The 144,179-nt window shown below is 37.6% G+C and overlaps 2 long non-coding RNA genes across 8 annotated transcripts; one reads left to right on the forward strand and one right to left on the reverse strand.

The window, feature by feature from the left end:
- Window positions 1–47,169: 47,169 nt before the first annotated feature.
- On the reverse strand, window positions 47,170–53,240 carry LOC308193570. Its single transcript, XR_013949783.1, has 3 exons — window positions 52,363–53,240; window positions 51,287–51,422; window positions 47,170–49,609 (listed from the first exon to the last, which is right to left on the reverse strand). It is a non-coding gene; the product is annotated as an uncharacterized lncRNA (long non-coding RNA).
- An 18,397-nt stretch (window positions 53,241–71,637) lies between these two features.
- Window positions 71,638–119,888, forward strand: LOC308193107. Of its 7 annotated transcripts, none has more exons than XR_013949381.1 (8): window positions 71,638–88,488; window positions 90,868–90,980; window positions 94,236–94,375; window positions 97,919–98,065; window positions 111,216–111,257; window positions 111,356–111,484; window positions 112,350–112,485; window positions 112,971–119,888. It is a non-coding gene; the product is annotated as an uncharacterized lncRNA (long non-coding RNA). The 7 variants fall into 7 exon arrangements; XR_013949382.1 differs by having other exon boundaries at window positions 111,431–111,484; XR_013949384.1 differs by lacking the exon at window positions 112,350–112,485 and having other exon boundaries at window positions 71,646–88,488; window positions 111,431–111,484.
- The last annotated feature ends 24,291 nt before the right edge of the window (window positions 119,889–144,179 follow it).

The raw sequence follows: 144,179 nt of genomic DNA on the forward strand, positions 1-144,179 counted from the left end.
GAAATAAAAGCAAACAAAACAAAACAGAACAAAACACCTGGAATTATATCTTGAGTATACATATTTTAAATATAATTTAAACATGAATGATTTTGATGTATATATTTCAAATATTTAAAACCTTCAAATCACTTCAGAACAGAGTATTTTACATGTCTGCAGTATTAACAAACCCCTCTACCATTACATTAAGACTGATGGAGAATGTCAGTGGACAGTTACTTAGTCATAGATTTCCATTTCTGTAATCTTAGCAAATTTCACTGGAAATTCAACCTTTTCCAAAAAATGTAATAGTTCAGTTCCTCATAAATGCTTCACAGATCCTAAGAAATATTTTGACTTTATCCATGATGAAGTCAATAACACTGACAATGACATTTTTTCACATTCATTTAAGCAAGGAAAACATTGTTTCCAACGAGAAGCCAAAAGGAAACTTCTGTCATGGCTGAAGTACCTGATAGAAGAGACCTGCAAAAAAGACCAGTAACAGACTTTTATCTTTGTTTCATCAACAAAATCCTCTTTTTTTTTTTTTTTCTTTTTATGTTTCATCTGTGTTATACTGAGCTCAGAAAACTGAGCTTAACATCACAGCAGTGCTTGATTTATTACTGGTTCGTGAGTACAGGATTTCATCACTGGGATCCATCAGCTCATTAGACCACTATGCATTTAGGTTTGTTACAGTATCCATATAGAAAATGAGATGCTTATCAGGGCTACCTACTTTAATGATGAACAAAATTTTGGTGCAGAAGCAGCTGACCTAGCTAGAGACACCTAACAATATCCTTGAAGAAATGTAACTTCCCCATAGCTACCTCTCTTCTCCGTCATCTTTCTCCTGATGCTGTTTTTAAGCTCAGGCATATGTTTAATGTGTGATTTCCCTGTCCTGTTTGGAAAACCAAAACTGCAGAAAAAGTGTCCCTTATGACTAAATCCATGATCTGGGAGGTGCCCCATATCTTGGCTCCAAGGAGGAGTATTGTAACACAATATTCTCCCTCATGTTCAAAGTCCCTCCATTTTTTGATAGCTGATATTAGACATGCTTTGCACATAGCTAGAGGATTAAGCTTGCTTAGCATTACAGAGTTTCCTAGCAAAGGAAACACACTGTGGATCCTTTGGCTGTGGTCTGAGCACACCCTTGAAGCAGTTCATGACACATAGCCCATTGTCACAGCTGAGAAAACTTGAACATGTTGACTAGAAAAGACCTATGGATTTAGAGGAGTTGACATCTGAGAAACAATTCTGGGAATGTCTCTACCTACATGGTACAGTAGGGAAGGGAGGGGAGGGGAGGGGAAGGGGAAGGGGAAGGGGAAGGGGAAGGGGAAGGGGGAGGGGAAGGGGAAGGGGGAGGGGAAGGGGAAGGGGAAGGGGGAGGGGGAGGGGGAGGGGGAGGGGGAGGGGGAGGGGAAGGGGGAGGGGGAGGGGGAGGGGAAGGGGAAGGGGAAGGGGAAGGGGAAGGGGAAGGGGAAGGGGAAGGGGAAGGGGAAGGGGAAGGGGAAGGGGAAGGGGAAGGGGAAGGGGAAGGGGAAGGGGAAGGGGAAGGGGAAGGGGAAGGGGGACTTACTTTCCTTCACTGCCTCAGCGAGATTGAAGCCAACCTTTTTCATTATTTTTCATTTTCATGGCATATAAAATGACCAGTGGCCACTATTTAGAATGTTTTTAAATTTCATGAGCAGGGGCTGTACAAGTTATTAACCTCAAAACTGGGAATATAATCCTTCCTAGTCCTGTATTCGTTAGTAATACTTAAACAGATATGTGTAATTTTGTAATCAAAGTCAAACCTAGAAGATCTCTGAGCAGAGGTATTCTGAAGTGGTTTCAATTTGTAATTTCTGAAAAAGAAACTTGCCATAACACTCATTTTACTTATCAGCTTGTGAAAGAATCAACAGATAAAAGGCAAAGACTGCCAAAGCAATTGGGTAAATGTATTTACTAAGCAAATATTGTATTATTACATGAAATGTGTCATACTTAGTTTCAGCACATGAAGCAAAACTGGCAGAACCCGACAGAGACTCTGACAATTTGTTGTTGTTGTTTTGGTTGTTGTTGTTTTGGTTTGGTATGTTTGTTAGTTTTTTTTTGTTGTTTGTTTGTTTGTTTTGGGGGCGTGTTGTTTGTTTGCTTGCTTTTTTTCCCACTTTGACTAGTACAGAATGTGGTTTTGTGTCTGTCAGAATTTTTAGAAGGACATAACAAGATAATCTTCACACTAGTGGAAACATGAAAAAAATCCATTTTATCTTTAGTAATCCAAGGTGAAAATTTATAATATTCTAGCAGGTGAGGCTGGGAAGAACAGAAGAAATGATCTTATCTCTGTGTTTGACCCAAGAAAAAATCAAGCAGGTCAAAACAATTCCTGGCATGTTTGTCTAACCTGTTCTTACAACCTGTCAGTAATAGAAACTGTACCAGTTGCCAGGTAAACTATTTCAGGGCTTAACTCTCCTTACACGCAGAAAGTTCTTTCCAGCAACTAATCTAATTCTCCCTTCCTGTAATTTAAATGTACTGTTTTTTCTTCCTGTCCTCAGGGGATCTGAGGAAGAGATTATTCTGTTCTTCTTTGCAGAAGCCTCATAATTGCTTCATGGCAGGGTCCTGCTGCCTGGGCCATCCACACTGCATATTGGGTCACCTCCAGGATTCATGTTGGGACTGAGAAATTGGGTCTCTCCTCAAGCAACCAGTGGTTCATTTAGGAGATAGTCCATGGTCTGGTCCAACAAATCAGTCAAGCACCCCGTCTCTCTCTATTACCTGTGTCTTCAACTTACACTTACCCTATTGGACCTTGCCCCTTTTTGTCCTCGCACTACCTCCTGCTGTCCATAACCTATGCCTATACTATCACATAGTAAAAAAGTATGAATGTGAGGAATGTAAAGCAGCCACTATCCAAAAAGTGTTTCCTCTTAAAAAACACTATACAATGAAGAAAAAAAATCAGGCATAAATATAAACCACATGGGGGCAGGAGGAGATCTAGGCCTTCTGTTAGTGTTTCTTAGGCTATCCTAGGATGAGGTAGGAAAGGAAAAAAAAGGTCTATGAGAATATCACTAGCTACTGACAGGGATGTGTCAGGGATGTCACAGCTGTGAGACATAGGTGGGCGGATCGCAACAGACAAATTTTGCAGTTCATGTGTGAGAGAGACCTCTAAATTAGTGCATGCAGAGGCCAGTGGGGTCAGTACCAAGCCAACTGTTACTCCAAGTGCTGCTGTGTGTGGACACAATCAGATCACACTGTAGAGAACTAACAAAAACATAAACCAATTATTAGAAAAAGAGAACATGATGTGCTACTGCATAAATTCACACACACAAAAAAAAAACAAAAAACAAAAAACAAACAAAAAAACCACGCTGTGTGCAATATCACCCACATATGATAACAGGACAGAAAGAGATTCAGATGGAGGGAGGGATATGGAATACCCCCATTGTGTAGACCAACTAAAGAAATGAGTCTTCTGAGAGCTGAGAAATAAATGATTGAGTGGTGGATACGGAAAGGAGTTTTATTGTGTACAGTGATATCAAGGAGGCCATAAGGCTTGACTGTTTATTTGGAGCTGGGAGAAGAGAGGCCCAAAAGAAAATAAATAGCTTGTTCACTTGGGGTGCAGTTAAACTAAGTGGGATTCAGAGTGGGGCTCCTTGGCTCAGGACATCGTATATGCCAACATTCAAGAGAAAAAAAAAAAAATGACAGAGAAATCTACTGAGATCGGGAAGATCAGTATGAATGTGTAGCTGGAGGTAGGTGCAATTTCACTACCTGCTTGCCTTGCTCTTATGCTCGTCATCTGCTTTTCTGCCTTTGGAGCCAGGTGGGCTTTTCGCTGGATGCAATAAAACCACTCCAATATAGATAGGAGTGCCATGGGTTTAAGCCGTTCTGGACTAGCTGACTTCTCTGGAGAGGAGATGAGAAACACCGCAGGGACATTGCCACAGTTTGGTAGAATAGTCATTCTAGATGAGAATTTTCTTCTTAATCATGGGTAGTGAACAGTTTTATATGGGATCTCAGGTCATGTTCAGTCTTGTGGTTTGAGATCATATCTAAAAATGTAGTAATTTAGCTAATGCTTAGGCCAAGTGATAATTTTCTTCTTCATCTTTCTTGCAGGGGTAAAAATACTTGAAAAATGGGGCCAGCTCAGTAAGACTTCAATTATGGTTTTAAGTTCTGTTTTGTTGTGTTTTTTTTTGTTTGTTTTTTGTTTTTTTTTTTTTAATGCCTTTTTTGATCTGTATTAATAGTAGAAATGTCAGCACAGAGAACTGCATTTTGAACTGCAAGACGGAAAAGTGTCTTAGCTCATTAATTAGTTAACCAATTAATTTCAAAGTTTCCATGTGCATTTCAAAGTTTCCATGTGCATTGTTTTACAACTTTACTCTGAGTAACCTAAATCTAAAATAAACATACTGAGATTTTCTTTTTTTTTTCAGTATCTTGTAGCAAGGAGTTCCACAAATGAAATGTATTAATCTTTTTACTACTTTGAGTAAGGATAGATAGACGTTTGAAGTTACATACATCTATTACATTAATTATTGCACTCAGTTAATGTATCATGTCCGAGCTGAATCCTACCCTTTTCAGGTACTCCACAAGAGACTCTTTTAAGTCCTTAATCATTTTCATTGCTTGTATAATGTTCTCATTTAAGTAATTAGTCTATCTAGAAGAAGCATTATATACTGTAAAACATTTATAGGTGAAATGTGTTTTGGTATTAAAAGGTTCCTTAACAAAAATAAAAAATTCAGTAATAACTATTTAATGAGAAATTTTTGTCCAAGCATCATATGTGTTAGCTGTTCTTAAATCACTACAGAAATGGGTTTGGATTGCAGCTTTTCCTTTCAATTTAAGTTGGTGAGCAACCAAATTATAATCAACATCAATAGAGCATACAGGCTTGCACAGTGAAAAATAATGTTGAAACAAAATAGTTTATGTCAGTTGAAAGAGGGAGATAGATTCCCAAGTGGCTCGTAAAGAAAAGGAAAATAACCATAATGAACAGCACATTGAATCCAACCTTCTAGTCCTTCCCGAGGCAAATCTTCCCTTGACTTCAAGCCATGTTGTTTGTGTAAAAACTTGACCAGGGACTTGATATGGGAGATCTTGCTAATTTTCAAATACAAAACCCCTCAAACTTCACAACTCCTTTAACTCTATGTGTGTTCCTGTGCCTGCTTCCAGTGACTGAGCCTTGTTCTCCATTAAGATCTGTGACTTATTTTATCTTCCAGTTTTTTGGTTGTTGGAAATATTTATTCTGTTTTGTGTAAATGAGGAGTTCAAAGCAAACAGGAAAACATCCCAAATTCAGAATCACAGCAAGATCCTATTTCACACTAGATATCATTTTGTTCTGTGTCCTCCTATAGGGTTGGATTACTGGGTAGAGATGAAAAGTTGGGTTCTTAGTGATTAAAGACATTCAAGTCCTCATCTTTAATTCCTTTTGAAAATTTCTTTTTAAAACATAGGGGATGCATACATTTTTGTTATACATTTTAAAATATACTTTAGACTGAAATATGTGGAAGAGAAAATCTAAATATGTGTGTAAAAATCTACATATCAGGTACAGAAGAAATGTCATAAACCTCACTTAATGACGTCATAAACCTCACCTAATGCTAACAGAAATCCAGGTACTGCCTTTCCTGCCTAACTAGGTTTACTGATCAAGGAATTTTGTAGAGATACATGAAATGCTTTGCTGATACTCAGACACAAAAGGTATGAAGAATTCATCTGACTGCATACATTTTCAGTGGAGACCTCTACACCATTTTTGTCAAATTCCCTTTATAGTTGCTTTTTATTCCCTTTATAGCACCTCCTTTATATCATAGAGAAGCATGTAGTTTTCAAGATTAATTTCATCCTAAAGTAGTTATCTAAAATGGGTGATATGAATCTAGCCCCCAAAGAGTTTGTTGACTCTAAAGCAATCTTAGAGAGGCTACATGAGGTTTCAAAGTCTACATTGTAGACAACTAAAGTTAAATGAGTTGTATCCTATATAAAATGTTTCAGTTCAGAAGGAATAATTGGCCAATTTAATATATTATATTGAGCAAAAATCTCCAACTAAAGAATAGCTTTTTTTTTTCTGGCTAAAGGACATCTTCCTGGAATGCAGTCAATATTACTATGAAGAGAGGGAGAATTCACTACTTTCCCTTGTAGCTGCTTTTTCTGACTTATCTCTCTCACTGCTGAAATATGTGCCTTATTTTCAAACTAAGCTTGTCTGTTTTCAGCTTGCACCCATTTATTTTATTTAGGCTTTTTTTTTTTTTTTTTCTTTTCAGTGTTTTTCCTAATGAATTTAAATGCATACATAATCAAGCCATCCTTAAGTCTACTATCATGTAAACAGATGAGTATTTCCAGTGTCCCACTATTAGGTCTATTAGGTATTTTCTCCACCCTGAAATGATTTTTAAGGTCTTTTCTGCATCCTTTCTATTTTTTCACTTTTTTTTTTGTTTTAAATATGGACACCAGATGATACTAGACTATTGCATACACAATCTCATCAGTACTACAGACAGAGGTAAAATCTTCACTTTGCTTGCATTAGTTATTCAGTTTATACAATAGAAATTTTGTGGTTGTTTTTTATTTTCTCTTTTCCAGAATTATATTAGGAACTTTAGCTCTGTTGCTTGTCTCTTAAGACTCTCAAATCCACTTTAGAATAATTTTGGCTGTATTAAACAACTTAGTTAAAAGGTCTCACCTGTCTAAATAGGTCAGCTCATTTGGTGTTTCTCATAATTGTGAGCTCTTACTTACATCAGAGTTTGTGTCATCTATTGTTGTCTTCTCCCAATATTTTGGGCATATTTTGTGTTGCAGGTGGTTACCCTTCAGGCAGTCCATGAGAGCTGCCATTAGAGGTAAAAGCATGCACCACGAATGGGAACTGTCAATCAGTTCCTGATCCTATCCTTATTCCTGTATCACCTTTTCCATTATTTCGGCTGGGACTATTGTCCAGTTAACATGCCTAATTTACCATTTTTGTATGTTAGCACAGCAATTGTAATCTTCTAGTCTTCTGGAATTTCTCCAGTCTTTCAAGATGTATTTGAAAGTAATATCAGTGATCCAGCTGTCTCCTTGAGAAACTGTTGAGGACTCGTGGATTCAAGCATTCTGGCCTACCGATTTAAAATTTTTAACAGTTTTTATCTAAAATGCTTCTTGTTAACTATAGGACTAGGAAGAACTTAATCATCCTCATGTGAAGTGATTAAATGATCCTGTTTTTATCCAATAATTAAAAGGTAATATTTACTGAACATTTATCCTCTTTTTCTCTATCATTATTAACAGATTTAACAACCTTATCTAATGACAAGATGATATCACTTCTGGCTTTTTTTTTTTTTGTATTTTTAATATAAATTTTAAAAGTTCTTTCTTATTTCCTTAATGACAGTAATAATTGTCCTATACTTTTAACTTCTTATATTAATTCTTTTCTCCTGTTCAGCATTTCTCATTCATGCTGATAACTAAATCTGCCATTTCTGTCCATTTTTATGTATTGTGCATTGCTTTTATAATCCTGATTTCCACAAAATGAGTTTGGGCTTTTAGCCAAAGTTTGTTCTTTCTTGATTGTGAAATCATGGGGGTTTAGCCATTTAAGAAACTCTTCTAAAAGAATTCCTAGGTTTCATTCAAAGTTCTCTGCTTTCATTTTACTTTCCATGAATTTTTCTCATAATATTCTTCACCTTTTGGAAATTAGGTCTTTTAAAAAACTTTGTGAATGATTCAGGATTTATTTATTTATTTATTTATTTATTTATTTATTTTCAGTAAAGAAAGCAGATCTTGGTTGCTTGAGGTTCACACAATGCTATGTTTTGGACTTTAGATGAAAAAAGTTGTGATAATACACCGATGCCAAAGGGATATCCCTTACCATATGGTGTCCTGCTCACCAGTAAAATCTGGGGTAAAAAGTGGAAGGGGGAGAAACGTTTGGAGTAATAGCATTTGCCTTCCAAGAAACCATTATGTGTGATGAGCCCTGTTTTCCTGGAAGTGGCTGAACACCTGCCTGCAGATGTAGCAGGTGAATTCCTTGGTTTGCTTTGCTTGTGCATGTAGCTTTTGCTTTACCTGGTAAACTGTCTTTATCTTGACCCATGAGTTCTTGCACTTTTACCTTTCTGATTCTCTCCCCCATCCCACCCTGGGAGACTGAGTGAACAGCTGTATGGTGCTGAGCTTCCTGCCAGGGTTAAACCACAACACCATCTTCAGTCTAGAAAGTAATTCAACTGTATCTATCTAACATAATAAGGCTGTAATAAGGTTAAAAAATAATAATAATAAATGATAAATATGTCACAGGTATAATCTTTAGATGAATTACTACGTATTAAGTTTTTAAGGACTCTGGTGTTTTATTGATGTTTGAACTGACTTCCAGTCTTCTTCCAGGCTAAAGCTTCCACATAACAAGATACTGAACCTATTTTGTTGGGATCTGTAGTATGTTTTAGAAACAAGTATAATGATGAAGATTACTTTTTTTTTTAATCACCTGTATTTTAACAGACCCTGTCCTGAATAAATCTTGCATGATACAAGCTGTTTTGTTCATTTAACCGCATATGTTTAGGCATACTGAATTATAACACAATACCTGATGCCTGATAAAGTGATAAGCTCTCTTAAAAACAAGAGTTGCAATGAACTTTGGAAAACAAGCCCCCTAAAGCTTGTAAGTTTTATTGCCATTTTGCAGGTGGGCTCATAAGGAAAAGAAAGGCCTTAAAATGATGGAAATAGCAAAAGCACACTCAAAGGTAATTTGGAAATTTGAAAGCCCAGCAGCCAATACAACTGTCATGCTATGGTGTTCCTCAGAACAGTCTTGCATCTCTTTAATATGAAACATCAAATTTTAGTAGGTGCATCTTGCAAGGGACATGTCAAGCAGGGCAAGTGCCTAAGAAACAGGGTTAGAGAGAATGCTAAAGAGAAAAGAAAGTGTATTATTCTCCAAAATTCAGGCTAGATTGTGAATCTGCTATCAGTTTTATAAGATGAGATGTAGTAAAAAAGGGCACTATTCTGATTTATACAATGGAGCAATGATTTTCCCTTCTTCCCCTCAGGCTGGGAATTAAGATATTGGCTATGAGAAATTGCAAAGCAGTTAGTCACCCCACCACCACCTCCCATCTCCCCACACTGATTCTGTCCAATTTGTTGTGGTTTGACTTATGTTTCCACCTCTTCCTGGGAGTGAATTAACGTGTATCCAGCTGATGCTTAAATCCCAAACCCCACATATTGGAGTTCCATATAGGAACTGAAATGCAGATGTGCCTTACCCTTCTGCATGCGCTATGTTCATCAGTGGTCCAGAAAAAAAAGAGAAAAAAAGAGAGTGAGGAGTCATATATCTACCGAACTACTTGCACAATCTTCATTTTCATGTCTGATTTCTGCCTTGTCTTTAATATCAGATACCTATTTCTTGTTAAAGATCCCAATGTTACTGGTAAAGACCCATTTTGTGGAGGCATAGTTCACAGGACAAGTTTCAGCAAACATGGTATATTGTTTTGCCCTTCTTTGTCTCTGTGTTTAAACACACACTTTTAGATCCAACACTTCAGGGCTGTGACAGGTGCCATGCACAGATCATTCTAGAACATTTCCATAGGACCACACCTGTTGTACCTGCCTGGTGGTTCTGCAACAGCCTTGTTCGCTGCCCAACAAACTGGACAGGTGATGGTTTGGATTAGGTTAATGCTTCTGAAGCATGAGGCCCACAAAGCATGAGGTCTGACGCAATCAACATGTACATATGCTTGTACGCCTCCTAAGGGTGTCCCTTACGGAGCAGGAAGAGAAAGACATGAAAGATTCTGTAAAAATATGTAAAACACTCAGCAGACAAGTTTCTAAAAGAAAACGTTGAACAACATTTTTCCTGAAAAGTTTCAGTTTTCACTTACTCTGTTTTTTTATGAGATCTGGAAGAGACTGACCAGGAAGAGAAGGTAAACTGCAAAACCTGTTGTAGAGCTTGGGAGGGAGGGACACAAGAAAGTCAGTGCACTTTGATATGCTTTTATGATTCCCTCTTAGATATTTTTGTGTGTAAATAATGTAGCTGAGATCACCCAGAGTAAAGTAAACCTTCTCCTTTAGGTGCTCTGATTTCCATCAAGAGCTGTTTGTGTACGCATGTGTGTGTGTTCCTGTATAGCTGAGAATAGTCAGTGAATTCAAACACTTTCAAACACATTGAAACAATACTTGAAAATTATTCCTGAGCCCCCAGAGTGTTTGGTGCTTTACCAAATAGTGGAAATCTTAACTGCTACTTCTATAGCATTATGTTGTATTTTATAAATTACAGAAATTGAGAAATCCAGCTGCTTTGTGGCCTGGATTAAAGAGGTAAAACTTCATTATCTGCATAGGAATATTGCTCATGTATGTCAGGTAAGGATCAAATACAAAAATACCACCTTTAAAAGTGACTCTACAGAGTATTACTGTACAGAGTAATACTCTACAGAGTATTTGACACCATTGAGAGTTTGGCAATAAATAATCCAAGGGTGATTCGTATGAACTTCTTATGTTCTTCCTACCCAAGCTATCTTTATTTTTAGATCAAGCTGCCAATTCCATTAAGGTCAGTCAAAAATCTTACAGGTAGACCTGCATTTTGTATTTCCAGAACTGATTTCCCTGAGTCTGCTTCCAAACTAATGCAGTCTATGCTTGTTTACAATGGGGCTAAGCGCTTTCTTGTATTAGTGTTGATTAGATCTGTTGATCTGAGGTTAGACCACAGTTCCTTCACAAATGGAAATAATCTCGGTCATCTTTCCCCACCCATAGAGGGCACTCGTTTGAAGAAGGATTTGCTGTATGGGTAGAGAACCTGCCATTCAGCACTCTCTCAGAAAGAACTGTCTCTGTTTGCCATCATCCCTTCTTCAAGTCAGCGTTGTCAGTTACTTTAGTTATTTCCTCAGCATTACTTTTATCCAATAAAGAAAAACAAATAAACAAATGAGCAGCATGTTACACAATCTCTCTGTTTCCTTCAGTAAGGCATAATGGAACAACTGTGTAAATAAAACCGTCATTTTTATAGACCTCAAGCCAACATAGCTCTCAAGTGCACCAAATTTTGTGGGATGTGGTTCCACATTGTAATGGCTGCAGCCTGTCCTATTGCATGACCAACACAGTATATGATTTCCTGACCAGAGAAGAAGAGATTCCCTGAGGGGCATTGGCACCTGCTCTGGGAACCAGATGGTGTGAGTTTCTAGTCTCTGTCAGTTGTGGTGGCTGCTGCTTGTATTTCCGCGCACTTCAAAGCTGCATTATTGAGCAAGGTCTTACACTGTACCTTATGATGGCATTTTTCCATTTTCCAATAAATTATAGGTTTCACAAGCTCATTTGCTGTGTGCAGGGAATGTCCTCACCAGTGGCAAGCCAAACCATAGCCAATGAATATTTTTGATATTAAGGATAAATATGGCACTTTTTTGGCTTGTCCTGTTCTTTTTTTTATCTGGTTGTTAAGGGAAATTTCTGTAATGTACCACAGATTGGACAGAAGAGTTTGAACTCAGTGCATCACAAAACATTCATATGGAACAAGTAATGGATAAACTGTCATCTCCTCTAATGACTGACTAGTCTTTTAACTCAAATGTATTTGAAATGTTATGATCATCCAAGCATGGAGTATTTTTGGTTGCACATGACAGAGTTTTTCCTCACCCAGACTCAGATAGCATCCTTTGAATAAATTTTATAAGTAAAAGCTATATTGACTTAATTATGGAAGCACTGATACTCTGCATCTGGATGCTTTTGGTGAAAAAGCACTAACTGCTTTGTCACATACTAGTTGTCACATACTAGCTGGACTGGAAGCTGTGAGATATGATAAAACCACTTGCATCTGATCAACTGACATCTTATTCAAGGCTACTACAGGTGAGATAATAATCTAAACATTATCTTTAGACTTGTAATTTGCTACTATTAAAAGTAATAAATTAATTCATTGATCCCCAATTTGCCAATTTTTGATCACTTTGTAGTAGACAATGAAGGTAAAATTCAGAACTTAAATGGTTACCATGTCATTTCATGTTTATTTTTGTATTATCATTTGGCAGAATGTTATGCACCAATTTAAAACAGCTGGTCCAAGTGAATTAAACCAGTTTAATATCCGGGATATATCACCAAGGGGATTACTTATTAAATTATAGGAAGTGATCTTAGATTTCAATAGTGGTTTATTATTCAGAATTGTTTTGCCTTACAACAAATTGTAGTTTTTGACCTCAGAGTTTGTATCTTTCATTTTAATACTGTGGTAGTTTATTAGAATCATAAATATTAAGATATAAAAGTTTATTATCCCAAAATTTCAACGGAGACTTATTGGAAACTATTATTCCCAAATGCTTTTTTGATGACAGTAAAAATGTATTGTAAGTTAAGTGAAAACTTTTATTCAACAGTTCAGCTACAGTGCTATTTCCCTCTGTTACATTAAAAAAAAAAAAAAAAGACAGACCACACCATTTCACTAGAACAAACTTGAATCATTCTCATTCATGTAACGTAAGCTTTGCTGCTATTTTTAAGACAGTAGGCCCAGATTCTCACTTCATAATAGGTCAACTTGATCAGTTTTGTTGTAATTACTTCCGATTTACACTGATTTAAGTGAGATCACTAACAAATTCCAAACTTGTTCAGTCACAAGGAGAAAATATGGTTTCTGGTTTCCTCAGAAAACTTACACTTTTTTTTTTTTTTGAATTTGATTTTTTTTTTGAATAGTTTTTTTTTTTCTGAATATGTCTTTGGGTTGATAGAAAACTAAGGCATAATGCAGACCTGAATGAATAGATTCTGGCAAGGCATGGTAGATGGAAAGGTTACATTTAAATCTGAGTAGTCTTGTGTGGACCTTATCAGTCCTGTCACCAGTCCTGTATTTCAGTGTTTGCTCTTGAAGAGCAGCTGCAGTATATTCATTTTATTTGTGCTGAGTGGATCATGGAACAATTTCTCAGTGGATAAGGGTAAAAATAATTGAATAGATTTGGCTTAAGCCTTGCTTGCCTGCTCTGTGGCCTGTTAGTCTCCTTGCACAGTATTCACTAGACTGGCTGGAGATATCTATAATGTAGGTTTTTGTCATGTAGTCATCCTAAACTTCCTTTTCATCAATGAGAAAAACAGACATTTCTGGAATACGAGTCAAATCAGAAACACTTAAAATGGGCCAGATGAATTGTGTTCCCAAATTGTTGACTTATTTTCATGGACTATGTGGACAGTCTATGGTGGCTAACACACATATAGTTATCTACAATGTTGACATTAGAATTATGTGAGTTGTATTCCTCTGCAGGACCACAGTTTATCCATCTGGGTTAGAAAATTACAAACTAACTCCATTCTCAGCCATCAAGATGTGACCTCAAGACTGAAATATATTTAGCACTCTAGTACAGAACTGAATTGAATGTAATAAGCTCAGCCAAGATCTATCCTAAATGAACCTTTAAGCAAACAAACAATACAAACAAAAAACAATAAATAACTGAAAACAAAACGCTGTAGGACTAAGTTATGACCATGTTGACTAAGGTATCACCATAGTTTTATCATCTCACTAGTTTCCATAGGTTAGAATAGAAGCAAACAGTTTAAAATCTGAATTTTGAAGATGACATTGAACATTTCTATATTGAGTGATAAAGCATGGTGCAAATTCTTCAAATTAAAAGTAGCTCCAATCTGGAAAACATCATAGGTATTACGGAATCATAAAACACCCTGAGTTGGAAGGGATCTACAAGGATCATTGAGCCCAACTTCTGGGTCCACATATGACCACCTAAAAATCAAACCATATGTCTGAGAGTGTTATCCAAACACTTCTTGAACTCCGGCAAGCTTGGTGCCATGACCATTGCACTTGGGAGCCTGTTCCAGTGCTTGACCATCCTCTCAGTGAAGAACTTTTTCATAATATGCAGCCTGAACCTCAGTATTTCAGTGTAACAATCTGTTTAAGCAAATTAGTGGATTAAAGAATAGCACTTATTAACTCAGGTACAGCATCATGTTAGCACAGTTATTTATTTTTTCCCAGAACCTAGAGTACTACTCTATGCTATGTAGACACGTTATATTGCTCTGCAATAACACACAACTCAAGGCACTGTAGGCAACCACTCAGTGGACTCACACTGGTAAATTTATGCAGCAACAGTGTTATTACAAAAGTCAATCTATAGCATTCAATGTTTGGAGATGCCATACTTGAGAGACAAAAAATAAAAATAAAAAAAGCCTGCGACTGTAAAGAAGGCATGGTTAGATTATGAATTCTGCAATGAATAACAGTCAGTACTAAGATGTTCAGTTTCTGGAGCCAACTCCAGTTCATAACTGCAAAAAAAATTACAGTGATTCATAGTGTGACATAGTTTTGCCACAAAGTGAGAAAAGTTATGCAGCTGGGCACAAGTTATCATTTCTTCCCCAGTCTTCCTCTTTCTTCCTGGTGAAGTGATGCAAAGAACTAGGCATATACTCCATACTTACTCTTTTGAAGGTGGAATTTCTTTTCTTTTAGGTAGGCATAGTAAGACTCAGTCTGGCCTTTCCTACCCTGCTTTGATTATAAAGCAGTTCCATTGAATGTCATTTTATTTATGCTGAAACTACAATTTTTATGTCTTTCCAGTAATGTCAGACTGAAGGTTTGTCCTGCCTTTTTGGCTTGCTGGATACTTTAGCCAAGTATCACAGCTATAACTGTGGTATTAATTAGGGCAGTAAGTTCGGAGTCACTGTGCTTTTAATCTGTGAAGCTGCACAGAACAGAATGAGTGGAACAACTCCTTTGTTTATATTTTTAAAAGGTCAGATTCCATCCCTGTTATTCATGGTTTATACTACTGAATAGAATCATCCTCTGTATGAAATCTGAGAGATATTTGCATATAGCATTGCATGCTAGATGGGGCCCAAATACCTTTCTGTCCATAGCCTTTTGCATTTGAAATGGGTTGTACTTTAGACTCAGGCTAACTTGCTGCATCAGAGTCTAGTATTGGGATTTTTTTTTTTCCAGGTGGAAAAAAAGCTAGCAGCTACTCACTCCCCATGAAGGTAAAGGATAAGCATGTAAAGGCTGAATGTGTTCCAGCACATCCCTTTAAGTCCCCAGACTTACCCCAGGCTTGATACAAATTCTCCAGTTATTCATCAGGAGAACATCATAGAACACCCCACTTACTTGCAGAAGGAATTAGGGGAGGTATGACTTTAGGTGTCTGTAGCAACACATAGATAGCTACAGCAATTGGGAAGAAGATACTGCCATTTTCTAACAGCTTTATGGTTGGAGAAGAATGACTTGTATGCTCCGATACCAGTGCCAGTCTCCTAAGATAATTATGTAGTAAAAACATAGCCTGTTTTTAAATTTAACTTAAAATCCTTATTTTTATTAATATTAATATTAAAATTAATATTATTAATATTAATATTTTCTAACAAATGAGGAACTTCTGACTTTCTAACTTGCTTTTATAAATTGTTTTAAACATGATTTCCTTCTCCTATCCTCATGGTAACCCTCATAAAGTATTTCTATTTTTGCCTGTCCATATCTTCCGATTCTTCAACCTGTGATTCATTGTCTGGGAGATCTGCTGGGAATACTGAGTCAGGTTTTCTTCTCCTTTACGCCAGGATGACTTGCACTGCTACTGGATGTACTACTAGCACATATGGTAATAACACCTGCTCCAAATTCTGAAGTTCCCAGAAACAGCTCTGGCTTGCACTTTGAACTGCCTCTCAACTAATCCCTTCCTTCAAAGAGGTAGAGAAGAAGACGACAGTGGTTCTTTGATGTTTTTAAACAGTACCACTGCTAGCTTTTTCTAGCAATTACAGAAGCAGCTTTTTTGTTAGAGAGTCCATTGCTTTAAAATATTTTGAGCATGGCTTTGTAGTTAATTTGAGCTATGAATGTATATTTTCATCATCAAACTATTAAGTGTAATTGATCTTTATTATTACATTTTTTTCCTGATTTTCATGATGCATTAATAAAGAAACGGATGTAGGTTACTAGAAAAATATGAGTAAGGATGGGGATATTCAACAAAACAGAAAATCAGAACGTACAGTGAATTTGAGACAATGTGGAAATTTATCAGAGTACGTTTTCCATTAGTTATATGTCAATTATACTTTCATGCATCAATATGTATAGATGACAGTAAGGACTTCAAAAGATGATATTTCTGACAACCAACACTGCAAACTCATGCTGAAACGTAAGAGACAAGCTTTGCTCTTTCTCCTCACCCTTTCATTATAAAAATTAATAGAATAGTTCAGCAATCAGAATATAGCTGACATGTTTGATGATACATGAAGCAGAGTGGAATCCATCTTGTTTCCCCATAGATTCACCATCTTTCTGCTGCAGACAACAACAGAAAATAGTTTATCTTGGTGAAATAAGCATATGTGATCTGAAGATAGAGCTGGTGCAGGATCTTCCATATATCAGATTTGCATTGCTATTGTTCTGATGGTGAATATGCTTTGAAAAGTTTTTTTTGTTTGTTTGTTTGTTTCGTTGGCTTGTGTTTTCATAAAACCGGGAAAACAAATCACCAAAATATAAATCTAGTCATTCATTTCAGAGTAGTTCAAGTGTTCAGGTCTCTATGTTAAAGAAGTTAAAGAGGATTCCAGCAAAATTTATCAATCCTGTCTCATTTTTAAGAGCTGCTAAAGTGCATAAAGTGCCCGTCTTTTCTTATGTATTGTATCTGGAAATTTACAACATGAAAACCATTCATTTAAGTATTCCCAGAACCATCTTATTGGCTGTGCATAGGTTTCACAGGGAATAATTTGGCCTCACACTAAATACATAAATTAATAATAAAAAATAAGAGAGAGAAAGAAAGACAGAGAGAGTAATATGGAATCTCACAGGTCTTCTCAGGAAAGAAACTGAGAAAGCATCAGGTGGGGTGATTGACCAAATCATCATGGAAACTGATGTGGTATGGTAACTTCACACAAAAAGAAAGAATGACATCTTTTTCTCTGTTATATACCTTCTGCAAAAAGAAATGAAGTTGGATGGGCACATTAATGGCAGCTTATGTGACAAATGCCATTTTGTCCATCATCAGGTTGTAAAGCAGGACAAAAGGTAGGAGCTCTTGCTTTTTAAAGAGCCAGCTGAGATCTGAAACAGATTCATAGCTATTAAAGAGCAGCCACAGATGGAATCAAATCTCACATGCTTACCACTGAGAGGAGCCTGATAATTTTATGCAGGCTTTCCCATCCTCCCCACTACTTGGCTTGCAAGATGTAATGAACTCTTCCTTCTTGTCAACTGTGCAATTGCCTCCTTTGCAAAGGACATGAAATAAAGCATTGCTATGTTGTTTGAACTTCTCAAAGTAGTAAAAAGATAGCAAACTCCACAATAACTAAGGTTGGGCATTCTGGCCTTGATTCAACAGTGCACTTAAATATGTGCTCAAGATCATCCCCATTAAGCAAAGCACTTAAGCACATTCTTAATTTTTAACATATGTATAAGTGCTTTCTTGAGTAACGATAGATTTAAGCACATACTTGTGTGTCATACTGGATTGGGGCTAAAATCAGCACATATTAGTTCCTTCCAACAAATCAAAGCATCTGTTTCAAAAATAACAATGGGTCCTTCATAGCAAACAGCTGTCCTCATCTACAAAGTGTTTCAGCCCAAGGAAAGACTTGATGACTTGATGTGCATAATAAGAGCAATAATACTATTTAAGATAGACTCAAGTTCTAAGAAAATCTATTGGTCTTTTTTGAAGATGAAAGCTAAAGAAAAGGGTTGTTACATCTTCTTTTGTCTGTGTAACTCTTCCTTTGTAGTAAGAATAGAATGAACACTATCTAAATGCACTATCATAGGGAGAAAAAGAGGAAAATTTCATAGTTTGGATTTCATGTCTCTTCAGTGCTGTATTTAGAACAGCTAGAATTTCAGTTTGCTAAAACGTTTCCAAAGCTATGGCTATTTTCATTTTTCTACAGGCAAGGTTTGCATATTTTTAGTGTTAATTCACTTTAATAAATAGGCGTTCTTTAAAAAGCTGTATAATAGAAAGAATAATACTTGTAATGCAAATCATCTAGGGATTAAGGACTAATAATATAAAACTACTCATCCCAAAGGATCCCTAAACACTGGAATGACTTTATAAAAAGATATCAGTCCTCAATCACTCACTCTTTCCCTTTTGGGGTAAACCACAGTAATGATTTATCAAGGCATAGCATTACATTTAAGAACAGAAGGAGAAGGATATTATCTTTGACTAAAACGAAAGGGAGAATTTTACGTACTGTAGACAGAATAATTACCCAAATTGGAATTGGCCAGGGCAGAGGAAAAAAATGGAGGAGGTGAACAGAAGGTCAAAATGAAGAGATGGGTGACTTCTAGAGAGCCATCTGTCACCTAAAAGGGAGGGGAGGAGGGAAGGGAGATGCAGAGAAGAATTATGATTCTCAGTGGAAATCAAAGCAAAAATATGCATTCCTGCCTTCAACATTGTTGTTTGGTAATATAAGGTTGTGGGGAGCTTGACAGAGAGCCAGAAATAAGTTTCTTTTACCCAGAGAGACAAGACAGATATATCTGGGAAAGAGGCTTGGGAGCCCTGTAACATGCTGAATGTGAGCCAGATATTGGAAGGACCTGGGAGAAAAGAGAAACTCCAGGCACTGCACTGGCTTTCTTTGTTGGAAAGATCAGATCTTTTTGTATGTGATTTGAGATGTTATTATATATGTGAGTGTCTTGGGGGGGGGGGGGGGGGGGGATGAACTGGGGGTGAGAGGGGTATATTTTGTTTTTCCAGGAGCAGCACTTTACCAGAAGTGAGTTCATCTGGGTCTTTGGCTATCTCCAGATGTCGGGATCAGTACGAATTTCTCAGAGACATTGTAAGCAGTTCAGGCCATGCATTTCTTTGGCATCTCAGAGCACAGTGGTATTGTGATGTTGATTGAAGACTCTTGCTGCTACTGAAGATTACACACTATCCATAATCATGTATGTTTTTTTAATCTCTTACATCCTACCTAACAGAGTACTTCAGAGCAAAGACAGTTCTGTTGCAATATAAAGGTCATGACTACGTTGTCAGATGATTAAGCAGAAGAATGTCACTAGACAGAAATATCTGATTTTAAGTCTCTACTAAGGTCCCTAGGTATGATTCAGGAGGTTGAAGACTTGTAACAATTATTCTGTAGATTCATTGTTACTGCACAAAGGGAAAAAGTAAAAGTGGAAAATCCAAATGTTATGCATATCTTGTGAATTATGTAGATATCTATGGATATATAGATATCTAATGTCACTTTTTTTTTTCTTTAACAGAAAATGAATCATTTATCACTCTGAGTAGAGTAGGAATTTAGAAATCTAAGTTTTGCAAATTCTTCCATTCTGAACCGTGCTTTAACTTCAATCATTTTGAAAGCAGACATAATAAAAATTGTTTGAGTCAGTTGAAATGTTGTATTTTAATAACACAGAGATATTTCCCTTCAACTTTTTTATTACATCAGATAACATTCATTTAGAAATAAAAAAATCATTTAAAATGAAACATTCCTTTATGATTGTTATCCAAATACTTCTGAACCGCTTTATTCTCTAAACATAAATGAATCTGTGAGATATATGCAAATATAAGTAAGATTTTAGAATTAGAATAGTTCATTTGGAAGGGGCTTTCAAAGATCAGTGAGTCCAACTGCCCGACCACTTCAGGAATAACCAAAAGTTAAAGCATGTTATTGAGGGCATTGTCCAAATGCCTATTGAACACTGACTGCCATGGGGCACCAACCACCTCCCTAGGGAGCCTGTTCCAGAGCTTGACCACCATCACAGTGAAGAAAATTTTCCTAATGTCCAGCCTGAACCTCCGCTGACAGCTTTATGTTGTTCCATGTGTCCCTGTCATCAGCGACCAGTGAGCAGAGGCTGGCACCTCCCTCTCCACTTCCCCTCCTCAGGGAGCTGCAGAGACCACTGCGGTCACCTCTCAGCCTCCTTTTCTTCAAACTAGACAATATAGAATCAAAGAATCACAGAATGACAGAATAGTCAAGGTTGGAAGGGACTTCTGAAGATCATCCAGTCCAACCTCCCTGCTGAGCAGGATCACCTAGAGCACATTGCAAAGGATGGCATCCAGGTGGGTTGTGAATATCTCCAGAGAAGGAGACTCCACAACCTCTCTGGGCCACCTGTTCCAGTGCTCTGTCACCCTCACAGAAAAGAAATGCCCTCTCATATTCAGCTGGAACCTCCTGTGCTTCTGTTTGTACCTGTTCTCTCTCGTCTTGTCACTGGGCACAACTTGAAAAGAGATCAGCTCCATCCTCTCAACATCTTTCCCTCAGATATTTTTATACATTGATGAGATTTCCCCTCAGTCTTCTCTTTTCCAGGCTAAACAGGCCCAGTTCTCTCAGCCTGTCCTAGTAAAACAGGTGCTCCAGTCCCCTTTGTTCTCCAGGTAAAACGTGCTCCAGTCATCTTTGTAGCCCTCCTCTGGACTCGCTCCAGTAACTCCATGTCCCTCTTGTACTGGGGAGCCCAGAACTGGACACAATACTCCAGGTGTGGCCTCACCAGGTCTGAGTAGAGGGGCAGGATCATCTCCCTCGGCTTGCTGGCCACACTATTGTGAATGCAGCCCAGGATACCGTTGGCCACCTGGGCACATTGCTGATTCATGGTCACTCTGACATCTACCAGGACTCCCAGGTCCTGCAATACAAGTGTACACAGCTTCCCCTTGTAGGACTTGCCCTCCAGCCCTTTTACCACCTTTGTTGCCCTCCTCTGGATGAAGTGAAATTTCACATTCTGACACAAAGATGAGACTTTGGTACAACAAAAAGGACATCCCTTTTACATAGCATGAGGAAATACTGTTTCCTTCATGTCCTTGGCAGGGCAGAAGTGAATTAAAACCTGTTAGGCCTCTGTGGTATTAGTTTAAAACTGTGGATATGAGCACTGAAGAAAACTTGAATTTAAATTCTCTGCATTAAAGAACAAAGTAAAAGTCTGATGGATTTCAAAGGTTGGTTGTAAAAATGTTTTTAAGCATTTCTGTGAAGATACTTGCTTATTCCAGTTACCTTCAAGCTAAAGAAATACTTTAAGGTTACAGATACTCTGGTTAAGCTGTTCTGCGGGTCTTCTGTAGAAGGTAGCTCCATGTGCTGATTCTGCATGATTGTGTAGCATGACATCATGTATCCCGGGGACTTATTGAAGTATGTGAGTTACATTCCCTGCCTGGCTGTGGTATTCTTTTCACTCTAGGAAAACGAATGTAAATAAGCCGACCTCTGTGGAATCACTTTTTTTCAGAAACAGAAAGATATTTCTCTTGCAAAGTGGTTTCTATACAACCCCTGTTGTTGTCTGCAGGAAGCCCCATAAAAGAACACTTTCTTGTAGTTTTCAAAAGCTTGATGCTAGACTTTCCTTAGCAAAACAACAACTAAGAGCATTCATCCCACATGCTAATTAATGCTTAGTTGCTATCTTGACTTTCAACAAATGTGTTCACTACACATCATAGGGAAAAAAAAATTTACATCAGCCAGAACTTAAATTTTCATTGTGATAACATTAACCTGGAGATTTAGGATCATGCCTGCATTGCACATACGGCAATGACGTGGTGACAGGGAGAAAGCCAAAGCCAGACTTGTTGAATTTGTACCAAGACTGGTACAACCATGCTTTGCAGTTCCCTGACACTGTATTAACTGTTACAAATTCACTGGACTGTAGTTACATGTCTGATAATTATGTCTGTACTAGTAATTTAACAGTACCGGACTTTGTTCTATGGCATGAAGGCCAGCTTGCACAGTCTAGCTAATCCATGCTGTAAAAATGTCTTAGCATTCAAAGCAAAGTAGATATACTAAAATTGACTATCGTGAATGGTATGATTCCCAAACTGTGATGGGCATTTCTTTTTGGAGAATGCTAGGCAGACTGCCAGAATGTGTGCCCTATCCATCAAGAAAACGTATTTTTGGCACTTGGGTCTGCGTTCTAGCAGAGTTTAATTTGCCACTATAAACATAATCTCGGGGTCTACCTGTACTATTTGCTCTTCAATCTAAACTGACACATTAGACCAACTGCAGCCTAGTAATTAACATTTCCATGTCAGCCTGGACATCTTTCTGAATCATGAATTTAGTGATACAGCTGCCACTGCTTCAGCAGTTTTGACCATAATGTGTTAGTTTATGCATATATGTGACAATTAATAGCCTAACTAACACAAAAATGAAATGGAATGCAAAGCAGTCAGAAGAAGGGAAAAGAGAAATGAAAGAACTAAAAAGGCAAGAAAGGAAAGTATCATTGTAAGAGGCATACCATGTTTTAGTTGAGATTTTCTGAAAGCGTAATTTTCAGATTATCAATATTGACAGGTTGATTAATATTGACCTTATTAGCTGCTGTTAGATGACAATTTTCATCATTGCAACAATAAATGGCTTCAGATCCCTGGGATAGCTTTTCTATGAAGTTCTACAAAAACATTTTCTCATGCACAAGCTGCATACATTGGTTTGGACATAAATATAGGGGGATTGTTTAAGGGAGCAGTAGTTGACAGAGGCAAGCAGAAATTCACCTTCTCCTAAGCCAATGGCAGATAGGTTGCATAGACTGACAATGAGAAAGACTTCAACATAGTTCTGTTTGATAGAAAATTAGAAAGGAAAAGGATATGATACTTTGCGTTTACTGATAGCTACTGATCTCTTGACAGTTTTCTTTCTGCATAACTGAGGCTTTCTCACAAATCAGGGAAGACTGGAGAGTGGATCCATGCCTAATGTAAACTGGTACTCCATTAAATTAAGTCAAAAATATGACCCTAAACTAGTACACAGAGTTAACTATTCCTTATAAGAACTGTTGCAAGCTCATCACAGGCTTAATGAGTGAGTAGTATCTACATGTGTTTTTGTGTCCCTTTAGCCCATCATTTCTTGAGCATATTTTGTACAGCTAAGAAGAAAAAATCACATATAAGGGATCCCACAACTCCCATAAAATCCTTTTATGTTCACCTAACATTTCACTGTGATAAATGGTTAATAAGTGCTATGAGTGCAAAATATTTTACAAATTCTTATTACTACGCTGGAAAAGATTGTTGTGCCTGCATTTCTTTCATATTTATATTGACTCCAAAACAGGAAGAAAAAAAAAATGAAATGACTGAATGATATAAGATAGGGATATACGAAAAGATATTTGGAGAGACCTGAAAGATCTGTTATTAGACTAAAAACTTTATACCTTATAATTCAACTAATGATCCTGATAACTGTTTTGGTTATTTATCCTATAAACTGTCATTCATTACAGACAGAGTTTATCCTCCAGACTTTCAAAATGAATCATCTGTGCCTAAATCAGACAGTCAATCTGAAAAGTCTTGGATACCTTTATTAGGGAAGAAAATTTATTTTCTATACTCACAACTCAATAATCATTGTGTTTTATGAGTATTGATATTATATATTCTAATGCTAGTATAATTAATATGATCATACATCGAATTTTAAAACTTTCAGATTTTTTGAACACATATTGGCTGAGGCATCTAAACATGTTCACAAACATGAGATCAAGAAATTTTAGATCATTAGTCCTGTTTCAATAAGTACTCTGGGTACCTGAGAATGCTAGGTGGCAGCTGGACTTCTTTACTATGTGCATATATCGTGCAGTCTGTACGGTACATCATAGCTTCTTTAAATTTTCACTATCTTAGCAAATATAATTTAATATTAGAAAAAAAAATGCCATGAAACATAAGAACATTGTACAAAAAATCTGCAGCTTTGAAAAAAAATAGGTCTTTGTGCAAAACAAAATGAAATAAATTATAGAAAGAATTTGAATTTTTCACTGATGGATAAAAACAGTAACATTTTTTAACATTCAGTATCTCTGAGTTCCATGTATCAGTTCCTATGAATATAGACTCTGAAATACCTAAGACAGTTAAGCAATGTAAATAGCTGAGTGAGACTAGAAGGAAGAAGAACAACAACAACAACCAAATCTGTTTGGATTTGTTTCAGAAGGAATGGATTTTTACTGGATGGCTCATGCCAGAAGCTGAAATATTTGAACTCAGCCATGTTAGCAAGGATCATAGTTCCAGCGTCTTTTCTGCATTTTAGTACAAATTCTTTTAGGGAAAGGAAAAGTTTTGTGTATTTTTAAAAGTCAAAACATGGCTTTAAATATTCATATTTTCTGAAAGAAAGCATATTGCTTTTCTATTAAGTCATGCTATGGGAATAGAACCCAGACTGTGCTGCTGGGATTCCTACAAGAACTTTTAGTTGCTTGTGCATACTGTATAATCTGAGAATCAAGGGACTCAGCTGCAGTTAATTTTCATTTGCTGTTTGTATATAAATGCTTTTAGTACTTAAACTAAATTCAGATCAATTAAACTAATGTTGTTTGACATAATATTCTGTGTTCCAAAATCAATATCCCTTCATTTGACAGACTTATTCTTGAATTCAGGATGTTTATTATTCTTAAAGCTTACCTATAGACCTGGTTTTTGTCTTTGATGATGTAAAACAGTTCTTCCTTATGTAGCATAAGCCAGAGAATAATGGGGTTCAAATTTCTCTGGTAAATATCTTTAATTGTAAGATCACGTCTGTTAACCTCTTACAATAGTGTTAACTTCCTATCCTGTCCTTTTGTCTTTGTTATTTTCTCTTTGAGACCACATTCTTCCAAAGAAGATACTTTACTTTTTAAAGAACTCTGCTACTGAAAGCATCTTTTTTTATGAGACTCTGGTATTTGATGATGAAAGGTTCTTCACCAGATTTTGGAGGGTGAAGTCCTCCAATTTCATTTCAATGAACAGATTCCATAAAGGTCTGTGACTCCAAAATCTTCCTCCATACTGGAATTGCCATTCTTATGCCATTTCCTAGTAAGGAAGGAGGAAGGGAAACTATAGGAAATCATTATCTTTGTCATGATTTATTGTCTATACATCAGGGAGATGTACAATGCCTGTCCCTTGCATTTCATGGTGATCCAGAATTGAAGTCATGGTGATATTTGCTTTCACAGGCCCCTTCATACGTATGGAAAGATGATGTAAGAATATATTGTGTTGCCTGGACTGGTACTCTTGTGTCCTCCCACAATGAAGAGCATGAATTACAGCTTTACCATCAACTGTGCATTTCTTCAGATATATCCATACTAATGCCTTCAAGGGTTACCCTGAATGATGGCTGGTAAAGCACTGAATGGAGTCCTTAGGATTCGATCCACTAGTAGTATTTTTCTTCAGTTATTTTTATTTTTTTTATTTTTTTTTCTGAGAAGACAGAGCAGGACTCATGCCCTACAGATCCTCTTTACCCTCCCACTGTGGTACTTATAAATCTTGTGATTTTGTTTTGTCTGGCTCATGTCCAAAAACAGACCTGTCAAATGAAAGGCAGCTTTGGTATCATTTATCAACGTAACAGTGGGAATAGTGGGCTGAACAGTAGTTTTGTGCTGTTACCAAGTGAAACCACCATGAACAGTTACCTAATTGGAATAATATGGCACATGTTCCCATAATTGCTCTCCTTTGATAACTTTACTTAGGTCATGTTTTCTCAGTTAATTATCATTAGAAAAATATCTAATGAAGGTAACAAGGACTAAGGATTGGGGAAAAAAATGGGTATAGGCTGCAGTGTGACTTATTTTCAGACACAAATATTTTCTTTATATTAATGGCAATAGAAATGATATAACTTGGCATCAACTGCAAATGTAATCAACAACTATGGTTCCCAGGTATTTATTATGACTGAAGGTCAGAGTGGAAGAGGGGTTATTAATGAAACTTAAGACAAACTGTCTCAATTATGCTGCTGGAGGGCAGAGTCCTGACCTTGTCCTCCTCTGCAGCTGCCCAGACTTCTCCAGACGCAGACAAGAAATGAAATCCTTCAGCTTCAGGTAGATCCTCTCAGGCACTGAAGCCTTGCTCCCACTTGGAGAAAAAAAAAAATAATGAAATGGGTATTATTCCATGCTTAGAACAGGAATGAAGACAGCACAGCTGCTGTTAAATTCCATCACATTAATGTATTTATGGGAGAGATGTGAAAGAATATATATATATTAATAGTTCTGGGCAACTGCTCCAGAAGAAAATCTTTTCTTCCTTCCACACTCCGTTATACTCTGTGGAGAACAGTTTAGATCTTCTGATAGCAATACTTCTCAGTAAGTATTTGCACTATATTTCTTTAGTAAAAACTGTAATTTAATCTACACAGTCTTTAAAAGTATATCTTAACCTGGGAGATATGCCTATATACTTGAATGCATTAGGCTAGTATCTGTCTCACCTTATCTCAGGTGCCTAACAGTTAGAAGTCTAAGTCTGACCTGGTGACCTCAGACTCACTTTATAGTCAGAAGAAGAAAATGGGCATTCCCAGATTACCATCCATCTTATTTGAGCTAAGTACACAAGACAGGTCAGATGAATTGTGGCCTGGATTTGCTTCCACTGAGTATAACAGGAAGCCAGGGTAACTAGCAGAGGTTTAAATGTTGAACTTTCATATGTCTAAATTAAGGTAGATGAATTGCACCCTTAAGTTATACACACTAATAAATTAAACACCACAAGGGAACATGCCCTGTCACTTTGTTGCCTACAATGCAAACCAGTGAGGATGGTACCTGGCTGGTTTTGACCCAGGCTATCTTTAGTGCTGTTCAGAATGGTTCTGGAGTACGAGGACAAAAAATTTTTAACTGTTTTTTTGAATGTGGCTGCTCCATGTCTGATCACAAGATGATTCTATAAAATGGATTCAGGTCTTTCTATGCTGGTTAGCTGCAGTGCCAGAGAATGGCTGTGAGTGCATTTAATTTTCCAGTATGGAAACGGTAATAGTAGATACAGGAAACAATTTAGATCTAACCCTTTTGAAGGCTATAGAAGTCATGCCACACTTTCCTACAAATTTCAGTAGAAGCAGTCTCTAAGTAGATATAGGGATAGAAGTCACTTCCTCATCTCCAAGGGTCTCCAGAAACAAATAAGCAATCTCTTTTTAGAAAGTATGGAAAACTGTCTTTACTGATAGAAAATAACAAAGATGTGAGCAACTGCAAGACAACATCTAGCCAAAACATTGTGTTTTAAGACTGTGTTTCTGTTCCCACTGACTTCAAAGCTACAGGATCAGGCCTGGTTTATTTATTTATTTATTTTCTGGAATTATAATGGCCAGAGGTGGAGTTATTTTTATTCTTTATGAGAAACAATGAATAAGAGGTCATGCTTACTTTTCACTGGAAATTCTGAAACAACCAGTTCATTGGGTGGAGGGTGGAATAGTAGGAGGATGAAGTAGTCTTCTGCACTGAATTTTTTTTCCATTGTGGTTATGAATACTTTCAAAAAAGCCCAACTTAGGACAAGCAATAGAGGATAAGGCCAAGCTACTAAAACATCTTTCCTTTCCTTAGACATTTGGGGCCTATATTCTCTTTGTATATTTTTTCAATGGGAAATAAACCAGCTGTGTTCCTGAAATCCCTGTTTCTTTTTCTTGTTAGCTCAATTCAGTTTCATGCAGAAGTGAAATGTTTTTTGTGTGTTTGGCTCTGTTAATATCTGTGAGGGAACCTATGCTTTCATTAATAGCATATTGTTTTGTTTTTTTTTTCCTTAAACTTGCTTTTTGGTAGGGTGGTGTTCATTAACTAAGACAGTAACTTAGAATAAATTACACTAACTAAATAAAACAGAGTGTAAAACTGTGGAAAGATGAAGAATAGCGTTAAGAATTAAAGCCCTTCATATACAAAATTCTACAGCAGAAATAACTAAAATCAGCCTACACGACCATGATTTTTGCTTCCTAAATTACATGAAAAAAACAATATATAATTCTGTGTTACAACTCCGCTGATACAATCCTAGGATAACTTAAGTGGGAAGGTGTCTCTGGAGGTTTCTAGTTCAACAGGGTCAGTTATGGGGTCAGATCAGGACTTTATCTAGTTGGTTCTTGACAACCTCCCACAACAGAAATTGCGCTACCTGTCTTGGCAGCTTAGTTCACCGACTTCATGGGGAAAACTTATTTCTTTATATCCAGTCTGAGTTGCTCTTGTTTCAATTTATTCTCTTTGTTGCTCACCGTCCCATCATGTGCTACTGTGAATTGCCTGATTATAATCTCAATGCCCTTGTTTTGGCATGTCAGTCAGTACACTCAGTTTGGTGCCATCTGCACACTTGATACTGCACTCCAACACCTCTTCGTGGACTCCAGTAAAGATGCCAAACAGGACAGATCCCACGACAGACCCCTGCAGTACTCTACTAGCCACCAGCCTCCAGACACAGTATGACTGTTGTCATTAACCACTATCCTCTGAGTCCAACCATCAGACCTGATTTTACTTGTCTATTTGTTCGTCTGTCCAGAGTGTGGCATCCTAGCTTGAATACAATAATATTGTGGGACACGGTGATAAAAGCCCTGCTAAAATCCAGGTAAATGACATCTACTGCTCTGACTTCGTACTTATTTTATCACAGAAGACAATCAGGTTGTTAAGCATGAGTTACCCTTGGCAAACCTACGTTGATTGTTCCCAAACACCTTTTTCTTTTCATGCCCAGAAATGGCTTCAGACAGGATTTGCTCCACAATATTCTTTGGAACCAAAGTGAAGATCACCAGAGCATAGATCCTTGGATCATCCTTTCGGACATGTTTTTATAAATATGTGCAACATTTTCTTTCCTCTACTCATTAGGGACCTTCCCTGGTATCTGTGATCTTTCAGAGATGATGCAGAGTGGCCTTACCATGACATTGGCTAGCATTCTCAGACACAGACTGTATAGCCCCAAGGACTAATGTGGGTCAAGTTTTCTCATACAGTCCTGGACATGATCCTGATCCACTGTTCATAGCTCTCTGAGCACTTTCTCTCATCATGAAGGCCTGGATAACCCTTTTGGTGCAAACTGAGGTAAAGAAGGCACTGAGTACTTTGGCCTTATCAGTGTCTGATGTATTTAAACTACCAGTCTCATTCAGCGATAGTTCCATATTTTCTTTTTTTTTTTTTATCTTTTACTACTAAAATAATATTAGAACTATTTGTCAATCTTGATGTCCCTTGCAAAGGTCAACTCTAAGTGAATGAATTTATCTGATACCATTCCTGCATCCTTGAGCAATGCTTTGAAATTATTCCACTGTAGCACATCCCTGTCATGAGTCATGAGTTGTCATGAATTCCCTGCTTTGCCAAGCTAGTCTCCAGATATAGCTATTCTATTCAGTGCTTTTCTGAGCACTGGGAAGGACTGTTTCTATACTTACAGGAGGTTGCCCTAAGACACCTGCTGCTTTTCTGAGCTTCTTTGTCTGTTCAAAGCCACATCAGTGCTTTGCTAGGAAAATGCAAATATACATTGACTGCCCAGGCAAAAAATGAATGTGGACACCATTCTTTGATGTCAGGTGAAAGCTAGGTGCCACTTCTCCCAGAATCATTTTGTGAGAAAGACCTTGCTGAAGTGTTGCAGTCCTAGTCATGTGTTTTGTCTGTGGCTTCTAAATGACAGTCATGACTGTGTTCCTCACTGCCTGTACTAGATGATCTCCTGTTCAGCAGCATGAGTTTTATGACTGCTGTTCTTATGTTTAACACTCCCTTTTTGTTATGTAGGGCATTTCTTGTACCCAATTCAGGGTTGTGCACCCTATAAAATGTTATGGGTAGTATGACACATGGGTATTAGAAGGGAAATATTCCCAAGTACAATTTTAGGCCTAGCAGATTAATCTGTCTGTAATGTCTGTAATGAGTAGAGTGTCAAGGCACTTTGAGGGAAAATGGGAAAAGAGGAATAAACAGAAGTTTTACAAAAGTTAGTAATAACCTAAGTTGGCAAGTACTCTAGTAAAATACTAAACCGTTCAGCTTTATTTAATCTTTCTGAATCCCTGCTGCTTCTTTTGTGAATCTAGTCATTCAAACAGAACATACTAAACTTGGAACAACCTCATCAAAATTTCTAGAGATTGAGATCTATTTTTTTTCTTTCATAAAGTTTCTTCTCACAGCATACTGGCTGAGATAAACCTGCCCATGTTTTGGAAAACTCCCCCTCCAGTGCCGATTTCTACTGCTTATAAAGGAGAGCTCACATCAATACTGATTTCTGACTCATCCACTCTACTATTGGGAGAGATGCCTGCCCATTGGACAGGCCAAATTCGTGATCCAAAAGGAGAGAAAATGACATGTTCCAAAACGGTCATTCCCTGCCAGTGTGTCAACAAATATCATCCTGTTTTATAGTTGCTATTCAAGAAAATACATTGAAATATAATATTTCAGTCCACCTTTGTTCAGGAAAACAGTTAACGATATGTTCAAAAGATGCCTTGACTTGAAAGGTTGGTGGTGTGTTTGTTTGTTTCTTTGTTTGTTTTCCTAAAATACAGTTTCCAAGGAGAAAGAGACTCTTAGGTATTTTGTCTCTAGTGGGCTCTTAAAAATAATTTCAGTCATATCATAAAGTAGTTCCTATGTCAACGGAACACATTTCACACAGAAAACTTCATCCAAAGTGAACCTGGCTGTACCCATTAAATAAAAAATATATACATATATATACATATAGCTATTTTTTAAAGTCAGCAAGGATCTTTTTAATTTCATCCTTTCTAAATTTGCTTGTAGCGTATATTAACATTACACTCTTTGTGCATACTAGAAATATATCTGCTTTGTTTGCAGTTCTAAGCATTAATACCAAGGCAAAGGACATATTAAAAATAGTGACACTGTAGTTCTAAATATGATGTCAAAACTGGTTATTGTATGTAATTTCCATACTGAAAGGACTCTGTCAGATCAAATTATGACACAGATTTTGCTTTGATAAAGAAAAAACTTTAAAAGTCTTAAAAATGAAAAGTTTTCATGATTATTTGTTTAAGATCCCAATGGGAACTTTTCCTTTCTCTCTCCCTCTCTCTCCCACCCACCCTCCCTCTCAACAGGCTCATAATGCAAACATTGCACCATTAGAATGATCACTGCTGGCCCATGAGAACCCAGAAGTGTTGAACTGAGTTTAAAGAGGATACAAAGCTTTACATGACAAGGCTGGGTCTTTTGTCAGAGTTTAGACAAAAGGATAAATAAACAATACAAAAGTAAGACAAGGACCTTCTTACATATAAGAAGGAAATGAAAAGAGATTTGTTAAAACACTCTTTAGAGAAAGATGGAGGTGTTCTTTTATTTTTTAATTGCACATGATCTGAATAAATAAATAGATAGATAGATACTATATAGATAGATAAGGTACTACATCTATGTAGAAATAATAAATGGCTCAAATACAGTATTTTTTGCCTAGGGGGGGAAAAAAAAAAGTCTCAGTGCTATAATGTATTCTTAACTGATAGGAGTCAATCTGTTACAGTTGCAATACATATGTATATATGCATTATGCACACATAAACAGCTGTGAAATCTTCATCAGGTGAGGTGTTCAGTACACATTTATTGATATTGAAAAGTGGTGAAAAACCTCCTGAAGACTTATTCTGCTTTATACTTGAGGTTGTGTGGAAACATGTTATCTTTAAATTGAAGGGGAAAGCAAGCAAGCAAGCAAGCAAGAAAGGATAGATTTGAAGCTACTATATATCTGCCTGACAGCCTGAATGTTCTCAGAAAAGATTAGACTTTGTGTCCATTTTTTACATGGAAACTTGAAGAACAAAGAACAAAATATAATTTAGACATCAAACTTAAGAACTTAGATAAGGGGTTTGGGTTTGTTGGTTTTTTTTTGTTTTTTTTTTTTTTTGGTAACGTCATTACAAAAAAAAAATCCCATATTTTCATAAAAAAAAACATAGAACATTATCTTAGAATAAAACTGTTAACATTAATAGTAGTAATAGTAGTCATTTAAATATGTAAGTATGAATACAAACGGATTCAAAAGGAAGGCAATTTTTGAGGCAGCAATACATATACATATAGCATTTCAAATGGTGGTAAACACCCATGGTAATCAAATAGTTAAGATCCTTATTGTAGAACTGAATCTTGCAATTTGTTTCTGGTCCCATTTCTGGGTTTGGTCTTAAATCTTACACTACAGCCTTCTTTGAGGTAGTTGTAAAGTGTGATAAGGTCTCCCGTGAGACTCCTTTTCTCTAGGCTAAATAACCCCCAACCACTCCTCATAAGACTTGTTCTCTAGACCCTTCACCAAATTCATTGTCCTTCTCTGGACATGCTCCAACACCTTGATGTCCCTCTTGTAGTGAGGGGCCAAAAACTGAACACAGTAGTTGAGGTGCGGGCTCACTAGAGCTGAGTACTGTGATCCAATCACTTCCCTAGTCCTGCTGGGCACATTATTTCTGATACAACCCAGGATGCTGCTGGCTTTCTTGGCCACCTGAGCACACTGCTGGTTCATATTCAACTAGCTATCAACCCAGGTCCCTTTTTTCCTGGCAGCTTTCCAGACACTCTTCCTGCAGCCTGTAGCATTGCATGTGGTTCTTGTGCCCCAAGTGCAGGATCTGGCACTTAGCCTTGTTGAACCTCATACAGTTGGCCTCAGCCCATCCGTCCAGCCTATCCAGATCCCTCTGCAAAGCCTTCTTACCCTCAGGTAGGTCAATACTAGTGCCTTGTGTTGTCTGCAAACTTACTGAGTGCACTTGATCCCCTCATCTGGATCGTTGGTAAAGATATCAAAGAGAACTGACACCAGCACTGAGCCCTGGGGGACACCACTTGTGACTGACTGCCAGCTGGATTTAACTCCACCATGACTCTTTGGGGCTGGCCACCCATACATCTTTTTACCCAGTGAAGCATATGCCCATCCAAGCCATGAGCAGCTTGTTTCTCTAGAAAAATGTTGCAGGAGTGTCAAAAGCTCTACTAAAGTCTAGGTGGACCACATCCACAGCCTTTCCCTTATCAACTGAGCATGTCACCCTGTTGTAGAAGAAGATCAGGTTGGTCAAGCAGGATCTGCCTTTCATAAACCCATGCTGACTGGACCTGATCACCTGGTTGCCCTGTAAGTGCTGTATGATGGCACTCAAGATATTTTGTTCTGTGAGCTTCCTCAGCACCAAAGTCAGATCGACAGGCCTGTAGTTTCCCAGATCCTCCTTCTGGCCCTTCTGGTAGATGGGCATCACATTTGCTAGCCACCAGTCAACTGGGACCTCCCCTGATAGCCAGGACTGCTGATAAATGATGGATGGAAATAACATTATTTATACTTGTTATTTATTTACATGGACCCAAGACTCAGAAATCTTAGGATTGATACCTAAACATAGCAGATTGTGACTGGAAAAAAAATAAAATCCTTGGTGCTACCTATTTTATCCAAAATATTGAGACAATCTTCCCTTACCTTCATCATTTTGCTGATTTAGACTAAAAAGTCTTTTATGAAAGTTATTTTGATCATTTCATATTTATGTTACCTAAGTGCCACTGTAAATAGATATATAAATAAATATTTTATGTGATCTAGATGGGGTCAGGTTCCTCATACGTTGTCTCAACAAGCTTTTTGTGCCTCTTCCTCATATGACCCTCACCCTTGGGCCAGCATTAAAACTCTCTTTAACTCTGCCCTCCTAGATCTGCCTAGATCTGTTGCTGGAGAACAGAGAGGGTCTTGTGGGAGACGTGGCAATTGGTGGCCATCTCGGTCATAGTGACCATGAAGTGGTTGATTTTAGAATTTATGGTGACAGAAGGAAAACTGTCACCAAAACTTAAGCCCTGGATATGGGGAAAGCAGACTTCAGGCTGCTCAGGGAACTAGTCAGCAAGGTCCCCTGGGAAACTGCTTTTGAAGACATTGGCGTCCATCAGTGCTGGTCAGTCTTTAAGCACTGCCTCCTAAAAGCACAAGATCAGGCAATTCCAAAATATCGGAAGTCAGGCAAGCGGGGCAGATGGCCGGCCTGGCTGACCAGGGATCGTATACTGGAGCTTAGGCGAAAAAAGAAAGTGTATGGCTGCTGGAAGGAGGGTCAGGAGACGAGGAAGGAATACAGGGATGCTGTTCGTGTTTGTAGGGAGAAAATTTGTGTGGCCAAAGCCCAACTAGAGTTGAAGCTGGCCATGTCTGCGGGAGACAATAAAAAAGTTTTTTTTAGATATGTGAACAGAGAAAGGAGAACCAAAGAAAACATAGGTCCGCTACTATATGGGGAAGGCCTCCTCACAGACAATGACATAGGCAAAGCAGAGATGTTTAACGCCTTCTTGGCCTCCGTCTTCAACACTGATGATGGGCTTCAGGACCCAGGGTACCCTGAGCTGGAGGATCATGACGGTGGGAATGACAAACTCCCAACCGACCCTGAATGTGTGCGGGATTTGCTGCTCCACCTGGATCCATACAAGTCCATGGGTCCGGATGGAATTCATCCCAGGGTGCTTAAAGAGCTGGCTGACGTCATCGCGGGACCTCTCTCAATTATTTTTCAATGATCTTGGGAATCTGGAGAGGTCCCATTGGACTGGAAGCTGGCAAATGTTGTGCCAATTTTCAAGAAGGGTAAGAAAGAAGACCCCAGCAATTACAGGCCTGTCAGTCTCATGTCAGTGCCTGGTAAAATTACGGAGAGGATGATCCTTGAGGTTACTGAAGTGCACCTGGGGGACAATGCAGTCATTGGTCCCAGCCAACAGGGGATCATGAGGGGTAGGTCCTGCCTAACAAATTTGATTTCTTTTTATGATAAGATCACCCATCTAGTCGATCAAGGGAAACCAGCTGATGTGACCTTTTTGGACTTCAGCAAAGCTTTTGACACGGTTTCTCATAGGATCCTACTGGACAAAATGTCCAGCATACAGCTAAACAAAAACATCATGCGATGGGTGAGCAATTGGCTGACAGGCAGGGCTCAAAGGGTTGTGGTAAATGGGGCCACATCTGGCTGTCGGATGGTCACTAGTGGGGTCCCTCAAGGCTCCATTTTAGGGCCCGTCCTTTTCAACGTTTTTATAAATGATTTGGATGAAGGACTAGAAGGTGTTTTGAGCAGATTTGCCAATGACACCAAACTTGGAGGAGTTGTGGACTTGGATGAGGGTGGAAAGGCCTTGCAGAGAGATCTGGACAGATTGGAGAGCTGGGCGATCACCAACCACATGAAGTTTAACAAGAGCAAGTGCCGGGTCCTGCACCTGGGATGGGGCAACCCTGGCTATACGTACAGACTGGGTGATGAGACGCTGCAGAGCAGCTCCGCAGAGAGGGATCTGGGGGTTGTGGTTGACAGCAAGTTGAATATGAGCCAGCAGTGTGCCCTGGCAGCCAGGAGAGCCAGCCATATCTTGGGGTGCATCAAGCACGTCATTGCTAGTTGGTCAAGGGAGGTGATTGTCCCACTCTACTCTGTGCTGGTGCGGCCTCACCTCGAGTACTGTGTGCAGTTCTGGGCACCACAGTACAGAAAGGACATTAAACTGTTGGAGAGTGTCCAGAGGAGGGCGATGAAGATGGTGAAGGACCTAGAGGGTAGGACATATGAGGATCGGCTGAGGTCACTGGGCCTGTTCAGCCGGGAGAAGAGGAGGCTGAGAGGGGACCTCATCGCAGTCTACAACTTCCTCACAAGGGGGAGTGGAGAGGCAGGTGACCTATTCTCCGTTATCACCAGTGATAGGACCTGCAGGAACGGTGTTAAGCTGAGGCAGGGGAAGTTTAGGCTGGACATCAGGAAGAGGTTCTTCACTGAGAGGGTGGTTGCACACTGGAACAGGCTCCCCAGTGAAGTAGTCACTGCACCAAGCCTGTCTGAATTTAAGAAGAGATTGGACTGTGCACTTAGTCACATGGTCTAAACTTTTGGGCAGACCTGTGCAGTGCCAGGAGTTGGACTAGATGATCCTTCTGGGTCCCTTCCAACTTGGGATATTCTATGATTCTATGAACTCCTTCAGTTGAAAACATATTGAAAAGAGCAGACTGTACTCATGTCTGAAGAAAAAATCTTGTGATATCTTGATTTTAATAAGACACAAAGAAGAGCAAATGCTCTTTTATTAACCTTTTAATAATGAAATCTTTGAATTCTGACAGTTGTGCTGCATGGGCTTACATCAGTCTGACTTTAAGTCTTCAGTTTAAAAGTGAAAAACAACACCTCTCCCTCCTCTGCCCTTCAACAGACCTGGAAGTTGTCTAGGGATTCAGGAGCTATTTATTAGTTTTGGATGATATGGAAATATATTTTTACTTACATATGTACTGTCCAAAATGCTGAAGAAGAATTAGGGAAATAATTGCCAAGAAGACATTTACCTTGAGTTCCCCAACTCACTTAGTGAAAAGGTCATTCATATTTTTGCCCTGACCTCTATGTGGAGGATAGTACACAACTTCTCTTCTCCAGGAGCAGACTAGAAAGCAGAAACTCTTTGCCTTTGGCTTCCACATCTCCAAGGTATCAGCGATTTACTACGTATTAAGCTCTCAACTCCTCCACGTCCACTGCATGAGGTACTCCCTAGCTGATAGTCATGAGGCAATGGTGCACATATTTGTCAGGGTGTAGGACCCAGCCAGGCATTGCACTCAGGAAAGGAATATCCCCAGCCACGTATAGTGACGTTGAGAACCAGGGATTTGAACACCTAAGTTTAGCTTAGAGTTTCATCTTACAACGAATTAGAGACCTACACTTTGTCAGCTGATAAAACTTTCTAGACTCCATTGACTGTATTGACAACACAGCCATTGACTGTCAATGGGAGTTTAGAAACAAAGCTTACATTAGACACCTACATGCTGCTGTTTAAAATTAGCTGTCTGAATCAGAAAATGGATGACATGAGAGAGAAGGGGAAGATCAGTAATGTGGAATATGGTGCTGAACTAGACAGTTTTTACCAGAGGGTCTCATCAGGAGGTATGGAAAACTGCAGCTTCTGTTCTTCAGAGCCCTGTGCGTCATCTGCTTCTGAATTATTGGATGAAAGATTGGTCAGTTACCTCAGCCTGGTACACAGAATCCCCTGAGGGACTGGCCGACTGCACGTCATGCTTGGAAATGCACAAGCTATTGATATCTTGTGAAGGCTACACTGAACAAATCCAATGTGAAGCTTGTAGCTACATAAACACCAGTAAATAAAGCAAAGACAAAACATAAGTTTTGCTCATGGTCTTTGCCTACTATCACGTTCATGCTAGGAATGTGTTTCCTGCACAGTGTCTTTCTAGGCTCAATCTCCTATGTTGGGAGATTAAAAAAAAAAAAAAAAATTAGGTAAATGGACACAAGCTACAGAGACTTTCATTATCATGTCCGGAAGATGGGCCCAACCCACTAACAGCATATATGAAACCTGTATGACCTACCAGCAGCTGTGATATGCAAACTCTAGACTTGTTAGAGCGCTGTTCCTAAGCAGCTTTGTTAAATCTGAATTCCTTTCTCTAATGCTGTCCATGGTATCAGTAGCCAATATGAAGCAATAAGAAATATGCTATAACCCTCCATACTTCTCTATGTCAGGCTACAATCTGTTTTTTATCAAGTTAAATGTAATCTAAGCCTTGAGCAGAAGGAAAAGAAACACCTTGACCTTTTTTTTTTTTTTTTGGTACAAAGCAGACACCAATAAGTTTATAAGGAAAAGAGATATAGGACCTTTATAGACTAGTAATATTTCAGGAACCTGTCCCAAATAACATGACAGCTATAGTCTTGACTGCTGGAATTTATGAGTGTGTGTATATTATATACTTTACTTACCTTGTTAAACTACAAGGGTCTTCTCACATACATCACATTACTCAGGTAACAGTCCAGACTTATGCGAGCCATATTTGTTATCCTTAATTTATTAAACACTCTCTCTGTTTCTCCACTGCTTATTTCTCCAGTGCTTTGGAGTATGTTTCTGGAAGAGCTCAATGTGATTTCTAGAAGACAAGGAGCTCTAAGCTTTGAGTCAGTGTTTCTGAGGGACTGATTTTGCCATTTCAGTATCTCAAAATAGAGCCCGGATACAAACTGAAACTGAAGTACAAGTGCATGTTCAAAGCCTTGTATGATCTCTGGCAAGTAGCAACATTTTAGCCATGGTGGTATATTTAGCGCAAGATTTATACATAGGGGTAAATTTAAAAAAAAAAAAATCTCTTTAATAAAAGTCACCACCCTTAAAAGTAATCCTCTCTGTGTCCTTTGATAGACAGTCGTTATTTCTAAGAGTGACAGGACCGCTGCCCAGACAGTGAGCTCCTACTGCAGCCCCATGTTAACTGATAGTTTCACTTGACTTAGAGGAGCCTTTGCATGCATAGAAAAATCAAAAATTTAAAAGGAGAAATCCTGTGTAAACATAATCTTTCATGTACTTAAATTAGATAAATATATGTACTAACATTGCAGCAACCTGTGTTTAAAGAAAGACATACAGAAACTTTAGTTTTATGTAGGTCACAGCAGCCATACTTCAGGGAAAAATAAAAAGGTTCCTGACATTTGAAAAGTGTTTTGCTTTATATTTATTTGTTTGTTTAGGCTGGTTAGTTAGTGGGAATGCGGCACTTTGCTGCAGCTCTCTACCGCAGTGGTTTTCTGTTATCTGAAGGGCTTACATTCACACAAAGCATTCTGTAAATGGTAATTTGTCATCAATTGAGAAGGATTAAAGAGGGATCAGTTACAAGAGAGTCTTCTACTTATATTTACTCTATCCACATCAACACTTCTTCCTACTTTAGTGAAATTGCAGCCTAGCACATGAGTAATTTGTGTACCTGTAACACGTTTACCTGATATTAAGAGCTGATTGAATAAAAGCCACAGGCTGGAACCTTTTGTCTCAATATTTGCCTTTCAGTTGTTGTCACAATTCACCCATTGATTTCAAGAGCACAACCATTTCTTGATGATGAAAGCTAATCTCTCTTTCATGCTTGTTTACATACCCAGTTCAGTCCAAGAAGACAGTTGCACTTTTCACCTTGGTCTACAAGTAATCATGCAAACAAATGTCTCAAACCTGAGCAACCCCTTTTTGTGTCCACCCCTGTTTGTTTAACTCACGCTTCTGCTCACTGTTCATTGCTTGGTTATGTATTGATTTAGAGCTAAGAACCTAAGATCAAAGGCTCTGAAAGCACATTATGAAAACACTAGTGAGCCAAGGGTTGGACTGATCTTTGTGTAAAACCTTTAGTTTCAAAACTGTGTCTGCTGATACTCAAATCTTGTGTGAGCAAAAACTAGCATATATATGTATACTTATGCATGAATATATATAACAAATACAGAAATATTACATATTTCTACATAGAAAAAGATCCAGAGACATCACTTTCCAGGAAAAATAATAAAGCACATGCTTAATTTAAACCTAAGAGTTCTTGAATAGGAGATGGAGTCTATGTTTTCTTCAAATATTGACAACATAACCAGGGATAGCCAGAATAACTAGCCTTGTTTTGATAATCTGTTAACTGAGCCATTCAAATAAATGTATTTTTATTCTTGTTCTCATTCAAAGTTAATAAATTCTTTATTTCATGATGTGTACTTAAGTAATGTTCTTGGAATGGCCAAACAAATGTGACAATAGTGATGGACAGTAGTAAGACCAAAAGGACTGCGGGTGACTTTTACTGTGATAAGCAATCTGGCCCTAGTTCAGCAAAGCACTTAGGTTAGAACACATCTATTGAAGTCACTGTCTGCAGAGCAATTGGTTACAACAGAAGCTCACACAGAAAAACATTTTTTTCTTTCATTAAGTCACTATTCTGTTTTCTTGTGCTTTATTCCTTGTTGAACTGTATGGGTTATGGATTTTATGCTATAATTTATAACCCTGATACTGTTTAATTTACATATAGAATCATAGAATCATTAAGGTAGGAAAAGACCTTCAAGATCATCTGGTAGATTTCCAAAGAATCCATTTATTCCCCAAAATAGTAAAGTTTCTTGAGTTTTTAAAGACTGTTTCTTAAAGATTGATGAATGTTGTACACTTAGAAGCCACAATGTTAGTTCAGACCAGATCTTTCTGTTCGTAGCTATGCTGCTCTGTTACTCTAAAAAAATGAACTCACTATGGTGTCCCAAACAGGTGAACACTAGTGTTCATTGGACTACCTTAGTTATGCTAATGCTGGCTTTCAGATAGACTGAGGTTACAAATCTTTATATTTCACCCTTCCATTACCAACGCTGTTGGCACCACTGTTTGTCTGCTCCGTCTCGTACCACATCTTTCCTCAATGGATATAAATATCACAGAATCACAGAATGGTTGATTTTGGAAAGGACCTCTGGAGGTCATCTGGTCCAACTTCGCTCCTCAAGCAGGTCCACCTCGAGCTGGTTGCCTAGGACCATGCTGAGACAGCTTTTGAATATCTCCAAAGAGGCAGATTCCACAAGCTCTCTGGGCAACCTGTTCCATTTCTCAGTTACCCACATAGTAAAGTGTTTCTTGATGTTCAAAAAACACTTTTTCTTGAACATGAGACTACATAATCCACAGTATTACCTATCTGTACTTCATAGCACCAGAAAGAGGGAGAGTGACAAGAAAAGTTCTACCAGGGTTTGAATCCACTAAAGACTACTTTATATGTGTACCTGGTAGATATCATGGGACAAGGTGATCTTACCTAGCATCCCAAGGACCCTTAGTTCCTATGAAGAAAGATGGCTCTTTCTGCCTTTACTTCTAACCCAACACACATCACTGCCCTGAGAAAATCCTTGACCTTACTGGTAAGTCCCTGAGGCTTTAATAAATATTTTACTTTTTGGAAGTAACTCATAGGCCTGGCCCAGCATTAAGAGAGTTCACAGGATCTGGGAATACAGAACAAACCGTTGGTACCTCTTGTTATGTTGTTAGTGTTATTAACATATACATGTGTTTTATGATTCTTTTTGTAAAATCTGGATATAAAACCATTTTCCCCAGACACAAAGTCAGCGGATGACCTGTAGTCAACCCACACATTTTATTGCCAGAGAGAATAAAACTACATTACTGTTACCACTTTTTTTTTTCTCTCCTTTGGTGTGTAAACCTTCATAGTAAGATCCCAAGGAAGAGCATTACCACGAGTCTCTGTCTTCTTAGAAAAGGGGCATTTATTAAGCAGTCAGCTTCAATGCTGAGTTTAAGATTACACAAAATCCAGGCAGGAGGGGACTTGAAAGGGTCTTTTAAGCAGCCATATCTGGAGGGAAATGGCATTTAGGAGTCACATACTACGCAAGCAGCTAAAAAAAAAAAAAATGTTAAGCTTGCATAATGTATTCTGTGTGAGATGGTTCTCCTTTACCACAGCAGATACTCATGAGATCACCCCAAAGTGTCCACAGCTTTTCAATCTTTCTCAAAATTGCAGACCTAAAAATACTAGTAAAAATGCAGGCAGATACTGATGGGCTCATTCTTTGACAGTTGAATGGTGTCGTTTGCATCTCAGTGAAGCCCATTCCCACAATACTAATTTATACCTATGTATGTGCTTTTGTTTTCTTGCATAATGACTGTATTGTATGTTCAGAAACAGTATGTCTGTCTGGGCTGGCTTTGGTAGTATAGCACGTCTGAGCATGCACTGGACATAGCCATTTACAGCAGCTGGCAAGAGTCTCAGTGGCTTAGGTTACAAGTGCGTATTTGGGGTTGGCATCAAATTGTATTAATGTTATCCTGAACTCTGGTGTATCTTGCTGCCGAACAGATTTATTTTTTTTGGCAAACTTGGTCTTGATGCTCAGCCTCCAATACCAGAAAAGAAACACCTAGGCAGGGCAACAAAAGGTTTGATAAAGCCTGAAAACTGATGGAAAGGAAGGGAAAGATGCAATGGTCTTCCCAGGCCTCTTTCCATTTCTCAGTTAGGGACTGAGATCTTCCAATGAACCAAATTTTATACTTAATCATTGCTAATGAGAGCTTAATTTGGAATTTATCTGCAGTCTAAAAGAGCCTTCCTCTTAGGAGGCTTTTTCTAATAACATAGAGAGACTGAAAATCAGAGAGAATTGTGTGCTTCTCTGCCACACCTCTTTTGAAGAGACATCTGGCACTGGAACATGCTCACAGCTGTGTTGCATTTCAGGTTGCTCCATGTCGTGAGACACTGGGGTGTAAGTTTTTGTGGTCGCTTCAAAGTGTGTACTGAAAGGCTTTGTGACACCTGGGGCTTGTTAGGGTTTTCCTTCGGGCATTCCAGATGGAGCACTTCAGTGATACTTCGGAGTGTGCTCTGAGGACTAGACCAGCATGTCTACCACAGCAATTTTCTTCAGGTCAGGAATACGCTTTTGAAGCAAATCATCCAGTTAACCCCTCTAGCTGCTTTTTGGATTGCATCACGGAGTGGTCATGTATCACAGGAAAGCAATATTTTGGGGGTCAAAATAAGCCAATGAGTACTCTTTAGCATTGCACCTAGCATGCTGCAAGCGATAATGGGCTGAAGTTAACAAGATCAAAACAGAGCTAGTTCAAAAACAAGCTCCTGAAATGCATAGAATATGGCTCATTCTCAGCTCTAACTGGTTAACAGATATGCCCCTATCAAACATTGCTAATATAAACATAGCTTGTGTGGACAGGTGGGAAATTAATCTTGAGAGTGCTGCTGGAGGTACTTTAACAGCATGTTGTAATGACCGATATTTCAGAAGACAGTGCAAAAAAAATCGTATGAGCTTCCCCACGTACAGAGAAAGGTTTCTTTACACCTTCATTAAGAATAACTATTGTTGCAATTATCACATTTCTTTGTTTTTGTGTTGTTCATTACCAGAGCTAGGGCTGGTACTTCTGTAGGAATCCAGTTATCCCGTTGTGCTAGTCAATGCTCATACACAAAATAACAAACTTTAATCCATTTAACTTCTACAGTGTAAATCCTTTGTTGATCTATGCCCTGAAGCAGGAGGGTTTATTTTGTTTCCATACTTTATTTATACCTGTGATATTTGTGATGTTATTGCAATGAATTGTTTAGAGGCCTTTCAGAGCATGTACTTCATGTTACAGCTTGTTCACGATGTTGTTGCTTGAGTGATAATTTGTTCAAGGTTGACAAGCATGCATTGTCAGTCTTGAGATCTTTACACCAGCTTTTGATGGAATGTCTAATTATATATATATATGTATTATTGAATGTGAATTGCAATGTATGAATTCACATCCTATATGTTGTTACCAAACAATGTTACCTATATGTTATACCTATGTTATATGTTGTTACCTATGTTATACCAAAGGCTGAAGGTCAAAAGCCATTGATGCAAATAGGTGTAAATTTATATAATACAATCTTCATGCTGCAATACCTTTTTGAGATGATAAATTACTATGAGATGTTAATTTAAACAAAGGAAACATCTGTCAGTCACAAGTTACAAAACCAATGAGTGTTGCATGATTACCATCACAGATCTTGGAATCCATGCTAGCTTTCCCTATCTTTCATATATGTGTAAGTGGGGATTCTCATAAATTCAGAGCCTTTCTGAAACCTTGCTATGTTCCAGTGATTGCTATCCAAATCCCACCTACTAAGTGATGATAGAACCAGGCTTCAAGTTCCTGGCAGCTACTTAGATCTCGATTTCTATTACATATTTGCAAAGTTGACTCTGCTTTTTTATTCATGAATCTGTCCATAACTTAGGTGATCTTTGTGCATGGTATCATCTCAGAAATGTAATGAAAGAGGAAGTCTGGAAAGATACTGAGGTCCTTTACATAGAACAATGGTGTGGGAACCAGCAGAATGCTTCTAAAATATACAGACTTACTGTAGACGAGTCCCTTGACCACATAACCTCCTTTACTTATTCTACTCTCTTGCTTTCATTCTTTCTCTTCCTTTTTCTTTCCATCCATTACCACTTTCCTCACCGTCAGTGATGCTTAGAATTTGCTCTTGACTGATTCATGACTGTCACACCAAGGAAAGATAATGTAAACCACAAATGGTAGTATTACAAGTGCTGGATAGTAATTGAAAATGAATAATCAGAGCATTTCAGGGAGGAAAAAAGTCAACAATAACAAGGCTATCTGTGTGCTTAACTTATCAGGTACCTATTGCTTCTTCTGTCAGGCTTTCTGGTACATCTGATATTCTAGTACCTCTAACTTCTGTCATTATCATAAATAAATGCTGGGATCCTCTTACATAGGAATTTTATTCTCTTAATATTACAAGAAGACACTCATAACAGAGATGGATGTTTCTAGTCCTCCTGGGTGGGAATGCTATTCAGGAATGACAGCAACCTGGAAATTATTATTTTTCTGCTCATGTCATTAGTATTGTAAAAAAAACATATGTACATTTTCTTTTGTGAACTTGAAACCAGTATTTGCTGCTATGTTGTAACATTGGACCCTGTTAAGGGACCTCTGTTTTTATATCCCAGCTGAATTTCTTCCCTTAGAGTTTGGGAAATAATGTGAATATAGCAATAAATGTTTTTAAGGAGAGAAGAAAACATGAAATACAAAGTACAGTATTACTGTGGTTTAATGGGAAATGTTCTTATTGAATGATATGTTATCTTGAAGAAAGTGGCACTAAAATGAATGAGCTTACTATGAGTAGCATTTTAATCAGTGTGAGTTAAATCACTGGAACTGGACACAGATAAAACAAGAGAAGATTTTGTTACATGCTCCAAACTACCTCATCAATTACTAAAAGCATAATGAGGAGACAGAAGAGAAAGACAATAGAAATGTCATTTGTTATTATTGTACTTTGCTTATGTTATTCCATTTTAAATATTTTTCAGTGACATTGTTTCAGTTTGCTTTGGGAACTTTTAGACATGCCTGACCTATAATGTGTATACTATAAAATTAATTTAATGTTTTACTACATTTGCCTTTGAACATGGGTCCTCTTCATTTTTTATAGTTAAGTGAAATGTGGAATGTTAAATTCCAGAGTTGGCAGCCATGTTCTCTAGTAGTTATTCATTTCTACACTACAGATTTTGTTTCAAGGGCATCTTTCCTGAGCTGGATTGCATCCATTTTTCTGGGTGTTGTTCTACAAAATATCCCTAAACATGAACAGGCAGTCTTATTCTTTCTGATTTCTTAAGCATACTAGAATTTGTAACTTAATGCATGGAAAATTAATTCTGAGATATTTATAACTAAACTATATGTAGATAGGTATATAATACTCAATTTTTTTTTCTGAATATATGGATTTATTTTATATTTTTTCCCCACCAAATCAAATACATAAATAAATAAACCAGAAACTTATGTTTAGGCTAATCCTGCAAAATTGTCCTGGAATTTTACCTGTTTTTAAAAATAGAAAAAATAAGGTTTTATAGACAGAAAAAAAAAATCTAAATTAAAAGCATATTCCAAATCTTGTATAACAGTACAGATTTTAGTATAGAAAGAAGTTGCATTCCTGTGAGTAAAGTCTGCCTTTGACATATAAAAACAATATTTTTTGTAAGAAAATTAGTCAATAAGCAACACATTAACTCAGTTAATAAAACAACAAATTCATAGGTGAATTAGGAGTTCGTTTAAAACAGTTTTCAGAGTAGAAACCCCAAACAATTTTCATGAGAGAAAAAAAAAAGTCAAAAATAGCATCTATAATCATAATTATTTTCTGCAGTCCACTTGAAAATCACACAGGTTTTTAATTAATGACTCTAGAACCTTGATTAATGCAGATTTTCATTTTAATGAACTAATTCCAACCTACCTTTTTCCAGTGATTTTTGCCTAGAAATAATTAACTTATTTATTTCACATATGAAGAAGAAATTGAATAAGCAGATAGAGGTTTTCAGCTTGGTAAGGAATTAATGCTGATGTCAAAGATTACATCATTTCATTTTTATAATTATACAGACTGTCTGGCATCATGCAAGTAAATCACATAATGTAAGATGCCAAACACATTGAAATTAATTTTGAGTGCGCTTGGATGACATCATCATACAAAACTTCAATCATTCAAGTCTGAAAAGTCTCCCTAATGTCTCTTTGGAGATAAATGTTTCAGATAACAAATCATCTCAGTTACCTCTGCAGCTAAAATGACCTCTGATGTGTGGTTTTGCTTCTTTCATGTTTGCTTGGTATGGAAACCAGACTAAGGAAAGGCACAGGTGAGCATCCATATCTCATTTACCATGTAGTCAAGGTACAGCTGAAATATGCACAGGTGTTTCTTGGATAACTTATTTCAGGAAGAACTTTCAACGACTATCAGAAATTGAAATTATTTTGCTCCTAAGGGATATCTATTTTCTTCTTTTAGCTATAGTGAGCAAAGTATGTTTAGATTAGACAGCTAACTTGTAGATGCCTAAGGTAAGATGAGATCACCTCTCTGGCCTGTCTCTGGAGGAAAAAAAGAAAGAAAAAAAAGTCAGGATATGGCACAAGTAAATTTACTTCCCAAGGTGAGAAGAAAATTAAAGAAGACTAAAACAAGAAAGGCTAACTGGGATTTCAGACCTACCTTCTAATGCCCCAGAATGGAGTGCAGTTTCAGCTTTGGCCCAGAAAAAATGAGCTCATTTTAAGGAGTTGTCTTACTCCTACTGATTTTAAAGGAAGCCTATTAAGGAAACATTCTACAGAGGGAAGTTAGTGCTGTTCTCTCACATGTTGCAGAGGCAAAATGCTGTCCTGCAGTACATATTTTGGTTTTTAGAGGCGTTTATATGGTTCTGATATTACTGTTGTTTTAGCTGGTAAATATTTCATTTGTTGTTATCTTTTTCTTTGCTTCTTGTCTCTAATTCCTAGTGAAATAGCTCATTCTAAACCCCCAAGCCATCACTAAATTGATAACGCCTCTTCAGTTGGGGTCTATTTATATTAGTAAGGACAATTTAAAAAAAAAAATAAATTTTGGAGAGTAGTTTCTGATATTCTGCACAGAGATTTTATTTTATAAATTATCTCATTTACACTGAACTTCTGAAATAGCAGATCATATCCTGTAGCAAATAAAATTGCAGACCTCAGTTGTTCTGAGACAGCAAAATGGCATTTTCTCTACTTCCTTCTCCTCTCATTGAACTTCCATTTCATATAACAAATTTTTCAGAATGAAAAAAAGTGATTGCCATTTTAAAAACTGTGTTTATACTTCTATCTTTTCTCTGTAAAGCATCACTTTTTATCTTAGCTGTATTATGTTTTCAGAGAAGGACAACAGTTAGACATTTCAGAGATTGGTTTCATATAGATAAATTGCTAGAGAGAGAGGAAAAGCTGCACTACAACCTTCAGGTTGTTTCACTCTGCTAGAAGTCTCCAGAGAAACCACTCTGGCATTAGGACGAAATTCATGGCAAACACTAAGAAAACATTTCCACCTTGTTCAAGATTGTTTGACTTCTGTTCTGCTGCCATTTGCTCACAGCATAATATCAATTTTCATGCACTTTAAAGAAGAGCTGAGTGAAAGATCTGTCTGTTTTCAAAGTACCAAACATTGGTGTCCTGCCATCATGCTACTTCTGTGCATGTCATGTTATATTAGATTGGAGTAAGAAGTGGATATCTGATATGTATCATGGTGATGGATCTTTAGTAGAAATGCTTAAACTTCTAGGAGCAAAAGTTGTCCCTTTCAAAGGCTAGTCCCTTCACACTGAGTCCATTTTGTCTGATTAGTATGCTTTTACTATTGCAAATTTGAGGATGTATGCTCATACACTAATGTAAATTACTTTTTTTTTTTCCCCCATTTGCTTTACTACATCAATATAACAGATTAGAACCTACTCAACCTTGTATAAATTTGTCTTCTAGATGCAAAATGTTCTCTACTTCTTCATTAGACAGTGTGGTTTAATCAGGGACTAAAAGATAAAAATGGCCACTCTCTGCTGTCAGTTTGTTAATTATATGTGAAAATAACTTTTTTTTTTTTTTACAACTTTGAGTTTCTGAGCCTTTTGCCTTTCTTGTTTAGTGGTTTTGTAATTTCCTCTTAGCTTAAGTGTCTTTTAGAATACTATGTACAGAATTTAGCAAAGCAGGATCCTAAACTCAGTAGTCATGTCTATGAAATAGAAATAAGAATTACAAACGTAACTCCACCACTCAGAAGATCTGAAGACCAGCTCATTAAAGTAGCCTTACCTTCAAAGAGAGGTTTGTTGCCTGTTCCAGGAGGCATCAATAGTTTTAAGTATGATCACAAAATCTCAAAAAGTTATCATAACACGTCATGTTCTTTCTCTGAGGGTTTTACCAATTCATTTTGGTACTGCAAAATCTCTTGGTTTGTTTGTGTTAATCTAAATCTATTTCACATTGAACACACATCCCCCCAAAAGCCCACAGTCTAGGAATGGTTACACTAATTAACAAAAAAGCGAAGCAATGCCCTGAGAGAAACATCCTTTGGTGACCTTGTAAAAAGTGTGTATATGGAATGACATTAGATTTATGGGTTTGACAGAAGTTGTTCAAGATAGACATGTTTTTCTCCCAAACGCTATACATAAGGCTAGGAACCTACATGTGCTACTGCACATAATGGACTGACTTTTGCTGTAATTACTTAGCAATAAAAGCAGCACAATCTGTCTGGATGGGAACAAGCTGAGTAGGAAGGGAGCAGACCATATAAGAGGGAATCAAGAGTCCTGGGCTTCCTTCTTGATGCTGTCTTTGCTGCAGCACCTCATCGCTTTTTCTGAGTTGTTTCCCTATTAACCACTACCTGTCTTGCCCGCTGTGGTGGCAAATTTTGTGGGATGATGGTACCCTGTCATTGCTGTAAAACCATTATGGGAGTCTAGGAATTCAATGTACAACAGAGAAAAAGAAAAAAAAAAAAAAAAAGAAGAAAAAAAAAGTTGAAAAAAAAGTACAAATAGTCATGATGACACCTTAGGCAACAAAAATGCCTTTTCTGCTGTTGGTTTTCTTCTTATGTCCACTGCAATGAGGAGCCAAGGCTTCAGGGCATGAGTGTATAAATATTGTTCAGGAAACTGTGTCATCATTCCCTCCTCCAAAATAACAATGTGTAAGTCTGGGGCCAGTTCTTTGCCAGACATTTGTCTGGGGTTTTCCAGTAGCAGCAGCTAGGCCTGAAGCTTTTTCTTTGGCAGACTATTCTGATGATCTCTGGCATTACCCTGTTGCTGGTTTGGTTGGCTTCTGTGCAATAGAAATAAACTTAGAGTTAGGCAACTGCTGAGGATCTGGTTTGTCTTTATTTCTTTCTGACATTTTTTCTGGTTTGAACATAAAATGTAGCACTAAATTGAGGCTGGATTTATAACACAGGCCTTCTATTGCGAGACAAAAAAAAATGTACAGTTAAAAAACCACAGTAACTGTCCTTAATAAAACTATACTCCTTATGGTTGATTAAAGAAGGTTGGCGTCTTTACTGTAAATAAACACACAAGCCCATGATTACCAATGATTCAGTTTGCACTTGCAGGATTATAGGATCACGGAACAATTCAAGTTGGAGGACACCTTGGGAGCCTCAGAGGATGGTCTGCTATGGGGTCAGAACATGTTGCTCATTGTTTTCTCCAGCTGGGTCTTGAAAACCTCCAAGGATGGAGCCTGCACAACCTCTGTGGGCAGCCTACCCCTCTGCTTGAATGTCTTACTGGGGAAAAAGTTTCTAAGTATATGCAACTGAATATATAGTATATATAACTGAATATATAGTATATGCAACTCTTTTGTTTCAACTGATGCCTTTTTTCTCTCATCTCCCACCAAGCACTGCATTAAGCTGTTGTGTTCCTGAAAGCAATCTCTTTGCCATTCTGAAGAGGCCCAACTCCCAGCACCTCTCCTCACAAGACAATTGTTCCAGGGATGATAACTACCCCGGAGCTCCTGACTGTGCCCCTGTTCCTACAGTCCAGAGTGATGGTGGCCCTGGCTGCTGACAGGACACACTGCTGACTCCTGTGGCTCCCCCTTCTTGAACCCCCCTGGAGTTTCTACAGAGCTGCTCCCCAGCCACAGACAATCTGCTTTGTACTTGCACTTACACCTTCTATCCAAAACCAGAGAAACTTGATATGGAGCTTCAAACTTCAGCTGCCTATTATACTTAGGGCAGGAATATACTTAGGGCAGGATATACCTAATTAGGTATTATAATATACTTAGGGAAGGAACCCTCTTGGTTCAGAGCAGCTTCAAGCACCTTGGATCATCGTAGGCTCATGTATATGTCACTCGTGGCTCATGGCATATTTTTCTTTGTTAACCCCCACTTCTTTTCCTCTGGGCTGAGGAAAGGCTCTTCAAACTGGCTTAGCCTTGCTCACAAAGGCAAACAATCTTAAGTTTCACATCTGATTTAGTTCAAGTTTATTGTTCCTCCTCTTTATTTTAACAGCTCTCAAGTACTGTTCTAAGTTGCACTCATACAGTTCTTCAGTGGTAATTATTATCTTACCCAGGTAGAAACAGAGGTAGGCAACATCCCTGAGCATAACCAGCATGCCATGAAGGGATGGCTGAGGAACTAAGACCTGCATGTGTAGTAGCAAAATAAACTGAGGAAACTCGGCCACCTGTCCTGTGACATTCTTGGTATGGTCCTTGGCATCAGGATGTGCCCAAAGGCCCTGATCACAGCCTGGCAGCTGGTGCAGGTCAAGGGCCATTGCCCATGGGTAGCTTGAAAGCAGCCTCTGTGCTTTGGAGGGCAGAAGGTTCCAGGAGGAGGGATAAGGTTAGCCTGTGCTGCTTATCTCAGGGCTAGAGTAAAGGCCAGGAGTTACTCAGGTTGTGAAAACAAATCTGACCTAGGCCCATACTCAAGCTGACACTTTCATTTCTGTTTTATTAAAGACTTACCAAGTTACAAGTGGTAACATTCTCCTTTAACTGTTGGGCGCTCAGTGGCTGCATCCATCTAGTCCTGGTTATGGATTCAGGGGTTCTGTTGTCCTTTTTCTTAACTTTCCTGTATGGCATGAGGCCTCACAACACACTGAAAGACAAATCCAAGGCACATTGTGAGTAACTATGAGGCCTGAAATAACTCCAGGGGGGTGTATAGAGCTCCTGCTCCCACTTAGCCTTCAGTTTAGGGTCTTCTAACGTGTAGAGGGAAAAGCTTAATTAGCTGAGTGCCTCAGTTCAATTCCTGCTACTCACAGTTCACTCATGGATGTGGTATTCCACTAATACTTCTATCTATTTTAATCTTTCTTCTTGCCGGAAGAAATTAAGCCACAAATGAGCTATTTTGCCTGTGTTACAGTGGGAAGTCTAGAAAACCGCAAGGAATTCCTGGCTGAATACAGCTACACTGAAGAGAGAGAAAGGCGGTTTGTTTTGGTTTTGTTTCATTTTCGTTACTTTTCTTTTGAATGTTTATCCATAACTGCAATAAATTCTTCTGAAACCTGATTTAAAGCTGACATGGAAAAAATACTTGCTGTATAAGAGCAGCAAGAGTGCCTTTGTAAAACACATCTAATAAAACGGAGATCTACTACTGTTTAAAAATGAGCAGGTCAAAGTATTTGACCTAACACTGATGGATTCTGTTTAGAGTGTCTGGACTCAAAAGACTTCTAGCCAAATGGTTTAACAGTTAATTTTCTGCATATGTGAAAATGTGCATTTTCTCTGCATACAAAGAAAATGTATATGGGTACGCATACATATAAACAGATACACATACATGCATGTACTCGCACATGCACATACACGTTAGAATCAGGAAGAAAACAGCGTAGGCCTTTCTTTTTCAGGAAAAAGCTGAAGGTTTTTATGAAAACATTCTCTTTCAAAATAAAGAATTTTCTTTCTTTGCATATGTAAGGGGAAAATGCACAACAGGAAATTTTTTAAAACATTCATATTAATTTTCTTCGTATAGCATAGAAAGGTTACCAAATAAATTCTCATTTAAAATCACATACTTCATCTGCCCACGATTGCAGGAGACTGATGTCAAGACAATTTTCTTCAGTTGATAACCTTTCACCTTCAAAGTCTTTTTTTACTTCAGGCTGTCATGTCTTCTAGAAGTGAATGAGCTTAACCTACTAATACAAGATCAATTTTATATCCTTTGAGAGGAAAAAAAAAAAAAAAAGAAGAAAAGAAAGGAAAGAGGCACAGTTCTTCAGTAACTGTTGAGAATTAGGCCCTCTTTAAACCTGGAGCTGGTTGTGTAATAATTGAGTAACTCCCAATTATCTTGTCTTCTAAATATAACTGGATAAATATCCTGCCTATTGAAGTAATTACACTGTTTTTTATTGGATATGAAAGATCTGGAAATTTTAGATCACTGAAAAATATTATCATTTAGGCCCAGAGTTTAACATCTTCAAAAAATAGTCTTTCACTAGCAAAATAAGAAGACTTTATTAGCCTAGAGGAAAGTAATATTTGCTTTCATGGTACACATGTTTGACAGTGAGAGTCTTATCATTAGATAAGAGTTAGAGTAGCTACCATCCCACATTCTCCAAAACACAGCCAGATGGTTTGAGGACTAATTGGTGGAAAACCTCAGTCTTCAATCACAAAGCTGTTTGCATCTTTATTGCACCATTTGTTTAGTAGGCTGACATGGGATGTCTAACATCCTTAAATATCAGTATTTAGGCAGCTGCTTAATTAAATTCTCAAGGCTGCATTTTGATAGGGGTAATTCATTTCAAATGAACAACAAAACATAATCACTTTCTTGCCCTCCTTTTTTCTTAGCAGATTATACTATTATCAGTTGCTTCTGGCTGACCACAAATAACAGTGACAGCTTGAAATGAGTCACTGATCTCCACAGCCTCCCCTTCCCTACAAATCTGTCTCAAAATCTCTCAGAAATTAACATAGGTGTTTTATAATTGCTTAAAAAGTACATTTCTGAGTCTTTTGTATGACCCTCAAGTGTCAAAATCTGTTCAAGGAGAGCATCATGTTTAGCAGTGGGAAGAGTTTTGCTGAATAGATTTTATCTTCTTATATTTTACACAATAAAACAATTGCTACTTCACAAAAGGTTATTTATTCTAAAAATTTAGAAACATCTAAAGCTAGCAGTTTTGGTTTCTTTTACCTGGTTGAAATTCATCTTATTTACTTTGTATATATAAATGGCTGCTCTCATTTCTCAAGGGTATACCAATTAAAATTGTCAATCATAAATAAATAAATAAGATGGTTTGTATATATAAATTTCTGCAATCATTTTAAAAGTGCACCCCAAGTAAAATTGTCAAGGAGGAAAACAAACAAACCAAAAATCAATCAACAACAACAACAAAACCACCAAACAACAACAACAACCAAACAAACGTGCTTTTATTGTTTGCTGGCCAAAGTCATTGGAGCAGCAAGAAGATGCTTTGGCCCAAACTTGAACTTTGGTTCAGCTCAGAAAAGCCTTTGCCTCAGTCAGAGCTTTCCTTGTGTTCCTTGTTCAGAAATTTCCTGTTTCTATAAATTCTCATTTCCATAAATGATCCAAGCACCAAGATATTTATTATTATGTCCTAACCTGAAAATTGTGGCAATGCCATTCAATCCATTTCCAGCAGGGAAAAGGAACAATAAGGTAGTTGAAACTGATATAAGTAGTCAGCTTCTTAACTGTTCATTCCATAGAAATATGTCTGTTTAATATCCATGTATACAAAATATAAGAGATGCTCTCAAGTCACATATGGCCCAAGTGTAACTAAAGTAGTTTAACAAACTTCAGGGGAATGTTCATAGGAAATAAATATGCACTTTTTTTTTTAATTTTATTATATATTTGATATATAACTTCAGCTGCTCAGAAGTGGGATTGTCTTTCCTTTAAATTTTATACAGCTGAAAGCACATTCTTAAATAGTGTTAATGATGACAATGTTGATGAAAGAGAATTGATGACGTTGTTGAAACAGAATTGTTAATCATTAGAGTGATCACAAACCTTTAAAACAGATCTACATTTTCTAATAGAAGGTGCTTCACCTTGTGAAATATTCACTAAGACTATTCTTCATTTGCTGTTGCAATACTTCCTGTGCTCATACCCCAGACAAAATTAGCTCCTACTGACTGCAGTGGCTTATCCAGGGAGCAACTAATCTTATCTGAATTTCACAAATACCTCAAATGGTAGCTTGTGACTTTGATTACTTGGAGAGTAGGCCTAATCAGATTCCTTTCCTTAAAACAGTGGTTCATTCAGATCCTTCACTCTGAGAGATCAAAGCTGTTTCTTCTCCCTGTCTGCAGGGAAGCTCATTAGAAGGAGGTTGTCAGGGTTATAATCACGCAACAGTTTTACTTCTGGGTTATAACGCTTTTCCTTTCTTATCAGTCTGTGAGGTCCAAAGTGAGAGAAACAAAGTAGGTATCACTGACATACAATACTTTTAATACTTTAAAAAATTGCTGTGGTCTGGTATTTTATTCAATTCTTCATTTTTAAAGTCTTTTGCAAATATATCTCAAACTATGCAACAAGATTGGAGGGGGAATTATCTGGCTTCTAACATTTTAAAATCAGCAACTGTGTAAACAAGTTACTTTCAAAGTAAAATATCATTAGTTTGACTGTATCATATATATACTGTGCTAGCAGTCTGTATATCAAATTGATCTTAGGAATTATGTGTTATTTAATAATTTCCTCATCATTATTTCTGTCTATATTTTAAAATAGATAAATAAATTAAAATATGTTCCTATTGTATGCCACAAAGGCATCTTGTACAGTGGTTAGACTGTATGTATTGCAACTAGGAATTATTCAGCTTTAATTCTGATATCATCACTGATGTGATGGTTAATTTCAAAACTCTGCATCAAAAACTCTAGATCCTGATTCCAGTGTCATCTTCTATCTCCCACAGCAATACATGCTCACTGTGTTTGAATTCATGGTTCTGATTTATGGATCACATTTAATGATAATACATTAACGATGGTACCTGGAAACTACTAGGTACTTAATGATTGAACAAGATACTGGAAAGATAAAACAATATGGCTTCAAGCTTGTAAGTACGTACATCAGCCTATTGTATTCAGAGCCCCCGTGAATTCAGATGCAATATTCATACAGGTGAACAAAATGTAAGATCAAGACTTAAGTTACAAATAATACAACAACAAAAATAAAAAATGGTGACATAAAATACAAATATATTTTAAGCTCTTGTATGATCAATTATTGAAAAGCAACTATTTACCTACAAGTAATAATAACCTTTGGACATATTTTTTCCTCTGAATCCAGAACATCAAAACTTAATAATGTCTTACATCTGTAAGATGCTCACTAAGTAAAAAACATTATTAGAATCTGCTTACATTGAGTAATTGATTGTGAAACGGTGGGACTAGAACAGTCACTGAATGAACTAGTCATGAAGCTGAAAGCTGAATGATCACATCTGTATGGCACTAGGGCAAGCCAAACAATCAAAGAACAACAACATGCCAACAGTTACACAACCTCCACAACTGAGACAGTGCCTACACCATACCACTTTATATATCTATAGCCTTCCTGTGTATGGGTCTCAGTCTTCCAGTTCACTCAGAGCTAACTCAGGGATCTTTAATATAGTTTCTGCTACAGCAATATCATCGTATATTCCTCCACTTTCAGACATTGCACATTGGGTTGGGTTTTCCAGCTTAACATTGGGTAAATTTTATTGTTCTCTTCTTCATCCCTTTCATGAGCTGATGCATGCAAAATACTGTTACTGCCTCTCACGCCTATCTTTGGGGTCCTCCTGCAATTTCTCCTTCTGTTGCTGCCACTTCAGATTGCCCCTCCAAGGACTCCCAGTATTATTTACCAGCAGCAGCTCTTTCTCACCACCATTTCAGCTGTGTGACAGATGGCAAGTTGAGTTCTGATGGCTGTTGAGCTCTGTTCTGCAAACACAGTCAATTTTAAGAGTGACATGTCCTACAGGTAACAGGTTTTCATCTTGTAATCTGTTTTCTCTGCAGACAGCTCTCTGGAATCTACTCCCATAAACATCCTCTGGACTACTGCAATTAAAATCATGCTTCAGCTTAAAAGAGTAAATAAATAAATAAATAAACAAAATAAAGAGACATTTTGGGACAGTATACACTGGTGTACTAACCACTGAAAGGTGCTCTACAAATAAGAAAATTTTCTGTTTAAAAAATTAGTCTTTGTCTCATCCTCTAAGAGATCTTTGCTCTTCTGTATGATTTCAGAGTTTAAAGATGGTAGTTAAAAGTGATTTGAATATAAGAGAAGCTGAACACTATAGAAAACCAGCTGGAATCAGTTAAAGTTGTGAGCATTCAGAATGACCCAGGATGGATATGCCTTATCTACCATAATGCCTGGTCTTAGACAAATAGAACAAAATAAGAAGATAAAAAGTTATGTTTACTGAGTCCTCTTGCTCCCTACATTCAGTTCAGGCACTTCAAAATATATATTTTTTTATTCATCTAATTTGAATAAAGTAAATACAAATTCATTGAATTCATTGTAAAAAATACAGACACTCAGGTTTTCCTGAACTGAACAAAGAACAGTGGAGAGAATTCTCTTTCCCCTACCTGTGCTGAAGAGGATCTAAACAGGTCGTGTCTTCTATATGTGTCTAATTTACCTGGCATGCTCAGAAGATCATAATGGTGGAAAGAAAGTGATCGTGATGCCTTTTTGAAAAATACACTTTCCCAGAGCAGAAGGCACTAATTTTATGCATTTGACAATACAAGAAGAGATAGCTTTAAACATTTGTATAAAATGGAATTGAAAAGGGAACATTTCCCAAAAATTCATCTCAATTTAAAGATGTGGAGCCTCCTTGACATATGAATAGCATCAGGAATGAAGTGCTATTTTAGCAAATTCCGGATGGTGAAGTCTGTCATAATGGTCAGTGATATTTTCTAAGCTGAATTTCTCAAAAGTGCCCAGCACTGAACACGTGTCCATACTCCTGTACAAAGCAACAAGAATATTTGGCCAACTGAACTGTGTGATTGGCAAAACATTCAGACATTTCATTTTGGAAAACAAATGTCACTTTGTGGAATGGAACTTCCAACAGATTATTCCACTGCCACAGCTGAAAGGGAAAGAATCTCTAATTTTTCCTTTATTTAAAAAAAGAATAAATTATTTTTAAAACATAAGCATATGAATACAGGCTTCTGATATCTAAAATATTATCTTGTTGTCAGATTACAGGAAAAACAATGAAACAACCAAACCAAACCAAACCAAAACAAAACAAAAACACTTTCTGTGGGTCTATGGAGTTTTCCAGATTGTTCCAATGACATCACTATGGTATTTAGGACAATTAATTTTATATCAACAACTGCTGGTTAATACTTAAAATATTCTTATTGTTTTACCACTTGTAGATTGAAAAATGCTTTCACTAAAGTTGCTAAGGAAAATTGCCTTAATTTTATATGAAGTATCTTCAAAGCACAAGATTTAATACATTTAGATGGCCATCAATATGATTCAGCACAAAACTACAAGATAAAACAAAAGTAGGCTTGTCTACTTGTGTTTTAAAGGAAACACTGTTATTAGGTTGTGCTGTGAAAAGAAGCAGCAGCAATAGGTACATGTTCCATCTCTTTCACATTGTAAGTTGCAAAAAGTGATAGGAACAGAGGAAGAGAAAGCATACAGGAGCAAATTTTCTTTTTCAAAAAAGAGGAACCAAGAATAAGTTGTCCAGAGCTACTGATCCTCTCTTTTACCTGTCAAAGTGCTGCCGGATTGTTTAGAGAATTTGTGTTTCTTGGTGAAACAAACTATTTGACTAAAGGAAACAGATACTGGTACAGACAGAAAGTGGAGGAGAAGGGGTGTCTACAAGAAAACCATCAGGCGTTTTTGTTGTTGTTGTTTGTTTGTTTTTGGTCACAAGACTAGCTCAGGTTCTAACCATAATCCTGTCATATTCCAGAAAACTGAAAGACAGGACAAGATCAGTTTTGCTCAGTGACAACCTGGCATATTTTAGTTGAAAGTATAGAATGTTTTACATTTTGTGGACTGAGTAAATCAAAACAACAACAAAAAAGTAAAAAAGTTTACTTCATGGGAAAGTAAAGACTCAGTTGCCCTAATCTTAGTCTTCTCTTGGTACAAGAGGGAATGAAGAGGAAAGTTGGAAGACTATGCTTCTCTTCCTGAAAAAGTGCCCTCTGACAATTCTATTCTAGGCGAGAATTTCTTGACATGCAGCCATCTAGAAATGTATGAGCTGTTTAAGGGGCAGCTTTTGGACAATCACCAGTGTATTATCTATGGAATTCATCCAGGATAGGAGCACAAATGAAAAACTCTTGTAAGAGACCTCCTTTCAGCTTATGGCTGGACTTATATGCTCCTTTAGTTAATTAGTAAATCGGTTAAAAATAAAGCAGAATGTTACATCAAAGGGCTTAACTCATCAAAATTCTGAGCATTTTAAATATAAACACAGGCTGAACTTTTCATTTCTTTGAAGTCTTCCAAGGTTTCAAATGAACTTGAATAAATTAGTGATAATTAACCTGTGCATCTCTTCCCACACCTATCTGAGATTAAGTTCAACCTTTTCTTCACAGAATGTCTTGGCAATTTCTGTAAACTCAATTTTCTTCTTACAGTGTAAACACTCAATAAGATAAGAGAAAATGTTCCTAGTATTTCCCCATTAAAATTTCTCAGTGTTAACTTTCTGGATTGAGCAAACACAGACCTTAAAGAGGATGTCAAAAAACTTTTTTGGTGTGTTTTAGGTTCTTTATCACTGATCCATCAGAAATCCCTGTGGCTTTACTGAATGCATACCATCTGTAGATGTCCTTCAGGCAACAGCTTCTTCAATGAAAAAAAAAAAAATCTATTCTCTCCAGGTCTCCATTCCAGACCTGTTTGCCCTTAACATCACCTTCAGAACCACTTTGGTCTCTTTGGCTGATACAGCTCCTCTTCAGCTTTTCTCTTTTGTGCATGTGCAGGAGCTTGTATTTATGAATCCAATGAGGTGTTCCAAGGAAGTGTGACTGGACACATTAACACGTCTTGCAGTACATTCAAAGGCATAGCACGTTGCACTGTCAGTGGCAAAGGAGAACAGTTCATCACTCAGCATGACACAATGTTCTTCACTTATGTGAAGTGGGAAACACTTCATTCTTCACAAATAGACTAGCTGTGTATGAAAATCTCTTTATTCACCTCTGAAATAATGTTTTTTAAATTGTGATGAAGAAATGGAAAGAAGGGAAGGTAAGACATTGTCTCCATGTTAATTCAGATATATCTATTTTATTTATTTATTTTTATTGCACTGAAATACTTGGTTCATTCCCAATGATACAGCTGGTATGAATATTGTTTATAACTTGTTTTCTACATTAAAAGTCTGAAAATATCCCATTAGAGATATCATATGACTAAAAGCTGGATTAAAGTATGAAAGGAATCTGGCAGTAACAAGATATATATATTGTTTTAATTTTAAAATGTATAGAATTACCTTATTGTTCCAAATATTCACTTGCTTTAACTAAAACATATATTTTTAAGCAGCATAACAAATATGTAACATTACACATGCATTCATGTTATAACCTCCTGAGAAATTATGACCCCATATAAATGCATACATTTCCTTAATTTTCCTACTTTCCTTTCCAGTTTAAAACTGAGCTCTGTCCAATTAAAAATAAAAAATTAAAAAATAGCCATATACTTGAAAAAATTTCACAAATTATTTTTTACTGGAATTTTATACAGCAAATTACTTATCAAATGGTTGTGAAATAATATTTATATTTTATAGAGATCAGAAAAATCAATACATAGAAAAGAAATATAATTTACAGCAGAGAAACAGATGAAAAGAAAAGGAGCGTTTTTGCCAACATCCCTTTGCAAATGAGAGGAAAAGCTATAAATAGAACTCTGGTTTTGCTTCCAGTCTAATATTCTGTTTATTAAAATATGCTGTTCATAATAACAATAAACATTAAAACATTGAAGATCTTTTGCTGATCTCTTTTTTTCAGTTGATTTCAATGGTCTTTATATACAACCTTTAGTAACTGAATCCTGCAAGTGGCAGATAGTAGAGCACTGAGCAATCTTGGAAGATGGAGGTTGAAGTTCCATTTTTGTGATCTGTGGATGGAGAGCACATTCTGTTTCACAACAAAGAACACAGACACAGTCATAATTATATCTGCTCCTTTCCTGGAGGAGTATTAGATGTGTTCAGGACTCTGACAATAGTCAATAGATGAGACGTATTGTATGGAAGAGAAAATGAGGCAGGAAAGACAGTTGCACATTGTCATTATTTTAGCTTGAACAAAGTACCCTAGAAGTGCTAACAATTTTTATATATTCCTATTTCTTCTGTGAGGAAGATTTCAGTGGGAGAGTATTTCAGTGGGAGAAGGGTGTTCATGGTGAGAAGTAGTGCTGCTTCTAGAAAACAACTGGTTGGGCATGGTTGTAGAGCTGCATATCAATTTTTCATGTCTCATAGTTTACCTTTCCCTCAGTTAGGACTTTCTAGTCACAGCTCACATTGTTAACCTTTCCCTAAGAATTTCTTATTCTATGTGGCCAAGGAGAAAAGCATGCAGGGGTCTCTTTGTGAATAGAAGTAAGTCTTGTGATCAAGATGGGAACAATGTTTTGCTGAGAGAAAAAAAAAATGCTTTGTCTCTATAGATGTATTTGTACTCTTGGCCCACTGTGGAAAAGACTTCTTTTTCTTACACTAAGGGGAGGTGTTTCTATTGTAACTGTGATAATTCTGAAAGAGTTGAGTCTATAATGCCTAGGCATTTCTCAGCCTCACTCTCACCATCCCAGTCATAGACAATTAGTTTCTGTTCACCGGTATTGGACTGGTATCTTGCAAGGGATATGTCAGATACCTGTGCAGTAGCAAGCTTCAACTAAGGCACAAGCTCTGGTGGCAACATTTTGTTTGTTTGTTTTCTTTGGTTTATTTAGGCTAAGAGTTTGTGACAATGATGGCCATACCGGACACTCAAAGTTTTAGGCTAATATTTCAGTCACTGAGTATACAGAGTCTACAGAGACTCTACGCTTTGAATCTACATCACATCTCAAAATCCAAGGACTACATGTGATCTGTGCTGTTTTTGCAGAAGTTGTGTCACATCCTCCTCCACATTCAATCACCCCTCCATCCACCTTATCAACAGATTTCATGGATCTTTCCTTAAAGACTCTCTCTTAATCAATGAAATGACCCTAGGGACAGAACTGGAGCTTGTGTGCTGTCTTTATGTGTGAAAGGGGAGAGAAGTATTCAAGCAGAGATTTGGGGGCCAAGTATCTGAACTCGCTACCTGCTTTTAACTACCACAGCTGGAGAGGTCAAAATCATGTACTTTTCTCACTTCTTTCATGGGTCCATCATCTATTGTTGTTGAAAACATATAAAGAATTTTGTATTATGATGTAATTTATGTAACTTGTCCAAAACAATATTAGATTTATTCCATTTGCTATATATGAAAGATATCGTTAGAATGCAGCCCATTTGGCAAAACTTGTCTCATAGTTCCGGGCAAGGATTCAATCACCTGTTGCTAAGATACTTAAAAATATTGTCTGTTTTTAAATGTTCCTTTTTAATTGAATAAACTGTTAGTTTGAAATATTGCTGCTGAGGTTAAAAAGGTTTATAAAATCATATAACTTTTTTTTTTTTTACTGGAAATCAAGTTTTAGAATGGCTTAAATGCAACAGCTGCAGCTTGTATTTATTCTATTCTTTAGTCAGACATTAAAAGTGTATTGAAATAATGACTGCTTGAATATTTTGGAACTGAGTTATTAGAACAATGTCACAGACCAGCTTAAAATTTTGAGTACCAATACATTAGATCTGCACTATCCACGTCAGCTCTGTAAAAATTTCCAGGAAATAAACTGTTCTTAGGGGCTCTGAGAATGCACAGGAATGTTACACTGATACTGGTACATCTTACCTCTATGTAATGGGGCTGAAAGCATAAAGCCGTATATTCCCTATAACTATATATTTAGAATTATGTAACACGGTCATCAAAGACTTTTTTTTTTTTCAAAAAAAAAATTCTAACTAATATCTCCCTCTTTTGTCAGAGGGAGATTCCCAAGAATTGGAATTACTTTGACATAATTGATCGCTAAAGTATGAATCTTTTGTATGTGAAATTCAGACAACACAGAACAGTAGAGTTCAGTTTCTGACTGGATTAATTTTTATCTCATTGCAGTAGAATTCACAAGCAGAAGGAGTATTTTGCTTGCCTAATAAAATTGCACTTAGTATATTAACACTTCTGAGCCCTGACACCCACAGGTAAATACTGAACAGGATTTTGGAGTCTTAAAAGGATTAAAGATCTCTCCTTTGAGAGACTACAGACTACAGAACACATCTTATGTAGTCTATAAAGAGCAGAGAGTGTTTTATACCACCAACCTGACTGCTGAGCTGGTGAACTGAGTGATACATAACACTTTAAGAATCTAATTTTTTTTTCACAATTCACTGAAGAACTGTGCCACAGAACAGTTTTGATGCAAGCAGGAGAGTGTAAAACTATGCTTTTAGATAAGTGAAATAAGGCAAATAATATTCCCAATATTTGACAAGTGTGAAATAATAATAATAATAATAATAATAATAATAATAATAATAATAATAATAAATGAATAGATCAGAACTAGTTGTTGTTATCTAGATTTTATTTATCACTCTATAGGGAAAAGAACTGGTGTAAAACTTGAATCTTAATCTCGGTTAAGCTGTCTCTCAGATACGATGCTTTTAAAGCATAATTTCAAACAAAGAGTAGATGAAATCCTTTTGATTTTTTTTCCTTCTTTTGTCTGGAATCTAAAGTAAATCAGGTAAAGAAAAGCTACAAAACAAGCATTCTAAGTGCTTGTTTTTTATTTTATTTCATTTTATTTATTTATTTATTTCCAGGGGGTTTATCCTTTGACTTTTTATTAGCTTCATGAGTAATGGCCTCATTAAGCCTGGAAGATACTGCTGGTGGGTCACAGAGTCCATCTCCCTGAATCACAGCAGGATTTATGGCTTTACTCCTGAGTCATTCCCAAAGAGATGGGTGGCCCAGCCCTCAATACTGAAGTGATGGTGGTTCCATGCCCCCTCTTGGCAGTGTCTACCACTTCCTGACTGCCCTTAGAGTTTATCTATATTTTTTCTAACATTTAACCTAAGTTTTCTCAACAGGGTTTCAGTTTCATCACATCGTGTTATCTCTTTGATGATGAATGTGAGCAATTGGTCTTCATCTGTTTTATCAAACAGATCTGTACAAAATAATTTATAAATTTAGGAATTCAATTTAGGGGTTTTAAAATGTTTACTAAGCTTTGCAATACTTACAGACATGGACAGTGTATAAGTTGTAGATATACTTAATTTTATTATCTAAATTTTAAGAGAGATATTTCATTCACTGAAAACTTACAGCTCTTACAGCTTAGAAATTTTTAAATTGCTAGAAGGATGATTCAAGAATTGAAACGTTACAAGTACTAAATTCTGAAAATTTGCAGGCCCATGAAATACGGGTAATGCAAAAAAAAAAAAAATCAAAACAGTAGAAAGACTTTGCTAGTAAAAGGTAGATAAATATATGTACTTTAAAAGCTGAGCAGCCTCATCTGAAAATCTCATCTGGACAAACTAATCTATGCAGTGAATCTGTTCCCTAACAATAACCTGTCTCGTGTCCAGAGGAAAAGGTTATTCTAACAAAACCTTGATGCCTTTATATGAGCTACTTGCCTGCACTTACTTTTCATTGATTAAACAACATAGCTTCTTCCTCGCTGTGATTTGTCTCATCTTAAATTACCCATCTGAGATGGATCACATGAATCATGCCTTAAAAGTCCTTATTTTTCTTCCCTTGTTGTTAAAGTCTGGAGCAAGCAATCACCTTATCTGACAGTTGCAGCTGTAGACAACTTGGGTTAGATGAGATGAATGCCTTCTTGCTGTCACTTTAACTGGTGAGTACCTGCAAGTGAACTTTTCTTTCTTTTTAGATTAAGATGTGTCTAATAGACAATCTGATGAAGCTGATGAAGTTGATCATTGTACAGAAGCATACTCCAGACCTTAGCTGGAAGATGTCATAAAATCTAATGCTTCCACTCATTTAGAAATTTATTATGTTTCAAATTGAAATCTCTCTTTCTCTGTTCTCATATGAAAGCTGTTTAGCGTCTCTTATCAGCTAAGAAGACGAGGCCACTCCAGCAGCCAGGAAGCTATTTCCAAGCACTATCCCTAGTCCATGAAGGAGTTAAGTTTCTCTTGATTCCTGGGGATGTGGAGGCTTTAAGCATGTTAGCTAAATTTATTCAGAGGGACTGACTCTGACAAAATCTGTGGAATGGAGGCTGTACAGGCTGTAGATGTATTTAAATGTGTTCTCCACCTGCACACATGCACGCAGTGTTGTCCAACTCTGATGCATTTCAAATTGCTTGAAACTATAAATAGTGCTGCTGGCAAAACTGCAAACAGTAACTTCTGGACTAAACTTCAGACTTTGCACAGTAAAGTCAGTCAGCTCAGTGAATAGTACAGTTTGCTGGGTATAAGGTATGTTGTTGAGTCCTCTACTTCTCATTATCATTGTCAGATGTACTTCTGCTTAATCTCACGCTAGCAGAGTTTAAATAAAAAATAAAAAAAATATATAAAAAATCCCAGTATTAAAAGCAAAAGTGATTATCCTGCAATCCCCAAAGGCCCAGCTATTGCCAGCAGTTAACCATTGATGTGTGAAGGTGACCTGGAGGTCAAAAGAGATTCCTCTAGCTAACAAGCTTGGTTTGTTCATGGGTCAGAGTTATGACTCATCAATTTCTACTTCTGGTAGGTGAGGGGTTATGACACTGGCAAAGTTTTGAGATTAAAAAGAAGGAAAAAGGAAGACAACAACATTTTCTGCTGTGTAGCATTTGCCTTATGCCTAAAATCAGCTCTGTATAACCTGTCTATATTACCGTTATCAGAAAATTCATAGAAACTAGTCCTCACAAGATAGGTCCCTTAGTTTTACAACTATAGCTGAAGTTTTCATCCTGAATATGATTTTTCAATTAGAAAAGCATGACTAAGGCTCATGTTTTCCAGCCAGCTGTCCCAAAATTTCTAATCTTACATCAGCCACTGCCCTGCTGTGTGACTGCAGGCAATTTCTCAACTCATTTATTTTCATTTATGGTTATTTGTATTGCTGTATATCTAGGAGCCAGAGCCCTCTGTGCCAGGTGCTGTAAAAGAGAACAGAGAAAAAATCCTGCTGGAGAAAGCTGAGAATCTACAGCTAAGGGACTGGGATGAACACAGTCTAACAGTTGAAGAATATAAAAAATGAGTGACATAGTATCTCTAAGCATAACAAGCAGTTATCTTAACATGCTAGCAAGGTGACGGTGTTTTCTGTATCCACCATCCTAGAAAAGTGTCTTAAAGAAGGGGGGAAAAAATACAGTAATTTGGCTCCTATGGGAATCTCTTTCAAAAAGTAAGCGGTAGCATGTGAGCAAGAACAAAGGTGTTTAGAAGCCCACACGAGTCAGATACATGCAGACCAGCCGGGAACTGCCTTGCTGGTGAAGGTCTGTGGTTGTCCTGCTGATATGAGACAGGAGGAGGAGTGATGCCAAGGGATGAGCTGTGTGGTCAGGGTGATGGCCTACAAAAACAGGCCATGTGGCAGGACTGCATTTGTCAAGGCCATGGAAGGACACAACGGTACTCAACACAAAATGTAATGATAGCTTCCTTGAGTAGCAGGCATGAGGGCTGAAGGAAAATGTATTTTAGAAACATTATGATGAAATAATACGTTTGAGATGCAGCCTGGATATGAATACCCACAGAAAAATGATTCAGTGATTGCATGTAAATTGTGAACTTAAATGGCAGGAATGATGGTAGCCTGGTGATGCTATTCTTTGACTTGTCAGTGCTATAATCTCTTTAGGGAAGGCACTGCATTTTCTATAACACTTAGCAGGATGTGTCCCCTCCTGCATCGTGGCAAATAGCTAATAGAAAATACAGTATGTAAATAGGTCCCTCAGCTCTGTTTAAAATCATTTTATGGATCTAGGTGTTGAAAAGCTCAATTTGAAGACTTAATTAAGAAAATAACAAACAAGGAAAAGGACCAAATAAATCCACAACACCTGCATATACTATGAATTCATTTTCCTTGGCAAAACAAACAAACAAACAAACAAACAGAAACCCTCATCTTCACATTTAAACTAACCCAACTGTTAAGCTGACCATCCAGATTTCATGTGATTAAATTTTATTGCTGCCACGTCCATACTCCTCCAGGATTTAATTCAAAATGTGAATCTTTCCTAAATCACAGCACTTAAACTTCTAATCTTGTTTGTTTGTTTTGATTAAACAAAGATGTTCTGCTTTTTTTGTAGAAGTGATGTCACCTAATTGACTGCATGTTGGTTTAGCCTCTAAAGCCATAAAATGTGATTCTGTTCTTTGTAGCTTTTAAGCTTGATTAAAGCAAGCTCCTCAAGTTGTTCTCTAATAGCAGGGCTCCCCAGAAATGGAGAGAGATTCTCAAGTGGTTTAATGTTTAGAAAATGAAGAAACATCTCCACCCCCTCATGTAACCACAGGAAACAAAGTATTAAAGTTGGGGAGGGGGAAAGAAGGGGGAGAAAGAAAAGTTCGTTCTCTGTCTTCCCCCCCAAAATGTGAACCACAAAGGACTGTCTTCCTTTCATGTTAAGAGATTTTCAGCATTTCATTTCCTTAGCTTTCTATATAGTATGAGCAAAACTCTTAAATCACTAGTTAGCGGTTTCGATCTAAATCTCATCATCTAATTATTTTTACAACGCATTCTTGGAAGGGTAGGAATGGTTCTGCCAGAAGATGTTTCACAATAATTAGAAGCCCCAATGGGTCTCTTAAGAATGTTTAAAGGGTTCCATATGCAGACTGCTATGGGGAACCATGCTGTACACAGCTCTTCATTTGAAGCAATAAGTCTTGACAGCCCTTGTTGTATTTTATTATAGCAAACAAAATCCATGCCAACCAATCAGGTTCCTGGATGCTTTGCCACTCTTTACTGGGAAAAATAACAACAGAGATCAGTTAACTACAAAGCTTTTCATGTTCATGCAAATATGGGCTGCTTGAAAGGCATTTCTCTCAAAGACAGTTCTTTGTGGCATAGAGATGGCACTGAAAGGTGATTCCTAGCAAATAAAACTGATTGAAAACTAATGCAAAAGTTTTTAGTTTCCATGTTTTCAATGAACATAGATAATTGCATTCTGATTTTAAAATGTATACACTGAAATATAATTTGATGATGTATGTAAGTGGCCAATTTGAGCAGCATAGACCTCCTCCTATTGTATGTGTTAGCCAATGAATAGCTGCTATATGCTTTTAGGAGTATGTCTTGCTGGCATAGTCTCTTTGCATATGGTAAGAAGTACCTGAAGAACTGGGGCAAGACAAGAAGGATTATACCACATACTGTATGAATTTCTTTGTACATGCTAAATACATTTAAACAATGTGTAACTTCAGGGACAGAAAGCTAGAGTTCTTCCACAATGAGGGATTAATTTATAACAAGCACATAGAAAAAGTAGGTAATTGAGGCAGACAAGAAAAAATAAAACTATCAATTCAAATAATTGTTATTACTACGAGGGCTTAGAAAGAGAACACAACTTTCCAAAACATCCTTTTAGAAGTTCTGAGTCTCACATGTTGCTCTGACTTCTCAACTAGCTGTTGGGAAAACAGCTGAAGTTAACTCTTGGTCCCTGGGAGTAACAGAGCATTTTTGTAGATAAATAATAAAGTATGTTTTCAAAAAAGTGATTTGCCTGCATATGTTAAATATTTGTGGCTATATTAGGCGTGCTCAAATGTATGCACGCAACTGCATATGCCTACACTTTCAAACCTAGTCCATAATGTCTTGGTGTTAGGATACAAACACGTCTCCTGCGTCAACTCTAAAGTCAGTCATTGGGTTCACCCCTGCTTTTATTTTAAGTGAATGCTTTGGCAAAGACGCAGTTTGAGACATTATAGTATTGAACAGATATCTGCATTTTGTAACACCCTTCATTAGGAAGGTCAATTTTAAATATCATAGAATCATGGAGTCATAGAATGATTTGGGTTAAAGAGACCTTAAAGATCATCTAATTCCAACCCCCCTGACAAGTGCAGGGACACCTCCCACCAGAACAGGTTGCTCAAAGTCCCATTCGACCTGGCCTTAAACACTTCCAGGGACGGTGCATCCACAACTTCTCTGGGCAACCTGTTCCTCTGCCTCACCATCCTCAGAGTAAATAATTTCTTCCTTAGATCTAATCTAAACCTACCCTCTTTTAATCTAAAGCCATTACTCCTTGTCCTATCATTACCTCCTCTGACAAAGAGTCCCGCCGCAGCTTTCCTTTAGGTATTGGAAGGTCCCTGTAAGATCTCCCCGGAGCCTTTTCTTCTCCATGCTGAACAACCCCAACTCCCTCAGCCTGTCTTCATAGGAGAGGTGCTCCAGCCCCTTGATCATTTCATGGCCCTCCTCTAGACTCACTCTAATAAGTCCGTGTCCTTCTTGTGAGCTGAACACAGTACTCTACATGAGGTCTCATGAGAGCAGAGCTGAGAGGGAGAATTACCTCCCTTGACCTGCTGGCCACCCTTCTTTTCATGAAGCTCAGGTTGGCTTTCTGGGATGCAAGCACACATTGCTGGCTCTTGTTGATGTTCTTGTCCACCAACACCCCCAAGTTCTTCTCATCAGGGCTGCTCTCAATCTATTCTCTGCCCAACCTGTATTTGTACTTGGAATTGCCCTGGTCCAGATGCAGGACCTTGCACTTGGCCTTATTGAACCTCATGAGATAATATATATAATAAATTATGTTAAATAATAAAGTAGTTACTTCATTAATCACCTGGTAACCCCTACCTGTTGTTTCCTTTTAAATGATTTTTATATGAATGATCAGAAATATATCCTTTAAATGAGACCTTACCATTCTGTATTGATAACAATTCTCCCCTTCCCTATAAGTTCTCCTTATTTGTCTCCACTCTTACTTGTGATACAGTTTCAGATAGAGCTTTTTATTTTGTTAAATTCCTTAATCTTATCAATGTAATAAACTTTCTTGACTTGATCCCCCAGTTCCTTATTTTGTCTCTTAAAAATCCCAAACATTATTTGTTTCTATCTTATTCTAAAATCAGATTAATCAGCTCATGATCACTTAATTCAAGAATAATTTTTATATCCATCTCTTCTATGAAAACCTTACTCCTCCCACCTTATTCGCAACCCTTCTGTTACATTCCTAGGCTCAGGGATTCCTGAGGAGAGGGCTAGTCATCCCAGGCCCAAACTGTTCCAGCTGGAATTGGTAGAATCACTCAAGTGATTGTATCAACCGGCATTTTTTTATTAGTGTATGTAGTCCTTTTTTCCATCCCAAGCCAAGACACTCCACCTTCCCACTGTCATTGTACATTTTAACTTAACTATTTTCAAATTGACTGTTTGTTTATACTCAGACAATTCCAGGTACTCGTGAGATAGCACCTCTGTTTTGAGGAAGTCTAATCTATAAACATCCTAAAATTCCCTGAGAATTTCTATTCAAAGGCTGTTTTTTGACCTCTGATATTTTGTCATGCATTCACTCTTCTTGTTTAAGGACTTGGAGGGTCTTTGTCTTTTCAGATCTTCCATAAGTTATCAGTCAGTTTTTATTTATTTCATCTAAAGACTGGTCGAGACATTCATTCCAGAAAAAAAAAAAAAAAGGCTAGTTTCCAACTCCCATCTAGATCCTCTTGAAACTCAGACATACATAAAATCCTGGAATAATTTTGTATTCTTTCTGAATCCTCACCCTTGAAGGCCTGTTGGGTGATGAATACCGGCTATCTTGAACAGTGTCTTATTAGTAACGATCCAGGTCTCTTGTCATGTCTTTTCCATTCTTCCACGTCTCAGAGAACACTTTAAAAGAAAATAAATTTTATTGGGAACACCCTCCAGAATATTCCACAACATCATATGTTCAATCAACTTCATAGAGGAGTGATCAATAAGCTGTATACAAACCATCACTTTGAAGTTGAAACATGAAACAGAAAAGCATAATACTTTAAAGCATACCTCTCTGAAAATAAAAGACATCTCTTGAACTATAAGAATGTTAAATAATGTAGGTTGGAAAGAACTTTGGGAAACTGAACCCAAGCAAGCAAGGCTAGATTACAAATTAACTCAGGTTGCCTTTAAGATTAGGGTCTTGTCATCTCAGGTTCTGGGTAACTCCAAGGATGGAGATTCCATGGCATCTTTATGAAATCTATTGCACATGTAATTGTCATAGCTGTGATTCTTTTTTTCTGTTAAGCCAAAATCTAATTTTTTGCAATTTTGCGTATGTTGCCAGTTTTTCTTTCAGTGTCAACCTGTCAAAAGCATCTATCTTCTCCACATCTGCCCAATGTTTGGAGAGAGCACTTAGATTCCTCTTAAGTCTTCCCTTCTCCAGATTAAGCAAACCCAACTCCCTCAGCTTTTCTTCATGTCACGTGCTGCAGACCCCTTACAATCCTGTAAGTTCTCCACTGAGCTTGCTCCAATTTGCCAATGCCTTTTTTTTTGTTTGGAGGACCCAAACTGGACACTGTGTTCCAGCTGTAGCCTCATGAATGTAGAAACAAAGGAAATAATTATTTCCTTTGATCTATTAGCCATGCTCTTGCTGATATAGACCGGTATGCAGTTACGCTTTACTTCTGGAAGGGTGCAGAGTTCAGTCATCTGCAGCTGAGAAGGTAAAGAGCTCTTTCCAGTAATGGAGTAGGAGTTTTACACTGACCACTCTCATGATATTTTGTACCTGGGAGGTCTCTCAAATAGCTGGCTTGCACAGCTAACCAAGGTGTCACACAGAGATTCCATGAAGTTGTCATTTGTGGAATGAATTCTTTGCCCTAGAGATAGGGACAACATGCTGATTTGTTGGTGTCTGTTAAAAAAAAAAAAAGTCTCCCCACCACCAAAAAAATATTTTTTTTTATAAGAACCAAACTGTTTAAAAATATGTCTTGTTGTTCTTGAGAGTTTAATGACATTATTTTAAAATGAAGTGTGATTTTAAATTAAAATACCAAATATTTTATTTTAGAAAACATCAAAATAAAACATCAGTTTTACTTGTGGTTTTTCTTCTCTTTTCTTTGCTAAAATAGATACCAAAATTGATGCTTGCATGTATGATATTTTAGCTCACTTAGATATTCCTGTTCTGGGTGAAATGAGCTTAAAGTTAAGATCCATCTTGAGATCCATCAGTCAGTCTGCTATAAGTTTTATTCTTATGCTTTTTGTTAGATGTTGATTTGTCTAATAGAACCACGCAAATTTTGACACTCCTCAAATGCAGCTCGAAGTGAAAGTATGTGGAATAATGATCAGAATTTTTCTACACAGAAAAAATAAACTGTTTTATGGGTGGGTGTGATTTGCAGTTTTGACCAAATTTAGTTACAATCAAAATTGTTAAACTGAGTGGGATACAGGCTTGTGGCAGAGTTTGCTTGTGTCTTTCAGGGCAAAGCGGACAGACTCATTGCCCCATTATTCTGGAAATCAGTCTGGAGTCTCTAATAGCTCACTGAACCAAGCAACCCTCTGCTTGTTTCAGTACTAAGCTCTCAAGGACCAGTTTAGGACTGCCGTGATTATTTATGTGGAACGAACCTGTAGCATGGTCAGCCTTTGTTATGTTTACAGGGTTCAAGGTCTGATTTAATCCCTCATGGAGCTCTTCTGTGCTACCTGATTGTTTGTACTGACAGGAAGGAAGGAAGGAAGGAAGGAAGGAAGGAAGGAAGGATTGTGAGCAACTGGTAACATTGATTAGAATAAACAAGATTTTGTTTTCTTTATTTCATAAGAGGTTTGGATACATGAGAATATAATTCCCATTCTTTATACAGTGATCTCACATTGTCAGCAACAGTCCTCAGCTCCTCAGTGGAAAAAATCATCTCATTTTTAGGAGCAGCAGAGAAAGAACAGTATAGTAAAGGATAAAGGGAGTGTAAGAAAACATTGTACATCAGCAAAAACAACTAGAAGTGGGGACTGACAGACCCATTTCCATGACTTTTGTGTGGGAGCTAGACTAACAAAAATATAGTCTAATGGACTAACTCATGGCATCACACTAGTGTAAAAACTCAATAGTCTCCTTGCCACACATAGTACCTGATGATTTAATCATAATTAACTCCACAACCTTTACATCAAAGAGAATCTTGTTTTCATTGGTGTGTAATATTTCCAGTAAATACTAAAAGCAACATGCTGCTTGTAAAATTTGCATCACGTTTGGCCCTAGCTAAAGTATATACTCCAGACTGCTGTAACTGAAGATAATCTGAGCTACTTTAGAAAGCCCACCATAGTGACAACAAGTTCTAGGTGACTGTTTCACTCATTACCACATAAATCAGAACTTTTGGCCTCAAATTGGAGACCCCAGTGACTGCCATATCCCTGCATGTACCATTGCTGTTTTTTCAGTTTTCATTTAAGGCAAGAAATTCAAATGATGGAAGTTACCTGAATTTATTTAACACAATAAAAATCTCGATGATTAACAAAATGCCACTGGGAGCAGCTTTTGTAACCAATTAATTGGCTTCCTGCCTGCAACTCTTGGGTAACTATTTGCAGATTAGAAGAGGGAACTAAATATGAATGGTGTCTTGAAAGTAAAAACGTGACCTTTCCCAAACAACATGACGCAAAAATACTAAGCGGGAGATAGCCCTGCAGTGTAACTTGAAAGAAAACCACAAGTTGTGTTTGCTTTTCAACATCCACAAACTATTATTCTGTAATAACAGAGGGAAAAGTTTTCTCCAGGCAACCCTTCCAGTGGTTGCAAACTGGAAATAACTTCCAACCACTAAATGATGTGTATTTTTTTAAAAATTTTATTTTATTCTTTTTTTTTTTTTAATGCATATCCATGTTTGCACAGCAGAGCAAATGTACTTCATACTTCTAAGGATGTATCACTCTGACTGCTGAGCAAACTACCTGACGAACAGAAATATGCCATGAGCTGCACCCCAACCCCTAAGGAAAAAAATCTCTAAATGTAATTCTTGTTAGACCAGAGACTTTATATGATTTTTCTGTTACTTGCTGTGTTATCACAGGCAAGTCACTTGTAGTATTTCTATATGCCAGCACTTTAAAATGTAATCCAACAAAGCTGGGAAAGATGGTGCAATGATTAGGGCTTGAGTTAGGTTTTATTTTCCACTTTCCCCAATCAGTGGATCTTATTATTGCATGAAAACAAGCAGGACAGTCAGAAGAAGGGAAAACCTGTTGCAATACTAAAATCTTCTTTAAAAGAGAATTTTAATATCAACGTTTATATTTTAATTTTATGAACCTAATCCTATATTTATTTTTTTTCCTGAGAATAATATTTCTAATGAACTAGCTATTTTGGGTATTGGTTACTTACTTTTTCCTTCAGCTATATTACAGAAAAGGAGGTAATTAGGACCAAATCTTGGGATTTAGAAAGGAATTACCAGCTGTACCAATGTGCACTACCAACAGAAAATCATCCTTGAATAAAGGAGGATTAATTCTTTCTATCAGCAATATAGCAGACTTGCTGATTCAAAGGGTTTAGGGACAGAAAGGACTCTCTTATTATCTAGCCTGAACTTCCATAAAATACAGAATCATAAAGTCATAGAATATTCGAGTTGGAAGGGACCCACAAGGATCATCAAGTCCAACTCCTGGGTCTCCAGAGGACCACACAAAAAATCAGACCCTATGTCTGAGAGACCCTATGTCTGAGAGAGTTGTCCAAACGCTTCTTGAACTCGGGCAGACTCAGTGCTGTGACCACTGCCCTGGGAAGCCTGTTACAGTGCCCAACCACTGTCTATGGTGGTTTAACCCAGCTGGGCAGATGAGCTCCACCACAATCACTCTCTCACTGTCCCTCTTCAAAGGGAGGTCCCCTCTGTCCCTCTTCAAAGGGACAGAGGGGCAAAAATAAGATGGAAAGGGCTCAAGGGCTGAGATAAGGATGGGGAGATCACTCAACAATTATTCTCACAGGCAAAACAGACTCAGAGTAAGGAAATTAATAAAATTTATTGCCTATTACTAACAAGCTAGAGCTGTGAGAAACAGAAAAACAAACTAAAAACCACCTTCCCCCCCATCCACCCTTTTCCACCTCCTCGCCCCGAGCGGCACAGGGGAATGGGGAATGGGGATAGCAGTCATTCCTTGATGCTTTGTCTCTGCTGCTCCTTCACAGTCACTCTCTGCCCCTGCTCCACGTGGGGTCCCTCCCACGGGATGCCGTCCTTTCCGAATTGATCCTGTGGGGGCTGCCCACAGGCAGCAGCTCTTCAAGAACTGCTCCCACAGGGCTCCGTACCACGGGGTCCATCCCCCAGGAGCAAACTGCTCCAGCACGGGTCCCCCACGGGCGGCAGCTCCCCCCAGACCTCCTGCTCCTGCGTGGGCTCCTCTCCACGGGCTGCAGCTGCGGCCCGGGGCCTGCTCCTGCGGGGGCTCTCCATGGGCCACAGCCTCCTCCAGGCCACATCCACCTGCTCCACCGGGGGCTCCTCCACAGGCTGCAGCGTGGAGATCTGCTCCGTGTGGGACCCATGGGCTGCAGGGGGACAGCCTGCTCCACCAGGGGCCTCTCCACAGGCCGCAGGGGAACTGCTGCTCCGTGCCTGGAGCACCTCCTGCTGCACTGAGCTTGGGGGCTGCAGGGCTGTTTCTCACTCCTTGCTCTTCCAGCTGCTGTTGTGCAGCATTTTCCTCCCCTTAAATCTACTCTCACAGAGGTGCAAACAACATCTCTTAATTGCTCAGCTCTGGGCAGTGGTGGGTCCCTTTGAAGCAGGCTGAAACTGGCCCTTATCTAACATGGGACAGCTTCCGGATTCTTCACACAGAAGCCACCCCTTCAGCCCCCTGCTACCCAAACCTTTCTATGTAAACCCACTACACCCTCTCGGTGAAGAACCATTTCCAAACACCCAGCCTGACCCTCCCCTGTTCCAGCTCCATGCTGTTCCCTCGGGTCCTGTTGCTGTCCCCAGAGAGCAGAGCTCAGCACCTGCTCCTCCCCATCCCTCGTGAGGAGGCTGCAGGCTGCCATGAGGCCTCCCTATAGCCTTCTCTTCTCTCAGCTTAACAATCCAAGTGACTTCAGCTGCTCCTCACATGCCTTGCCCTCCAGACCCTTCACCATCTCTGTAGCCCTCCTTTGGACGCTCTCTAACAGTTTGATATCTTTCTTTTACTGTGGTACCTGAAACTGCACATGGTTCTCGAGCAAAAGCAACTACATTTTGTACATTAAAAGCCTTGCATTTTGGTTTTTGACTTGAGTATCCAGTCTTGATTTGAAGTTACTGCAAGCTGGAGAAAACAACACTTCCCTTGCATAGAAGTATCGCATTTTACCCTTCTTTCCATCTTGTCCCCTCCACCTTACTATTTATTTATTTATTTATTTATTTATTTTTAATTTCAAGGATTGTATTAGATGCATGAAAGATAAAACCTCACATTGAGTTGGCTATCCTTACTATAGTAACAGCTTCTATCAGCTCGAGAAGAACCCAGAAAAAAAATAAAAATAAAAAATAAAAATACCCATAATACCCATAAGATCTGATTATGGTTCAGGCAGATTAATCATAAAATCATAGTCTCATAATCATAGAATGTCTTGGTTTGAAAGGGACCTTAGAGATCATCTAATTCCAACCCCCCTGACAAGTGCAGGGACACCTCCCACCAGAACAGGTTGCTCAAAGCCCCATTCGACCTGGCCTTAAACACTTCCAGGGACGGTGCATCCACAGCTTCTCTGGGCAACCTGTTCCTCTGCCTCACCATCCTCAGAGTAAATAATTTCTTCCTTAGATCTAATCTAAACCTACCCTCTTTTAATCTAAAGCCATTACTCCTTGTCCTATCATTACCTCCTCTGACAAAGAGTCCCGCCGCAGCTTTCCTGTATGCCCACTTTAGGTATTAGAAGGCTGCTGTAAGGTCTCCCCAGAGTCTTTTCTTCTCCATGCTGAACAACCCCAACTCCCTCAGCCTGTCTTCATAGGAGAGGTGCTCCAGCCCCTTGATCATTTCATGGCCCTCCTCTAGACTCACTCTAATAAGTCCGTGTCCTTCTTGTGAGCTGAACACAGTACTCCACATGAGGTCTCATGAGAGCAGAGCTGAGAGGGAGAATTACCTCCCTTGACCTGCTGGCCACCCTTCTTTTCATGAAGCTCAGGGTATGGTTGGCTTTCTGGGCTGCAAGTACACATTGCTGGTTCATGTTGAGCTTCTCATCCACCAACACCCCCAAGTTCTTCTCATCAGGGCTGCTTTCAGTCCATTCTCTGCCCAACCTGTATTTGTGCTTGGAATTGCCCTGATCCAGATGCAGGACCTTGCACTTTCATATTACTTAGTTCATTTTATGCTTCACAGTGGAGGTACAGAACAGCTTAAAATACTTAGGATTATTGACATTATCCAAGATAAGATATAACTGCATTTGTAAATAATTTGAAAATGCAGCTACAAGCTCATTTATAATCCACTCATCCATAGGAAGCCATCAAATAGTTGAAATTAACCTTTCTATTAATTTATTTATTTGCAAATTGTGTTAGTCAGAATGCACAAATGTTCCATATAGGATAGGAAGAACATTACCAACAACTTTTCCAGGTACAATGTTCTTTTGGTATGTGACCTGGCAGAATGGCCTTCTGTTAGTGACATTCAATTGAGTTTTAATGGAAATTGCATGCCTTTGAGCTATCTTTGAATATGACAACTGAGATGTGTGTATTCCTTCCTCTCTTCTTCGTGTTCTTTCTTATGTATGTCTTTTGGGCCGTGGCCCTATAATAAATTACATATGCAGAGACCAGTATATTTGAAGCAGTCCATTGGCTATTTTAGAGCTCTAAATGAGGGTGGAGGTCCATCCAATAAAGTAATGATCAAGTCAGAGATGTTGGACAGTAAACTATTGGCAGAAGAGACAATCTTCATTTGTGTCATGTACAATACGGGGCATATTATGGGTTGCTTTGTCTTTTCCTCTTGTTATACAACAAAATTATATATAGAAACCACATGGGCACAGTGGGGTTCCAAACAAGCTTCTTTACTAAATATAGAGAGCATATGAGAGCAAGTTACTTATACATGGTATTGCTCAAACAAGCCTTTAATGAATGCCACAGCATAAAAAAGTGCAAAAGTGCTCACAGGCTACTTAGAGAAATTGTACTCTGTCCACTACCCATTCCAATGTCTTACATCACCACTTGAAAAAAAAAAAAAAGAGAGAGAGAGAAGAAATTGTCAGAAAATAAAAATGGGAATTGCTTCTGAGTAAATATAATTAAAAGAAACTGTCATGAAATGGGTAAGTGAAGATTGTTGTAGTCAGAAATCACAGTTTTTCAATAATGCCAAACCACCAGCTTTAAATAGAATCTGATTTTCATTAATAATTCTGCTTTCCAGTGTTTTTTGTTTTGTTTTGCTTTGTTTTGTTTTTTATATATGTATAATTTTTTCAGCAGACCTTATGGATCATATGTAACAATAATATGAGACATGCCACAAAATATCCATTTTCAGATGAAATTCCAAGATTTTGCTTAGTTTTATGAGCACTGGATTCAAACTCTGTCTGGATTTGCCAAAATGCTAACCATTCATTAACTCAAGCTATCAACAAACTTGAAGAAAACAGCTATTTGCAAAATTATATGTGTATATATATGCATATATGCGTGTGCCTCTACACAAATATACACATATGTACACATGTATGTATGACTATATAAATATTATTACATCTCTGGAATAAAAGGCCAAAATATCAGCAATATACATAACATTGAAAGAGATAAAAGTCTGTTTGAAGGCCCAAGAATGAAAGACAAAATATCTGAGGAGCATTTAACATTCTAAAAATGTAAATATTCACACTGTCACAACCCCAATCTCTGTTGCTACCTACAAGACAAGCTCAAAACATAATGTAATTTAACTAAGCTAGCTACTTGGAGTTATGTTTTGCAGTCTTGATTAATTTCTTCATAGACTTATGGCCAATTTCAGACATATTGGACTCTGCTGACTTTTGGATATTGTAAGCATCCTTATCCCCTGAACAATAGATCTACTGAATTTTAAGCTGATATCTTTGGAAAGCTAAGAGTTATGGATACAACTCAGGCAGTCTAAGTCAGATACTTCCTTTTCATATCTGAATGAGTCATTCCAAAAGTGTTTAAGTCATCTAAACTTGTTCTAAGTAAAGGAAAGTGGATAAAGGTGAAAGCATGAAGGAATTCTAAGTGCCTAAAGTCTTGTGAAGATCTCCTTTAGGACTTCAGACACCTCCTTTCATCTACCCATTTTATACGAAATGAAGGCAGTAGACTTAGGAAAAAACACATCAGGAAGCACCTACTGTTAATTTGTAAATTGGTTAGTCAAGTCACTCCAATAACTTAAGTACAAGAGATAGTCCAGTACAAGAGATACGTGGATATACTGGAAATAGACCAACAAAGAAACATGAAGATGATGTTTCCCTTCCCCCAGATGAAGGGACCGGAATCTCTCCTACGAGGAAAGGCTGTGAGAGCTGGGACTCTTCAGCGTGAAGAAGGGGAGGCTCAGGGTACATCTTGTCAATAAATATCAATATCTGAAGGGAGAGTGCAAAGAGGATGGAGCCAGGTTCTTTTCAGAGGTGCCTGTGACAGGACAAGAGACAATGTACACAAACTGCAGCACAAGCAGTTCCATCTGACCATCAGGAAGCAATTCTGAACTCTGGAAGCTGATGGAGCACTGGCACACGTTGCCCAGAGAGGTTGTGGAGTCTACCTCCAGGGAGATCCTCAAAGGCCCATGGTCCTGGGCAACCTGCTCTTGGTGGTGCTCGTTGAGCAAGGGGATTGGACCAGATGGCCTCCAACCACAGTCATTCTGTGATTTTATGTGTAAGTGCATACATATCCCATTTTATATTTTACAAGTAGAAGATATTGTGAGACTGTTCTGGTCCTATCTGTTGGCTGTTATAATGCTAAACAAAACTCCCATGTAGCTCACAATACGGTATTACTCTATTTTATTTTCTTTTTTTTTCACTGTGTATCTTGATTGTTCAGACTCATTGCAGATACCATGGACTGAAGAGAACCCAAGTGCCATACATGACCCACTCAGCTTTCAATTAAACATAGACAAAACCATTTTTTTTTGGTATGATTTCCAATATTACTCTTGGTCAGTATAACATTTAGCTAGGTATCTTGGTCTAGTAGACTCACAGTGAAGAGTTGGAAAGAGTAGTGTTACAGACTTTTCCTATATCCTATGAAAATGTCCTGCCTGTGAGACTGTAGCTAGCTGACAAGAGTTAGACAGGAAAAAGCCTGAATAACCATCTTCAGAGTTAACCAGGAGTAAAACAAACCTTGACTACTTCCTCTGCTCCTTGGCCTGTCTATAATGACACCCATAAACAATAGATCAACTCTCTGGCCTTGAGGCCAACTGGATTTATCTGTCTGTGTGCAATCCCATGGTCTCCGCAGAACAAGGTAGCCATGTCATAAATTCTGAACTATGTTTCGGAATTGTTTTGGAAAGTGCTAACTGGGCCCAAGCCAAAACTTTGTTAGCATCCATGCTATCAGTTTAAGGGCTTAAGTGATCAAATTTTATTGCCCACAGCCAACCCCCCCAATCCACCTTAATTTATTAAAATAATCTTGGTCTTTGTATCTTAGAATGCAGAACACAAACATTCATGGCCATGGAAGAAATACACCATGTTTCCTCCAGCCCACTAGCTGTACATTGTCATAGCTCCTACTGAAAGAGGGAAGTTTTTTTTCTTCTAAGATTGTCCTGTAACCTCATAGTTGGGGCATTAGGAAGCAGAAGATTCTGCTTCAAAGTTTTCTCTAAAATTAAATTATCTTTACTACATTAAGCATATTAGAATCCCCATTGTATTTTGGATCCAGGATGAATAGATTTGTGCCATAAACAAATACTTCATTGAAAAGGAGGAGTTCAGACACACAATGTATCCAGTCTTTCTTACTGGTTAGATTCAGCATCCTTGTTCTACTTTGACCATTGTTCATGTTTAGCCTGCAAACTTATCTTTGGAGACAATTAACAAGTCTCCTTTACTAGCTTCTGGAGCCTCGTTGCCTACTCTGGGCACTTAGGCTAAGTGGTAGTGATCTTGCCCTATACATTTATTCAATAATTATCCTTGTTAATGAAGTTATTTACTCCAGCCTAAAACAGTCTCCCAGATGTGTTTTAGATTTTAATACTCTCAAAGTAGAAACCTGAGACAAAATTCTGCTTTATATTTCACTAGTAAAAAATCTGGAACATTTCCATTGATGGATTTCATGGCTATGTTTGTGGGATGTATTCTGGACTATCTGTTCATTCTCTCAGCACAGTGTATTTGCAAGCAAGATAGACCCTCTTTACATCCACTAAAACATTAGCAGAATCAAACAGCCTCTGTAAAACATTTGTATTTTGACAAATCGGCAAATTTCCACAAAATATTTTTCCTTGGAATTTTTATGATCAGCTTACCCATAGTCTTTTTCACTCATGCATGAAAAATGCCAAAAAGCTATATAAATATTTAGCTTGATTTATGATTGTTTTCTGGGCTTGAGAAAGGCTGTGAAACAGCTAAGAAGAGCAAAGAAATCACAGTCCAAAGAGCATGTGGCAAGGCATCAACTGCTGTTCCTTATTAATCCCTAAAGTACATCCCAGCAAAATTAAATAAATTAGTTTAGCCTGTTCAACAGGCCTTACCGTTGTCTCCAAAAGGAATATCTCCTACTGCCTCAGAATCAACTGAAATGTAGATCATCAAATTGCTGCAATTGGGAAGATATGATTAGACTCTGCAATTGTTCCATGTTCTTTCATTTCTGCAGTGATCTATACAGATTAATTCCATGCAAAAGGTATGAAAATCTAAAAGAAAGGCTTTCCTCACAGAATTTCCATCCAATTTTACAACCCAACGTATTTGGAATTCTTTGAATAAGGTTTAGAAAAGCATCCAAGCTTTCTGATGTTCCTCCCTAAATTACATGGGATGCTGGGGACACATTAAAGGATTTTAAAGGGTAGGAAATGTACTATATCATTTTTTGAGTCCATAAGTGATTTTCTCTTCTTGCCAACTGTACTCATGAGACTCAAGGGCACAAACAGACAGCCAAAGAGCATTTTTAATGGATTCTTTCACATAAAAATATCATCTAGTTCTGCTGCCCATGCTTATGTATTTTTCCCCAAATATATGCTGTAGTAATTACTTCTTAAGGAAAAGAGAGAGAAAATGTTTAAGTACCAAGATGTGAGTTTATTTTTAATAATCCCTCATGTTCATTGTGTTATGTGTCCAATGGCCTTTTAAAAGTTTGGCAGCCAGCCTACAAGTATAACACTAATACTGTGGGCTCTTTGTGTTACTGGTAAAATTTTATTTTCAGGAATTTAAAAAGATATTAGTGACACAAGCCATTTCAACAATAAGCAGGTAGCTAACGTGACGGGAAACAATGAGTTTGCTATTAATTTGTTCACTCAGCAGCACATGATAGAGTGAATTTTCAGCCTCATTTGGAGGAAATTTTTTAACACTTTCCTTCTATTATTTTGGATAATTAAATTTCAAATATAGCAAGTTTCCAGTAGCTTTCAGTCTGAAGCTCAGCAATACAATTATTATTATTAATTATTATTATTATTATTTTAGGATCTGTGTTTCTGCTGGTTTTAGAGAACTCATTTTTTCAGGTTCATGCAAGGGTTTGTTGACTAAAGTTGCAAATATGATCTTTTTCATCAATTAACAAAAGAAAAGAAGCTGCACACTCAGGATATTTTCAGCAAAACTAAATATAATTCAAATGTTTCACATGAAAGATAACCTACAGATAGTGGCACACTTACTAATCTATAAAGTACAACATCAAATGCATGCATGTCACCATGTTTTGCTCTTATAGACAAGCCCATGTATCTGCCTTCACTTACTGATTCCATAGCTGTGGTTCAGTCCTGCTGCATTGGGGTAGCATAACATAGGAGACAGTGGCACAGCTAAACACTGGGTCTACTATCTCAAAAGTCTCTTCTAGATGACTCATTTGTGAAAAACTTTCAGCAGAAGTGTGGACAGAGATATGCTTTGACCAGATACTAACACTAGAAGTCTTTTAAAAACTCCTATGGATATTAAACCAATATAAGCAGAATGAATTAGAAGAACGAATGAAATCAGGGAATCACAGAATGTCTGAGGTTGGAAGGCACCTCTGGGGCACATCTGGTCCATCCCCTGCTCCAGCAGAGACACCCAGAGCAGGGTGCCCAGGACCACGTCCAGGTGGCTTTTGAAGGTCTCCAAGGAGGAGACTCCACAGCCTCTGGGCAACCTGTGGCAGGGCTCGGTCACCTGCTCAGCATAGAAGTACTGCCTGATGTTCAGACAGAACTTGTGTTCTTCTTCTCCACCCCAGTTCTTTCAGCCTTTGGGTTATCAGCCTTTCCTCCTCATTTTGTGTCGTTTACAAACTGCAAATTCTAAATATTAAACAAACATTCTAAACATGTAACAGTTATATTTTAAAATTAGATAATAGTCTAAAGAATCATCTTGCTGTATTCTCAGGTGAATTTTATGAAACATTTTCTCTGGGAGAGAATGACTTTAAAAATACATAATCTTCTCTTTAGCATTAATGATACTCATAATGCAATTTACTAAAAAGAAGGACCAGAAGAGTAGAGAGGTGCAGTGTGAGAGGTCTGCCTGCAAATGTGGGGACAGGTGGACCAAAGTTCAGTTCAGCTGCTCTTTGTCAGTCACCTGTAGACAAAGGAGTTCATGTGTGACCACAATTGGACCTACTTTAGGGCTTTCTTCTAGCAAGGATCTGTTTATCCAGGACAAGGTGTAAAAGGAAGACATTAATGGTCCAGTGATGAAATGTGCAGTCATGTTTGTAAGCTGAAAAACACCACTGACATGGCTAAGTGCTGTTAACTACCTGAATTAATGGGCATCATTGCTTGGCATAGCTCTCTAGTTTCACACAAGCTACTGAATGCATACAGAATGATAGTTTCTGTCAGTGTAGTTCTTAATTTGATTTAAAATTGTGACCATGAGGTAAGAAGTTCTGAGTCTTAATACCAACCCTCTGGGTTAGACACAGTCCTGCAAAATTCTGATTCAAAGTTTTTTGTGGGCTTTTTTTTTTTTTTTAGTTTAAGATTTTATATTGAATTTAAATGGCTCAAGACTGCAGAACTTAAAGAAAACCAGATCCTACCACTTTATGGCCTCCTTTCTTGTTTGGTTTTACGGAAGTTAGAAGCTGTGCATGCTCAGCATTTCAAAAGGCAGCCTTTTACTGCATTGTAGTAGTAATTGCAGTGAACCATACCAGAAGGGTTGAACAAGTCACTGCATGACAACTCTATCTCCTGCTTCAGTTGTAATAATCAGTGAGCTGTTTCTTGATTCATGACACTGTCTAAAAGTCCTCTGCTTCTCACAGTTTAAACTCCTAAATCACATTGTTGGGAAGATGCTTCTTCCCACCTCCCTCCCATGGTCACATAGGTATTGTTTTTTGGTTGGTTGGTTGGTTGGTTTGGTTTGGCTTGTTTTTTTTTTTTTTTTTAAGAATACTAGAAGTTGAATATGATGAAGCTGTTCCTAAGCAGAGAAAGACAAGTTGGTAGAAATTTGGAGACGAAGTCTCTTCTTGGACTAAAGGAGGAAAAATAATTTTCTTCACATTTGTGTTATTCAGTAGTTTTCTTATCTCCTGTCGAACCTGAGCAATTGCACAACAAACAGGATGCCTATGATACATGGAGTAATAATTCGTGTCAAGAAGATAGCTGATGTTAATAAAGAAGGGGGAGATGTGGGAGTGTGGCCATGGGGGTCGACAAGCCCCATGGTTGGTGATAATATCAGACTCTTAACGATGAGGCCATCAGGAATGTAAAGAGTTTAGAGGGAACAAAGAAGGGTGATTCAGGAGACCTTGCCGTCTCGGGTTGCTTGTGCTCCCGCTGTTAAGGCATGGAAGTTGCTGGGGTTTTGCTGGTTGCCGGGCAAAGCTGTTTGACCAATGAAGAGTTAGGGGAAAAGGACTGCTGTGGGGCGAATAGTATAAGAAGGGAGCCTGTCCTCAATATGGGATGTAACACATATATAATGACAAAACGCGGAAAAAGACGGCCTCGCATAAGTTAGTGTCAATCACATTTTGTTACTTTCGGGAACCTTGTGGAGGGCACAGCATGCCCAGAAGAAGAGGGAGCCGGTCGACACCGCCCCTGCGGTCTGGACGAGATAATTATAATAGGAAGCGGGGATAATCATACATATGTATAGGCGTACTCGGGTTTCTTATGAATATGTAAAAGCAATGTTCTATATATTTAGAAAGTTCGACGGTTGTCCGTGCGTGTTGGTAGAGCGCAGACTTCCCATAGAGCCAGTGCTGTTTACTTGTGTTTTATAAATACTACTAAATTTAGATTGAGTTGTATCACATTTATAACAATGCCTATGGGACTGGAACGGAGTTTACAAGGAAACACCTAACTTCCAAAACTTTGTTTTTCCTTTTTTTTCCTTTGTATATTTTTACCATATATGTTAAACATATAAATAATCCACGGAAATCAGTCGTCTCCAATTCAACCCAGGAACATTGCTGTATTTATGGTACAACACTACAGCTCCAAACAGTGTAGTAAGTACTATAACGCACCATTATGTGATCAATAGACAAATCCATAGGATGTAAGGAGCTGGGGCTGAAGGAACATGACCCAGGTTAAAGAATCTCCTCGGTAAATCCACTAACAATCTGACTATTTTGTAAAAGCCAGTGAACACCACATTCTTATCAAATAAACAGAACAAAACAAAAACTGTTTTGAAAGATAACAAAAATGATTATAGCTTGTGAGAAGCCTTGCCCTGCTAGAACACATGAACTGGGCTTCAGGCATGTTTATGGGTTTAAACCCTTTAGGGAACTTTGGCATCATGCAGCTGAGTTTCTGGATCCCATTAAGACCTGGGTAGATCTGGGCATGCAGACAATGCAGAACTGCAGGTGCCTAGATAACATCCAGGTCCAAATGTGGTGAGCCTGATGAGTCCAGATGCTTTCAGAGTTACTCAAATGTTGGGTGGGGATTGACATGGGAGGAGGGAAGAGAGTGAATTTCAGTCTGGGGCATAGATGTCTAAGGAATATATAAAATTATATGTCATATGAATACATTTCTCCTTTTGTTAAGTCTTTCAAATGCAAATATAAGAGTAGACAAGATAGCCCAAATTCTACGTATATAGATGGAAAATATTTTGATTTATGCTGATGCAAATAATAGAGGAAGTTATTCCAATAACATGAAAAAAGAGTGATTCAACACTTTCCCAAGAAATAAATTATTCTTCCTCCCTCCCCCCATGGAAGAGTTAAGAATAAGCTAAGTAGATACCAAGTTTGGGGACTAAAATTCTTTGTTTGAGAAAGCAAATAAATCAATGAACATCAGAGAATAATGAGAACCAGATTTCCCTAAGTTAATTTCTGGAATATATCATGGTTTTGGCTAAAGTCTGGTATAAAATATTCATGATGCAAAAATACTATCACCCATGGTAAAATGTATTTGTGAACAAAGAAAAGGAAAAATCCTATACTGTATATGGGGCCAATTTTTTTTTCCCCTACTACAATGTTGTCAGTCTGGAATATTTCACTTACATATATATATATATACATTCATATATATATATATACACACACCTATAAATATACGTACACCTATAAATATACACACAATCATGAGCAACTTTGTTATTACTGCAATGCCATACTGTTTCCCAGAAGGCAGTAAATCAATGTGTTGTAATTAGAGCAATTATTTACTATCGATCTGCCTAGATACCCAAATTAAACCCAATTAAACCTTTTTATCACCGGTGAGTTTGTCTTTTTATGCAGTAAGGCAAGTACAGTCTGAGAACAGTGGAGATGCTGGGACAGCCCTTAACTAAACATGCTCTGACTGTTTTCTTGCATCATAGAATAGACTAGACATTTAATATAGTGATAAGAGGCTGCTGTGCTGCCTGTGGTCCTTGGAGCTAGGTGAGTTGTGAAAGTAAGAAAAGCCGGACACAACTCAAAAACTTGTGCCAATCCCTGGAAAAACAGGATATGAAAATGAAATTTTAGGTCCTTAATTTTTACTGGTGGAAGTCTGGTCCCAGGCAGCTGAGGGCTGCCCACATCTGTCAGTGCAGGCAGACCTGCACTAATTGCCCCTGTGCTGAGGGATTTCCAGTCCGGATTACACAGGATTGTTCGGCACAACCCTGTGCCTATGCTGCTCTGCCTGTGTTACCTCACTGGTCTGAAGCCCAGCGAGAAGAATCCCAGGTTTGCTCTTGTGTAACATAGCAGTGCAATATGTGATTCATTACGTTATGGACAAAGAGAATGTGCCACTTCTCTGAACACTTCTGGTCCTCTTTCTATTGATTTAGTAACATCATTATTGACAGATCAGTCCTTTGGAATATTACCATTGTTCTACCCTGTACTCCTGCTGCAGATACAAAATCAAGTATTTCCTCTGCTGGCTATGAAGAACAAGGTTCTACCATCTCTTCCACATTCTGTCCTACTTAGACTGGGGCTGCTCTCACAAACATAACAGCATAACTTCCATGTAGAATATCTTAACCATAGAGCACTAGGATTTCCATAAAAAAGGCACATGCCAAGATACTGCAGGGGAAACTAAGGCATGCAGAGTGAAACATGAATGGCCTTCGGTTACACAGCCGACCTAAGACAAGCAATGCTTTTTGAGGCAAATCAGAGAATCACAAAATGGCTGTGGTAGGAGACCGTCTGGTCTAATCCTCATGCTCAACTAGCACCACTAAGAGCAGGTCACCCAGGACTGTCTCCAGACAGCGTTTGAAGATCTCCCAGAAGGCTTCACAACCTCTCTGGGCAACGTGTGCCAGTGCTCCATCAGCTTGCACAGTACAGAATTGCTTCCTGGTGGTGGTCAGACAGAACCTCTTGTGCTGCAGTTTGTGTACATTGCCTCTTGTCCTGTCACAGGGCACCACTGAAAAGAACCTGGCTCCATCCTCTTTGCACTCTCCCTTCAGGTATTTATAGGTAAGATCCCCTCCTGAGTCTCCTCTTCTCCAGGCTAAACAGCCTCAGTTCTCTCAGCCTGTCTGCGTGCAACAGACGTTCTAGTCCTCCAGTTACTCTATGGCCCTACATTGGACTCTCTCCAGTATGTTCATGTCTGTCTTGTACTGGGAAGCCCATAACCAGACACACTACTCCACGTGTAGCCTCACCAGTGCTGAGTAGAGGGGAAGGATCACCTCCCTTGACCTGCTGACATTACTTTGCTTAATGTAGCCCCAAGAATACCTCTAGCCTTCTTAGCAGCAAAGGTACATTGCTGGATCATTTTCAGCTTGGTGTCCACCAGAACCCTCAGGTCCTTTTCTGCCAAGCTGCTTTCCAGATAGGTGGCTTTTCCAGCTGACATGTCGTGGTACCTGGGGTTGTTCATTCTCAGATGCAGGACTTTGCACTTCTCCTTGTTGAACGCCATGAGTTTGTTGTCAGCCTAACTCTCCAGCCTATCAAGGTCCCTCTGGATGGCAGCATGGCCCTCTGGTGAGTCCGTTGCTCCCCCTATGTTCGTGTCATCTGCGAATTTACTGAGGATGCATTCTACCCCATCGTCCAGATTGTTAATGAAAATGCTTTATCCCAAAGATGCTGCTGCCTCCTAAATGTTTATATATACTCAGGAATTAAAGAATCATTCCCTGTCTGAAAAGGTGGGAAAAAAAGCTTCTACACATCCTTTCATGGAGTTTATAACTCTAGCAAGCAGCTTAAACTCTTTTAGTAAAATACTGCTCATAAATAATTAATGATTGGCTTCCTAAAGCCAATATTTTGCAGTAATTTTGAAAAAGATTGCTAGATAGGGTGGGAGAAAAAATGTATCAGGTCACAGTCTATCTGACCTAGAACTACATAAAATTGGGTAGCATTCAATTATGTTAAATGTCACAAATTCTGTTTATTTCAGCTAATTTGTCTTGTGGGAAAATATGCTTTCTAATGCATTCCAGAGTTCTTGCAATATTCATTTTACTGATTTTAGAATAGAGCTTTATATATATGACCACCTGAGCCTCCTTCTAAACCTCCTTGGGAATCTCACTGTCAGATGCTACAAAAGTAAGAGAACACATGGTCTTATACAGGTCTTGGAATATCAGGTACATTTCCCAAATCCATCTGTGACACTAAAGCCTAGTTTACCCAAACATCCTTAGGCTGGGTAGTGACTTGCTTAATATATAATCAAACTGAATTTAGTGTGGTTCCACATGAGCATGGAGGAGAGTGTCAAACCCTCAGGATAACTGCACGAACTGCAAAAAACACCTAGTGCTCCAGGCAGAATTTTATGAATCAAATATAGAAAGTTTTGAGAACATAAGTAATCTATGAGCATTTTCATCCTATTTGCAAATATGATGAAGAAATTATATCATTTGACTTTGTAGGATTCTTCTTAAGAATCATCTAGCTTGTGTGCCTCCTGTACAGATGCATTTTTTAAAGAACATATGAGGTGGAAAGTGCTCTTTACGTGTAAGATACACTGTCAAACATGCTCCAAACCACAAATGTCAGATCTTGAACCAGATATGCATCTCTAATTCCCCAAAGGACTGTTAGTGGGGGAGGGATTGGACAACACTGGGTCAGGAGTTCTGTCTTGGCCCAGCATGCAAATAAATTCAAGCCATAAAGTTTGGATCCAAATTTCCCTGAAGTTAATTGGAGTTTGGATCAAATGTTCCATCTCTAATTATGACTCATATTAATAACATTGTGGAGTGTGATTTTTTTTCCAAAGTGCTCAGCATTGCTCTTACTCTGATCCCATTGAATTCTAGAGTAAAATTCTTATTTTTTCTGTGGGGAAAAAAGTCCACATTGGGAATTTATGATAATCTCCTCTCTTTCCTGCCTTTTTCTCTCCCTCCTTGTTTCCCTGCACCACCTCTCCCCCCACCCAAGTCAATGTGTTTAGCTCATTGTCTGTAAAAATTTCAAGCCAGTGAAAATACCATCTGTTAAAAATTCCAGTTCTGTGTTTTTGATAAAAGGGAAAGCAGTTTCAGTACGCAGTTTCAGTGATGTTTCTGTGATGTTATGCTAGCTGAAAGGTGTAATGTTTGCAGCAACACTATTTGTATATAAATACATATAATGAGGAAGAGTCCTACTTACATAATACTAGGTAAGATCACATGCCTCAAAGTATTCAAACTGTTTCTCCAATAAATCTCATGAAATTACAAACGGGATTGGCTAAAAAAAAAAAAAAAAAGAAAAAGAAAATTCTTCAAAATTGCTCTTGACTGAAAACTGGAGAGAGGGACGAGGGACTTACTGACACTTTTTTTTTTTCATAGAAAAGGACCCACAGAATTTTTTTGTTGTTGTTGTTGAAAAGGAAAGCAGAATAATTAGGCAAAGTTTTTTCATGTTTCACTTTTAAATGGAAAAGTCATGGCAGGGGTGGGGGTTTGTTCTTACTACCGTTGTGTTTGGGGAGGCTTGATTTTCTTTTTTTCTTTTTTTCTTTTTTTTTCTTTTTTTTCTTTTTTTCTTTTTTTTCTATTTTTTTCTTTTTTTTTCTTTTTTTCTTTCTTTCTTTTTTTCCTTTTTTCTTTTTTTTTTTATGGAAAATATCCAATATTTCCAATCAGCTCAAGTTTCAAGTGCTGCCAGGAAATTTCATAGACTCTAAACCTATTAGATATTCCTTAGCTTATTTCTACATCTAAGTGAGTGTGAAGGTGTCTGTACACCTTCACCAAAAAACAAATGAAATTAAAAAAAAAAAAAGGTCCTGGTGGTTGTGAGCATGAGAAGAAATAATGTTGCTAAAGGCCGCATTTATGTTTCATAGGCATGTTGGCAGTGATTTTGAAGACAAGTATGTTGTGCTTTAACTGTTCCCAGGAGACCTCAGCTGATGTTCTCAGTGGCTTATATGGTATCATGGTGGAGGAAGGAACAAGCAGAACATGTAAGAAAATGGGATTTCTACAGTCTTCTTACATTCCTCTGATGCAGTGAGTGTATATGACTATACTTATATCTATCTGTATTTGTGTGTGTGCATGAAGGGGTAGTTGTTTAAAAGATGGCAAAGTGTAAGGAGGGGTGACCTTATCCTCCACCTCTGGGGTCTGTCTAGCAAACGTCTGAGGAAGGATGTGTAGGGAGGTGTACATGGGGTTTAATGCAATCCTTTTACACCCCCTTATCCTCCATCCTATCAATGGGAAAGCTGCACATGAGCTGAGGTAAGCTCTTCGAGGCAAAATTTACGATGACATTTAAAATCAGTAAAGCTTGCTCTAGCCCTAAATGTTGAAGTATACATGCACACTTCATATAATCTGATCTCAAGCACCCACCGAATTGGAGGTTAAAAGTATTGTATACATTGCTACCAGTTACCACATCAACATTTCAGATATGTGCATGTGATTTAAGTGCAGATGACCTGGAGCTCGCTGATGCTATAACTTAAAAAGCAATTGCTGGCTAGAACAACAATGTGGGCATTATAACAATCTCACTTGAACTGCCATTAAGACATCTCCAGTGCACTGTTGTGCCACTAAAATGTAATTCCCGGTAGACAATAATCCTAGACCCCTAGACTGTGAATCACGGGCAGTAAACGACTGACAGGCAGGTTAACAATGGGCTCTGTGGGCAGTCTGACATTGTACAGGTGCGCATCATCACAGTAAAGTAATTAACAGGTACTTAAAGGAATGTACATTTAAGCTCAAAAAAACTGTTAAGAGACTTCCTAAGTGGGCTGCTATTCTTTTTTTTGTAAACCCCACTTGTATTTTATGACCAGGTAAAAGGACTGCAGAGCACAAAATCCAATCTAAAAGCAGATCTGCAATCATTAGCTCTCCTATCAGCGCTAGGCTGCTCCATCAACAGTACCATTTTATAACCCTGTGATATGCTCTTGACTAAGGATTTAAAGTGATTCAGCAATTGTCTGATTCCTATAAAGAAAGTAAGAAAGAAAAAATAAAAAGACATTTATCATTTTATCAAAAAAAAGCTAAGAAAAATAATTTTTCTTAGGAAAATACATTGTGTTGGTATTTATAGGAATGTGTTTATGTATAAATGCAAATATGCAAATATACATGTGTGTGCATATATATTCACACACATATGCAAGTCAGGAACTCCACCTGATATATATCTGCATGCCTTTTTTTTTTTTTTTGGGGGGGGGTAGTAATGGAGTTATTTGAGCAGTGAACTAAGACAAGTATGAAAGGAGACTCAAGAACTGAGGGTTGCAGGAGAGACTGCAATTTTATGTGCTGAACTAACGAGTAGTAATAGGAGCGGCTAGATTTCCCTCTGCATTTCCTCCTCCATTTCTTCCCTCTCCCGTCTAGTAAATCCATGTCTGGCATATATAGCAGATAAAGAGTTTTAAATGTACGACTTTATCCAAGGTTCTTTATAGGAGTAACAAGATCATCTGGTTAATAAATGCTTGATTCAATCCTCTGCCTACAAAACTCTGGCTAAAGACTTTCCAGGCATTAAAGAATTATTCCCAAAGCATTGGTTTTCTGCCTGCTTGGGTTGGCTAGTGCAGGTTAACAGCACTTTTCCTGGTGGATAGGTTTGGACCTGGTGGGAAAGTTTTGATGATCGAACTGGTAGCAAACCAGAAAGTCTTGATTAAAAACATGTTTCTCCACAAAATGACATTTGCATAATCATTTTAATATGTGGAAAAACAAAACAAGTTACAATGACATCACACTGTGGCTGGTTATAGGTCTTCATATTTTTGAGCAGTAAGGTGGGGTCATTTACCGGAAACAGTGCAGGTCCCTGGGTTTGGAGGATTACACTTTCACCCACAGTTCGTGTGTATGTTGGTAAATGTGATGAGGGCCCTGCTTTGCCCGTTGTACTTAAGGTGATACCTTTTGATTCAACACAGTGACATGCCCACAAAGGTCTTTCCACTGTTCACAGAGTCACAGAATGGCAGAGGTGGGAAGGGACCTCGGGAGCTCACCTGGTCCAGCCCCTTCTCAGCTAGCATCCCCCAGAACAGGGTGCCCAGGACCATGCCTAGATGGCCTTTGAGGATCTCCAAGGAGGAGATTCCACAGCCTCTCTGGGTAATGTGTGCCAGTGCTCCATCACCCGCACAGCACAGAAGTGCTACCTGATGTTCAGAGACAATCTTTTGTGTTCCAATTTGTGCCCATTGCCTCTTGTCCTGGAACAGGGCACCACTGAAAAGTATTTGGCTCTGTCATCTTCGCACCCTTCCTTCAGGTATTTATAGACATTGATAAAATCTCCTCCTGAGTCTTCTCTTGTCCAGGCCGAAGAGTCCCAGCTCTCCCAGCCTCTCCTCAGGGAAGAGGTACTCCAATCCATTCATCATCTTTATGGCCCTACGTTGAATTCTTTCCAGTACATCCATGTCCCTCTTATACTGGTGAGCCCAGAAGTGAACACAGATTTAGAGGTTTAGTCTCTGCTTCCTTCTCATGGGTCTGTGGCTTTTCATGGTCTCTGCCCCTCTGACACTGAGAATACCTTTCCATACAGCAAAACCACATTGGTTCTCTTGCATCTGAGTATCCAAAGAGTATTCATCAAGTATCCAAAGAGAAGGATACTTGAACTCTTCCCCCTTTGGGACACAAAAGCACACTTGAAATACATATGCAGCAGAGGCTTCTGCGTTGCCACAACCTCATAGTGCTCCTGCTTTGATTTTTGGCATGGTAAAAATGCTTCTATGGAAAGTGTTTCAAACACTCTGGACTACTTCTTTTGCTGCTGTGGGAGTTAAACCCTGAGGAAATCTGGCACATTTATTTGGACATTTTTGCATTAATACATTTACTTCAAAACAGTATTAACATGAGCATATGTTTGTTTTATAAAGTCTTAATATCATCCAAAAGAAAATGCTTTGGAACCATTACACAGATACATGTCACTGGTGTACTTTCCAAGCTCTCCGTGCACATTTCATGCTAAGCCTATGTATTCTATATGAGACTGTATTTTTGCCATCCATCTTGTACTATCTGATCTTTTCCCAACTGAGATTTTGATTTCATTTAATGTCATCTAACTCAGGAAATTTTTCGCTGAAGACAGAGTATTCCCTCTGCATATAAAAAAGCTAAACACTAATTTACCCTATTACATCCTCCTTAAGGGACTGAAAAACATTATTTGAAACCATTAAAATGTATTGCAATTTTTATTCAAAGTAGATACACTTATTTGTATTACAGGTCCAGATCTCCATCTGGAGTGGATTTCAATTCACCTACCTAAAGCTACCTAGAAGCTAAATATCTAAAGTAAACCTGGATTCCTTTCAGAGTCAGAGGAAAGATATTGTCTCTTACACTTTTTAGGATCCCATCTGAACGTAAGTATCAAAGATAGATGTGTATGTCATTCTGTAGAGGTGCCTGATTCCCCATAATATAACAGAAGCCTACATAATTAGTTTATACTAGTTGAACACTTTAGGCACCTAAAATCATGTCAAAAGAATTTCACCTTAAATATAAAGAGCTCCACTAAGGAGATTAATATAGCTGCTCTATATCAGCTAAGAATAGGATTCTAAGAAAAGTATTTTTTACTTCTTAATACATGTATGTGAACAAACTTTTTTTACTTCTTGATACTTGTATGTGAATAAGCAGTTTTACTGACTGATGACTAATCTTAAGAAATACACAGAAATGCAATATATACTATAATGTTATTATTTTATAGTCTAAACAACCTTTTGTTATCTTTTCCATTAAAGGAATTATATAAGTAATAAATTAAAATATTTCTGAATTGTCAGCATGCCTAACAGGTCCAAATTGAGCCTCATGGTTTGATGAGTTCAGGCCTTAGAGTCTTAATTTTTTTTGCTAATCAGGTAATTGATATCGTTTGAAATACTCTTTGAAGAGAAAAGGCATAGGGAAGGGGAAAGATAAAGGGAAGGGGAAGGGGAAAGGGAAAAGGAAAGGGAAAGGAGAAAAAGGAAAAGAAAAAAGAAAAAGGAAAAGGAAAAGGAAAAAGAAAAAGAAAAAGAAAAAGAAAAAGAAAAAGAAAAAGAAAAAGAAAAAGAAAAAGAAAAAGAAAAAGAAAAAGAAAAAGAAAAAGAAAAAGAAAAGAAAAAGAAAAAGAAAAAGAAAAAGAAAAAGAAAAAGAAAAAGAAAAAGAAAAAGAAAAAGAAAAAGAAAAAGAAAAAGAAAAAGAAAAAGAAAAAGAAAAAGAAAAAAAGAAAAAGAAAAAGAAAGAAAGGAGAAAGAAAAAAAGCAAAAAGTAAAAGAAAAACTAAGGATGATACTAGTCACCACTAGTTTATTCGGAAGCAAAAAACGCTCAAAAAGGTGAAATCTGATCAAAATAAATAAATACTTGCAAACTTTCAGGGTATCACTTTCAGACAAAAATATTTCTAATGTGAATAAAGGACAAAGACCAAAGGCTTTAGAAGTTGCTATTCTTAAAAATAAATAAATAAATAAATCATGATTTATTTGATTTTTTTCCAACTTGAATGTCATGAACCAGACATACATAATTATATTATTTGTCTTATGCAAGTGAACAAGAATAAATTAAAACTGGACATGTTGCAACAGGGCTGTTGACATTATATACAAAGTCTGCTTATTGTCATAAGATACTCTTAACCTTTAAGCCAAAATCTTTCAAAACTATTAGTGTTAAATCTAGCAGCTGTTGTCAAATTTTTCCCTTTCTCTGCTTTATGCATTGTGCTTTATTTGAAATGTTTGTTATATTTGTGTATATAAATTTCTGCAAGCTGTCCCTTGAAAGCTCAAGGGATTAAATGAGTAGGTTGAGCCAGTTCAAAGGAACAAAAGTTAACAAATTAAAAGAAAACTTTCTAAAATGAATGTGTAAACCATTAAAATATTTAGCTGTATTTGCGTTGGATAGTTTCCCCTATATAAAACAATATGGATTGTTTAAATAAATGGGGTTAAGGGAAACTTGTTTCTACTGTAAAGTTTATTAAAGCTTTAGGAATGATGGCCTTGGTCTTTCAAATGCTTACGTGTTTAATTTAGGCATGGAGTAATCTCATCCTGGCAGTGCTAGCTAATCCTCACAGCTTTGTCTTCTAGCAAGACAAAGACGACATACAAAGTGGAAAACAAGGTAAAGGCATCCCCCACTGGGATGACTTGTGGTGAGGTGAAGCAAGGGATTGGAGCATCACTTCTCACTATGATAAATTGGTTTAAATCTCACTGGCATGTCTAACAGCTGCTTTTTGTTCACGTTGAGTTTATAAATCAATCAGAGCCCCTTTCTGAAAGGGACAGCTGACGCTATTGGTGCCTCACCTAGAGGAAGCCACATGCAAGACAGTAGTTAGAATTAGCTTTATCACACAAAGGGGGTATGATTTTCTAAACTCAGGGTTGGGATTCAGTTACACTGACACAGATTTGTTTGTGAGAAGATTTCAAGAAGGAAGAAAAGCTACAACAACAAAAAGTGTCCAGAAGGGAAAGGTAAGCCAAAGGGAGTCCCAGAGACAGCAATAAGATTGTGTGCGCTCTGGTCACAGAGCTGGCTGAAGGATCCCCAGAAATGGGAGGAAAAGAAATGAAACATTTCTTTTTCTTTCTTTCTTTCCTTCTTTTCCTCTTTCCTTCTTTCTTTCTCTTTCTTTCTTTCTTTCTTTCTTTCTTAAAATCTTCACCTCATTTGCCCCATGATCTTTACTGTTCAGCTCAAGGGGACCAGATATTTCACTGCTTATGAATCCCACCTCAGGAACTGGACTCTATTTTTGTGGGTCCCTTCCAATCCAAGATCTAGAACCACAGAACACCTTGGGTTGGAAGGAACCTTAAAGATCATCCAGTTCCAACCCCCCTGCCATGGGCAGGGTTGCCACCCACTAGATCAGGTTGCACAGGGCCTCATCCAACCTGGTCTTGAACACCTCCAGGAATGGGGCATCCACAGCTTCTCTGGGCAACCTCCTCCAATGCCTCAACACCACCTGAGTGAAGAATTTCATCCTAAACTCTAATCTAAATCTCTTCTCTTTTAGTTTTAAACCATTCCTCCTTGTCCTATCATTATCTACCCCAGCAAAAAGTTGCTCTCCATCTTTTTTATAAGCCCCCTTTAAGTACTGGAAAGCTGCAGTGAGGTCACCACGGAGCTTTCTCTTCTCCAGGCTGAACATTCCCAGCTCTTTTAGCCTTTCTTCATAGAAAAAAAAGGCTTCTCTTCTTCATATCGTATGATTCTATTCTATGAAACTTTTTTTTTTTTTTTTTTTTTTTTTTATCTAACTGGGCAAGTCTGTGCACCACAGCCAATGTAGCTGGACCAGTGTAGTGTACCACGGCCAGTGCAGGTGAATTAGCACAGTGTGCCACCCAGGAAGAAAGTCCTGCCTCTCAGTATATCACTACAGCATGCGTTTCAGTGGTGCAATGACATTTGTAGCAATAGGCCTGGTTGTGTATAAGTATCCAGCACTGTGCTCTAGCAAAAAATCTTGTATAAGGAAGTAGTCAAGAGAACCTGGCCTAGCCAACCAGCAAAAGAAAGAATCACAGAATCACAGAATTGAAGGGGTTGGAAGGGACCTCAAGAGATCATTGGGTCCAATCCCCCTGCCAAAACAGGTTCCTTAGAGCAGGTTGGCGTCCAGACGGGCCTTGAATATCTCCAGAGAAGGAGATTCCACAACCTCTGTGAGCAGCCTGTTCCAGTGCTCCGTCACCCTCACCGTGAGGAAGTTCTTTCGCATGTTGGTGCAGAACTTCCTGTGATCCATTTTGTGGCCACTGCCCCTTGTTCTATCCCCACAGACCACTGAAAAGAAGTTGGCCAAATCCCTCTGTCTCCCACACTTAAGATATTTGTAAACATTAATAAGATCCCCTCTCAATCTTCTTTTTTCAAGGCACAACAGACTCAGGACTCTCAGCCTTTCCTCACAGGGAAGATGCTCCAGGCCCTGTATCATCTTTGTGGCCTTCTGCTGGACTCTTTCCAAGACATCCCTGTCTTTTTTGTACCGGGGAGCCCAAAACTGGACACAGTACTCCAGGTGAGGCCTGACCAGGGCAGAGTAGAGGGGGAGGATCACCTCCCTTGACCTGCTGGTCACTCTCTTTTTAATGCATGCCAGAATAGTGAGATGAGTTGCTGAAAATGATACACAGCACAGAGGGAGCAAAAATGATGTTACACTAGGATCAAGATTTTGTAACATTTTTATTTTGCCTGGGAAATTGTCTCACTCAACATGAAGTAGGCAAGAAGGACCACACAGGCCGGGGTGGGGAGGGTAAGGGGGTGGGTTTTGGAAGCCAGGTGAGATCAGGGCAGAGAACCTGCCAAAGATGCAATAGAGGACCCATTTGTCCCTCCAGCATGGAGGTGAAAATACATAGAACTCAAGACATGCACAGCACCCTGAGAATGCTCAGAGTCCTGCACAGTGTCCACTGCAGCTGCTGAAGCTGCATAGCATCACTTTCATTCTTTTCTCATAGGTCGCCTCTCTTTGCTGTTCTGAGGGCTTAGCAGGCAGCCCCTTGCTGTTAACAGCACTTCATTTTAATGGCCCATGTGCATCAGATGGTGAATGCTGTTGAGAAGTCATCCTTCAGGAGAAAAGAAGAAAAATGTACCCAGAATAATTTTTCATGACTATGTCCCACTAGCTGGGTTGTGCTCTGCTACACCAAAGATCCACACATGGAGAGGACCTTGGTCCGCAGATAGTTTCCCTTCTGCACCACAGGAAGCCACAGGAAGCTAGTGGCTTGTATTTTATTGTAATGATTTCTGCAGCTTTTGGATAGCCTCCTATTTAGAGAATGTGATATACACAGAGCAACTTCCGCTTGCCGATGGAGGCTGGGGGAGGAGGAGGCTGGGGAGCCCAACCAGTAGAATTTTGTAATATTTATTTGTTCAGATAATTTACAAAAGATTTACTAGAATAATCCCATGGAAAGATTCACTGTTCTTTGTCATAACATGGGCTGGAAGCTTAAGTTTGTTTGTAAAGCTCTAAAATGACTGTGGTCTGATGGAAGATATGTTATTTAACAAGCTTGCTGTTTAAAATGAAGGCCTTGTTTAGTGGCAATGAACATTATCACTTTGTATTAACTGAAGTTCAAGTTCAGCTATCTGGACACAGGCAAGATGCCTGCTTTCTGGTGTTTGAGAGGCAAAACTGGGGGATGAAATGCAGATCTGAACAGGAGATATAAGGAAATTGTTTACCTGGGTCAGAAAACAAAAAAGATATATTACAGAAAACATATGGTTGCTATTTAATTTATGCTTTATCATTTTTCATTCTGACATTAACATTGTTATGAGTGGGGTGAGAGCACTGTACATTGTACGATGTAATATAAAATGAGGGTTACCACTCCTTGCCAGAGGAAACGTGATTCAGAAACAATTTGGGGGCAATTGCAAGGTGATGTGGCACAGAGAACCAGAAGCTATTGAAACTTTAAACATCATTTCTGGACAATATAAGAGTTGCTGCAAAACGACTTGTAAAAACATGAAAACATTTCTTTCCTGACCCCAGAGAATTAGAAATCTTTAAATATCAGTTCAAACAATGCCTCTTAAAGGGCACCACACTTTTTCATTGCCAGCTACCATTATTTTTAACAGTTTGTTTAACATACTGCAATAAAGAAAGATTAATGGCCAAGATTTAACCCAAAAATGCAGTGGGCCACATTGAGCTCTGTTACATGCAGGCAACTCAGTGGTGAGGCATAAAGAAGGTATTTAAGTGAAAAATTTAGCCCCAAAACATTAACTTTTGAAAAACAAAGTAGGTGAATAAAATAGAAATTAAGTGTTTTGGGAGAAGAGACTAAAAGGCAAGAAAAAAAGAAAGATAAAGCATAAACAGTGCCTTATTACAGAATAAAAAAACTATAATGATAAAATCTTTAAGAACTACAGAACTGGTGAAAATATGCAATTATTATACCAAGAATTTTTTATTAATTTTTTTAAAGGCAAAAATATTCTCACAAAAATATTCTTACAAAAATATACAAGTATATTAATTTTGTATTTAATTAGCACAGGAATCAAAAATCACCTATAAGTTGTCTTCTAAAGACCTCTAGAACCATACCTAATTAAAAAAAAAAATCAGAAGAAAAACTGCTATAAATAATGGGATTCATCTCATCTAATTGTTGTCATTTAAAATTGTATCACCTCTGTTAAGATATTTGTCTACTGAAAATGGAGAGTGCACAGGAACTTCCTAAAAGGAAAATTTCCCTATTTCTAAAGGATGAAAACTATTCTGGAGGATAATTACGTGAAGTCAGACACCTCATTGCAAATCTTCAGTGAGATTAAATTTTGACTTTTAGTAGTCCGACTTGAGATCAGACAGTGTCAAGGGTCTGTCTCCGTGTCATAATGATTAACCCTTGCCCTAAGCCATGTCCATACCAAAGCCATGAACAGAGCTTGAATGCTACATGCTCTGCCCAATATATTTATGGAAAGAAGTTCATACTGGACTAGTGATTTTTAAGAATATAAGTCTTGTCACCTGCAGATGCAGAATGAGAAATCCCACTGAGCTAAACCCAGGCACCTAGTTGTATAGGACCAGAAACCAAAGGTTCTTAAAGGTATACTAGGCATATGTGCAATTTGAAATCATATGTTTAAGTTGGGCAAACTTCTGCCCAGCTTTTTGGGGTATTTTTACTACATTTTTTTTTTCCTACCAAAATTCATTAAATCAGTCCCTAAAGTGTCATATTGTCAAAGTATGACAGATCTTTCTGTGACTTCTAGCGTTATAATTTTTAACATACACTGAAAATCATTGTTGGGAAGAAAAGAATTTTCTGATTTCTGAAAAAAACAAAACAAAAAAAAAACAACAGACTGAGATTTGAAGATTTTCTGCTCTGCACCGGTGTAAAACCAAGACCTGGTGTTTATTGTCACAATGAATAAGAGGTCTTCATCAAAATACATCTCATGGCAGTAGACCTTCTGCATCCTAAGATAATATCCAAAATGTTAAATTGTAAGTTATTTTGATGTTTCATTTTGTTGCTGGACAACTGGGGGAAAAAAAAAAAAAAAAAAGAAAAAATCTTTTCAAATCTCTAATCCTATTCTTGTTGTGAAAAGTCCAGATTTTTTGTATCAACATTTTCTGATGGCAAAACTATGCAAAGCATTTCAGGATACCCTTCTGAGTTTTCTTTTTAATCCCTGTGGCTCAAAACATACTTCTAATATCAATGCTATGAGTTTTACAAAATAAGATGGAATTGGAACTCCAAGAAAAGCAAATTAAATTGTATTCAGCTAATGTTAGGATCATGAAAATATTAAAAACCAAGTAAGAGTCCTGATTACTTTTCAGTAAGCAAACAAAACCTTGTTTAATACAGTTGACAGCTTTAGTTTTCATTAATAGGACCATCAAATTTAAAGGGTAAAAAATATATTTTTTTATTTTTAAAATGAATGATTTTATTATTTTTTCATTTATAAACAGAAAATATTAGAGGTTATGTGACTGATAAATAGTGTGCATGTCCATCTATATATAGATATATAATCTACATATGTAGTAAGCACATTGTAAATACATATGTAAGTACATATGTATTAAGCACACAAACGCATGAAGTTACACACCAAAGTGGGTAGCTTTTCTACTGTGTTTTCTCATATTTTCTAGACTCCAGGCTATCAGAGTATTTTTGCTTTCAGAACTTCTGTTCACTATGAAAATACTGCAAGCTGAATTAGAGAGATGTATCTCGGTACTCTTGAAGTACGCTGGACATTTATGGGCTGTTAGCTTGATGCTCACAGTCATCGTGACCAGTTAGATCCACTGTGTACATCCTTTTGGGAACAAAGCTAGTGCAGAAAATGCAAAATTAGCTGCTTTTATTTATTATTTTTATTTTTTATTATTATTTTATTTTTATTTATTTTTATTATTATTTTTTTGTGTGTGCTTTTTTTTTTATTTTCATTTGAAACTGAGCTAGCAATATGAGTTCCTGTCTGACTTAGTTTTTAGCTTAAGTAGTTTAACAATGAACACTGAAATTCTATTCTACTTGATTTCAGCATGTTTGAATATGAGTAACATTGTTGTTATTTTTATCTTCATATGGACATTATAAATTCAGATGATTACAAAGACCTTAAAGTTTTTTACAGATGAACTAATGAACTGATCTCAGTAAACCTAATGGCAGAAGTGACTACAGTATTGGTTTAGTAAACATGTTATAGTCATCACCCTTAACATTATGTAACAGCTATAAATAATGTCTGAAGAGTCTATACATGAGTAGTAACCCTTTTAGTAAATTGTAAATCATTTCGTAGTGGTTATTATAGAATGAATAGATCAATAACACCTACTAATGTGCTTGTAACCACCCATAACAAATGCTACTAAAGTATGTAATATGCTTCTAATATCTAGTATTCAATTACTAACCTCTGTAGAAACCATTTATATTGAAACATTAATATAATGTTTCATTACTATATTAAAGTAGTGATTTACTTTGTCATACTTACACAGTTAATTTACTATATAAATCTTGTGTCTGATCCTACAGTCCACATTATAAAATTATGCTCTGAGAAGTCATAAAAGAAGTTAGCTGGAGAAACAATTGTTGAGTTGTGTGTCCTATTTTTTACCAGAAATGTTTCACTCAAATTACTCAATAAGATGACATTTTACTCAGTAAGATGACATTTTACTCAGTAAGATGACATTTTTAGAGATTTAGTGGGAAAATATCCTAAAAGTTATGAACTCCTTCAGAAAAACAAACAAACAAAAAAACCCTCTCCTTCAGAAACAGATGAACCCAATGTCGTGGGTTTTTTTGTTTGTTTGTTTGTTTGTTTGCTTGTTTTTTGGGGGGTGAGGTGGGGGGGGGTGGTTTTGTTGTTTGTTTGTTTGTTTTGTTTTGTTCTCCTTGTACACTGGAGAAGCTGGAGTCCTTGTTTTGTTTCATAGCCGATTTGAACTGCCATCAAGTCAATAGTATGCAACTGGCCAATAGGTATTTAGAGGAGAATGTGACCTCTTTAGAGCGAGGGAGTCTGTAGACAGAGAAACTTGCAAAATCAGGCAAAACTGATGAATAATAACAAAATGGAAATAGGCTGGCAACTTCAAATACACCTGCAAATCCTTAATATATTCACCAGAGATCTAAACTGGCAATCTGAAAAGTGGCTGCATAAAGTAAGAAATTACGTCTGTGACTGTGAAGTCACAATGTGCTTCTGGAGGCATATTTGATGCCCATTTTTCTTCACATCTTTAACTTAAACATTGGCATCTGGTGCCTTCCATGATGTTTCACAGTTAAGCAAATCAGTCCATTCTGGCAAAGCAATTCAGAAGTGGGTCATCTATTTCTTACTTCCCTCTCCTCCATATACCCAGCAAAACTGAAAGTTATAGAATTATCTAGCATATAAATTTCTCTAATTCAGCTTTCCACTGAAGTATTTTGAAGCACATCCATAATCTTTTGTATCAACAGAAGCAGGGTCCTTAGCCTCCTCATGTGGCTCTGTAACCTCAGACTACTGAGTTGCTCTAGCCTTTTCTCTGTGACCCAGAGACTGACTAAAATCTTTGCATAGCAGGAAAATGCCACTTCAGAAGGGTCTATAACCCCTTGACTGAGGCGCCTCCACAGGAGATGAAGAAAACATGTAGTTCAAGTCCTGTTAGAACTCAAGAAAATGTCTGATTTTGGCTTCAATTCAAAAAATTCCCCCTAGGTCCCGGGAGAAGCTGGGAAGAGAAATGAAAGAAAGGAAAAACAGAGATTTATAATTTTAAAATTAGGACTCAAAAGGGACAATTATGAAGCATTTTTATCATCTGGAAATTCCCACTATTTAGAACTGTAGGAAATGTTGTCCACTATGTTATTTGTTTGATTTCTGCAATTGATTAAATACCATCCGGGGAAGATGACAACCAGAAGTACAGTAGCAAATAATAATGATATGATAAATTAAACACAATTTTTAGAAACTTAAAAAATGAAACCAAATAAAGTTTGTTTTCACTGTTGTGTAACTCTGATTTACCAAATTGTCAGTTTCTACATATCTTTCTTCTTGAAGACCGATAAAAAGCCCAACTGATTTAAACTAGGTTATTAAACATTTGTATGTTTTTGGATTTGAATACATTAACATAATAGAATAATGGATTGTAAGTAGTTCATCAGTAAATAATCCACAATTATGGAGTTTGCAGACTGATTGAAAATAAATAGCAGCATATTGTATAATTAAGACATAATCAAATGTCTTTCTATATACAAATGATAAAGTGTCCCCTTGGGCCATGGCCATGTGCTGAGGGTTTTATTTAGTTCAATAGCAAAAGCCTTTCTGTGCCAAGTTTACACAAAAGAAAAGTTAGTGAATTGCTAGGAATAAAGTTGACTATCTCTCCGTACAGTGTAATAATTAGAGCCAGCATTACTCCGTGCACATTTTGGATAGAAGCTTTTACAGCATATAGCAAGATTAACCCCCAGTTGCATTCAGCAGTAGTGTTCCCTGGCTAAAGAAATACTATATTTTGATTTGTATGCAAAGCCATCAATCCTTCATTTTAATTTCAGTCTATATTCCATTATTAATACAATTTGACTTCAGCTTCAAGTAAAGAAAACTGAATTTTCTGTATTTTAATATCATCTCAAAAATGATGGGTTTCAGACTCTGAGCAGAACTCAGTGCAACTCCCAAATTCTGTCTGAACATTTCAAGTGATGGGTTTTGGACATGTAAGAGATATACAGCTCAGCTTCAGCTTTTCTGTTTACAAGGCTAGAAGATGGACAAGAATATTTTAAAACAGGAATCATTGTTTTCTAGCACAGCCTTCCAAAGTCATATGGTGGAAGGAAAGAGTTGATTACCTTTCTCCTGAAAGGAGATGATTTACATTTAAGAGGAAGAAAGATTTAGCAGAACATTTCAAAAGGCTAGCAAATTCTAAAATAGGGAAACAGTGTATTAGTGTGCAGGATATGGGTCTGAAAATATCTTGTTTCAAAAGGGCTTTAGATGCAATTAGGTGAATGTCATTTAATTCTGCAGTATCTGGAGTTTAACTTGAAGAGGGATAAACAAGGAGCTTGTTATTTATGTTGTTGCAGGCAGCACCACTACCTGGTATTGGATCTGTTTAATACCCTTTGGTTACTCTTTTCCATGCCATGTGTTCAGACCTTGGTATCTATCAGATACCAACAACACTGCTCAGAATTCAATACTACTTTCTAAATTATAAACAGCCCATAGCTCTAAAAAATTAGTCCTAGGAATTATGAAGCTGCAGGTGGGCTAGCAAGGATCTGACCTCCTGTATAATTTACAACCATTGATTGTTACTTTAAGAACTCAAAGAAGTGAATTGAGTTTGTTAATACCTTGAATGGTGCTGGGAATCATAGTCTCTCTGGGGTTGTTAGCTTCAATTGGAAAGCCACCATCTCAAGAAAGAGAAGCTCGGGACAACTCTTAGGGTCTTGAGTAGTACTCTTAATATAGCACTACATTATACTGCTTCACAGTCACTTCTCTGCTTAGATGCTGCTGCCTGTGGTCTCAACTTTTACAAATCACAGCACAATTCTGGAAACCATTTCAGTAAGGGAGAGGAGCCAAACTTATTCTCCCAAATTGACCCCTTTGCAAGAACAGCATGGTCCTGGTTTTTCATTCAACTCTCCTGCTTTGTGCTATGAATCTCTACAATCTCCCTAACTAATTAATGCATAGCATTGAACCCTATGGTCCTTATTGGCTTCTTGAAGTTCAACTACTTTCTCACCTTTCAATAGCATAAAACTTATGTCTGGGATTTCAGCTCTAGTTTTGGACCAAAGGGAGCTGGTCGAAACTTTTTCAGTTCTCATAGTTCTTATACAGCTCTCTAGGGAAATGCATGTCCCATATAAAGTTGTTCTTTTATCAGACAGTTAATTTCACTGAAACAATTCATTTTAATGAAGTGACCCAGACCTCTATTTATGTCTGTCTTTAAATGGTTATAAAAAATTAAACATATTGAATCCTTCTGTTGAAGTCAAAACTTTGAAACAGGTAGCATCTCATCTTGTGTGCTATCATCTTGTGTGCTGTCAAGTAATGTTCATGACCACATGAATAAGTAACTTACTTGGAGGGAAGCCAGATCAGAGCTAGAAAATTAGGCATAGGCTACTCTGAGGTAAGTGACTATGTGGATTTTGTTCTGCTGCAGTTAAAGTGATCTCACTTGTCCCCTAATAAAAGTTCATGAGAGGTTGAAATATAAATATTACAGAGCAGCTGCTGTGAGTTTAATCCATGTTCCATTAATGAAGGTATTTTACTCTCAGTGCTGGATCAGAATCTGACGTATTGTTTTCTTGCATTTCATGCTGTACACCTGCAAGACTTTTGGTGATATGCATTAGATAAACTGTTTTCTGAAACTAATTTTGGAATATTTATACATTTGTAAAATAAGGGGAAATGTAGAAAAACAAACTACTAGATTGTGCTTTGCCTATACACTGGAAGGGAAAGGCTTTGCAAGCAGAATATAAATATACTACCATGCTTAAAAGAAACAAAGCATAAGACACGGTACTATATGAGACAGGAAGGCACACAGTCTAAGAAACAACAACTTAGCCAAGACTTTCTTTCATCTCCTTTAAATGCTGCAAATACTTATCGTTCCAACTCAACTATTTACTTCCTAAGGTGCTGAGCAATACTTAGTCTAATTTGAATGAGTACTTGTAAGACCACCACAGAAATCTTTCTCTTAATACAAATCCTAAAAATAAAGTAAAGTAGAAGTTCTTCTTAATATTGGAAGAGGGAGTCCAGATAGGGGGAATCAGTTATCACAGTTTAATTTGCAGAATAAGCCAAAAAATAAATTAAAAAAAAAAAAAGATAAATGAGAAATAGTCCCATTATGTTATTATTCTGTTACCTAAGAAACTATCTTCAAAACAGAAGCCCTCATAAATACTCTGGAGATGCATCAGACACTTTTCCCTGCTGTACGACATTGTGTATATGGTTTGGCAGGAGTTCATCGTGTAGAAGATAAACTAGCACATAGTGCCAGGATTCTATTACTCTTGACCCTGACCTTTGGCTGCATGCTGTTTCCAGTTGCACTCCATCTTTAAAAAAAAAAAAAAAAAAAAGAAGAAAAAGAAAAAGAAAGCGACCAATTTTTTTCCCTTTCTTTTAACTTCAGTTTTTAAACTTCACCGTAATCTACCCTTCGTCTGATATATATTTGAAAAACAAGTTTTCTGAACTTTCTTCTCTCTCTCTCCTTTTTTTTTTGTTTTGTTTTGTTTTGGTAAAACTTCTGTTTTTCATTCCTTAAAACCAGCAGTAGTGCTTCTGCCAAAGTTGGCTTTCCCATTCAGATTTCTCCTCCTTATTTTTTTTTTTTTTTTTGTCTCTAAGCCCTAACTAGCTCAATAATGTGGAATAGGATAACGTATTCTAACCACAGAGAAAATACATTCTTGGAAATGGTTTGTTTTTCTATGCTATGTTTACTATTCTCTGAACCCAAGATATCCATTTATTGTAACCAACTGAAGCTGTTAGTAGTAAAGACATGGGAAAGGAGATGTTATTTTCATTCATATAGAACCATTGTTCAGAGCTGCCAACTCTGTACAGAAGGGTATGGAACCACCTAGGGCATGCTGCAGTTTTAAGATACGTTTGGTTCCTATAGACTAGCAATTTCTATGACAAACCCGAAAGTACTTCATATGGATGTGATAATTTGCAAAGCATTTCAATACACTGTTACAATGTAAGTACTTGGTAAACTACAGAGATTAGGTTAGTCCACAGGAAAGCAGAGGGATATTCTTGAGAGTTTATAGGGCCTTCTTCGGTTTTCGTTGTTCAGGCAAAACTCCCAGTGAAGTCACTGGGAATTCTGTTTGTATTAAGCAGGACAAAATTAGGTCTCTGTTTTCCCAGTAGGGATCAGGCTAACTGCCATGGATGAAAATGTTTTCAAATAGAAAGCAAAATAAACTTTTTTTTTTTTTTTTTTTAACCATCTCTGCTGTGTGGAGTGAACTTAAAAAAAAATAAATTAATCCTGGTATATCCAATGACTTCATTTTGTGAACACTACAGTAATCTGAGCATACTCATCTGTTTGTGCAACATTAAATAAAAAATAAATAAATTAATACAATACTCTCAGACATTATTTTTTTAAAAGATACGTGAGGGATAATCAATGGAACTTCACAGAAATGCTATACTTACAGGAATGGAGAAATTAGAAACCCAGTGTATCACAGTCAGATAAAAATCTCAGATTCATTATAGACAATAAATATGTGATGCAATGCAGCTTTCCTAAACGTTTAGTTTACTTTAGAAACAGAAAATGTTAACACAGTAATTATAAACTGTTAATACTGAATTGTATTTAGGCCAGAACTGCAAATGATATAAACAAACTGTTGTTCCAACAAATTTCTTCTTTAATAAACTCTTCTATTTTACCTATATTTACTAGAAGTTGTGGTACATTAAAAAGGAATAAGTTGAAAGCACGAAGAAAATATAGCCCCAAAATACTGAGATTCACCAGAAGTCCTAAATATTGATTGACTGATTAGTTAAGCTGTAGGATTTCTACATATTATGCTTTATGACTCCAGAAGCCATGTTTGCCTGAAAGTTCTGCCTCCCTATAAGATGGGCTATAAAAATTATTACTAATCTTGTGATAAGAAGTAATTGAAATACAGAAAAGATACAGAAAAGGATAGATATAAAAGCCTACAGAAGCAGTGCTTTGCAAAGCTGAAGTGAATGAATAACTTTATAGACAGACAACATCAACTGAAAGAGCTGTCCCACAGTAACCTTATTGACCTTAGATACTTGACAGTGGATTGCATACGAACCTAAATTTAAATTTGGTTTTAATAGAAAGTTAACAGAAGGCTTAAGAATCTGTATTAACAGCGACTTTCCTCTGAAAAATAAGAAGCTGAGAAACGTTGCCATGATTTTATTTAATGCTGACCCAAAATGTAGTTAATGGAAATATTTGTGTTTAAACCTCATATTTCATATTTATAAAGCTTATTCTGTAGGAAAGTTTTTTAAAGTGAAGACTTTGGGAAGCTACTTGATCCTCTCAGCTTGGTACCCATGACTAGGTAAATATATACAGAAGTAAGGTAAACAGTATCTAGGTGCATTTGTCGGCCTGGGAGCCAGATAACACAGTCTGACCCCATCCACACTAATAAAAGTGTGGCTGCTTACAACACCCCCCCGACACACATACACAGTCTGGTCCTTGGTATGTGCCAAACAGGTAGAGCTGTTGGACTCAGTGATCTTCATAGGTCCCTTCCAACTGGAACTATTCTATTCTATTCTATTCTATTCTATTCTATTCTATTCTATTCTATTCTATTCTATTCTATTCTATTCTATTCTATTCTATTCTATTCTATTCTATTCTATTCCATTCCATTCCATTCCATTCCATTCCATTCCATTCCATTCCATTCCATTCCATTCCATTCCATTCAGCATGAGTGAAAAGTGTATCAGGGAATAAACTAACAGTTTAAACATTTGGATAATGTTGACCTTGTCCACTTTATTTTTTGCTTTTAGTCAAAGATTCTGGCTCCAAGCCATTTTACATACTCATTTTAAAAATGTGAAACCTCACAATTTCTACCTATAATTTTCTAGATATATACAAAATAACATTAGAGGACATAAACATAGGTATGTTTTACTGTGCATTTGGAGATACCTAAAAGAAACCCACTCTAGAGTAATTCTGAATTTTATGAATAAACTACTTTCCCAGAAAAAAAATATATATATATATGTTATATATATAGACTATATATAGAGAGACTATTATATATTATATAGACTATATATATAATATATCTATAGTCTTGTTAAAATCTTATCTCAAAAACAAAAAGGCAAAGAATTTTAACCAAGGTTTTAGGTAGGCATCTTGAAACATATCGAATTTAGAATGAAGTAGGCTGAAGGCGCATATAATGTGTCAGTCTGTGTGGTCTTCCAGTGTTGAGCTCTTCAGGATTGTGGGGATTACCTAGAAGAATCCATTTTTATCAGTGTTTGAAGTAGCATTGAGAATGGACAGTAAAGTTCAAAGAAAAGCTCCAGAATGGAATAAGATTTTTCCTGACAGAAGACAGATCTACATATTCACACTAACTAGTATATTGTAATGTGGAAGGAAGTATGTGAAAACCCAATCTATTATTCTTTTAAATTAAAACCTGAGATTTCCTGTTGCTCCTGATAGCACTTTTTTTCCTCATTTAAGTCTCGTGACTGGTTAAATTAATTTAAATTTATACTGCTATGAAAGGACCTTTCTGTTTCTTCCCCAATGATGTGGTCCTGTCCTCTTCCTTCTGCTTTGCAGTATGTGATTACTAGGCTTAGACAGCTCATCCAGCAGTCTCTGTAGTCCCATGTATAACAGAACATTCAAAAGGAATCAGCACATCATAAAGCTAGAAAGTACGACCATTTCAGAAAAAAAAAAAAAAAAATGACAACACTGGATTTGCATAATCCAGAAAAGAGAAAATTAGGTTAGGAAGTATATTAACTGTATTCAAATCTAATACAGACTGTTACAAAGAAGAAATCTCTTCTGTGTGTCAATGGATAGGACAAGAAATAATGGTCTTATATTGCTGCAAAAGTTAAAGTTAAGAGTTAGGAAAAACGATCCTATGGTCGAGATAGTGAAGGACTGGAACACATTGCTTAAGGAGAGTGTAGAATTACCATCATTACAAGTCTTAAAAACAGCTGTTTTTCTAACAGCTGTCCACAATGTCCTTAGCAGAGCTGATTCTGCCTTGGGGCAATGAAATGTACCATATGACCTCTCAAAATCCCTTTTCAATTCCATTTTCTCTGATTGCATGACTGGATTCAACAAGTTGTTAATCCATGCCCTGTCACATTTCATCATAAGTAGAAGTTAAAGGAGAAAGAGTGACCATCCAAAAGAAATATTTTCTGTTTTCTATGCAATCTAAATCTGAATTTTTCTGATTTCTTCACCACAGTGCCTGAGTGGGAGAAGACAGACTGAGTCATCCTATGCAAGAGTGAGTTGTGCCCCTGGCAGGAACTGTGCCTTTCAGGGAGTTTCAGATTATTTTATGCTTCAGTTTCCTTCCTTCTAATGAGTATAATTATTTGTCAGTACTAATGATTGTGATTCTCTGGATGGAAGCCATTGCAGAAGTAGTACACCAGTACTGTTCTCACATATTGACAGAATTCTACCCCAGAAGCAGTAAGTGAAGATGGCAACTGAACTCAAATACTTAAGGTAGGCAAAAAATATCTTCCTTTAGAAGCTTTCCAAAGAACTTATCAAACAACTGTCTCCTCTGGCAAGGCAGGGAATTTAAGTTATTTCAGAAGCACTGTTTCCTGAGAACTTCAACTATAATAATAAATTAAGAATGCCAAGGACTGCTCTTTGGCCTCAGAGTCAAATGCCCAAACCTGGTTCCATTCATGCTATTAAACTACTTTGCCCACTAAAACACCATCGGGAAGAGTCCATACTAAGTCCTGAGTTGTGCCAGAAGTTGTTCAGGAATGTGTTGATTGACCGTGTGGGGAAACAAGAAAAATTTAAAAAATAAAATAAAATAATGATGATCAGAGAGAATTTAACAGTGTAGCTGCTGAATTCTGAGTGGCTGGAAATATCCCCTAATCCTAGTTAATTTACTAGTGTGGAGGTTACACAGTGGTTAAAAATGCAATGTAAATTGTATATCTAGATTGAATCTCACCAGAAAGTACGTTAAGTAGATAGAGAATTGCAGTATATATATTATATATATATATATATAAAATACCTTTTCCTTCATTGTCATTCTTACTGGCACAAGAACTGCAGCTGCCTATGTTTGGACAAGTTTCACAGTTTTGGTGAAATAGAAGAAATTCCTTATAGCTTTCAAGGAGAGGCTCATAATCCTGCAGCTGAAGGAGAGTACACCTCAGTGATAAGTGATGTGGCTTTGCATGGGGAAGCTAAGTACATAGGGAGGAAGGTTGTAAGGAGGCTGATAAATTCCTGCAGATGCAGCTGTAAAGATAATCTTGGTCCAGTTAAAAAAATAAATTTCACAAGTACCTGAAATGTTCCTTTTCTCATGATAGTTTTATCTGCCCTATAGTGCATTCCTGGGGCATAATCCCTGAGTTTATCTGAGAAACATACTTCAGAAACCTTCCTCAGTATATCAGCAGGGCATGCGAACAAAGGAATTCACATAAAACCAGGCAGCCCTTCAGGAGATACCTGTTCTTCAGGTAAACACTGCAACGCAACTCATGTTCTCTAGGAGATGAGCCAAAGGAAAAACATCTAGGAAGCACCAATGTAGCAAGAATAATTAATTGATAAAGTATTTCAAGAACTCCATTAATTATTTAAAAGTACTACTTTAAAAGAAAAAAAAAAACTAGAAAAGTACTCACTTATCAAAGATTGCTGGCAATGGAACAAAGAGGAGGGTAGCTAAGGTTTCAATTATGGTGCAAAGAAATTATAAAAACAGTAGTAAAATATGTAGGTGGTATAAAAGAAGTTAAAGCAACAAGATAGAAACACAGCAGGAGGTACCAGGTTGAGAACATGTTTTGAGTGTATAGCCAAGGTTCCTGGATCAATCATGAAGGAGAGGCTAAGGCCCCAGGAGAGCAATTACAGGGAATCTATCCATTTATAGAGACTGTTTTGTTTTAGAGGTGACTGTATGCTAATAATGACTGTTATCTATTTTATTTATTTACAGGAGTGCCATGGTTACTCAGGCAAATTTCAGTCTCTGTGTGCAGGGTGCTAAGTGCATACAAAGCTGTCCACACCTCAAACAGCAAACAAACCATCTAAATGGGGAAGCACATGTAGATCCAGCTGGAAAAGTGAGCTACAATGTGACAGCAAGCATCCAAAACTGAAGATATTCAGCAACCTGAGCTTGTCTTAGCCTCATGACAATGCAGTATCTCAAACCCAAATATACCCTTTCTTTCTTAGCCTTAGGAACATGGGATGCCAGAAATATTCTAGTCTATGTAAGAAGAACAAAGCCACAATTAATGGCTGGAAATTCATTAGTGGTTTGCATTGTGCTGTGCAGCACCTCTTGCTAGGATGTGTCATGGACATCCCAAGAAGAAAGAAGCAGTAAGCTTCAAAGTAAGCTTGTTCCTTATGCAGTGGTCAGTAGACCTATGAAGCATCTTCCCAAATGATGTTGTAGATGCAAAAACTTATGTGGCTTGAAATGGGCACTGTACAAGAGCATGGGAAAAAAAAACACTGAGGATTACTGACTAGATAAATCATGTCAAACTTAGGAAATCCCCTAAAATAGTTGAAAGCTGAGACAGTATTTGGGGAAGTATCATTTAGACTTCCCTGTTTTTGCTATTCTTTAGGTGTCCCTTACAGACAGTGTTGGAGATGGTATGTCTGTTTTTATGACCTTATGTACTAGAGCAGCAGCTGATTAGCATCCTGATTCATATATGGACTATTTCCAAGGTGCACATATCTTGGTCTTGTGTAACAAGGACCACATGGCACCACATGGAAAAAGAGTACAGCGTGTTAGTTTTCCTCTTTCACTTTTCTTCCACCCCTCCTCCTCAGCAATACTATGTAAGCAGCTGTTTTTGTTACTCCTCCTTGGGCCAAAGAATGAATGATGTCTGTGTTGCTTTGAAGGAATCCCTCTTTGAAGGAATTCCTCTTTGAACTCCTTTTTGAATTCCTTCATAAAGGTCATGCATCCTTGCATGGAAAGCAGAAAAGTTGAAGTTTATGAACATGAGGAGTATTCACATTAAAAGTGGGGATTGACATTTACTATATATTTAGAGTGTCAAGAAACAAGGCTGAGGCTCTGGGGACAAGTCCCCTAGGTATTGCGAAAATGGAAAAATGGAAAATGGAAAAATAAAGGAGTCATATTAAATTAAGTTGGCATGTACTTTTATTTTAGTACTGTTTCCTAAAATTTTCAAGATTATTCACATACAGCAAAGAGAAAAATAATAAAATAAATAAAATAAAATAAAAATAAAATAAAATAAATAAAAAACTGTCATGACGAAACTTGCAATGTTGCTTATAGGATAGTTAGTGATAAGAAGATCATTCAGTAGAAACAAACAGCAGCACATAGAACTGCCACTTCGGACAAACACCAGCTGTTCTGTTTATGTTTTAGCCAAGCACCAAAGGGAACTCTTCTCTTTATCTACTGTTAATATTTTTTTCTTATGGCAGAGCATAAAACAAAAACTTTTTTGCTGATTTTGCATCTGCATATATATACATACATACGTATTTATATTCCAATACACACATACACATATATATTTTCACAGCTATCTATCTATCTAAGAATAGCTACTGTGTATGTTATGCTTACTGATGTATGGGTTAAGTAGTTAGAAATCATTATTTTTTTAAATACATTAAATGCAGAATGTAAGTGTGCAACAAGACAGTGTAGATGTAGCAAAGGATTAAATAAAAAGCTGGGACAGACAAACTCAATCCCACCAGAAGCTAGCTAATTTATGAGGTTTCCATTGAGCTTAGAAGAGGTTATGTAGTATGCTACTTTTCATTTACTTTTATTTCACTTTTTGTTTTTCTGTAGTGAATACCTCATTTTTTTTCCAGAATATCATTAGTCTAATGAGCAGAATGGCTCTTGCATATATGAATGAAGTTTTAGATACTTATAGTAGAGAAGATTTGGAGCATTAGTAAAATTTCAATGTTAAGCCTAAAGTTTGATCCTAGCTTGGTCCCTGGGGGGCTTCAGGGGCAATAGTGGGGCCTCCTAGCACGGAGTAGGGTGCTCTGCGTAAGGAAGCGAGGGCTCCAGGGGAAGAGACCTTGCAGCAGGGCAGGCAGCCACAGGCTCAAGCAGCAAAATAAAATGGATAATCAGGTGAATAGTAAAGCGGTGCAATTAAAAGAAGAGGAAGAACCAATGGACACTTCCAGTGTAACTCACACAGAACGCTACAAGACACTGATAGAGGCAGGCCTCCCACAGAAGGTGGCAGAGAGACCTGATGAAATATTTCAGACGGGGTTGGTAGCTTATGATAATCTTCATGAACAAGCAATTGATGTTCTTAGGGAACTTAATGAAAAAAAAAGAGCCCTCTCTGTATTACAGTAGTTTAAAGTGACCTGTCGCACGTATAGAAAAAAAGTGCATTTTTATGTGGAGTTATGAAGACCTACAGGCAAAGAGAGAAACAAGGCAGCAAAGTACAGTAATCAACAAAGGGACCAGATGAAGCAAAGATCGTGGTTTTCCTAGAGAGGACTGCTTATATTTGGATGTCACTACAGAACTTTTCAATACTTAAAGGGGTCTTATAAAAAAGATGGAGAAGGACTCTTTACTTGGGTAGATAATGATAGGACAAGGGGGAATGGTCTTAAATTAAAAGAGGATAGATTTAGACTAGACATTAGGAGGAAATTCTTCACTGGGGTAGTGAGGCACTCGCACAGGTTGCCCAGAGAAATTGTGGATGCCCCATCCCTGGAGGTGGTCTAGGCCAGGCTGGATGGGGCCTTGGTCAACCTGATATGTGGGTAGCATCCCTGGCTATGGCAGGGGGGTTAGAGTTAGAAGATCTTTAAGATCCCTTCCAACCCAAGCCATTCCATGATTCTATGATTGGTTTCTCTGTCTTTGTGTGTATGTTTATACATATATGTATATATTATATTCACATACCTGCACAAATTTGTACATGTTAGATGTTTGGATAAAACTGAATGTTCTTGAAGGATATAATTAAATCATGTGGAAGTGTCTTTTATTTTTATTTTATTTATTTGCATTTTTTAAGGCTGCTGCTATTAATGAAATTCCAGATATATATATATATATATGTGTATGTGTGTATATATATTCTTACAATCTTTTAAATACTAGGGGGTTAACAGGTTCAATATAATTCATGTTCTGCTTCCAATTGGACTGGAATCCAGCTATAATCACTAGATCACAAAGGCTTTGTGTGTGTGTGTGTGTGTGTCTAAATGTACAAGTCAGTTTAAACACAGAACATATTTTTAAAATTAAGTCTTAATTTCCAGCTCCATATTTGCTAAAATAAATAAAGTTTACAGTATGAATGTATAGGTACAGCTTGAAATCATGGAAATAAGTTTGACTTAAATGAAAGCTCAAGTTCACATATTTTCCAGCTTATACCTGGAAAATATCAGCTTTTATTGCAACTTATCTGTAAGGGCTGTTTTATAAGAATTAATGCAAATAATAAGACTGAAATTGAGGTTAGAACACCAGGATTTCTCTCCACATGAAAATGTTCAAATTTTTCAGACCAATGTACTATTATTGTCCATGAGCCTGGAAACAAACCCTGATATAAACACAGAATCCAAACCACAGAACATGACTTGTTTAAAAAGTTAAATTCTGTGAAGTAAGGCAGGAAACGAGATTTATCCTTCTGGGATTTTTTTGGCATGAGCAAGGAACTAGGCATGCTCAGTGCATGTCATATCCTTCATCTATCACTGCTCTCTGAAGTAAATCAATTTTTTTTTTAAACTCAAACCAAGGGAAGGCAACGCAGTCACCATCTGAAATGTGTAGAAATCCTTCTGTTTGACATGGCATTAAACAGAAGAAGGCAAATTACAGTGTGTTGCCTTAAGGATTATTGTTGCACATTTTGTGCCTTCTGGCTGTGGCAGTGTTTGTTCCTCGGAGTGAAATTAGTTGGGTCCAAGCCATTTTGCAACATTGTAAAAATAAATTGCTGTACTTGATAAGTGAATGTTAAACTTGTCACTCTAAACTAACTGCAAATTGTTCTTAGTGTCTTCAGGGTAAATTGGCAATCTCCAATTTGCACTACTCAGGTCAGTTCTCTCACTTTGAAGCCAAGTTTAGGCTATAGCTAGGGAACCAGAGCAAACACTTGTCCAGGAGAAGAACTTTTCAAACACAGTTCAAATCTTCCAAATTATATCAGGTTAGAAACTTGGGATCACACTAATACTTATACCACATCATGTTACAAATGTAGGACAACAGTATTCAAAAATCGAGATAACCTGAAGTACTTTCATACGAGGTTGGAGAGGGTGAATGTCCTACAAGAACAAAAAATAAGAAGGAAAATGGTCTTTTATTGTCCAATTTTGTAGTATAGACAACAGTGCTTACCTCTCATGAATTCCCAATTTGAATGGTGTATCTTCATGCAATCACCAGCAGGGTGAAAAGAAGAAGTAAAAAGTGGAATGAAACCACATTTATGTGGGTGAAATTTGGGAATTAGGTCCCTTAGAAACACAGTCTGTTTGGCAGTCCACAGCTGAAATGCAATGCCCTTTTTTTCTCATTTAGCCCTGTAAATCTGGGAATCAGTCAGTCAGCCGGTCAATCAATCTTTCTGTTGGAAAGTCCCACTTCATAAAATCAACATGTCCCATGGGGAAAATGGCATTTTGCTAAAATAACAAGTAATTTATTTTTTACATGGAAAAACTGAAATAGCATCTTCCTTATTACCCACCTCAGGATGCCTGCACAGAAACAGTTCAGATGATCACTGAGTCCACGCAGGCCTGCTGGAGGAAAGGTTCAGGGATAGAGAACTCAGTTCCAGCATCCCCGGGGTTGTGCTTCCAACCAGCCACTCCTGCAGGACCTGGCTTTGTCTAGAAATGGAGCAAGTGGCTGCTCACATGTCTGCAGAAGACCATTGACAGATCTACAAGTGCACCTGGAAATCTTTGCCCAAGTTTGGCATATAGGGGAAGAAAGAATTGCTTAAGTTCTACTTTTAAGGGAAGCTTAAAAGTAAAATCTTCTGAGGAAAATAATAGTTGCATTTTTGTCTAATTTATATAATATTTATATAATCAATAAAATAATATCACACAGTAGTTTTATCACACAGTAGTTTTGAGAGTGAGTGAAGAAAAGAGTCAAAAGTATGTTGTGTTTGGAATATCTCTCCTCTGTTTCAGTTTTGAAGGCAGGTTCTTGTTTTCTTGGTTGGTCTGTTCTCTGGCAGGAGCAGTGAGAAATCTGTATCTTCTTAGAGGGTGCAGAGGAAAGAAAAGTTTTCCAACACATGCTAATTATGGGGCAATGCAGCCTTTTTTGCACTGCTTACTACTAGTCTCATGTGACCCGAGTGGGTGAGACAGTAGTTTAGAAACAGCCTGTGCAATCTCTGGCCCCTCTCTTCCAAGACTGCAAATGCATATGCTTGTTCCAGCAGTGGCTTTTGAGATAATGGATACCTCCTCTGGGACCTGGATGAAGCCCAAGATTAAGTTACTATAGCAACAAGTTTCATGAACTCATTGCCAGTAAATATTATGGCGATTGGTTACTGAAATCTAGGATAAGTCATTATTCATGGCCTTTGTATCAAATATAATGAGGAAGGATATTTAATAATGACTTTTCTAGACTGGTTGTTGCAAGTTGCTTCAGGCAGTTCACAGCAGTTTAAAGTACATAATTAAACATAAACAACACTGATCTGTAATACTGTGAAAATGTACACTGCAGTTCAGTTATTATGGCACTTTAAGACAAGTTCAGGGCTTATAGTGGAAGCATTCCTTGTTCAGAAAGAAAGAAGGACAAAAGAGGTCTTAAGAGTTTAAAATAAATATCCATGAAGGCAACAATAATAACAAATTGATTGTGGAAGCTTGATAAGTTTGTCCCTGAGGCACTACTACATTGTGAGTTATCTTACTCTCTGCTTTACCGCGCTTTGCTAAGAACTCATAAAATAAAGTCTCAGGCACACAAACTGCAATTGTAAAGGCAGTTTAACAGACCTTCTCACCCCTCTGAACATTTGCCTCCTTTTCTTTTCTCTCTCTCTCCTCTTTTTTTTTTTTTTTTTTCCTCCCTTGCTCTCATGAGACAATAAGAGATAGCATTAAGGTTAATTCCATTGCAAGTAACTGGAAGCAGGTGCATAATTTGCTGCAGCTTCCAGAGATTGAGCTGCATTCATGGTGGAAATGAATCATAGAATCATTAAGGTTGGAAAAGACCTTCAAGATCATCTGGTCCAACCATTCCCCTACCACCAATACCACCCACTAAGCCATGTCCCAAAGCATCATGTCCAACCTTTCCTTAAATACCCCCAGGGACAGTGACTCTGCTACCACCCCGGTCAACCCATTCCAATGCATAACCACTCTCTCTGAGAATAAATTTCTCCTAATTCCCAACCTGAATCTCCCCTGGTGCAACTTGAGGACATTCTCTGTTGTCCTATCACTAGTTATTTGCTAGAAGAGGCCAACCCCCAGCTCCCAGGCAATAAGGAGAAATAAGATCTCCCCTTAGCCTCCTTTTCTACAGACCAAACAACCCCAGTTCCCTCAGCTGCTCCCCATAGGACTTGTGTTCAAGGCCCTTCACCAGCTTTGTTGCCCATCTCTGGGCACACTCCAGGGCTTCGGTGTCCTTCTTGCAGTGAGGGGCCCAAAACTGAACACAGTACTCGAGGTGCGGCCTCACCAGAGCAGAGTACAGCAGGACCTTCCTGGTCCTGCTGGCTGATGCTGTTGCTGATACAAGCTAGGACACCATTGGATGAAGCACCTTGTAAAAATATTCTGGTACAACTAGAATTTCTGTTCTCACTACACCTCCAATTAACTGAACTTTCAACCAAGTACATAATTTCTTTCATCTCAAAAAAAAAATATTTCGGAAATATTTTGCAGAATTATCTCTGAATGGTTAGCAATAAATGTGAGGAAGCATGATTTGTCTCTTCATAGGTATTCTTTGCGAGTGAAATACTGTGTAATGCTTTATACTAACAACAAAAACAGCAACAAAAATTAATAATATAAGGTTATTTGGTTCACTGCCATGATGATAAAAATCTGAAACAAAAAACTAACAAACTGACAGATCAGGACAGTATAAGAAAGTCCCACAGAAACTATGAGTTGTAGAAAAACAAGATGTAAGTAAATAAATTAATACACTGGGAGTACTTTTGCTTTGCCTCCTAGTTTCTGAGCCACCACAATGCATGCAGGTTATCTAGTCAAAACTTTCTGTGCCATCAGAATATCTAAAAAGTTACTTTATTTTAAATCAAACTGGGATTCTCACATTATCATTCATTACCAAGGGACCACACTTTATGTAAAGCAAAAAATAACAAGATAATTTTTGGTAAGACCAGGGATCAAAGGCACAATGTGAAATTTAACACCTTTCACTCTTCACACACACACACACACACACGCACACACGCACACACGCACACACGCACACGCACACACACACACTAAATAAACAAATAAATAAATAAATAAAGGATCAATGCCTGAAAGGAAAACAAAACAAATTAAAATTTATTATTATGATGGGGAAAGCCATGTGGCCCACCTGGGCAGGTGGAAGCCCCCTTATTTTATTTTATTTTTTTCCTCCTCATCACAACAGCTTTGCTTTGCTGCTTTTCTGGGTATGGACAATAAAACTTGATTTTCTACTGCAAAATTTGAGGGCTAGGAATAAACTTCGATTTTTTTATTTCACATAGCCAACTCTGCTCACTTCCCATTGACATTTCCTCTGCCAAGGGTGTCATTGAAAAACAGGGTGCTCCTGTATGGGGCAAAGGGAACTGTTGCTTACTATAGCCTCATGCTTTAGAGGTAAGCTGCAAGAAATCCAGTTAAGTGAAGAACTGAATAACCTGGTTTACAGGAAATTTTCTTACTTTCTTCTAGTAGCTGAGGTCATCTTCATGTCTTCACAATGATACAGATGAGAAGAGGTATGCATGCTATGATTTTTTTTTAATTTAATTTTATTTTTTCCTCAATAGAAACAAAGTCATAGGTCAGAAAACAGAAAAGAGTGTGAGAAAAAAGGGCCTTCCTTCTTTTCACCATTTTTAAAATTCTGTGACTAAAATACTTTCTTTATCCCTTCTCACTTATGATCTCAGTTTTAAAAAAGAAATCATGTTTTTGAGAAGGGAAAGCGTCTCCTTTCTGGATTAAAATTGTTGGTCAAAGAATGAATATTGTCATAAATGATTGTGGAAGATATATTTTTTTTTTTCTGAACAACTGTGTTTGCTGTTGATACAACCCCAGTTCAAATTGTATTTGTAGTTTTTCTTTGTGGGATTTACTAATACGGTCTTGTTTTCAGCAACAAAAGTTTTGAATAAAATGCATTTGTTTTTTATTTCAGTAAATGTTTGATCAATTAATACTTTAGCTTCAAACTCAATGTCTCTTTTTTTCCCCCTTTGGTTTGCACTGATAAAATTTGAAGTCTCATATTGGCTTAAGCAGAAAAATAGGTATTTTTCTTATGTAGTTTGCTAGTATATTTAAGACCTCTTCCTACTGTCTCAATGTGCCAAAGTCTGTGCTTGTCTGGGGCATGAGAGCTTGGCCTACAGATGTTCATAGCATTCCTTGCTTGACTTAGCACGGGGCAGATCTGGAAAGGACAGAATATTAGAGTATGCAGGAGACTGAGCTAAAAGATACAGCTAATGCAGGCTACTCCTTAATCCCCTGTCCTGCTATCAGGAGGATGGTCTCTAAAGACCAAAAACCTGGAGAGCACCTGCACTGCATTTTAAGATGGCTTGACATAGTAAAAGAAATATCAGCAAGCTGTACTGACTTAATCTTCTTTTTGTCTCAGCGGAGGGAATGGAGGGAGCAGAGGCCAGAAAGAAGCAGATGAGAAATGGGGAGCTCATGCAGGGCTGCAAAAGACAAAAGCTACAGGGAAAAGCCACCATTTTGTGATCAGGGTGGACCTGTTCTGCTGTCTGCTTCCCTATGCCATGGATGTGGTGAAGGTATGAGTTACTGGGGGTGGAGCTGTGGTTGCAGATTATACCACAGCTCAGTTGATGCCTGATACTAGTTAAGTAGCAGCAGCTTGATCGCGTGTCTAAGCTGTAATTGGTGTGGCTTTGTCTACTGTGGTGCTATCTGATCTGGTAAAGGAGATGACAAATATATGGATTTATTTAATTTCTTCATTTACATTTACGATAATTTGAAAAGATGCCTTTCCCAGGCATCTAGCCTCCCCCCCGACATCGTTAATAATTCTATAAAATAAAAGCACCATTAAAATAATCATTTCCACATGCACTGAGCCAGCCAGCTGCCTTCTGAAACTCCATCCCACCACTTTATCATTGTGGGAAGCCTACAATCAGCCCTCTCCAAAAACTGTATCGAACAAATGTCTGGACAGAGTGATGCTACATAGTGAGGCTGTATAATGTCTCCATGGAAGGCACAATGCTTTTTCACACCAAAAATAGATAGCATGAAGTTATGTCATTTACAACCTGTAATCTATAGCTCTCTTTGAGCTAGGTGCCAAAACAAGTTCCCAGTACTACTGCTGTCTCTCCACCTCACTTAATAGTTGTTTCTACCAGCATTTTAACTACATTTATTACTTTAAATTCCCTCATAGCCAGATTCTCACTATCAACTGCCACTCTGCACTGAGGACGGGGCAGCTCACCACTGACGTGATATAACAAAACTCTTTGCTAGTGATCTCAGAGTAGAGATCTGTTTGCCCTGCTAGCATTTTGTTGCAGGGTCTCCAGTACCATGACTTTTTTTGCAAAGGGGTCACACGAGCTTTGTCTTATGTGAATTTGTTTCAAACTGTACCAAATGTAATATGATAGAATGATAAAATCACTGAGCCATCTATCATTTTCTACCTCTGTCTACAGTCCTGTAGAAATGTCATCTCTGAAGCCAAATTGTATGGGGGATACCAGAGGAATGGTAGAGTCTATCAAGAGAAAATTATTATTAATGTAGCTTGATGAATTGAAGGCTGAAAAGAGAAATAAATATCTGCTCATAAACACATATGAGTGGGAAAAAAATAATAAAATAATATTGGTAAAAAAGTAAATGGATTAAAATTGGCAAAGAATTCAGTCTCACCACTTTATGAACATCAAATGGGTTAGTGAACAGTCTCTCAGGAACTAGAGTAAGGGCAAACCAACCAAACAAAGAAACAGCAACAACAACAACAAAATAAATAACTTGGAAAAATCATGTGCAACAGGAGGGATCTGTTTTTGATCCCCCAAATCAGACCTTCCTATATCATAATTGCAGGGGAAAAAAATGTTAAAATATAAATTGTGTTAAAGCATGTTTATATGTTGACTATATCACGTTAGCATTTAACATTTTTCCTTGCAATATTGTATTGTACAATGTCAATAACCACTTATATACACTATAATAGACTTTCATGCACTGGAGAGTTTGTAATTGGATGTCCTCAGTCGGCTCTTGTATTGGTATGTCCCCCGGATTTCATGAGTATTATTCAGAGGCTCCTGTACCCAGCTGTAAATCTGTCCCAGAACACTGACAAAAGCTGCAGAGCCAGTATAGGGAAGGCATGATTGTATGCATTTGTTGAATGTGCAATGTAGATGTATGATAGCAGTAATTAAGCAAAAGCCCCACAGGTGGTTTAACTGGTTCCCTCAGAAATGCTAAAGTAAAACAGATCCTGCTCTCAGTCAGAGAGGAGGAGTAGGTGACTGGCAGAGATTTCTTCCCAGCTTGGTTACTCTGCTGTAGCCTTGTAAGCACTAACATGTCTTTCCAGTTTTCTATTTCATCTTCTGCTTTGCTGTTCACCGATAAAGGACTTCAGTAAGTTATGATTTCACTCAGGTTTTATCAATCCTGCCGGGTCCGGGGACTAGCAGTGTATCAAGACCGAGAGATGACAATATATATATATATGTATATAATTTTATAAATATATAATTTTATAAATATATAATTTTATAAATACATATCTTTTTATAACTATAAAATTAAAATATAATTACATATATATAATTTACTAAGAATTTACTAAGTAGGAAATTATTTTTTCTTCTGAAAACCACTGTGCTAAAAAAGGAAAATATTTCCTTTTCTGCTAGTTTCGTGATTATCATGAATAGGGGTAGTAAACTCCCAATATGTAGAACAAAACCTCTCTTTTTCAAAAGGGGCAAATTGATGTAACCTAAAGTAATTCAAGAAACACAAGCATTTCCTTCATTTTTTTCCCCTCAGCAGGGAAGAGAGTTCCTAGGGGGGTTAATGAAGATCAGCTGAGCTTTGGAGATGGTCTATAGCTAAATGTCCCTGCACTGCACATTTCTAAAGATCTCATACTACTAGCTTGAAGAATAATTCTACCATGTAGACATCCACTCTGAGGAGACAAGCATGAAAAAGAAACACTCTTTCAAGTGATTCTCTCCTCTGGTTCCTCCAATATGGCTCTCACCTGTGCCGAGAAAGACTTCAACTTTTCTAATTTAAAAAAATGACACCTACTGAGAGACAGTAGGGAATCAGGCCTGTATTTATTAGTGTGTTGCGATTTCACACAAGAAAAACTTTTAATAATGGAGAGAAGCAAATGATATTTTTCCCAAATCCCCAGTTTTCCTTTGGCTCTATGTACTTCACTGCTGAGCCAAAGAATGTTTTTCCCCTGATATCTCCTTCCTTCAAGCAGGATCCTCTTGGACTGATCCCTACATTTTCTGAAATTTTCTTATTATCTTTGCTAAATATCAAATACTAGTGTCAATTTGAAGTATCATGACTTTTGTATACTATTTCTTCTCTAATTTCTATAAAAACTGCACCCACTGATGAATAATATTAGTGGTAAAGGTTTCTCACAGCAATAGTAATACTTTGTCTATTCTTATGAGCCTTTCACCCCACTTCCAGTTGTATAATTACATTTATGAGAGAATCACACAGAACTAGATGTCACTCAATGCCTTAGCTCCTCTGTCCAGGTCATCATCTGCGATCTGTGTTTCGTTATGTTAATCTGCTCCCAGAGTTTCTTCAAAAGTAAAGCAGTTAATTCACCCGGAGATAAAACCAAGATGTTAATCTAGAATAGGATTGTGGCTTTTTGTTTGTTTTGTTGTTGTTTTGTTTGTTTGTTTCCCATGATTAAGACCCAATTAAACAATACGTATATCTCAGGACTAAAGAGGTGTCACACAGAGCCCAAGATGATAAGCCTTGCAGCGAGAGCATTGCCAGGAATGCTAAAGTGCGCTAGCCCTGATCATTATGCACACCAGACACTCTTCATTATTTGCATTTAGGGTAATAGCCATTCCCTAAAACAGAACCTTTTACTTATGCAGAGGTAATGAAACTGACCATATGATCATCTTATGTTCATAATTCACAGAAGTTTCAAAATTCTTTGAAAAGAAATACTTAAAATGAAATACAATCTACATTTCTTTTTCTTTTCCTTTAACTAAAATCTTCTATGATAGTGATCCAAGTAAAAGTATTTTTTCCTAATTCTGTATGAGTTTCATTGTCATTATATACACAATTTGCACAGTTACACTGTTCATATGAAACAAGCTGGCATGTTGCATTTAACTTTCTGCTTCTTTGGCTTTCTTCCCCTTCACAGCTCCTGGAGACTCCACAAGAACTATCCTAAGGATCATGGCAAAGAAGAGTATATCTACAAATGAGAAAGGACTAGAAAAGAAGGTTGAGCAAGTGGTTTGCTAAAACAACAACAGTTCCAGAGAGTATTTGTTGCTAGATCAGTATAAGATAGTTGCCTAGTGTTGGCTTCAAAAGACCACCATCATTGTAGGACGGAGAGAGAAACTCATCTCAGAACACAGACAGTATTTGGAGACATCACAGTAGAGATTTGATATAAAGACATAAATCTCAGGTCATTATTTTTCCTTTTTCACTTGATTTTTTTTTTTTTTGGTTTGGTTTTCTCTCTGCTGAATTCAACTCAATGCTGAGCTGAACCAATACAATTACCCACTCACCAGGCCCAGATATTGTGTTTTGACAGGGGTCTACCACAAAAAGTTGATTTCTTCCCCAAACACTTCTCTCTCTCTCTCCGCCTCCTTCCTCCCCCTCCATCCCAAGGGGGGATCCTCAGTGCCTAATTTAGATAAAGCATTCAGCTTTTACAGAATAAAGTCATGGGAGATGAATCCTACACATAGCAGCAGTTCCAAGTTTGTTGGGTGGCAAGCAGATGGTCACACAAGTGCCAAACGCATTGTTGAATACTACACTGTGCACTCAGTTTACTGTCAACACTTTAGTCATTACATTGGCACTAATAGGGTCTTGAAGGAGTCAGTATGTTGTTACTAAGCTTTTATGCCCTAAATATTTGGAGTTAATTTGAAGAACTCTGCAATTTTCTTGATTTTCTCTGTATGTTTAAGATAGGGGTAACTCACTTAAAGGGAAAGAGGAAATCATCCAAAGTTATGAAAAGAAAAATATAGGCACTGGAGAAAAAGTCTTCACAAGAAGAGTTAAAGTCTGGAACGGGTTACTCAAAAAGGGTGTGGAATCTCCTTTTTTGGAGATTTTCAAAACCTTATGGAATAAGACCCTTAGAAATGTAATTTAATTTTGAAGTTAGCACACCTTTAAGCAAGAGGTTGGATTCATGGCTTCCAGAGGTCCTTTCCAACCTCAGTCTTTCTATGATTCTGTGAAGGAATTTCTTCACGCTTTTGAGATGGTGCCAGCATGATCTTGGGAAGAAGACTGGACTTTCAAGTTCCCTTCTTTCTTGTCCTCTCAGGGCCTAGGTTTGTAAACCTTCAGGTATGCTGCAATGACCATTTCTTCCCAGAGACTTTTAATGACCTTGTGGGTCTATAGACAGAGGTACTGTAGTCTGAAGGATTTAGATGAAGTTTTATGACATAGTCAGGTAGTACTTCTAAGAGAGGATATTCAAAAGCACGCAGTATTGGCCTAAATAGTTCCACTGACATCATCGGGTGTTTTACCATGGATGTGAATGGCAGCAGTGTTAGGTTAAAGCCTAGTGCTTTAGAAAATCCTGTCAATAGTTCTTCTGGGAAAGTCTATGGTTTGGAAAACCCATAATTAGAAACTTAATGAATCAAAGTGTCACAATGAACATTGTGGATTTCCTAACTAGGCATGTTAAATTTTAGGAGGTGCCTCTAACTTCCGACAGCCACCAGAGAAATCAAAATAATAAGTAAATTTCCAAAGTTCCCTTCCCAAAAACTATGGCAACAAGATGAAAGAGGCATAAACATGTTCTGCAATATTAGATCTAAAAAAAAACCAACCAACCAAACAAACAAAAAACCTACAAGCCTTCAAAAAGAATTCAATACTACTAATAAAAATACAGACTAATTTGAATAATTTTTCAAAATGACAGCTGTTTTACTAATGAACCACTAAAATATTTTTCATTCAGTCAAACAATATTTTAGAAATTGTGGTACATAAAAAGGATATCTCTTGCTGTGCAGAGTAACATAATATCTGCTCCATGGAGTAGGAAACTTTAATGATATATGCAGTTTTGTTATTAAAAGTGAGTTATATATTTTGCTGTACAGTGGAAAATTGTGACCCAGTATAACATATCTTCACATTGTTTATAACTTGAGGAAAATCAACATTCTGGGTTCTCAGTTCGCACAGTAGGAATTACATTTATTTTGGCCAAATGTAATTTATATAACTGCAAGGAACAATAAAACATGAACTTTATAGTGTTTTCTTACCTAAAAATAATATAGAGCTTGTAAAAGTGAAGAGATTATTATTGTAAAGAAAAAGACAGTAACTTAAAAGCTGAAGCTCATTTTACAGCTATGTAAAACTTATCCCAGCTCAAATATTAAGGCACCTGTGTCTGCATTTTCATTTGAACCCAGAAATCTCTGATAGTAAACTGTTTTCTCAGTAGCAGCAATCACTGCTGCAGTAAAAACTTGCTTTATACACCATGCACCTTTTCTTACTTATCAGGAAGCAGGATTCACTGAAGTCCTGAGGAACTCTGTAGAGATTTGTGCCCTCCAGCAGTATGGTTATGGGTAAACAATGAGTCATTCACAGGTCTCCTATCCCATCCCATCCCATTCTGTCCCATTCCATCCTTTCTTAATTTGTTCAGCTATACTAACACATTGCAAAGCATCAACGCACAAGTGTAAACAGTGGAGCTGGATCTTGATCATCTCTACAGTAGAGTGGTTTGAACAGCCCCAAAAAAAAACTATCTTGAATAATTCTTGGGGAATTTACAGTCTAGACTGGTTACATCGGATGGCGACCTGTCACTAGTCGGGTTCCCCAGGGCTCCATTTTAGGAGCAGTCCTCTTCAATGTTTTCATAAACAATTTGGATGTAGGATTTGAAGGTTTTTTGATCAAGTTCACAGACAATAGCAAATTGGGTGGAGCCGTTGACTCCGTCGAGGGTGGTGAGGCCTTGCAGAGAGATCTGGACAAATTAGAGAGCTGGGCAATCACCAACAATATGAAGTTTAACAAGAGCAAGTGCTGGATTCTACACCTGGGAAGAGGCAACCCTGGCTATACGTACAGGCTGGGGGATGAGATGCTGGAGAACAGACCCACAGAAAAGGATCCGAGGGTTCTAGTCAACAGCAAGCTGAACATGAGCCAGCAGCATGCTTTGGCAACCAGGAGGCCAACCATACCCTGGGGTGCACCAGGCACAGCATTGCCAGCTGGTTGAGGGAAGAGATTGTCCCACTCTGCTCTGCGCTAGTGTGGCCTCAGCTCTAGCACTCTATGAAGTTTTGAGTGCCATAGTACAAGAAATACATAAAACTGTTAGAGAGTATCCAAAGGAGGGCTATGAAGATGATAAGGGCCTGGAGGACAAAACGTATGAGGAGTAGCTGAAATCATTTGGTTTGTTTAGCCCAGAGAAGAGGAGACTGAGGGGAGGCTTCATCACAGCCTGGAACTTCTTCACAAGACGAGTGGAGGAGCTTGTGCTGAGCTCTCTGGAGACAGTGATAGAACCAGAGGAAATGGCATGAAGCTGCAACAGGAGAAGGTTAGGCTGGATGTTAGGAAAAGGTTCTTCACTGTGAGGGTTGCTGGACACCGGAACAGGCTCCCCAGGGAGCAGTGGTCATGGCACCGAGTCTGTCGGAGTTCCAGAAGCATTTGGACAATGCTCTCAGACACATGGTCTGATTTTTTGGATGGTCCTTTGGGGACCCAAGAGTCAGACTCGATGATCCTTGTGGGTTCCTTCCATCTTGGGATATTCTATGATTCTATGATTCTCTGGGATTATTGTCAGTAACCACTAGCATACAGTCATCTTGTAGCGGAGGCTAAAATAATTCAATAGTTGTGGGCAAACTTCAACAGTTGATCACTGGGACAGTGACTGAGTTCTGACATTTTCATTAGTATAGATGTAATGAATAGACTGAAATCTACAGGATGTATGAAAATGCACTCTAGTAACACAGACAATAAGAGCAGTAAAGTCTGCCATAAGTCATTTGCTCTTTTTCTTGTCCTTACTGTGATGAGAGAATATACAGAGGAAGAACTACTTCGGTTTTACAGACAGGGAAACAGAGATCCATAGATAAGAAAGTAAATAATGTAAAATCTCATGAAGGATTGTGCCGAAGCTGGGATCAATCATATTGGTCTCCATTTTTCCAGTCTCTGCTTTTTCACAATTTCATTTATTTTATTTTATTTTTCACACTGAAAAGGGACACTGCAGTATATAAAGAGAATGCACCATTGAGAACATGAAAATATAACAATAAAAAACAGAGATAATGCAGCAAATAACAGCATAAACTGTAGTCCTGCAAAAACATATGTACTATAACTAAATTGTGCAGATTCTTCCAATGGGTTTTCCAAATAACCTTCATGAAGCTATACAATACCACGTGAAAGACTGGAGATGGCTGAGTCACACCTCTCTGAAGATAAGTGAATGGGAGTTGAGTGGTCCAGAGAGCTGATCACTTTTGTTGCAATATTTCATGTGCTCATCAGATATGTTGGTTGTACACATTCGGTCCATGCATATACAGTAGCCACCTGTTCAGAGTGGATTATTTGGTTCCTAATGGGCCAAAACTAGTGGTCTAAAGTCCTTGTTCTTAGTTGTCACTCTAAAGCAAACAATGTATTATTAATCATCAAAAATAATCCAAATCTGGTATGGAATACTCTGTTTTGGAGTAATACTAGATTCATTGAAAAAACTTCTTTTCATGGTTTTGGAAACTGCATTGCTGATGTAATATTCATAGATATGGATATTCTGCACACAGCGTTAGGCACTTGCAGGAAACATCTAAATTAGATATCAACAGAAAGAGACAAGTACTAGCAAGGGATGAATCAACCTAAAGTTGAGAAATTTTCTGGACAAGTTTGTTTCTCACTACTAGAGACAGAACAAGCCTTGGATCATAATTACTTGTCACAAAATCATACATAAAGTGGGATGAATCTATTATCTACACTCTACACTAGACTGCTAAAATGTGGTCTTTTTTTTTTTTTTTTAACTATTAATATTCAGGAGCAAGCGAAATGTTTAAAAGGTCACTGCTGATTTTCACAATACATGGAAATTAGGAAAACATTCCTTACCATGAAAGTGGTCAAACACTGGAACAGGCTCCCTGGTGATGTGGTTGGTGCCCCATGGCTGCCAGTGTTCAAGAGGCATAATGCCCTCAGTAACGTACCTTAACTTTTGTTTAGCCCTGAAGTGGTCAGGCAGCTGGACTTGATGATCTTTGTATGTCCATTTGCTCATTTGGTCAATTAATACCTTACTGAGGATAACTATTGATTGTTTAATGATAGGTGACAATTACGAAGCAGGATGGATGGAAAACTGGTTTATTTGCATTGTTAAAACAGTAACCAATATACACATTTAAATATTCACATAATTATGATTATTTTTAATAGAAAAACAGACTTTTTTTTTCAATGAAATGTCATCTTTCATAGTAATACTCCAGAGTGTCACAAAGTTACTATGGAAAATGTCACTGAAGTACGAGCTTATTTTCTCTTGTTTTACCCTGCAGATTCAGAACATTTGTGTTATCTAAATCTCCCAAAGGTCACTACTTTCCTTGTTGAAAACAGGGTATATTGCTGACCCACCTGATATGATGCTTTCTGGAAGATTTCAGCCAATCCCAATAAATAGCAAGGACAATGTCAGACACCCAGGAGCTCCATTTGCAAGGGACACAAGAGTTCCTTTTAAACAGTACTTCATTTTTCAAATGAACATTTTGGGGATTTAGTGTATGTTCTTTAAAACAATAATAATAATAATAATAATAAAGACATGAGTGATGCCATAGAAAAACATACTACATTTTCCACAGAAAAATGTGGAAACTTTTCTAATAGAAAGCTCTTATCACTGCAAAGATGAGTTACAGTGTGATTTTTGTTTTTCTCCCTCCTTTCATTTTCTATTGTCAGTTATTGTCAGTTTTGTTGGGTTAAAAACTGGCCCCGAAGATTTGTGGCGAATGGAGTTAAATCCAGTTGGAAGCCAGTCACTAATGGAGTCCCCCAGGGCTCAGTACTGGGGCCAGTCCTCTTCAATATCTTTATTGATGATCTGGATGAGGGGATTGAGTGCACCCTCAGTAAGTTTGCAGACGACACCAAGTTAGGTGTGTGTGTCAATCTGCTCAAGGGTAGGAGGGCTCTGCAGGAGGATCTGGATAGGCTGGACCGATGGGCTGAGGTCAACTGTATGAAGTTCAACAAGGCCAAGTGCTGGGTCCTGCACCTGGGGCACAACAACCCCAAGCAGAGCTACAGGCTGGGAGATGGGTGGTTAGAAAGCTGCCTGGCAGAGAAGGACCTGGGAGTATTGGTTGATAGTCAGCTGAATATGAGCCAGCAGTGTGCTCAGGTGGCCAAGAAGGCCAACAGCATCGTGGCTTGCATAAGAAGCAGTGTGGCCAGCAGGTCTAGGGAAGTGATTGTCCCCATGTACTCGGCTCTGGTGAGGCCGCACCTCGAGTACTGTGTTCAGTTTTGGGCCCCTCGCTACAAGAAGGACATCGAGGTGCTCGAGAGAGTCCAGAGAAGGGCAACGAAGCTGGTGAGGGGTCTGGAGAACAAGTCTTACGAGGAGCGGCTGAGGGAGCTGGGATTGTTCAGCCTGGAGAAGAGGAGGCTCAGGGGCGACCTTATCACTCTCTACAGTTACCTTAAAGGAGGCTGTAGCAAGGTAGGGGTTGGTCTATTCTCCAATGTCTATTTCGTTGGTCTATTCTCTGTGTCTGGTGACAGGACGAGGGGAAATGGGTTAAGGTTGCGCCAGGGGAGGTTTAGGTTGGATGTTAGGAAAACTTCTTTATTGAAAGGGTTGTAAGGCATTGGAATGGGCTGCCCAGGGAAGTGGTTGAGTCACCATCCCTGGAGGTCTTTAAAAGACGTTTATATGTAGAGCTTAGTGATATGGTTTAGTGGAGGACTTGGTAGTGTTAGGTCAAAGGTTGGACTAGGTGATCTTGGAGGTCTCTTCCAACCTAGATGATTCTGTGATTCTCTTATGCACTAATTTTTTATCACAGCTAAAGGACATAATTGTTCCAAAAACATGGTTTGTCAGTAATAGGCCTAATGTCTTGACCAGAACCATGAAGCACTGTTTTAGATAAAGCTTTATTGAACTACATTTCCCTTTTTTGTTGTTCTGTCATTTTCAAGGTTCATTTTTGTTAATTGTCAGTAAAATGACTGGAAAATCTATCAGAAATTACTGAACTGCAAAGCAGCAATAAAGTGGATAAATGCAATAAAAACGAGGTAATGGATCACAAAATGTACTTTGCGTATTTATTTGGAAAACTGTAGTTTAGTTTAATTTTTTAATGATGTTCTATTATATCCAGTAAATGGTTCTAAGATCTGTTTTGTAAGATATAATAAAACTTTGGTAGCACTGGTTCTCAGGGCATTCCTTCCTAAGAGGAGGAGACAGATGGATCATATTTTTTTGTCATGGCTGTTCTATTTTATTTTGTGTACTGGAATGAACAGGGTGCTTTGAAGGAAAATACAAAAAAAGAGATGATTTTCATTTACACTGAGGTCCATTTATATTATTCCAGCAGTGTAAAAGGGCCCTATAAAGTAAATATAAAGATGCTGTAATGTAATTGACAGTCAGACCTAGTGTAATTATTACGAGGTGCCTATGAATGATCCCAAAATATTAGATGGAAGTATAAAATGCAGCTAAAATGGAATTGCCTTAGAGTGGAAGGAAACGGGGAAGCAGCTAGTACATGGCATGCAAAGTGACAGGGATGGGGAAAAGAAAATTCTCATCAGTGCTGGGGAGAAGAACTGTTTTGAGGCTAATTCCTACCGTCTTTGATTCCTGAGGCAAAGCAGATTGATGGTCAGGAGTGCAAGGCTGGCTCCCTTTTGAAGAGCACCATGAAATCTTTAATGTTCGCAAAGTGCTGCCCTGGTCCCAGGAGAAAAAAACTCTGAAAAAGGGGCCAGAAAACTCAGCAGCTTCTTTGAAGTCATCCTGTTCAAGGTGTGCGGTTTCCTGCCAGTGCTGCGGGCAGGCGATGAGCCTTCCACATCCATCAGAGAAATCCCCAGAAGAAAGAATTTCATGGATCTGAGAATATCCATAGGGGGGCTCAATCTTTTAATCTAAACTGTTTTTCTTTTAGTATTTCCCTGTTTTTTCCTGACAACTGGGGTATTACAGAAAGTGCAGTAAACATGCAGGAATGTAAAATTATGCTTCCCATATGAATGTAATAAAAACATCAAAATTTGCTATTAAAATCTTGTGATATCCTTTGAATGCTGTATGTGAAATACATAGCCCTGGAAAAATGTGATTAAAATGTACTTACTGCAGGGTCCTGATAAGATAGTGTGCAACTTTTTGTTCATCCAAATGTGGTGTGCATTATTTTATTACGTAGGCTACTATGTTCTTTTTAATCTTTATACACAATTATTTATATATGCATATTTATGGACAAATATATGCATATATGTTCATGAATCAAAAACACGCAATTTGGAAGTACAGAGACCTCCAACAAGAGATCAGTCCCTTGCTTCATTCCCCAAACATATATACATCCATGCAGCTTTATGAACAGGAGTTATCTAGTTGCCTTATTTCATGTAAAGTCATGATTAAATGCAATCACATTGAAGAACTGAGAGTGACTGAGAGGAATGCAAAACTGTTTTCTTTTAGTTTTTCACATTCATGATATAATAGAAGCATATTTAGAAATATTTTTAGTTTTACAGTAAAAACAAGAGTTAAAATATCTAAAAAAAGAAAAACAACAGAATTACAATACTGGTATTTGGGAAGAATCAATTGTTGTTAATGAGGAATGTTAACTCTTCTCAGCAAAATATGTAGACAGGATAAATTCTATCCTTTCACAAGGAATATAGAGGGAAGAATTATCTATTTTCTGTATTGTGATATTTGCAGTGAACAATATCTAATCCAGTAGGAGAGGTGAGAGAAGCAGGCATTTTCTATCACAGCAGCATATCCCAAAACAGGCTGGTAAGCATGATGAGACAAATGATTTCCAGTGATGTACCCAATCCACTTGCAGGTTGTGTCAGGAGTTCTAAATTAATTAATCACTGAGAGAGAAAATAATGACTCAGAAGCCCATTTACCTGTCTGGACTGAATCTAGGGAACCACAGATACAACATGTTTCATGCTCTGGGATGAGTACCATTTTATCACAGGAGCTCTTAAAACCGTAGTTGCAACTGGCATGAAATTACTCTGCTCACTTTTTAAACTCTGTGGAACACCTAATTTGCAGACAGAATGCCAGGAACATGACTGCTGTCAATTAAATTGTCTTCTCTTGCTCTAATAAGCCAAATCTCTGGTATACATCAAGGAGAAAATGCAACCCTCAAAAAATGAAGCCAAATGAAAAGTGTGCTTCTGAACTAAGACAATTTGGGAAATATGGGGAACAGATATCTGATGGAAACATGCACAAGCAATAAAAATGTATTACAGTACCTCTTTTTCTTTAGTAGCTCAAATAACCATGTCAACTAGGCCACAATCTATGGAAACACACTATGATGAAACCTGGACTCACAAGGGTAGCATAAAACAATTAGTCATGTTTAAGAAAACAGCAACACTACAATTTAAAGGAATTTATATGAAAATAAACATGGTCTGAAAGAGAGTGGTATTAGACATTTATGAGACTGGATGATGAAAGCTATTGCACCATCTTGGATTAGTCTCATTTTTTTATCTTTACTACCATATTTTTGCAACATGCTTGAAGTAGTAAATTGGTCTTGTAAATGTTCCTTTTGATTTCATGTTGGTGCAGTAAACTCCCACACATAATTTTTGCATTTAAAAAAAAAAAAAAAGCATTCATGTCCTGGCTGATGTAAACCTGTGATCCTCCGACCTATTTCTGACATGTGCTGTTATGTCTTGTTTTCTAACCACGCCACTGACACAGGCTGACTGAAACCTGGGAGTTTACCAACAATAACAAGACAACAAGAACTTCACAGTCACAGGTAGTTACATATCTGAGCAGTTTATTCAGTAGAGGATTGGGGTTAAAAACAGGCAGTGAACCAAGGAGAAACGGGAGGGCACAAATCAAATCCCCCCCTGAGCCTGGATGATTTCATGGCAACAAATATCCACTAGCAAACTGATTTTGAAAAGTTAGTCTGAAGTTAGTCAGAAGACTAACCACTGGCAGGAAGAATAGCGCAGAGGAAAGAAAAGTATCTGAGACTGTAATTAAATCCTGTGGAACTGGCAGTGGAGTAAAGCTTCCACTCTTAACAAAACACCCCAGGCAAAATCTGTGCTTCTTCACTGGGAAACAGGAATGTTTTGAGCTGAAGAGCTTGGGACATCCTCCTACTCCCTCCAACTCTCCACATTTCAGTGCACTGGAGGGAGAAATGAGTGATGGGGGTCTTTCCTGATCTCAGCATGTGAGGTTCCATGGATATGGCCACAGTGCTTGTTAAGTGAGGATCTCAGCCCATTTTCTGGACCAGTTTTACACAAAGAAAGCTGTAAACATTCAAACCCATGCAACAAATACTAACCCTAGCAAGACACCAGCTTCAGCTGGGTACTGAAGCACATTCAGCCACTCACTCCCCAACCTGTTTGGTCAGCTCACCCTTGTTTAAGGACATTGTGAACATTTTCAGCTCAAGCTGAATCTGAGGAACAGCCTGAGGAATGGGCAGAAAAAGCACGACTCATCTGGCTTAGATTACTCAAACCTGTTTCCAATACTACTCCTCACCTTTCAGTGTCTTGACTTACATCTCTTATAGAGCAGCCTGCAAATGGTGAAATGCCTTCTATTACAAAAGTCAGTGGAATATGGGGATAATACATATGTTGCAAGCTTCACTAAAGTACCTAGACCATTATTAGGTGACATATTATTCCCCTTTCTTTAAACCCACTACTGTTATTTGGGTTTATGATGCATGTAGACATCATAGACAATGTAAGTCTCCTAATGATGATGCAATATTGTGGGAGAGATATATTTAGCCTGAATTATACTATCAAAAGTTACAAAGCCTAAACTAACCAAAAATAGACCCCAAATGGACCTCTGTTAGCGTCTAGCTGTCTCAGTTCTATAGGAAGCCCTAGATGGATGACTGAAGCCAGGCTGTGTGAATAACATCCTCCTCTGTCCCTCAGTCCCTTCCTCCCTCCATCCCTCTCAGATTTTTTCAGATGCCTTCGTCTGTTCCTTTAGTACAACAAAACTTCTCAAAGTGATTTTTAAAAGAAAACTTTGTGTGTGTGTGTGGTTTAGTTCTCTATGTAGTCCTTTGAATAAGAAGTATATCTTCCCTTTCAAGATGAACACTCTCTCCTCTCTGAAAGAAAAGGGAGGGAGTCTAGTTCATAAGTGATAGGCATGCAGTGTTCTCCTGCAAAACGTGATGTTTTGTTTAAATATCACTGCTGGACCTTGCACAGCTTGGAAATGTTTCCTGCTGTCTCTGCAGCTCAAATTTCATTGTTGTCTTCAGGATTGCTCTTCACGCTGAACCTAATGGAAGCACTTAGACTAGCAGGGGAAAGCAAGCATGTGCACTAAATGTCACAACACACACACCAATGGATAACCTTCCTTTGAGTTCACGGGTAAAAGGATAAAAAAAAAAAAAAAAAGGTAAAATGTAAAATCTATTCAATGTTTATATGTATATGAGGCCCTCATTGCACCCTGGAATAGGTATGACTGACATGAGAGGCTGAGTTTTTTCCAATATGCAGATTAGTCTTGCTATAGAGGCAAACCCTGAAATTGGATTACTGGTATCTGCAAGCCCAGTACTGTGTGAACCTTGACACTCCTTAATCTACAACTAGCTCTGTGTGGAAGTAGTTTGGTCAAACCTGAATGCTAAAATACATATTGTGTGTTTGTGGTACATGTGTTTGTAGTTTTTATTCATAAATACAATGACCTTAAGGAGGTCTCAAGTAAAACAGGAATCCCATGAGTATCTCCACATGGTGGTACCAAAACCACAGGAGCAGCAAGGCTAAGAGAAATCTAAGTGGCTTAACATAAATCAGGAGAGCAGAGACAATTGCTCTTTATTTTGGTCTTCTCAGGCCTGACTAGTTAGACAAAATGTCAAAAGTTAGGCACTGTACATATGTAGTGATTGCAAGATGCTCTGGTGACCTGAGGATAGACATGGTTTGAAAGCTCTCAAAGAGTGGAATAAGTAAGGCATCTCCCATTAGCAGGTTAACAGTGTCCGGATTTCCTCTTAAATAACTTTCAAGTGACTTTAACCTACAGAAGGAATCATAGAAGATGTGTGTTAAAGTATTATGGCATTAGAATGGATGATTAATCAAAGTTGAGTTTTAAATAAATGTTTTTCTTATTACAAATAAAATGTTTAACAAAAACAAGAGACAAAGAATTAAAATATGTGAATATACACAGAGAAAGACTTGCTGTAGAGAATTTAAGTGAACAGATAAATGGTGAGAAAATGGTAAAAATGCAGAACAGAGAGATATCTTGCCAGGCATTTAAGGGGAAAACTTTTATAGGGGGAAAACATTTGTAGAGTTGGGAACTGGCCCTGAATCCCCTGAGTTTTAGCCCAGTGCTAAAACTAGTAGTGTTGTGTACACAGAGGTAAAGGCCATGCACAGCTATAGCTTTTGGCAGTTAAAATATGTGCAGAATCCTGGCCCAGCTGAAGTCAGAGAATTACCATTGAGAGCAATGAGGGCAGAGTGCCTCTGACACAAGAGAGTCTGAGGTGTCTACAGGGTGTAAAAGTTTGCTGTTGGTGGCCACCAGTGCATGCTGACAGTCTGTTCACATGCTCTTAAAAGCTCCTGGTGCCCTGTGGAATTATCCTGTGTTAAAAGCCCAGTGGCTTCATTGAGTAAATTATAGGAAAACTAGAGCCAAAGGACATTTCTTTATTTTTAAATATTTCTGTGATGTGTGAGAGAATTGGAATTCTCTTAAAAAAGCAGAAAGCACATTTCAGTCACTGAGTAAGATGATATCAGGCTGTTCAGGGAAAACAGAGACATTCATGACTTTTGCTCTGGTAGTTGTTGCACAAAACTGCACTTCAGGAACATGCACAATGATCTTAGCATTCACTGAGGCAGTGAGAGATGCCACTTCAGCTCTTTCTTTAGTCTTTTGGTTATCTGAACTAATGGCTCTTCTCTAACACCAGAAGACATGAGAGAGGTAGGCCAAAAGACAAAGGAAATGGATCTGTGGGTCAAGAGAGTCTCTGATCTTTTCGATCTCAAGTTCTTCACACAAAGGGTCATTTAGTCCAAAAAAGGCTGCTGAAGTACAAGACCAGAATTTAATGGTTAGAGAACCCACCTCCTTTCTAGCATTCATACTAAACATGTGTATATATTTTAACCAATGTATGTTTAATCTAAAAATACATTGTGTAAAGCAAGGACTGGCATTATCCTGTCCCCCTTCTGAGAATCTGAGAACCCTGAGCAGTACATTCAAATTCATGCTTACACTTTGTCATGCTCACTGAACCCTGAATTATCTCAAAGTATCAGAAGTACTTTAAACTAGAGAGGGTGGAGAATAACGGTTGAAGAACTTCTGGAATCCCCCAAACATACCATTTCTCACAAGAAAATGCCTGGTAAGCAGCTTTAAAAGTTGTTTAGAGAAAGAAGCTCGTGTCAACACAGAGCTCATGATTCACTTTTTAAGTTTATTCAGATCTACTAAACTTTTATCTGATGAAGTCAATGGCTCACAGTATGTGCAAAGCATGCCCCTAGCCTTCAAAGCTGTGGTCAGTTGGCAAGTTAATCTGATCACTGCAGGATAGCCTCATTCTCGCATCAAAGGAGGAATTATTTTTTTTTTTTTAGAACTTTCCCAACTCTTCTGCAGAAAATCTGTCTTGCCTAAACATAGGCAGGACTTTCCCCTTAAATAAATATGTGTATTAAATACTGAATTAGAAGGTAGTTACTGATGACAGACTGAAATAGATGACCCGTATTGAAGGTTTGCATTTGCTAAAAAGGATCACATACAGAAAATCAAACATGAGCATACAGCCAGGTCAGGATTTTTATATACACATTGGTAAATGTATGCTCCTGTTCTATTTCAGTCATTCACTAGGTTCACTGCAAAATAAATACTTCTCTTGTTTTCTGAGTTTAAAGATCTTCATTATCCCTTTTAATTGCACCACAGAGGAACTTTAAGAAGCTTACTCTTTGGCTTTTATTAATAGACTACTTTTGAAATATGCAAGCAATACTAACTGTTGGTGGGGACAGGATACTGTCACAAAACAGCTCATGCATGAATTCTATGGCAGATATTACATAACAGAAAGGTCAGCTTATTAGGAAATCTACCTACTTTCTTGGTGACTGAATGTTGATCCGTAGAAATAACAATGTACTAGTACTAAAGTAATATAAAAGGGGGGATTTTAGTTCTACTACTGTCCTTTAGTGAAAATTGAACCAAACAGGAAAGAAGCAGTTCTGGTTGTTACATTAAGAGTAGGGGTCTAATTTATCTGAACTCCACAGCCACTGACCCTAATTTTGGAAAAATTCTTTTGAAAATAGTTGTAGTATAAAAACAGGTGCACCCACATACGCAAAATCCTATGTCTAAAGTCTCTTATGTTTACCATACATGGTGATGGCATCCGTATTTAGACAGTCACCTAATAACTGCCAGCTGTTTTGTCCAATATTTTACATGGATTGATAGAGAACAAGATATGTGTCGAAAATCAAAAGTGAAATTCTAGACAAGGATGTAATAGAAAACAAATGGAGTCATCAGATCTGAATTGGTAAAATATAGATATGAGTCCAGTGTAACAGGGAGAAAGCAAAAATCAAAAGAAAATGTCAAGGCATTAAACCTACTTGAGAAAACACTAGTCAATAGTGAATGGAAAAAGCTGAAAGTATAGATGTAGGTAGAAAAGTATGGAAGCTAAAACTCCCCAAAAAGCCCTCACTTCACTTCACAAAACACAACAAAACAAAAATTTGTTAGAAAACACAAATGATCAGATTCTTATTGCTGTGGAAGATAATATTGTCCGTCAATTCCTAACCATATTTTGAAATGGTTAATTTATTTGAAGAAAGTAGTGCCACTTTTTGGGATTGTGAGACTTAATTTTGAAGTGAACAAGTTCCCTTATATAGTTGCTATAATCATACCAATCAGATTCAGCTCTGTATAGCCCTGTAGCTCAAAATGGTATCATTCCATGAAACTAGACTTTCCATCTCTATCCCCCAGAAATCAGTCCTACTAGCAGCAAGAAGTGAAAAAAAAATAAAATCATTCAAGGGATGAAAAAAAATAAACCTGTATTTAGTCTTATGTTTCCCTGGAACTTACAATATTGTAAAATCTGAAAGCTTAACATTTACTGTTACAAATGCCCAAGTGGATCAAATTGGAAACAATCACTGGGTATCAAACTCCAAGTAAGTATAGCTTTACTGCCAAATCTAATGACCTTACACCAACTTGTAGCTAAGATCATAAAGTTTTATTTTATCCTGTATTTTGGCCACAAACAGTCTTCATTAGTAAAGGCATGGAAATAAAAGTGTGGTTGTAAAAGCTTGGAATGAAACATGAAATTTAAGACTAAAAACAAAAATAAATGTAGTAAATGCTGTTACAAAGGATGCCAGTGTTCCTGATTACCTAATCCTGTGTAGCATATTATTAATTAATAGGCAAAAAAATTAGAGATGAGAGCTTTGGGAGAAGATAAACACAGAGTTAGGAAAGAAATGTAATCTCCTTTCCCATATCAGGCAGAAAAGGGGTAAATATGTGCAACTGCACACACTTCAAAGACAAGTCAGCTGCATACTTATTCAGGGAACAAGAGGTCCCTTAAGCAGCATTTCCATAGTCTTACAGAGAGAGGACCCAGCTCTACCACCTCGCTGTTACTGATCCCTGGTCCGAACCAGAGCAGTTACATACAGAGCAGGTCTGCTCCTGCTCCTAGGTGCACCTGTGTGTGATTGCTTCTTGGCATTTCCTCTCTCATCTGCAAGAGAAAAATGGGTAGCTCTGTGCCTTCATCATGTTTAATGGCTATATAAGTATCATACTTAAGCTGCAGCACTTTCCTGTTTTAAATGCCACTTGATCAAGCCAATTAGGCCAGTGCCCTGCAGATATCTGCAGTTCAGACCAGTCATCCATCAGATAGAATTGGCCACCACTGTCAGCCTGTGCTACTTTGAAAAAAAGCTTTAGGATAGGATGACCTGTTCTATGAGAATACCTATTTTTCTCAGTTCCCTCTCTCTCAAATCCTCTCTTTCTTCAAAAACCCCCACAAAATGAACAAGAAACAAAACACAAGACAAGAATATCATGAGAAAAAAAAAAAAAGTGAAATTTTACTTCAGTGTAACTCTGCTTTAATAATATAATATGCAAAAATGTGAGACCCTGAAATTTATTGATGAAAACCTTTTGTGCACTATGTAAGGAACATTACATCATTTTGTAAGGAAGTAAAATAATTCTAAGTCAATTATTTTGAAATGTCTAATTTTGAGAGAACTTCTTGGTAGAAAAAAATGAAAATTCTCATAAGTTCCTTATTCATTCAATTTCAGCATGTTGCTTTTCAAAGAAAATTAAAGCTAGAATGAAAAAAAAAAAAACAAAAAACAATTTCCAACAGCTCTCTCAATCATTTCTTTGGAAAAGGTTTGGAAAATTAAAACATTTTTTTTATTATTTATTTATTTTCCCATGACTTTCATTTATCTCACTTTGAGAAACCAAATTTGTACCTAACTAGTGAACCTAGGTCAGTTAATTCATACACATATCATCCTTCTTATCTTTGTCTGTATATACAACTGACATTATCTGCCCTTGCTGAGATGAGTGATCAGAAAAGCATGCTATTGTCAATGTATGGAAGCATAATGATTCTAGACTGTCATTTTTTTCTACTTCAGTTTCAGAAAATTTTCTAGTAATTATTCACTGTGAGCTGCATTTTTAAGCTCTACTAAGCAAAAAGCTCTCTTTCCTCAAGCCAGATAGTGATAGCTAGTCTAGAGCGTGAAGTAGCACAAGTAAAATTAGGCACTAATGATTGTCTGCAAGGTATTGACCATTTTAACTTGTTCATTTATTATTTAACCTACTCCATCATTCTTTTGGCTTTCCTTCTTGAAATGAAATGGTACTGTCATAGGCTTTTTGAGGGTTTTGTCATTAAAAAGATGCCAAATAAAAGTTCTAATAAATGTAGTAATTATTTTGACAGAGAACTACAGTCAGTCTCAGATCTAGCTACATAGAGCCTTACTACTGAATTAATCAATAACATCTGAATTTAAACCTGAATAAAACAATTTGATGATCTTTCAATTAATCCTTTCACAAAGAAAACCAATGGTGGATATTTTCAACAAAACCACCACCAACAAAATCATCAAGAGTTGCAATTTTCTTTTCTAGTTTTTGTGGTTTGAATTATCTGTTATTTCTAAAGGAAACAAGAACACATCAATAAACAATTAATGGAAAGGAAGGTGGGAGGGTGTGGAAGAAAGTTCACTCTTGACAATTTATTTTTTCTTTTTGGAAATTGATTTTTTTTTCCTTCTGTCCTTGTATTTCATTGATTCACTCAACAAACCTACACTACCACAAATGCATGTCTATACTTTCTGCTCTGAAAATATAGATTTTTTAAAAAGTTAATACTTAAGAAAAAACAACAACACTTTTTTTACACACTTGGTCAAAACAAAGTAAAAGAAATAAAAAAGTGGGGTTTATTTTTTTTCTATTTTCTGTAATTTTTATTTTTCTTCTCGAGTTATTCCATTAGAATAAACATTGGAAGGTAAGAAGGTATATAGGTAGGCAGGTTGGCAAGAAAGAAAGCAGAAAATCAGGAAGCCATGAAGAAATGAAAATATTTTTTTTTTTAAGAAATTTTGAAATATCAGTATTTCAGCCATTTTATGAAAGATAAAACATCTTTCTAAACATCTCAATTGTTTACACCTATACAGGCTTTTCTTATCAATTTCTCTGAGGGCAAGCATCTGGCATAAATTTATTTCTTTCTCACTGACTATAGAAGCTTCTGTACATACATAAACATGTGCATATGTGTGTGCATGTAAAACTAACTGTAGAGCACTGGTGGATTTACAGTACTTTTATAATTAAGTCCATGCTCCTGCATACTAAGAAATCACCCTATTAAACCTTGCCATACAAGCAGTAGGTGGGCTTAGAGTTTATGTTTTCTTCCTTATTTAAAATGTATATATTAATGTTTGAAAATTCCCATTCGGTGTACGTAGTGCATTGAGACCAAAGCCAGGAGCATAAAACTACTGCCAACAAAAACTGAATATGTAAAACAGGTTC

The sequence above is a fragment of the Anser brachyrhynchus genome (assembly GCF_964034855.1).
Source record: "Anser brachyrhynchus genome assembly, chromosome: 3".
In the NCBI taxonomy this organism is placed as follows: domain Eukaryota; kingdom Metazoa; phylum Chordata; class Aves; order Anseriformes; family Anatidae; genus Anser; species Anser brachyrhynchus.